Source organism: Spinacia oleracea, chromosome 5 (genome assembly GCF_020520425.1).
Source record: "Spinacia oleracea cultivar Varoflay chromosome 5, BTI_SOV_V1, whole genome shotgun sequence".
Lineage (NCBI taxonomy): Eukaryota > Viridiplantae > Streptophyta > Magnoliopsida > Caryophyllales > Amaranthaceae > Spinacia > Spinacia oleracea.
The window spans coordinates 72,136,677-72,269,340 of NC_079491.1; the positions used below are offsets into that span (position 1 = coordinate 72,136,677).

Here is a 132,664-nt window from a genome sequence, read left to right on the forward strand (position 1 = left end):
GTAAAGTTTCATAGGTCTGTCCGATACTAGTCTTCCAAAGTAAGTATCTATGCAAATGATTACGACATTGCCATGTCCACATAGTTCAAGAAACAGAACTACTAGTCATCTTGCATTCTAGTCGTCTAACGTTTTCTATGCGTCCATCTTTATATAAAACTCCGACCAGGGACCATTTTCAATCTTTTGACATTCAAGTTCACTTGATAGACATTTCTTAGTCACAGGACTGGTCCTGACAATCTATCTTGAATATATCGTCAAATTTAAGGGACTCATCATTTAATACTAAACCAAGATATATTAAATGGAATATGAAAATACATTTCATATATGATAAATGTTCAACCCCAATGTTTTACAACCATGGGCCTCAAACCCATCTTTAAAACAGTTCGTGGAATTCAAAGCTATGCTTGATTTCCAGTGCTACAATGTGAGTGTTGTTTCTCACTTGTTGTATAGGTTTAGTTATCATGCTTTGCCAATCTTAATATCCTTTTCATCGAATGTTCTTCGAGATATGATGATAAGATCTTTTGAGTATGTTTATTTTGTGATCGAGTCTTTCTAGCTACAAGAGTGGTTCTACGCATTTTGCAATGAAGAATCATCAAGCCAGCAGACAGGTGATCTACCCAAGTTCAATGAAGAACTCTTTAACATAAACAACCCTGTTTAATTTCTTCTTAGGCAATAAGTACTTTTACTTCAATTGTATAGGTTGCTTGTGATGCTTTGTATGGATTTACTTATCCAAGCAGTTCACAGATATGTGGAAAACATTCCAGCTGTATCTTAGAACATAGAAATCAATATTCAATTTCCCACGCAACAACTCATGGTCTCCAATCCATGTTTCCATTTCAAAACACGATGCTCTTTAGCTCGTCCTTGTCAACGGTTAACTCCAAAGAGATCTTGCTTGATCCTTTGCCAGTGCTTATGCGTGTAGCATCAATATTTAGCATATCTTTATTTCCTTGAATCAAGAACTATTCCTATGTACTTTTTCAAGTACCATAAGTATTCTTGATCTCAATCTAGTTGATCTTCACTTAGATCAATAGAGATTGGTATATGTTCATAATGCCTAAAGCCATATGATACGTTTTTGGCGATCCTCATATTATTTCATACATGATAAATTCTTTTGCAGAAAAATTCCCAATTGAATTCTATTCATGTAACTTTAGCTCATCTAGTTTCAATAGATACTAAATCCAGCTAAATTCTTTGACATATAATATAGGTTAAGAATCTCACTTGGATCCTTTGATGTTTAACTTAGTAAATGCTTATACATAGTTCAAACATTCTTTACTTAGATTCATGTATATTTTATGAAACTAAAATACTTATTAGCTTCACTTAAAATACAGTCCCAATTCCCAATTGCTTGCTTAAATCTGTACTTAGATTTCATAAGCTAGCTTTTGTTTTCAAGTATTTATTTGGATCCACAAATCCTATGACATGCCATGTACATAGTTTCTTCCAAAATTTGACTGAGGAAGATTTTTTGTCATCCAATTGCTATATGTACCAATATGCAATTATTGCTTGAATTATAGACTTGAGCATTAAGATTATGCATAAGGTTTCAACACAATCCATGCCATGAATTTGCTTGTAACCTTTAGCAACTAATCTAGCTTTGTGTGTGAACACAATTCCATGTTTGATGGTTTTTATCCTTAAAACCAACTTGCAACCAATAGGTGTTAACATATTCTTGCAAATCAACAAATTTTCAATTTTGTCATCAAAACATTGGTTATGTTTTATGGATTTTAACCGTCTAAAACATTTTGAGTCTATATATGGCCTCTAACCATTATAGGGGATCTAGGTTTCGTCATAGCTTTCTTACAAGTCACAAACTCATTAATCTACATGATAATAGTTTGACTGCAAGTTGTAGGTTTCTTCGCTATCTAATAGAAGAATCGCATAGTTTCAGTGACCTGAACTCTATGTTTCTTCACTATCTAATAGAAGAATCTCATAATTTCAGTGACTTGAACTCTATGCCTACTTGGGTATAGAACATCAAACAATAGAACATCAATAGCCACTTGAAAGTCCTTTGAATATTCCGTTCTCCTTGAAGCACTTTGTAAAGTCTTCTAAGAGATGTCTATTATTTAAAGCCACTTCTAAAGTCCTTAAGAATAAGTGTTCGGATTTTCTGAAGAACTTCGAAAAGCCTCCGGAATGTTCGTTTATGTTTGTTGTTCGCCTCGAAGACTTTCGAGGTCTATTTTCTCCCACTTGTGATTTTGGAAACGAATCTCCAAAAGGACATTATTTCGAGAAAACAAACATTATGTTCTCAAAAATTTGTGGTAGAATCAATACCCTTGTGTCTCATTTGAATAAATCACAATGAAACATATATCTATACTTGGGCGTTAGTTTGTTGAATAACAAACACTAAGCTCTCACTGAGTTTAGCAACTCTTTAGATATATTATGAAAAGATATTCTGAAATTACTTTTCAATAGCTTTGACGAATTTGGTTTAGTTTGGTGGTAGTTGAGTATTTTGTTTTAGAAATTATAGGAAAATTCTTTATGATTCATCATTGATCGAATCAAGTACTAATTGACTTCGATCATTCCAACGTAGATATGCCATATCTTATGGAGCTAGATCGTGAAATTACAACACACAATCATTGATGATCATTTTTGGTCTCAAGTAATCATTAACATGATCTAACCTAGATCTTTATGATTTCTAGCCAAGGGGATTTTATACTTCTGAATCTTTGAACTAGCCAAACAGATTCAAATTTATATCACTTTGAGTAAATAAATCTATATTAACTCAAATCTAGGTGAAATAATAAAGTCATAAAATCTTTCTTTAGCTTTGAACTCTATTGTCTAGGCGTTCTAACAATAGTTCATATCCTTTGTTACTTTCAACAAGTAAGACTAGCTTGTCTTGAATGATCTAGAAATCAATCAACTTTCAAAAGTTCATCAAATAGAGCTTTAGAATGTTAACTTGTTGATATGGTCTAAGCAACAATGCCAAAGATTAGTGGAACTCAAATCAAGGGGTTGATTTGAACCTAGTAAAGTTTTTATTGTTAAAGAGTTGTTTGTTTTTAATCAAGCATGTTGAGTCAACCCGTAAATGACCAATTCATTCAAATCAACAAACAAACAAGCATTGTTTTTGTTCTTCTGAATGCGAGTCTTTCTATGTTTGAAGCAGAAATTTAGGTATGCTGATTATGGAACAAAATAGCCATTAAGTTCCAGCCTTTGAAAGGACTTAAAACAAACCAGATGACCCTACAACTAATGTAGCATTTCCATGCTTCATTTCCCACTTGTAGGCCATTAGTGTATCCTAGATTCCATAGTTTGAGTTATTACCGAAGTAAGAACCTCAAGCGGTATATGATACCAAGGAAGTTTGATTGCTAGGTCACTTTTCTTTAAACATAAACTTATAGGTAGAAACGGAATTGTAAATTCCTTTCATTTGTTCCTTTGTTTTCCTATTTCTTGTACCCTTTCTAATAGTTTTAAGAATTGAATTCTCTAGTGTTGACTTTTATACTTTATTTAGACATGTCCAATGTCACTCCAACAAAGTTCTTACCATTTTTATGTTGAATATTCTGTTTCAACTAGATGATCTTACCAGAAGCTTCTAAAGTTCTCTAAGCATCGATCTATTCGAATGTCTAGGGACTAGACTCATTCGAGAATTAAATGGAAAAATATTTTAAGTTGTTAACCATTGGTAAGGCTGAGCGTTTAAACTCAATGCTTTATGATCTCAAAACTACATTGTATTTTGAATTCACAGGCACCAATCGGTTTGCCATTCGAATTTGATACTCGAAAACAGCCATAAAAGTCGCTAAAAGAAACGTACATTTTAAATTGCTCATTTTCTCTCATTTCCGTGAATCGTTCTTGGATTCATTACCAATTAAGGAAATTTACTGTTATCTTTCTAAAAGGATTTACTGCAGTGCAAGATATTTAATTATAAACAATAATTAAAACATACATTGAAGCATGCAAAGTCTAAACATTTATCATGAGTAATAACTTGAAAATTAAAGCAATCATGCAATTTAAACAAGTTATTCGCATTTTATTCGATTTTATTGTTCTGGCAGGTGTGAATAAAATGATTCCAAGATCCTTAAATCATTGAATAATTAAGCACATTATGTATTTAGACTCAATTCTAAAATATTTTAGGTAAGCAAAGCCTTTGCTAATATTCTAGAAATTATTCTTGGTTGATAGGTACGTCTAAGAACTTATTAGGTAAACCTATCGCATTCGCCACGACATAAAAGGACTCCTTACTTATATTGTTGAGTTTCACTAAAACTAACATGTACTCACAATTATTTTGTGTACCTTACCCCTTTAGGATCAATAAGTAACACCTCGCTGAGCGTAAAACTATTACTAGATTGATGTAAAGGTTATCCAAGTAAGTGTTATTTTGGCATGGCACCTTTTAACTCAATTTTTAAAGTTTGGAACTTAAGGCTCTTACTATGTTAGTTAGATTTTAAGTGAACTGAAATCCTTAATCATGCAACATAATCAAGCCACAATCTCATGCATAATTTAAGACATATTTAAAGCAATAAATAAATTAAAACATGCATAAGATTTAAATGTGATCTAGTATGGCCCGACTTCATCTTGAAGCTTCAACTTCAAAGTCCGCCTTGAAAATGGATTGGAAGCTCCGTCTTGAATTTCACCATGGGAGGCGCCATTTTCTTCAAACAGGATAAGCTATAATTAAACTAATTACAACTATTTGATGGTACGCAGACCATATTTAAAAGCAATAAAATTTGGTACTTTAGACCAATATTACATTCAAATTAATGGTACGCAGACCATATTTTCTATCCTATTTGGGCCATACTAGTCACTTTCATTAACCTGCAAAACAGTACATATACAATATATACCATTCACCCATTCGTTATCATGAATGGCCCACATAGCTGGTTAGTAAAACACATGTTATGCATCACATAAATATTTGCAGCAATTAATCAAGGGCACCAATAATATACCAATTATTCAGTCCTTATTAATTCTAATCAAGTTGTTTTAACCTTAAAGGATTGTAGACCTAATCAAGAGTTTATGACTAAAGGCTCCCACTTAAACCAATAACTTTATATGCTTTACTAATTTTAAACATAAAAATGTATTTCTAGTCTAACCGGAAACATACAAGTTTAATTAAAATTTAAAGCTCATATAAAATTATAATTGAATCCCCTTTGAATTTATTTTCAGTTGAATTAAACAATTAAATTTAAATTAATTCAAGGTTTTAATTTTAGTAAAATAATTAGTATAAATTAAAATTTATAATAATTATAATAATCAAAATTAAAATCCAATAAAACAATTTAAATTATTAATTTTAAAGTTAATTAAAATCAATACCGAACTGAAAATCTAAAATTAAAATCAAAACGTATCAATCGTAGCAAGACGAGGCACTTGGGCTTGCGCCCAAGCCCCATCGAGTGCACGAGGCAGCAACGCCCCTCGACTGATCGCTCGGCATGCATGACTAGCAGCAGCCACGCGCAAACGCAGCAAGCCAACCACGCTTTCGCGCAGCTTGCTCGCCCGCTTCAGATCGCAGCAGCTGCCTGGCGAGGCATCGCTCGCTGCACGCGAGCCAGCGCTCGCTGGCGAGGCAGTGCGCGATGTGGTGCAGCACGCTCGCTGCCCACACGCGACTGCTCGTTCATGTCTTGCCTTGTCTCCCATCGCCCATCGCATAGCACACACGGCCAGCACCAATGCCTCGCGCACACGCCATGCTATGTTGCTCGTTGCATTCATACCGCACGGGCGACGAGCTCCCTTGCTCGTCGTCGCGTGCCCGCACTATACAACACCCCTTAAAGGTAACACGTAGCGTCCATTGCTTTGTGCGTGCAACATTTATGAGCTTTTTTCATAAAAATTTAAAATTTTTAATTCAAAATTAACGACAAATTAATAAATCATATTAATTTCATAATTTTAGGGCGAAAAATCGAAAATTTATTAATCAATTAATTTTCGATTATCATGGATTCAAATCTAGGTCATAAAAATTTAAAATTTATCATAAATTAACAATTTTTATGGTGGTTTTTAATCATGGATACCTAATTAAATCGTTAATTAATTATGAAAATCAAATCAATTCTAAATTATTCGAATTTCAACAAATTAAATACAATTACAAATTAGGTTGTATAATTAACAAGCTTATGCATTCAAATTTGTTAAACATATACAATAGGTCAATAAAAAATTTAAGATTTAACAACAAGAATCGCAAATATTCAATTTAACATCTTAAAATTACAAACTTTTGCGTTCGAAAAACTAAAACCTCCGAAAAGTCATAGTTAGGCTTCGAATTTGGGAATTCTGGGTTCAGCTGAAAAATAGTCTTTCGCCAAAATTTTAGAATGCCTTTTACATGCGGAATCGACACAAAAATCACTCGATTTCGTTGAGTAACGAAGAAACTGCCGAAAAACTGCGTACATATAATTAAATAAACACAATTTGCAATTAATTAACAATTACAAAAATTAATCACCCCTTTTTAATTCTTTGCAAATTTGTAAAATTTAACCATGTTAAGCAATTATTATGGAATTAATTAGAGGCTCGTGATACCACTGTTAGGTTATGATACATATAAATGAATATAAATCATGCTGAAAAACCATAAACCCCAGGATTCCAAATTAATTGCCACATAACAATTAGCATAATTAAGATGCATACTCTTTGTAGCGTGCCCTCCCTTGCTGCGCCTGAACCGAACAAGAACAAGTCTTTAGGACTCCAAGTGTCGTCCCTCCGTAGAAAGTCCACAGCATGTCCCGATCCGCCTTAAGATTGACCAACTAGAATCGCCCTTAAGGTACTAATAATACTCGGCTATATGGGAAAGTGTTTGGCTGAATTTTTGTTCAAATTCTTACATTTGAATACTTGAAACTAGTTTTTATAAATTGTGAACCTAGGCACATATTTATAGAGTAATGGAAAAGGATTTAGAATTCTATTAGGATATAAATTAGTTTTAATTTAGAATTCCATTAAAACTCTATTTAAACTAATTCTATCTATTAGGATTAGGATTTAATCATAGAACGAATTCTAATAGTTTTAGGATTCGTATCGAATACAAACGTCGTACGACCACGAGCCTACCACACGACCCGCGCAGGCCTTGCGGCCCACACGATCATGCGTAGCTCGCAGCCCACGAGCGCGCGCGCCATGCCTTGCTAGGCCTGGCCTTGCGCTGGGCCTGGCGAGGCTTTGGCAGCGTGTGTGTTGGGCGCTTGAGCTTGCTGGACGCGGGCCTGGCTTCGTGCTGGGCCTTCGTCTAGCAAATCTCGTCCGATGCTAATTCGTACGATGCGCTTTCCGATTAAATTCCCGATTCCGGAATTCATTTCTGATACGAACAATATTTAACATTTCCGATTCCGGAATTAATTTCCGTTTCGAACAAATATTTAACATTTCCGTTTATTTTCCGATTCCGATAATATTTCCGATTCTGACAATATTTCCGTTTCCGGCAATATTTTCGATTCCGGCAATATTTCCATTTCCGATAATATTTTCCGACACGTACCATGTTTCCGTTTCCGGCAACATCTACGACTTGGATAATATTTATATTTCCGATACGATCCATATTTCCGTTTCCGGCAATATCATCGTTTCCGGAGTATTCATTTACTTGCCTTTGACGATCTCAGCTCCCACTGAAACCAAGATCCGTCGATTCCGAATATCCATAGATGGAGTATTTAATGCCATTAAATACTTGATCCAATAATTAAAAAATAAATCTAAAATAAAATTCATCCAAAATCAACCACTAATCTAAAATAAAATAAATAAAATTCAATTTAAAATCAAACATTAATCCAATAGGCATATTTACTGAATTATTATAGTGCCACGTAGGATTACTAATGGTTTCGGCCAATGAAAAATAAGATTTCTTCTTTATTTTTGAATTAAAAAAATCGATTGCCATGTAGATAATTAATTGGTGTCACGTAGATATTTTAATTAATTATTTACTACTCCCTCCGTTCCATAATGTTTTTCACTTTTTCATTATGCGCTGTCTTCAATGCACTACTTTGACCATTAATAATTTTAATTTCGTATTAGTAAAAATTATACAAAATTAATATTTAGAAAATTTATATTGAAACGAATCCATTGATATCCCACAAGTTAACATTTATATTCTTAATCATACTATTAATTACAGTCAAAGTTTTTAAACTTTTACCATATGAATAGTAAACATGAGGTACATTATGGAACATAGGGAGTAATATATACAACTCCATCTAAGGAGGCATATTTGCTGAAAGATTAGAGCGCTACCTAGGATTACTAATGGTTTCGGCCAATGACAAATAAGATTTCTAATTTCTTTTTGAATTAAAAAAATCAAGTGCCACGTAGATAATTAATTAGGTGCCATATAGATATTTTAATTAATTAATTATTAATATATACAACTCCATCGAAAATCAAACACTATAATAATTAAAAAATAATCGATTGCCACGTGGATAATTAATTAGATGCCACGTAGATATTTTAATTAATTAATTATTAATATATACAACTCCATCTAAAATCAAACACTCTAATAATTAAAAAATAAATATATAATAAAATTCATCCAAAATCAAACAATAATCTAAAATAAAATAAATTAAATCCAATTTAAAATCAAACATTAATCCAATATTAGAGCGCCACGTAGAAAAATATAATGGTTTCGGCCAATGAAAAATAAGATTTCAAAATTAATTTTGAATTAAAAAAGTCGAGTGCCGCGTAAAGAAATGATTAAGTGTCACGTAGATATTTTTTATTAATTAATTATTAATATTACGCATATACAATTTCATCCAAAACAAACACTCTCATAATAAAATAAAAATCTAAAATAAAATTCAATGCAAAATCAAAAACTAATATAATCTAATATATAAAAGTGGTATATACATAGGATTTTTATTTAAACATAACAATTTAATAGAATCCGTGCATCGCACGGGGTAAAATCTAGTTTATATTAATAATAAACTTAACTTGTTACCTAAAAACTCGATCGTTACAACCTTTAAACAAGTGATATTGCATACTACTAACATACTAATCAATCACTAGTTTGTCTACATTTTTGCTACACATTTTCAATAAGGTCTCATTGAGAGATTTGTGATCTAAAGTTAAACAAGAGAGGAGAAAAATAAGATTTTTTGTGTGATCTAAAGTAGATCAATATTGGTGTCTATTTATAGAGCATAAAAAAGAAAGACATTTATAACTTCTTTTTTTTTTTGAGTCGTAATATTTATTTTATGGGCATTGTAAATTTGCAATGGGTATGTATTTTTAGCACAACAAATCTATGTCACACATTGCAATCAAAAAAAAAAAAAGATAACCAATAATTTTGGTCCCCATATGACACATGTCAATATCTCCAAACAACATTTTGGTTTTCTATTTGGTGTCATGAACACTAATTTTTGTTGGTTTCATTCTCTCTCTATCTTTTTTACTCATCTTTTTACCTTTTTATTATTTTGTATTCACTTCTCTCTCTTAAACACCAAACCAAAATATTTGATAACTATGGTCTTATGGACTCCCTCATAAATAGAAACCTCTTTGTATGTTATCCTACATTCCTACATAGGCAAGAAAAACATCCGCATAAAGTAATCTGTGTCTTTTTTTTTTGTAATCTATTAGTCTTTCCCTGAGATAATGAGGCTTTTAGATTTTTTGGTCTTTCCTGAGATAGGGAGACCTTAGAACCGTGTACCTTTACTTTAAAACAAAAAAAAAAAATCCGCATAAAGTAAATGCACTAGTGTCTGGTAGTTTTACACCCGATAAAAAAAATACAAGAAGTTAAAAGTAAAAAAGAGCTTGAAAATGACCCACAATATCCATCTACTATCCAATATTCCAATCCATTTTACTAAAAGCACAACGGGTCTAAATCAAGCAATAAGGTAAAAAGTTGACATCACAAAATTTGACCTATGCCTTTATCAGTAATCCCCATTCGTTGCATATAGTATATTTTTTTTTAATACTCCCTCCGTCCCTTAATACTTGCACCGGTTTGATCGGTATGTAGTTTAAGATATTTGAATTGACTTATTAATTTAATGGGGGTTAGTTGATAGTGGGGTATTTTTTAATATAGTTAGTGAAAAATGTGTAAGGGGTGAGGAGTAGTGAGTGGGGGATGTGAATCTTCAAATGAATTTTTTTGTAGGGAGTAGGGGTGTAGGTGGGGTAGTAGGTAAGTGTGAGAAATAATATAATATTGGTAAAGATTTCCATTTATAAAAGCGGTGCAAATATTAAAGGACAACCCGAAAAGAAAAGCGATGCGATTACTTAGTGTCTATGTAAAATCAAACCCAAACGACTTCAAAATCAAACAAAATAATCCGACTCGAACCAATTCCAAACAAACTGATTATAACCTCTTGTAATCTCGTGTCGTGTATTCTTTCACAAATTCACAGTCCTTGGGAAAAGAAGGGAAAGAACGGTCCAAGGTTAGTTTAGTCCATTTGATTGATACACCCGTATAGCAGTAGTGCCCGTAGTGGGCACCGAAGCAGTCATTAGGAGAGATTAGAACGGTAGTACAGAGAGAAAGACAGACAGACAGAGAGAGGAAACTGAAAAGGAAAGCTGAAACAAAGCAACAATTAAATTAAAGAGAGATCTCAATTCACTTTCTTTTTTCTTATGGTTGTTAAATATTAAAATCAAACCCATTATTATTATTTTTTCTGGAATTATCTCCTCAATATTCCCCCTTAAAATGTCAGAAATTTAGCACCCATTTCCTTTCATTATTGTTATTTTTTTTGGGTAACTTCAAAAACATCTTTAAATTTGACTTGCAGAGCACCCATGTCTTCGAAGTCCAAGTGAGTAGACTTCTTTTCTTTTATTTTCCATGTTTATTTTCTCTCATTTAGATCTGATTTGCTTTTATTTTTCTGTTTTTTTATCTATTTTTTTTGGGTATTTTGATGAAGTGGGTCACTTTTAATTTCTGCTAATTGCTATGTTACCATGAAAAAACACTCAGAATTGTTAGTTTTTTTTAAAGAAAGAAAGAGTTCAAGATGGGTAATTTCTGTTACTCTTATTTTTTTTTGATAAGTTGGTTTTTTTTCTGTGAATTATGACTTGCCCAATTCTGAATTTCTGGTAAAAATTGGAACTTCTCTGTGTTGGATCTAGTTCTGATTGACCATTTCCAATTTTTCTGTAACATGGGTAGCAGTACTGATCTTAGTGGGGGCATTGGTTGTCTATATTTATCAAAAACAATCTTTTTGTTAAATTTTTTTTTGCTATTTTGTTTACTGTTTTGGTAAATTGATCTGCAATTGCAATTGTGTAATGGTCACATTATGAACTATGGGCAGATCTGATACTCCCAGCAGCAAGCCTGCTTCACCTATGCCAAGAGTAGCCAAATTAGGTAAGGCAGGATCACTTAAATCAGATGCTGATTCACCTTCTCCAAACCCGAATTCACGGCTGTCGATCGATCGGAGTTCACCACGTTCTATTACTTCGAAGCCGGCCATTGCTCGATCCACCACTCGAGTTTCGACCCCTGAAGTATGTTTAACTAATCTGTCATTTGAAATATTGGTTTTTGCCCTTATTTTGTCAGTGTAGAGTGTACTTAGATGTTGCTGACTTGCTGGTATAGTACTTGGGACCCATTTGTTTCATAAATATTGAAGTGGTAAAATTGGGGACATGACATCAAATTTGATTGGTGGTGGCATTGCAACTGATTTGGTATTTCTTTTTACTGGTTTGGGAAATTAGGCTCTTTTGCTTATGATTTTTCTTTATAATTTCTGTGTGTATTTTCAATTTTTTTTTGATGATTTATTTACTGTGGGAATAGTAGTTTCAGACTTTCAGATACTTGCAATTAAATGGGATTGGTAGGAATGTAATGTGCTTTGATAGGAATTGGTCTATTTTGTTATTATCTAATCCCAGTTTCTGTTTTTGATCATTCAGAAGCCACTGCCGCGTATTTTTAAGCCATCAGAGTTGCAGGCCCAATTATCAGCTGCACAAGATGATCTGAAGAAGGCAAAAGATAAGTTGACTTTGGCTGAAAAAGAGAAGAATCATGCACTCAATGAGTTGAAAGAGGCAAAGAAACAAGCTGACGAGGCTAATGAGAAACTTCAGGAGTCTTTGGTGGCTCAAAAGAGAGCCGAAGATACTTCAGAGATTGAAAAATTTCGAGCTGTTGAATTGGAGCAAGCAGGAATTGAGACCGCGCAGAAGAAGCAAGAAGAATGGAAAAAAGAGTTAGAAACTGTGAGGAGTCAACATGCCTTAGATATGACTGCTCTTCTCACAGCTAATGAAGAGCTTCAAAGAATCAAGCAAGAGCTGGTCATAGTTACGGATACTAAGAATCAGGCTCTTAGCCATGCTGATGATGCCACCAAGATTGCTGAGGTTCATGCTGAAAAGGTCGAACTCCTCTCAGCTGAGCTTGTGAAGTTGAAAGGTTTGCTTGAATCAAAGGATGATGATGGAGATTCGAAGAATGGGTTGGTTGCAGAATTGACGTCAGAATTGGATTCTTTGAGGAAAGAACTTGAAAAGGCTAAGAACTTTGAGCAGGAACTCCACGAGAAAGATAAATCTTATGAGAAGATTGTGGCAGATTTAAAATTGGAGCTGGAAATCCTCCGGAAAGAGCTTGACCAGGCAAAGACATGTGAGCAAGGCTTGGTTGAAAAGGAGAAGTCGTATGAAAAGGTTGTGGCGGAACTTAAGTTGGAGATGGTTTCTTTGCAAGAAGAGCTCAGAAAGGCGAAGATTGGTGAGCAGGATTTCATAGAGAAGGAGAAGTTTTATGAAAATATTGTAGAAGAACTTAAAACAGAGTTGGGTTCTTTACAAGAAGAGTTTGAGAAAGCAAAGGCCTTCAAAGTAGAGTTGATTGAGAAAGAACAGTCCCATAAGATGATTGTTACTCAGTTACAGTTGGAAATTGATTCTTTAAAGAAAGAACTTGAAAAGGCAAAGTATTTCGAGGAAGAGTTGACTGAGAAGAAGGCATCCTATGACGAAACTGTTATGGAACTCAAGTCAGATATAGATTCCCTAAAGCAAGAGCTTGAAAAGGCCAAGAGCCTTGAGGTGGAATTGGTTGAGAGAGAGAAGTCAAATGAGAAAATTTTGAGGAACTTTGAGTCGGAGATGCATTCTCTACAGCAAGAGCTACAAATGGCAATGGGCTTTCAGGAGAAGTTGTTTCAGAAGGAAGAGGCTTATGAGCAGCTAAATGTAGAGTTGGAAGCCGCGAGGATGGCTGAGTCTTATGCCTTGAATTTACTGGATGAATGCAAAACCAGAGCTGAAGAATTGGAATTTAAGGTGACCGAGTCAAATAGATTAGAGAGATCAGCATCTGAATCATTAGAGTCGATTATGAAACAGCTCGAGGGAAATAGTGACTTGCTACATGATGCAGAATGTGAAATTGCAGGTCTTAAGGAGAAGGTTTCACTGTTAGAAATCTCACTTGAAAACAAGAAAGGAGATTTGGAGGAATCAGATCATCGTTTCGAGAAAGCAAATAAAGAAGCTAGGGAAGCAGCCAGCAAGATGGAATCTCTGAAGTCTGAGCTTGAAACTGTGATGGAAGAGAAAGCACAGGCTCTCGAGAATGAGAGGCTTGCAGCTTCTAGTGTCCAGGACCTGTTAGAAGAGAAAAACAAACTCATCAATGAGCTGGAAACCTTGAAAGAAGAAGAGGAGAAGAGCAAGAAAGCAGTGGAGAGCTTAGCTTCAGCTTTGCATGAAGTTTCTGCTGAAGCAAGAGAGGCCAAAGAGAGTCTGTTATCAAATCAAGCAGAGCATGAAAACTTTGAAACCCAAATCGAGCATCTGCAGCTGGTTCTTAAAGCAACGAGCGAGAAGTATGAGGTTACGATTGAAGATTCAAAACGAGAGATCGATCATCTTACAAGCACAGTGGAACAGTCAAAGATGGATTTTGATGTCCAAATGGAAGATCTGAAGGAGGTTTTGAAGGCATCCAATGACAAGTACGAAAGCATGCTTGATGAATCGAATCAGGAGATAAACCATCTAACAAAAATGATGAATCAATCAACATTAGAGCATGAAAATCAAAAGGCCGAGTGGGAGGTGAAAGAGTTGGAGCTGAAAAACTGCGTAAAGAGGTTAGAGGAAGAAAAATCATTGGCTGAACAGTCGGGGCTGAATTATGAAGACACTAAGGCCGAGTGGGAACAGAAGGAGCTGCAGCTTGTGAGTAGTGTAAAAAAATCAGAAGAAGAGAAGTCCTCAATGGAGAAAGAAATAATGAGGCTGGTGCACTTGCTTAGGGAAGCAGAGGAAAAAGCTGGTGCAGCACAGGAGGAAGGATCTCAGTTGAGGAGTTCACTCAGGGAAGCAATGTCAGAAACAGTTTCCTTAAGCGAAGCCCATAATGAAGCTGAGGCTGAGAGTTTGAAGTTGAAGGACAGTCTGCTTGGCAAAGAAAATGAACTGCAAAACATGATTAGAGAAAATGAACGGCTTCGGGCTGCAGAAGATGCAAATGTCTGGAAGATAGATGAATTAACCAAATTGCTTGAAGAAGCGAAAACCTACCAAAGAACCCGTGAAAATGGTGAGCTCTCAGACAGTGACAAAGACAAAGAGTATGATATGCTCCCAAAAGTGGTAGAATTTTCTGAAGAAAATGGATACTCTGGGGAGAATAAGCCAACTGTAGAGCTTCAACCTCATCAAACAGAGGCAGGTGAGAAGCAATTGCCTGTTGAAATGAGCAATGGTGTGAGCAGGGGAGCTCAAACTGTTGATGTTTTAGCTGAGCCTAAGAATAATGATAATGACAAACCTACTGTGGTAGCAGAGAATAAAGAGAAGCCACGAGATGAAACCCCGGAATCTGAAGCAAAGATGTGGGAAAGCTACAAGGTTGATAGAGATGTCTCGACTGAGATGGAAACAGAACAAGGTTCGTTGGACGACGAAGTTGATTCCAAGACCGAAACTGCTGAAACCTTTGATCAGGTAAACGAGCTACCATTAGATAACGGTGCAAACTCTGACTCAAAACAACAGCAGAAGAAGAAAAAACCTTTGTACCGGAAGTTTGGAAATCTAATCAAGAAGGGGATTAGCCCCCAAAAGTAGGTTATTTTAGGGACTGCAAGATAGCAGGTAAGAATATGCTTGTTCATTTGGCTTCTTTTCAAAAGGGAAAGTGTGAAGAAGCTTGTATTATGTCTAGATTCTTTTTTTCTTTTATCTTTTTTTATATTCTTCTTCTCATGGTTTATCCTCCGCGTAAGGAGTGATGAGTATGTGATGTCTTTTATTATCCGGTTTTTTACCCTTTGGCTTTGTAAGTGACAGAAAGGGATTATAAATTTGAACTACATCAATATGTTTATTGCTGGTGAAAGTGATCTGAATTTCTGTCATTTCACTTCTAGGCTGATTTGCTCTTTATATGATCACTTGCTTCACTTCGAGGAATTGGTTTTCTGTTGTAATTACAGTATGTATATTTGAGTACTGTTGTAAAATTTTAAATACGTACATGTACTGGCAATTGCTGCATATGCAAATTTAAGTTCTACCAATTCTGACGGTGTGAATGTAGCACATATTTTGACAGTGATTGAATGAAACTGCGGCACAGTGGACTTCCTGATCGAACTAAGATGGATCGGGCTGTTGGTACCGAGACTACCGACTACTGTGGAAGTTTGCCCGAGTAATGTGTACAACAATAGTGGAAACATGATGTGTGGGATTAATGGTGGTTCTGTAGTACACTTTCTAAGAACACCCCTTCCGCCCTTCCCTACTTCACCACATCCAAAATCAATCTTTACTCTTCTTTTGAATTTTGATACTTCCTGTATGCATTCTCATAGAGGAGGTGCAGAAATGAAAGTTAAGAGTATGAAAAATTGAAAATTGTTCCTGAAGTAATGAGAAAGAACGAAAGATTTTACCATCTGATAAGAGTATTACAATACAAATAACTTAGTACTTTAACTTTTATAATCGCTTGTAGTTTTTTTTTGATAAATTTCATTTCATTCAGATTCAGTCATTACCAAAGCTAAAAACCATCCGGAAACAAAAAAAACAAGCAAGCTTCCTAACTGCTAAACTAAACAACATATAGGCTACATTACATAGGTTTATTTACATTGAAACTCTAATACAAATCATGTATTGAATTTATCTAACAAGGTCATCAACATCATTTTGACTCTTCATGAAAACTCTGTTGTTCCTCTCTTTCCAAATATGTTAGATAGAGATAACTAAAGCCATCTTATATACCCTATGCATTGCATTATTTTTAATATGGTCTCCGATGAGCCTGTGGTGCTCTTGATGTCACTTTTCTGGTTGTCTGTGGAGTACAACGTGTTTGGGCTCTCAATTGGACACCAATTAGGCCAACAGTCCAAACCCCAATGGCTCTATTCAACAACATCCACTCCATTTTAACCTACTTGGCTTATCAGCCACCAACAAAGGCCCAAGGCCCAGTTACAATAAATGACCTATGGGCATTTATTACACAAACACTATAAATAGGCCGCGAAGGCTCACACCTCAAGGTACGTCCAATTTATTGCCTTAAGACTACTCTCTAGAGAACTCTCTCTAAAATCCGAGCATCGTTCTTACTTAGGCATCGGAGGGGCTTTCCTCGGAAACACCCCCAAGGCTAGTAACATTGTCATTGTGCAGGTAAATTCGGACACAACTCATTCAAGCAAGCAAGATCTTCAACACTAGCGAAAAGGGCCTTCATACGAAGCCCATTGTTTCAACACCGGAACAATTTGGCGCTGTCTGTGGGGAAGAACACTTCAAAGCCTTGAAAAAATCAACCATCTTTGCTCTGAAAATGGATAACAACAATATTAACAACGGTGATAATGATGTCATCGTGCGCACGGATTCAGAATCCGACGCGGAGGTACAACCACGATCAGTGGCGAGGTCACAGCCGAGCAAGGCTACGACCACCATGACCGCAAGACCCCCAATTCCATCTCGGGAAGAGCTCAACGCGGCCATGACCATCATGCAAAAATTCCTCTTCAACGAGAAGGAGCAGGGATTGGCAAACGACCGCCGAGAAGAGAGGAGAATCAGGCGACGGCTGAACATGCCACCCAGCGAAGAGGTTGCTAGACCCGAGCGAGCAATCCCTTCCATGTCAGGAACTCACCTCGAATCTCAGTGGGTGGAAAGCACGTGGGATATTCAGAAAAGGGCTCAACAACAGCCAGATTGGTTCGCAAGGCCATCGCCTACTCCATCAGCTCTCCAAAGTAAATCGACCACCCAGAACACTCGGATCCGAAGCTCGGTACTCAGCAGGTTGAGACCATCGGTTCAAGATAGGCTAGGTGAGTCAAGCAGATCCAGCGAACGACCCGAGGTCAGTAGCCGGTCGGCGAGAAGGAGAGACAGGAGGCATGATCGAACCCCTAGCCCTCGACGCACACCCGAGCGTTCCAACAATAGAACCTCGGCGAGTGGAGGCATCAGAGCGAGGCTAGGGAAAAGAATTATGACCCCAACGTCGTCCCCATTCACAGAAGAGCTGATCATGGAGGAGATCCCAAAGGTTAGGCTGCCAGCACACCTAACGTATAATGGAACCACGGATCCGAGGGACCATATCATCTCCTACAAGCAGCAGAAGTTCCTGAGCCCCTACTCCGAAGCTTGTTGGTGCAAATACTCCCCAACCACGCTGACCGGAGTAGTAGGAGAGTGGTTCAGATCGCTGCCGAAGGGGTCGATTGACGGTTGGAAAGATCTGAAGGATAAATTCTGCGTGTAGTTCGTGAGCAATAATCGCCCCCAACGAACTACCACGGAACTGACCTCCATTCAGCAAGAGAGAGACAAGAGTCTACGAGACTTCATGGCCAGATTCATGAAGGAATCAACCAATATCCCAAATCTGCAATCCGACATGGCAATCTTTGCTTTGAAGCACGCACTTCAGGAGGGGAAGTTCTGTGACAAACTGTCAATGAAGAACCCCACCAAGATAGCTGACGTGCTCCAAATGGCAGATGCGTTCATCAGAACAGAAGAGTTCAACAAGGCCGTTGCAAGATTGAAAGGATCCTCGGATCCGATGGATGCAAAAACAAATCAGAGCAAGCCCGAGGGCAACTCGAGAAAAGGGAAAGAGAAACAGAGTGCGAGAGATGTGAGCCCGAAGAAAGACGGGAGAAAGGGTGCTTCAACCCAAATACACCAACTACACTCCACTCACTCTGCCTCGAAAAGAAATTTTTAGCCTCCACAGGAACGACGAAAAGTGGAAGCTACCAGGGAAGCTCAGGTCCAACCCCCTTTGCAGAAACAAGAACAAGTGGTGCGAGTTCCATGATGACTTCAGCCATCACACCGAAGAATGCAACTCGTTGAAGGATAACATTGAGGACCTCGTCCGCCGAGGCTATCTAAAGCAATACTTGTTGGACCGAAGGGAGGAAAAGGAAAAAGCCGCAAGTGGCAAGCCACAAGAGCAATCCCAAAAAAGGATCTACGAGGCCGCTGGGCAAAACAAGAACGACATCCTAGTGGTGTTTGGAGGGCAGAAGTCAGGCCACGCCAGCAAGAAACACCTGAGAGCTCTCTCCCACCGAGTCAACTTCAGCGACGTAGGAGAGAGTCAGCCCCATCCCCCGAACATGACTTTTACTGCCGATGATTGCCTCGGAGTCCAGTACAAGCATGAAGATCCCTTGGTAATTTCCATGGATCTCAACAACCACAACGTCCACAGAGTACTAGTTGACGGAGGAAGCGCCTTTAACATCATCTTCAGAAACTGCTTCGAGCAGCTGATCCTCGAGGAATCAGAAGAGTCGCTGACAAAAGTCAGTTATCCCCTGATTGGATTCAACGGATCCGCATCGATTCCCCGAGGGAAGATCACCTTACCAGTCACGGTTGGCGAAGGCCAAGCAGCAAGAACCCTCCGAGATGAATTTTTAGTGATGGACCGCGATTCAGTATACAATGTCATCATGGGACGAACCATGATCCACAAAATGCAAGCAATCCCATCCATTTACCATCAAATGATGATATATGTCTCGGACGCAGGCTTTGCCAAGCGAGTCAGAGGTGACCAAGAGGTCGTAAGAAGAACTTGCCACACCGCCATCCGAAAGCCAAGGCTAGGAGACGGTTCTGAGGATAAAGAAGGAAAGAAAGATCCCTCAAGAGAGGAAAGTGAGGCGAAGAGAAGAAAGGCAGGGACGAGCAGTCTGGTGAAACCCGCACAGGTTGATGCTCTGCCCGAAACCCTCTCTCCCGATCCAGATCAAGAAATGAAGGATATCTTCCTCGAAGATGATCCAGACAGGAGTGTTCGAATAGGCAAAGGCCTAAGCTCGGGACTCCGAATCGATGTGATCCAACTGCTCAGGGATCATAAGGACATTTTTGCGTGGTCGGCAGCCGACATGCCAGGGATAGATCTGAAGATGATCTATCACAAGCTGGATGTCAACGTCGAGGCACGACGAATCAAGCAGAAGAAGAGGAACTACTACTCAGAGAAAAACAAAGCCATCGCTGAAGAAGTGAAAAAGCTGCAAGAGGCCGGATTCATCGAGCCGTGCATGTATCCAAATGGTTGGCCAATGTGGTGATGGTCAAGAAAGCAAACGGCTCAGGGCGCATGTGCGTGGACTTCACAGATCTGAACCGAGCCTGCCCCAAGGACTGCTATCCCCTGCCGAGGATAAATCAATTGGTAGACTCTACGAGTGGTCATGCACTGCTCAGCTTCATGGACGCCTTTTCAGGGTACCATCAAGTGTTCATGCACCCCGATGATAGGGCGAAGACAACATTCATCACTAGTGCAGGAGTGTTCAACTACAAAATGATGCCCTTTTGGCTTAAAAAATGCCGGGGAAACCTACCAAAGGCTAGTTGATCACGTCTTCGCTGATCAGAATGGAAGGAACGTCGAGGTCTATGTGGACGATTCCATAGAGAAAAGCGTCAAGGAAGAGGACCACATCAAAGACCTAGCCGAGACTTTCGGCAATCTGAGGAAATACAACATGAAACTAAACCCGAAGAAGTGCGTCTTCGGGGTGAAAGCAGGAAAATTCCTCGGATTCATGGTGAGCGAAAGGGGGATCGATGCAAACCCGGACAAAGTCCAGGTGGCATTGGACCTGCCCGAGCCGAAGACAAAAAGGGACGTGCAGAGACTAACCGGCAGGCTAGCCGCACTGTCAAGATTCATATCCAAACTTCGGACAAAGGGGCTCCCTTCTTCAAAGCTCTCAAACCAAAAACCCTCCCAAGAGGAGAAGCAGAACCCACCAAAAAGAAAGGCGTCCCGAGGAAAGTGGACCCCGAGCTGACGTGGGAACAAGAACAAAGAGATGCATTCCAACAGCTCCGGGCTCATCTGGCCCAACTGCCGACACTGGCTAGACCGAAAGAAGGGGAAACCCTATACTTATACGTCGCAGTTAGCCCCGGGACCGTAAGTGCAGTACTCCTCCGGGAGGAAGAAAAGAAGTAACAGCCAATCTACTTCACCAGCCAAACGCTAACAGGCGCCGAGACTCGATACCCACTCATTGAGAAAGTAGCTTATGCAGTGGTAATGGCTGCACGAAAGTTAAGGCCCTACTTTGATTCTTATCAAGTAGTGGTGCTGACCGAGCAACCGCTCGAAAAGGTACTAAACAAAATAGAGAGGTCGGGAAGATTGGCCGCATGGGCTTTCGAATTATCAGAGTTCGACATCAAGTACCAGCCGAGGACAGCCATCGAAGCGCAGGCACTCGCTGACTTCTTGGCCGAATGCTCATACCAAGAGATGTTGAACGACACAAAGAGCACTTGGGAAGTCTACACTGACGGATCTTCCACAGTAAATGGCTTGGGAGCCGGAGTTGTATTGATACCTCCAACAGGAAAAAGCATAGAGTACGCCCTGAAGTTTGGCTTCAAAGCAACTAACAACGAGGCCGAATATGAGGCTGCAATCGCAGGGATAGAGCTTTGCCTATCTCTGAAGCCGAACATGTTTGTCTCAAGACTGATTCACAGCTTGTAGCCAACCAGATATGATGGGAGTATGAGGCCAAATGGCCCAGCATGGCAGCTTACCTAGCAAAAATCAAATCCTTGACGTCAAAGTTAAGATCTTTCGAAGTCATCCTTATTCCCCAAGGTTAGAATACACAAGATGACGCACTGTCAAAACTTGCAAGCTCAACTCTCATCGACCTAAACAGGTCGGTCCACGTGAAAGTTCACCAAGAAAGGAGCATTGATTTGCCACCCCCTACAGTATGCAATTTACTACCCGAGCCGATCTGGATGGACGCAGTAATAGCATACAAGGAGAGGGGAGAACTTCCCGAAGACAAGCTACAAGCAAGAAAGTTGAAAAGATTCAACATATGGTTCATCATTGATGCCAACGGAGAGCTCATGAGGAAGTCATTCTCAGCCCCACTGCTGAAATGTGTCGGGCCAACCGATGCTGACTACATCTTGAGAGAGATTCACCTCAGCATATGTGGAAATCACATTGGAGGTAGAGCCTTGGCACATAAGGCGCTTCGGGCCGGATACTGGTGGCCCACCATGGTTTCCGAAGCAAAATCAATGACAAAGAAGTGTGAGAAATGCCAAAAATTCGCACTGGCAATCCACCAACCAGCTCAAACCCTACAATCAACGCTCTACCCCTTACCTTCGCACAATGGGGGTTGGACATCATCAGTCCCTTCCCCTCAGCTGTGAACCAGAAGAAGTGGTTGATAGTAGGAGTCGATTATTTCAGCAAGTGGATTGAACCCGAGGCAGTTTCTTCCATCACTGAACCACAAGTATGTCGGTTCATCTGGCAAAACATCATCACAAGGTTCAGAATACCGAGGCTGATGGTCTTCGGCCATGGAAAACAATTTGACAACACCCCGCTGCAAAAATGGTGCAAGTAGTTCGGTATCCACCTAGCTTACTCAGCAGTGTGCCATCCTCAGAGCAACGAGCAAGACGAAGCCGCAAACAAACTCATCCTCAACGCAGTCAAGAAGAGAGTTGAGGACGAGAAGAGAAAATGGCTAGAGGAGCTCCCTGGAACGCTTTGGTCCCTTCGGACCACCGAGAAAGAAGCCACTGGGCAAACACCCTTCCACTTGGTATACGGTTCCGAGGTTGTCATCCCTGTAGAAATCGGAACAGAAAGCTTGAGGATCCAGTCATACAACAAGTATGATGGAGTCCACGGAGAAAGCAACGCCCATCTTCTGTCTGAAGCTCTCGATCTACTAGATGAAGCCCAGAACGACGCCAGAACTCTCAACGCAGCCTACTTACAAAGGGTTAGCAAGCATTACAACCGAAGAGTCAACGTCAGACCCCTGAAGGTCGGTGACCTAGTGCTCAGAAATGCCGCCGCAGTTCAAAAAGGAAGGATCCATTGAAAACTCTCAGTAACCTGGGAGGGATCCTACATCATCCACTCTGAGAAGAGGGCTGACACTTTTATACTTAAACAATTAGATGGAACAATCTTGAAGAACAATTGGAATGCCTATGTTCTCAAGAAATATTTTGTATGATTAAACCTTCTTTGTAATCCAAGTAAGTCGTTTAATGAGAAGAGGAAAGCCATTGGCACCATGTGTTTCATTAAACATATCTCCCTATTTATTTTATTATCCTTTCATTATATGCATGCAACTTCGGATCTGCTCAATCCGAAGCTAAAATTAATCTGAGTTAACCATTCCTTGGGCAAAAATCCAAGAAATAGTTAACCGAAATAACCAACGCCCCAGGGTATCGTCCAAAATCCTCGGACTTGCGATACCTCGGAAAACTCTGTTCGCAACAACAGTCGCTCGAGTCGAGTTATAAAGACTTTGGCTCAGATCTACGGATCGCCAAAGTCATAACTAAGAGTCAGACTAGCGGTTTCTTGCCCAGGTTTCCGAACCACAAGAAACTGGAAGAACAAAAACGAGCTTCTTAGCAGATCGACGGATCTGAAGAACTCGAAAACAAAATGAGTCTCTTAGCAGATCTACGGATTTAAAGAACTCAAAAACAAAATGAGTCTCTCAGCAAATCTACGGATTTGAAGAACTTGAAAACTAGACGAGTATCTTGGCAAATCTACGGATTTGAAGAGCCCAAAACGGAGACAAGTCCCAAACTTGGATTAAACAAGCAAATTATGGAGCGATCTCCAGGTTACCATAACTTGGAGCAAGTCTTGGAAAGATCTTCGGATCCCCAAAACTTTGATTAAACAAGCAAATTATGGAGCGATCTCCGGGTCACCATAACTTGGAGAAAGTCTTGGAAAGATCTTCGGATCCCCAAAACTTGGATTAAACAAGCAAATTATGGAGCGATCTCCAGGTCGCCATAACTTGGAGCAAGTCTTGGAAAGATCTTCGGATCCCCAAAACTTGGATTAAACAAGCAAATCATGGAGCAAACTTTCAAAGCTAAATGAAAATCAGACAAAGCACTAGTGGAAAAAACACCTGTTGTAGCCCCCTTGACGAGGGGGGCATATAAAATTACTGAAGGAAATAATGCCCTTGGTCCAAGTATGCATTCTATGTTAAGTCTAATAAATGCGGTTCAGTATTAATTAACAAGTTAATAATTCAGTGAGATCAAGTGAACTGAATGCCTAGCTAGAGGCCGCTTCAGTTCAAGTGGAATTAATGATATTAATCCATAGCTTACTCTTGACTGAACCCGTAGGGTCACACAAATAGTACGTAAACGGATCAAGTATTTAATGGCATTAGATACTCCATCTATGGATATTCGGAATCGACGGATCTTGGTTTCAGTGGGAGCTGAGATCGTCACAGGCAAGAAATGAATACTCCGGAAACGATGATATTGCCGGAAACGGAAATATGGATCGTATCGGAAATATAAATATTATCCAAGTCGTAGATGTTGCCGGAAACGGAAACATGGTACGTATCGGAAAATATTATCGGAAATGGAAATATTGCCAGAATCGGAAATATTGCCGGAAACGAAAATATTGTCAGAATCGGAAATATTATCGGAATCGGAAAATAATTCCGGAAACGGAAATATTAAATATTTGTTCGAAACGGAAATTGATTCCGGAATCGGAAATATTGAATATTGTTCGTATCGGAAATGAATTCCGGAACCGGGAATTTAATCGGAAGCGTATCGTACGAATTAGCATCGGACGAGGCCTGCCGGACGAAGGCCCAACACGAAGTCGGGCCATCGCCCAGCAAGCCAAACGCGCGCCCAGCCAAGGCAGCGCCCAGGCCCACCGCAAGGCAGGCCCAGCGCGCGCCAAGGCCATGGCCTCGCTGCGTGGGCTGCTGCTCGCACGCACACGCATGGGCGGCCCTCGTGGCTGCCGTGTGTGTGTGAGTTTGTGTTCATGCATGATTCCTAAAACTATTAGAGTTAGTATATGATTAAATTCCTATTCCTAAAAGGATAAATTAATTAATTAGAGTTCTTGTAGGATTCTAAGTTTAATTAATTCGTGTCCTACTAGGATTCCAATTCCCTTTCCATAACTCTATAAATACGTGCCTAGGGTCACATATTTTCAGAGATTAATTCAAGTATTCAAAGTGAGTTTTGAGAGAAAAATTCAGCCATATTTCTTACCTAAGAGTGCCGAAAATTCTAGTACCTTAAGGGCGATTCTAGTTGGTCAATCTTAAGGCGGATCCGGACGTGCTGTGGACTATCTACGGAGGGACGACACTTGGAGTCCTAAAGACTTGTTCTTGTTCGGTTCGGGCGCAGCTAGGGAAGGCACGCAACAAAGAGTATGCATCTAAATTATGCTATATGATTATGTGTAAATAATATGTATTCCTGGCTTAATGGTTGTTTCCGCATGATTTATGTATTGTCATATGTATCATAACCTAACAGTGGTATCAGAGCCTCTTATTATTTTCATAATCTAAATTGCATGAACATGGTTAAATATTACAAATTTGCAAGAATTAAAAGGGGTGATTAATTTTCGTAATTGTTAAATAATTGCAAATTGCGTTTATTTAATTATACGTACGCAGTTTTTCGGCAGTTTCTTCGTTACTCATCCAAATCGAGTGATTTTTGTGTCAATTCCGCATGTAAAAGGCATTCTAAAATTTTGACAAAAAAAGTATTTTTCTGCCGAACCCAGAATTCTCAAATTCGAAGCCTAACTATGACTTTTCGAAGGTTTTAGTTTTTCGAATGCAAAATTTCGTAAATTTAAGATGTTAAATTAAATATTTGCGATTCTTGTTGATAAATCTTGAATTTTTGATTGACCTACTGTATATGTTTAACAAGTTTGAATGCCTAGCCTTGTTAATTATGCAATCTAATTTGTAATTATGATTAATTAGTTGAAAATTAGAATAATTTAGAATTAATTTGATTTTCATAATTAATTATAATTTAATTAGAAACCTATGATTAAAAACCACCATAAAAATTGTAAATTTATGATAAATTTTAAATTTTTATGACCTAGGCTTGAATCCATGATAATCGGAAATCAATTGAATAATAAATTTTCGATTTTTCGCCCTAAAATTATGAAATTAATATTAATTTATTAATTTGTCATTAATTTTAAATATAAATTTTAAATTTTTATGCGATTCGTTCATATAACTTGCACGCACAAAGCAATGGACGCTTCGTGTTATCCTTAAGGGGTGTTGTATAGTGCGGGCATGCGACGACGAGCAAGGGAGCTCGTCGCCCGTGCGGCACGAATGCAATGAACAAGGGCATGGTGCACGAGCACAAGGCAGCAGCCCTGCCTTGTGTCGTGGGCCACGAGCTATGGACGAATGGGCATGGGCGAAGGCAAGGCACGGCAGTCGCGTGTGGGCATCAAGCGAGCTGCGCCACAACGCGCACTGCCTCGCGCAAGCACGCGCAGCCTCGCGCGCAGCGAGCGCAAGCTCGCGTGCCACGAGCGCTGCGCCCAGCGTCGATCGCGCGCAGCGAGCAATTGCTCGCGCACAGCGAGCGATGGCTCGCGCACAGCGAGCGATGGCTCGCGTGCATCGAGCGCTGGAGCGCGCACAGCGAGCGATGGCTCGCGTGCATCGAGCGCTGGCGCGCGCGCAGCGAGCACCAACTTGTGCGATGGCTTGCGATGGGTAGATGCAGCAGCTATGCGACGAGCGCATGGGCTGCGCGCACATGGCCAGCGATGGCTGTGTGCGTGTGGCCCATGGGCGTGCGATGCGTAGGGTGTTTGCATTACGATTAGATCATTTTGAATGTTTAATTTGAAATTTTCAGTTTACGTAATTTTAATTAATTTTAAAATTAATAATTTAAATTATTTTCTTGGATTTTAATTTTGAATATTGTAATTATAATAAATTTTATTTATTCTAATTATTTTACTAAAATTAAAATCATGAATTAATTTAAATACGACTGAAATCAAATTAAAATTTTTGGATTCAATTATAAATTTATATGGGCTTTAAATTTTAATTAAATTTGTATGTTTCCGGTTAGACTTGAAATACATTTTTATGTTTAAAATTAGTAAAGCATATGAATTTATTGGTTTAAGTGGGAGCGCTTTTTAGTCATAAACTCTTGATTAGGTCTACGAATCCTTAAGGTTAAAACAACTTGATTAGAATTAATAAGGACTGAATAATTGGTAGATTATTGGTGCCCTTGATTAATTGCTGCAAATGTTTACGTGATGCATAATGTGTTTTACTAACCAGCTATGTGGGCCATTCATAATAATGAATGGGTGAATGGTATATATTGTATATGTACTGTTTTGCAGGTTATGAAGTGACTAGTATGGCCCAAATAGGATAGAAAATATGGTCTGCGTACCATTAATTTGAATGTAATTGGTCTAAAGTACCAAAGTTGTTTTTCAATTCAAATATGGTCTGCGTACCATCAAATAGTTGTAATTAGTTTTAATTATAGCTTATCCTATTTGAAGAAAATGGTGCCTCCCATGGAGATTTTCAGACGGACTTTGAAGTCAAAGCTTCAGGATGAAGTCGGGCCATACTAGATCACATTTATCTTATGCATGCTTTAAGTTATTTATTGCTTTAAATATGTCTTAATTATGCATAAGATTGTGGCTTGATTATGTTGCATGATTAAGGATTTTAGTTCACTTAAAATCTAACCAACATAGTAAGAGCCTTAAGTTCCAAACTTAAAAATTGAGTTAAAAGGTGCCATGCCAAAATATACACTTGCTTGGATATCCTTTACATCAATCTAGTAATAGTTTTCGCTCAGCGAGGTGTTACTTATTGGTCCTAAAGGGGCAAGGTACACAAATAATTTTGAGTACATGTTAGTTTTGGTGAAACTCAACGATATAAGTAAGGAGTCCTTTTATGTCGTGGCAAAATCGATAGGTTTACCTAATAAGTTCTTAGACGTACCTATCAACCAAGAATAGTTTCTAGACTATTAGCAAAAGGCTTTTGCTTACCTAAGATGTTTTAGGATTAAGTCGATAAACTGTGCTTAGTTCTTCAATGATTTTAGGATCTTGGAATCATTTTATTCACACCTGCCGGAACACATAATTCGAATAAAATGCTAATGACTTGTTTAAATTGCATGATTGCTTTCATTTTCAAGTTATTATTCATGATAAATGTTTAGACTTTGCATGCTTCAATGTATGTTTTAATTATTGTTTATAATTAAATATCTTGCACTGCAATAAATCCTTTTAGAAAGGTAACAGTAAATTTCCTCGATTGGTAGTGAATCCAAGAACGATTCACGGAAATGAGAGAAAATGAGCAATTTAAAATGTACGTTTCTTTTAGCGACTTTTATGGTTGTTTTCGAATATCAAAATCGAATGGCAAACCAATTGGTGCTTGTGAATTCAAAATACAATGTAGTTTTGAGATCATAAAGCATTGAGTTTAAACGCTCAGCTTTACCAATGGTTAACAACCTAAAATATTTTTCCATTTAATTCTCGAATGAGTCTAGTCCCTAGACATTCGAGTAGATCGATGATTAGAGAACTTTAGAAGCTTCTAGTAAGATCATCTAGTTGAAACAAAATATTCAACATAAATTAAAATGGTAAAGAACCTTGTTGGTGACATTGGACATGTCTAACAAAGTATAAAAGTCAACACTAAAGAATTCAATTCTTAAGACTATAAGAAAGGGTACAAGAAATAGGAAAACAAAGGAACAGATGACAGGAATTTACAATTCCGTTTCTACCTATAAGTTTATGTTTAAAGAGAAGTGACCTAGCAATCAAACTTCCTTGGTATCATATACCGCTTGAGGTTCTTACTTCCGTAATAACTCAAACAATGGAAGCTAGGATACACTAATGACCTACAAGTGGGAAATGAAGCATGGCATTGCTACATTAATTGTAGGGTCATCTAAGTTTGTTTTAAGTCCTTTCAAAGGCTGGAACTTAATGGCTATTTTGTTCCATAATCAGCATACCTAAATTTCTGCTTCAAACACAGAAAGACTCACATTCAAGAAAAACAAACACAATGGTTGTTTGTTTATTTGAATGAAATGGTCAATTACAGGTTGAGTCAATATGCTTGATTAAAACAAACAACTCTTTAAAGAACTTTACTAGGTTCAAATCAACCCCTTGATTTGAGTTCCACTAATCTTTGGCATTGTTGCTTAGACCATATCAACAAGTTAACATTCACAAGCTCTATTTTGATGGACTTTTGAAAGTTGATTGATTTCTAGATCATTTTAAGAAAAACTAGTCTTACTTGTTGAAAGTAACAAAAGATATGAACTATTGTTAGAACGCCTAGACAATAGAGTTCAAAGCTAAAGAAAGATTTTATGACTTTATTATTTCACATGGATTTGAGTGAATATAGGTTTATTTACTCAAATGTGATATAAGTTGAATCTGTTTGGCTAGTTCAAAGATTCAGAAGTATAAAATCCACTTGGCAAGAAATCATAAAGATCTAGGTTAGATCATGATTACTTGAGACTAAATATGATCATCAATGATTGTGTGTTGTAATTTCACAATCTAGGTCCATAAGATATGGCATATCTTAGTTGGAATAATCGAAGTCAATTAGTACTTGATTCGATTAACGATGAATCATAAAGACTTTTCCTATAATTTCTAAAACAAAATGCTCAACTACCACCAAACTAAACCAAATTCGTCAAAGCTATTGAAAAGTAATTTCAGGATAATTTTTCATAAAATATATCTAGAGAGTTGCAAAACTCAGTGGGAGCTTAGTGTTTGTCATTCGACAAACTAAGGCCCAAGTATAGATATATGTTTCATTGTGATTTATTCAAATGAGACACAAGGGTATTGTTTCTACCACGAATTTTTGAGAACATAATGTTTGTTTGCTCGAAATAATGTCCTTTTGGAGATTCGTTTCCAAAATGACAAGTGGGAGAAAATAGACCTCGAAAGTCTTCGAGGCGAACAACAAACATAAACGGACATTCCGGAGGCTTTTCGAAGTGCTTCAGAAAATCCGAACTTATTCTGTAAGGACTTTACAAGTGGCTTTAAAGAATAGACATCTCTTAGAAGACTTTACAAGTGCTTCAAGGAGAACAGAATATTCAAAGGACTTTCAAGTGGCTATTGATATTCTATTGTTTGATGTTCTATACCCAAGTAGGCATAGAATTCAAGTCACTGAAACTATGAGATTCTTCTATTAGATAGTGAAGAAACATAGAGATCAGGTCAATGAAACTATGAGATTCTTCTATTAAATAGTGAAGAAACCTACAACTTGCAGTCAAACTATTATCATATAGATTAATGAGTTTGTGACTTGTAAGAAAGCTATGACGAAATATAGATTCCCTAAAATGGTTAGAGGCCATATATAGACTATATGTTTAAATGGTTAGAGGCCATAAAACATACTCAATGTTTTGATGACAAAATTGAAATTTTGTTGATTTGCAAGAATAGTTTCACACCTATTGGTTGCAAGTTTGTTTTAAGGATAAAAACCATCAAACATGGAATTGTGTTCACGCACAAAGCTAGATTAGTTGCTAAAAGGTTACAAGCAAATTCATGGCATGGATTGTGTTGAAACCTCATGCATAATCGTAATGCTCAAGTCTATAATTCAAGCAATGATTGCATATCGGTACATATAGCAATTGGATGACAAAACAATTCCTCAATAAAATGTTGGAATAAACTATGTACATGGTATGTCATAGGATTTGTGGATCCAAATAAATGCTTCAAAAAGAAAGCTAGCTTATGAAATCTAAGTATAGATTTAAGCAAGCAATTGGGAATTAGAAATGTATTTTAGTGAAGCTAATAAGTATTTTAGTTTCATAAAATGTACATGATTCTTATAGATATATAAGAAGTTTAGTGGGAGTACATAAAACTTAATTGGTCCTATGTGTATCACACACATATCTCTCTATTGTGAAATAACATTCAAATGCTAATAACTTAGGTTTGAAATTATTCATCAATGTCGGACCAAGGCGAAACTTAGTTCATACTGGGTACTAAGATCTATTTACAAAGATCTTATAATATTGTTTTGGATTAAGTAATGGCATTTACTAAATCAAACACGAAAGACTCCATTGGAGATATTCGACCCATGTGAATAAATCTAAGTAAAGAATGTTTGAACTATGTATAAGCATTTACTAAGTTAAAACATCAAAGGATCTAAGTGAGATTCTTCACCTATATTTTATGTCAAAGAATTTAGCTGGATTCAGTATCTACTGAAATTGAATGAGCTAAAGTTACATGAATAGAATTCAATTGGGAATTATTCTGCAAAAGAATTTATCATGTATGATATAATATGAGGATCGCCAAAAACGTATGACTTTAGGCATGACGAACATATACCAATCTCTATTGATCTAAGTGAAGATCAACTAGATTGAGATCAAGAATACTTATGGTACTTGAAAAGGTACATAGGAATAGTTCTTGATTCAAGGAAATAAAGATATGCTAAATATTGATGCTACACGCATAAACACTGGCAAAGGATCAAGCAAGACCCTTTGGAGTTAACCATTGATAAGGACGAGCTATAGAGCATCGTGTTTTGAAATGGCAACATGGATTGGAGACCATGAGTTGTTGCGTGGGAAATTAAATATTAATTTCTATGTTCTAAGATACAACTGGAAATTCTTCCACATATCTGTGAACTGCTTGGATAAGTAAATCCAAACAAAGCATCACTAGCAACCTAAACAGTTGAAGTAAAAGTACTTATTGCCTAAGAAGCAATAAAACAGGGTTGTTTGTTTATGTTAAAGAGTTTCTTCACTGAACTTGGGTAGATCATATGTCTTCTGACTTGATGGTTCTTCATTGCAAGATGCGTAGAACTACTCTTGTAGCTAGAAGGAATAGATCACAAAATAAACACACTCAAAAGATCTTATCATCATATCTCGAAGAACATTCGATGAAATGATATTAAGATTGGCAAAGCATGATAACTAAACCTATGCAACAAGTGAGAAACAACACTCACATTGTGGCACTGGAAATCAAGCATAGCTTTGAATTCCATGAACTGTTTTAAAGATGGGTTTGAGGCCCATGGTTATAAAACATTGGGGTTGAACATTTATCATATATGAAATGTGTTTTCATATTCCATTTAATATTGGTTTAGTATTAAATGATGAGTCCCTTCAATTTGACAATATATTCAAGATAGACTGTCAGGACCAGTCCTGTGACTAAGAAATGTCTATCAAGTGAACTTGAATGTCAAAAGTTGAAAATGGTCCCTAGTCGGAGTTTTCTATAAAATTGGACGCATAGAAAACGTTAGACGATTAGAATGCAAGATGACTAGTAGTTCTGTTTCTTGAACTATGTGGACATGGCAATGTCATAATCATTTGCATAGATACTTACTTTGGGAAGACTAGTATCGGACAAGACCTATGAAACTTTACTGTAAGAGATGAAAATCTGTCATAAGTAAATTTCATTAAATTATTAGACACTAAATCCTCAATACCTGAGTGATTTGAGATTACTTGTTTGAGAACTGGTTGCTTTGACGTTGACCAACCGTCGCACCGTAAAAGGAGGCTATAAAGGCAACGCTCAGGTAATCACCTATCAAACGAAGTCTAATCTCAAGATCGCAAGATTGGGATTGTCCTCCCATAAATCGGGATGAGATGCTTAAAAGTTGTACAAGGCCATTCGGAGAGCTAGAAACTGTGAAATGCATGGCCGTGCTCGGATGAATCATAGGCTATGATTATCTGTTTATTTGATCATTTGAACTCTGAAACCGAGGAACACCTCTGGACATAATAAGGATGACAACTCTTACCTTATGTTCAAGAGCAAGCATCGAGCGACAAAGGAATTAGGAAATGCACACTTGTCCCTAAGGACAAGTGGGAGACTGAAGGAAATAATGCCCTTGGTCCAAGTATGCATTCTATGTTAAGTCTAATAAATGCGGTTCAATATTAATTAACAAGTTAATAATTCAGTGAGATCAAGTGAACTGAATGCCTAGCTAGAGGCCGCTTCAGTTCAAGTGGAATTAATGATATTAATCCACAGCTTACTCTTGACTGAACCCGTAGGATCACACAAATAGTACGTAAATGGATCAAGTATTTAATGGCATTAGATACTCCATCTATGGATATTCAGAATCGACGGATCTTGGTTTCAGTGGGAGCTGAGATCGTCACAGGCAAGAAATGAATACTCCGGAAACGATGATATTGCCGGAAACGGAAATATGGATCGTATCGGAAATATAAATATTATCCAAGTCGTAGATGTTGCCGGAAACGGAAACATGGTACGTATCGGAAAATATTATCGGAAATGGAAATATTGCCAGAATCGGAAATATTGCCGGAAACGGAAATATTTTCAGAATCGGAAATATTATCGGAATCGGAAAATAATTCCGGAAACGGAAATATTAAATATTTGTTCGAAACGGAAATTGATTCCGGAATCGGAAATATTGAATATTGTTCGTATCGGAAATGAATTCCGGAACCGGGAATTTAATCGGAAGCGTATCGTACGAATTAGCATCGGACGAGGCCTGCCGGACGAAGGCCCAGCACGAAGTCGGGCCATCGCCCAGCAAGCCAAACGCGCGCCCAGCCAAGGCAGCGCCCAGGCCCACCGCAAGGCAGGCCCAGCGCGCGCCAAGGCCATGGCCTCGCTGCGTGGGCTGCTGCTCGCACGCACACGCATGGGCGGCCCTCGTGGCTGCCGTGTGTGTGTGAGTTTGTGTTCATGCATGATTCCTAAAACTATTAGAGTTAGTATATGATTAAATTCCTATTCCTAAAAGGATAAATTAATTAATTAGAGTTCTTGTAGGATTCTAAGTTTAATTAATTCGTGTCCTACTAGGATTCCAATTCCCTTTCCATAACTCTATAAATACGTGCCTAGGGTCACATATTTTCAGAGATTAATTCAAGTATTCAAAGTGAGTTTTGAGAGAAAAATTCAGCCATATTTCTTACCTAAGAGTGCCGAAAATTCTAGTACCTTAAGGGCGATTCTAGTTGGTCAATCTTAAGGCGGATCCGGACGTGCTGTGGACTATCTACGGAGGGACGACACTTGGAGTCCTAAAGACTTGTTGTTGTTCGGTTCGGGCGCAGCTAGGGAAGGCACGCAACAAAGAGTATGCATCTAAATTATGCTACTTCCTCCGTCTTTTAATACTCGCAACGTTTGTTAGTTGCACACATGCCAATGCACAACTTTGATCATTTATATCTTAAATTCTCTTTATGCAAAAATTATAAAAAGTTGATATTTTGAAAATTCACATTGAGACGAATCTAACAAGATCCCACATGACTATGTTTTATCTTATATAAAAAACACTACGAATAGTCAAAGTAGATTATATGAATAGTGGCAAAAGTCCAAACGTTGCGAGTATTAAAAGACGGAGGAAGTATATGATTATGTGTAAATAATATGTATTCCTGGCTTAATGGTTGTTTCCGCATGATTTATGTATTGTCATATGTATCATAACCTAACAATTACGCCTCAACATCCACTAAGTCAACGCGGGTCAAACTATTTAGCGATATATTAGGGCGGGCTTTTTTTAAGTTTTCTTCAACATGAGCTGTTAGGGCGGGCTTCCGGATGTGCGCCTTAACAGATACATGGATGTAAGGGCGGGCTTTTTATTGCTCGCTTCAACAGGCTGGCCCAAATGCATGTCATCGCCTCAACAGACACATGGCTTTAGGGTTTCTAAATTACTACGACGTTTTTTGTTCCTTCCTCTCCCTCTCACTCTCCCTCTCCTTCTCCCTCCAATTTTTTTGTCCGACTTTTTTGTATGTGTTCTCAATCGCCATTAAATTTAATTTATTTGTCTTCTAAAACTGATTGCATTATGTATCGGTGAATCCAGAATTGGGGTGGGATAACATTATTCTGTTTCTTGAGCTTTGCATCGATCGCGTTGCCGACACTAGTGGTGAGTTTAGTGTTTAATCTGATTTTGATTTTCACTTTAAAAACTAGCAATCGATATCATTAGGGTTGAGATTTTTGCTTTTTTGGGTTGAGAATTTTAGTGTAATGCTTTTGCTTGGATGTGCAGCAGATTCAACTCTTTCTTCAAGATCAATTGCTCGGTGGTTGATTTTTCTGATGTTAGATATCTGGTCTTATCGCTTGAATTCGTTCTTTGTTTTTTCCATTTATTTTACAGTTTAATAATTAGACTATATTATCTTATAATTTCGAATCTTAATAGGTTTTCTTTCAGAAGAATTGAATTAGATGGCGAAGAAAACCATAACTTTCGCTAAGATTTGCCTTAAGGCCAGAAGCAATAGAAAAATTCTCAAAAGCAGTAATTAGGGCTCTAGCAAAGTGGCTATCACCCCTAGAAAATAGCAGCAAATCATCAGCAAAACAAGCCTGGTTAATATTTTGATGTAGGAGCTCGCAACTCCTTGCTTGACGCTCAAGAATGGTGGCAAAACATAATCAAATAGACTTGAGAGGTAAGAAGAAGAATGCTTAGAGAGAAAAGAGATATAATCCAGAAGAGAGAAATGATAAATTGTATTAATGATTTGTTACCATTACAATTGTTCTCATCCTTATTTATAAAAAAAGCTGAAGCTGTAACAAACAATTTGGCAGCTAGATTATATTACAACAAACTGTAACACATTATGATTTGGCGCCAAAAGGCTTAACAACTAAAAGTCAAATAAAAAGTTAATGCTTAAAAATTTTGCCTTAACATTCCTTCCCTCTTATAAGAACTTGACCACAAGTCTTAAGGAAGAAAAAATTGAGGAAACCTTTTCAAATTCAAGAGCATTATCCCAAGAAGATTCATGGTGCGGAACCCCTCCCATTGGACCAAGTACTGAACTTATGGTTGATTATGAAGTATAACCACTTTTATGTCAAGTATAGCAATTGGTATGTAGACTCCAGTAGATTCTTGGCCTTGGAACCATTATGGAATGTGTGTAGCAATAGGTAAGGTACCATGGAAAGCCTTCAGTTGGGAAACATGGAATACATCATGTACTCTTGGTTTAGTTAGCAACCTAAGTTTATAGGCTACCTTGCCAATGATTGCAGTAACCTGGAACGGACCATAATACTTGAGTGAAATCTTCGAATTGCTCTATGTTGTACAGACTGCTACATGTATGGCTGTAACTTGAAACCCAATCACCCACCAAAAACACCCTGTCTGATATGTGAGATGAAAATTGAGTGGGATAATCATCTCCTCCCTTCTCTATAATCTCATGTCCACCTCTCCATTAGTAGAGTCACCAGGAAGATAGGGGAGGTGTACGGGTGGAGATTGAGTTGTTAACTGAGTTGACGGAGTTCTCGAGTGGAAGTTGGTATTGTACCACTATTCATCTAGGTAAACAAGCATTCCACTCTTTAGGATACTCATTGCACATACATCTAAGGTAGGTTTAAAGGCATTTGCTAACCAATTTTGTCTGGCCATCAGTCTCAAGATGGTATAATAAAGACAACATGAATGCAGTGCCATGTAAACTAAACAAACCTTTCCAAAATTGGCTAAAAAATATAGCAGATCTATCGCTGACCATGCTCTTAGGCTAGCCATGTAGCTTGAACACAGTGTACATATATGCTCGAGCCACTTGGACTGCAGAGAAAGGGTGTGACAAAGCAATAAAGTGGTTGTACTTGCTTAATCTATCCACCACCACAAATATGACATCTTTTCCCCCATACTTTGGTAATCTTGTAATAAAATCCATAGATATGTCAATCCAAACAGCCACAGGTATAAGCAATGGTTATAACAACCTAGGGCTAGTAGAAGTATCGTATTTAACAGCCTAACATATCTTGCAATGTCTCACAAAGTTTCTGACATCTTTAGTGAGCCCTTTCTAGTAAAACAAATTCTTCACCCTTTTACTGTTAAGTCTCTTCTCGAGTGGCCACTTTCAGGTTCAAAGTCAAACCACTTTATAACCTTAGTTCTTGGGTTAGCATTAGAACCTAGAACAAGATTTTGTTTCCTTCTTAGTAAACCATCTTGAAGATTATACTGATCGTTTCAGATTTCTGCAATGAACTAAGGATACTAATCAGAATGTCTCAATGATGTAGACCTTTGATTAATTCAGTGAGGTCAGATGAAACCACATAGATGACCATACACAATAATTCAAATCTTTGCACTCTAGATAGAGCATCTGCAATAATTTTCTCCTTGTCACACTTGTACTGGATTTCATAATCAAACCCCATGAGTGTAGAAAGACAAAACTGTTGAAATGGAGTTGAGACTTTCTGCTGGAGTAACCACTTTAATCTTTTCTTATCTTTCTTGATGATGGAATGGGTGCCCATTAGGTACTGTTCCCATTTTTGGAATGCAAAAACAATGGCTAGGAATTCTTTTTCATACACATATAACTTTTTGATTTAGATTTAGGGCCCAAAGATCTGCTTATATAAGAGGAAGATTTTCTCTTACATCAAAACAACCCCAATACCTTTGTTAGAAGCATCAATATCTACCACAAAGCTCTTAGTAAAGTTTGGTACAGCTAGTTCATAAGCAGAAAACTTAGCTTGTTTTGTTAGGTTATGAATAATCTAATCGTCCTGCGGTAAACCGTGAGTTCCAAGAAATAGGTAAATTTCACAAAACCAATTAGCATAATTAGGGTTACATACGATATGATGCGTGCCTTCCCTTGATGCTCCCGAACCGAACAACAACAAGTATTAGGACTCCAAATGTCACCCCTCTATAGTAGTCCACATTATATTCGGATCCGCCTTAATTAGATTAGCTTAGAATCTCAGTATAAGGTATAGAATAATTCATGATCTCACTTTAGATGATAGGCAAAGGTGTGAAAACTCACGTATGAATAATATGTCCACAAGCCTATATTTATAGCTAACTGGAAAACTCTAGAATACTAAAACCCTAATTTAATTAGGTTTAGGAAATTAATAACTTTTGGTAGATTGGGAAACTTGCACAAACCCCTAACATACTCCAAGTGGCATATTGGAATTACGTGCGGCCCAAGTTACTTGCATGGCAAGTAAACTTGGCGCCTAAGTGTTGCTAGCGAAGTGTTGTGCCACGTGGAGAGTTTGTGATGCGATGCACTGTTGTGAGCGCTTGCGCTGAGCAGGCCCTCACGTGCCGTGGGCTGGCGCTGCGCTGGGCTGTCCCTCGCGTGTCGCGGGATGTCACTGCTTGCTTGCTCGCTAGCCAATACGCGTTATCCTTGCCTTGACGCTAGGCTGGCTTTGCGCTGGCCCTTGCGCTGACGCTTGGCTGGTGCGCTGCGCATGGCACTCCCATGGGCTTGCCTCGTCCATAAGCTGCTATTCATGCGACCTTTGGCCCATACTTCCGGCTCATGGATTGAGCTTCACGTTTCCGATTCCGGTAATATTTTAGATTCCGACAATATTTCTGTTTCCGACAATATTTCAGTTTTCGACAATATTTCCTTTACCGATAATGTTTCCGATACGAACCATATTTCCATTTCTGGAAATATCTCCAATACTATTAATATTTATATTTTCGATACGAACCATATTTCTATTTTCAGCAATATCATCGTTTCTGACAATATTCTCGACTTTGCCTTTTGATGATTTGTTTAGCTCCCAATGAAACTAACATCCATCATTTTCAAATAACCATCTATTAGAGTATTCACTGAATATAATATATTCACGTAAACACTTGATCCGTTCACATACTATTTGTGTGACCCAACGGGCTCAGTCAAGACTAAGATGTGTCATTAATAATTTTATTTCCACTTGATTTAAAGTGGTCACCAACTAGGAATTCCGATCACTTGATCTCACTGAATAGTTAACTTGTTAATTAATCTGAACCGCATTTATTAGACTTTGTATTAAATACATTAAATGCATACTAGGAGCAAGGACATATTTCCTTAAATCTCCCACTTGTTCTTAGGGACAAGTGCGCATTTCCTAATTTCTTTGTCGCTTGAAGCCTACTCATAAACATAAGGTAAGACTAGTAATCCTTATTACATCCAGATGTATTTCTCAGTGTCAGAGTTCAACTGATCAAATAAACAGGTGGTCATAGCCTATGATCCATCTGAGTACGACCATGCATTTAAAGTTTCTAGCTCTCCGAGTGGCCTTGTACAACTTTTGGAATCTCATCCCAATTTGTAGGAGGACAATCCCAATCTTGCAATCTTGAGATTATACTTTGTTCGATAGCTGATTACCCGAGCGTTGCCGTTATAGCGTCCTTTTACGGTGCGACGATTGACAAGGACAAAGTATGCAGTTCTCAAAAAAAATCAGGTATTGAGCATTAATATCTAATTCTAATTGATCAACGAGAAAGAGGCTCTACTCACTACAAAGGAATAGACTAAAAGATCACAACAACACTCATGCCTTTTCCGCATCAAGTTGACCGCTCCCTCGCCCCCCAACGTAGTGATCGTATCAATCACTTGGTAGGACCCTCCATTCCTCTTGGTATATCATGAGAAAAGTTATACCAATCACCAGGCGCATCGCGCTTTCCCTTTCCTAGATGTTCGCCTTTGTAAGTAAAGTAATGGTGACCAGACGAAGACTGAATTTTTTTGAGGGTTCGGTCAGTAGAGGGGCCGACTTTGCCTAAAATAGCCCCGCTCACTAACAAACTGAGCCCGTTGATCATATAACTGGGAGGGAACGTGTCATATTAGGGGTGAACGATCAGAGGTCTCCTCTAATAACGACGAGGTTCCTTTCTCTATGATTTATCAAAGTCTGGTATGTGGGAATCAGAGTATCAATCGTCTGGCAAAGTTTAAGAAATTTACTTATGACATACTTTTACATCTCTTACAGTAAAGTTTCATAGGTTTATCCGATACTAATATTTTCAAGTAAGTATATATCCAAATGATTATGACATTGCCATGTCCACATATTTCAAGAAACAGAACAACTAGTCATCTTGCAATCCAGTCGTCTAATGTTTTCTATGCGTCTACCTGTATAGAGAACTTCTGACCAGGGACCATTTTCAACTTTTTACATTCAAGTTCACTTGATTGAATTTTCTTAGTCACAAGACTAATCCTGACATTATATCTTGAATATATCGTCAAATTAAAAGGACTCATCATTTAATACTAAGATAAAATGGATATGAAAATACATTTTATATATGATAAATGTTCAATCCGAATGTTTTACCACCAAGGGCCTTTAACCCATCTTTAAAACATTTAATGGAATTCAGGTCTATGCTTGATTTTCAGGCCACAATGTGAGTGTTGTATCTCACTTGTTGCATAGATTTGGTTATCATGCTTTGTCAATCTCAATATCTTTTCATCGAAATGAATTTCGAAATATGATGATAAGATCTTTGAGTGTGTTTATTTTGTGATCAAGTCTTTCTTGCTTCAATAATGGTTCTACGCATTTTTGTAATGAAGAACCATCAAACCAGCATACATGTGATCCATATAGGTTCAGTGAAGAACTCTTTAACATAAACAACTTTGTTTCTTTGCTTCTTAGGAAGTAAGTACTTTACTTTAACTGTAAAAGTTTCTAGTGAGTCTCCAATTTCAGATGAAGAGGTTGCGGTGCCGATTAGCTCTAAGTATAAAGGTAACAAGCTTGCAATTAAGGGTATGGCACTATCTTTTATATCTCCCATGGTAATCTTACCGAATGCTTGCAAGTTGATGAGTTAGCTAGTAAATCTGCAAAATGGGCTTCTTCAATTATTTTGTATGTTGTTGGTGATACTCCCACATTGAAATACATCAACACTTTTATTGAGAAGAACTGGAATTGTGTGTCTCAACCTGAGGTATTATTGCATAATGATGGTTATTTTGTTATACGGTTTGGTACTATTAAGGAGATGAAAGAAGTATTGTATTCTAGGCCTTACACTATTGCCTATAAACCAATGATTATGAAGGCCTGGACTTCAGATTTTAATTTTAATGCTGAAATCTTGAAAGTGGTTCCTCTATGGATACAATTACCTAATTTGCCTCTCAATTGTTGGGGTATGGACTCTCTTAGTAGGATTGGTAGTGCTCTAGGCTCGCCATTATTTGTTAATGAATGCAATAGCAAGCAAACTAGGATCTCTTATGCAAGAATGTTGGTTGAAATTGATGTAACTAGACCTATTGTGCATAAAGTTATGTTCCAAGAACCTGGTGGGAAGAAATTTGAGCAAGTAGTTCACTACGGCTGGATTCCTAATTTTTGCGTTAAGTGTGAAAGAGCAGGCCAGAATGTGGTCAGGAAGTCACTGGGCAAGAGAAGCATGTGAAACAGAAGAGGTGGGTGCCAAAACCGAATGTGCCACAGGCTACTACTAAGGATCGTGATTCTTGTGTTCCTGTTTCTGATACTGGTCCAGTTCTTCCAGGTCCTAACGGGGAGAAGGAAACGGGGAATGTTCTTAAGAAGTCTGTAGTTAGAGCCCATGAGGCTTCTTGTTCGATTCTAGTAATTTTTCAAAATTCTATGACCTTTTCCCTATCGATGAGAGTGTATTTGAGAATATTCAGTATAATGCACCGGGTAAAGATAAAGGACTAATGCTTGTAGGCGGGGACTCTATCCCCTTTGCTTCCTTATGATGCTCTTATGCTGGAATTTAAAGGGTTGCAATAAACCCTTTAAGAAGAAAGAGATTAGATCTTTTCTGCTCCGAAATAAAATTTATTTGTGTGCAGTTTTAGAGACTCGAGTAAAGAAAGGAAAATTTAGCCAAATTTCTTCAAATATGTTCAAGGGTTGGCCTGTCATTAATAATTATACTTGCGCTGTGAATGGTAGGGTCTGAATTAGTTGGGATCCTAGGAAACTAGATGTGCTAGCTATGCAAGAGAATGCTCAGCGCATTTTTTCCAATGTCATGGATATTCACTCAGGGACCACGTTTCATTTTCTAGCTGTTTACAGGTTTAATTTGTTAGGTTATGACAAATATAAACAATATATTTCATGCGGAAAAACCATAAAGCCAGGAATCCAAATTAATTGCCCCATAGTCAATTAGCATAATTTAGGATACATACATGTGATGCGTGCCTTCCCTAGCTGCTCCCGAACCGAACAAGAACAAGTTTAGGACTCCAAATGTCGCCCCTCCGTAGATAGTCCACATCACATTTGGATCCGCCTAAGATTCAATTAACTAGAATATTATCTAAGGTTTTATGTTTATTCAGAAAGCTTAATTATTAAGTTAGGCAAATTATTAAATTCTTTCTTGAACTTAATCTATGTGAATACTTATTGAATTGTCATATAAATTGTGATTATGAACCACGTATTTATATGGTGGAAATACCAAAATTAGAATTCTACTAGGATTCCAATAACTAAATCTATTAGGATTCTAATTAAATTAAATCATTAGAATTTAATGTTTAATCAAACACCTAAGTGTTTCAGATTTAACAAAAACATTCAATTTGAGTAGAATCAGGAAAACGAGATTAAGCAAGTAATCCTATACGACCAAGGCTTTGGTCGTACGAAGCCTCACAGCCACGCAGCCCACGAGGGGCGCTGGTGCTCGGCTTGGCCCAAGGCATGGGCGGAGGCAGCAAGCGGCCCATGATGTTTGGGCGCTGCTCGCTGGGCCTGCCTTGCTGCTTGCTCGCGCGCGCTGTCTTTGTTGGGCGCTGGGCCTGACTTCGTGCTGGGCCTTGCGTCTAGCAAGCTCGTCCGTCGATCGTTTCGTACGTCGCGCTTCCGATTCGTTTTCCGATTCCGGAATTCATTTCCGATTCGAACAATATTTAATATTTCCGATTCCGGAATTTATTTCCGATTCGAACAAATATTTAATATTTCCGATTCCGGAATTTATTTCAGATTCCAATAATATTTCCGATTCCGGCAATATTTTCGATTCCGGCAATATTTTTATTTCCGATAATATTTTTCGATACGTACCATGTTTCCGTTTTCGGTAACATCTACGATTTGGATAATATTTATATTTCCGTCATGATCCATATTTCCGTTTCCAGCAATATCATCATTTTCGGAGTATTCATATTTTGCCTTTTGACGATTTCAGTCCCACTGGAAGCGAGATCCGTCGTTTCCGAATGTTCATAAAAAGAGTATTTAATTCACTTAAATACTTGATCCATTCACGTACTATTTGTGTGACCTACGGGTTTAGTCAAGAGTAAGCTGTGGATTAATATTATTAATTCCACTTGAACTGAAGCGGCCTCTAGCTAGGCATTTAGCTCACTTAATCTCAATGAATTATTAATTTTCATAATTAATTAATACTGAACCGCATTTATTAGACTTAGCATTGAATGCATACTTGGACCAAGGGCATTATTTCCTTTAGTCTCCCACTTGTCCTTAGGGACAAGTGTGCATTGCCTAATTCCTTTGTCGCTTGATGCTTGCTCATGAACATAAGGTAAGAGTAGTCATCCTTATTATGTCCAGAGGTATTTCTCGCTTTCAGAGTTCAACTGATCAAATAAACAGATAATCATAGCCTATGATTCATCTGAGCACGGCCATGCATTTTTCAGTTTCTAGCTCTCCGAGTGGCCTTGTACAACTTTCAGCATCTCATCACGATTTATGGGACGACAATCTCAATCTTGTGATCTTGAGGTTAGACTTCGATTGATAGGTGATTACCTGAGAGTTGCCGTTATAGTCTCCTTTTACGGTGCGGCGGTTGACAACGTCAAAGTAACCAGTTCTCAAACAAGTAATCTCAAATCACTCAGGTATTGAGGATTAGTGTCTAATAATGTAATGAAATCTACTTATAACAGATTTTCATCTCTTACAATAAAGTTTCATAGGTATGTCCAATACTAGTCTTCTCAAAGTAAATATCTACGCAAATGATTACGACATTTCCATGTCCACATATTTCAAGAAACAGAACTACTAGTCATCTTGCATTCTAGTCGTCTAGCGTTTTCGATGCGTCCACCTTTATAGAAAACTTTCGACCAGGGACCATTTTCAACGTTTGACATTTAAGTTCACTTGATAGACATTTCTTAGTCACAGGATTAGTCTTGACAGTCTATCTTGAATATATAATCAAATTTAAAGGACTCATTGTTTAATAAACCACAAATTAAATGGAAAAATGAATTCTATTCATTTATATGAATGGTTAACCAAAATGTTTTACAAAGTATTAAACTCTAAAACTTTAAAACATCAATTAAGGACATCAAAGCCATTCTCCAACATGCTTGATTCCCATAGCTGCAGTGTACGAGTTGTGCTTCGCTTGCGGCAGAGGTTTAGTTAATGGATCTGAGATATTGTCGTCAGTTCCTATCTTGCTTATCTCGACTTCTTTACTTTCATCGAACCCTTGTAGAAGGTGAAATCTACGAAGTACATGCTTGAATCTCTGATGGTGTCTAGGCTCCTTTGCCTATGCAATAGCTCCGTTATTGTCACAATATAGAGCTATTGGTCCTTTAATGGAGGGGACTACACCAAGTTCACCTATGAACTTCCTTAGACAAATAGCTTCCTTTGCTGCTTCATGTGCAGCAATGTACTCCGCTTCAGTTGTAGAATCCGCAATGGTTCTCTGTTTAGCACTTTTCTAGCTTACTGCACCTCCGTTGAGGCAGAAGACAAACCCAGACTGTGATCTGAAATCATCCTTATCGGTTTGGAAACTTGCGTCTGTATAGCCTTTAACAATTAATTAATCATCTCCACCATAGACCAGGAAATCATCTTTGTGCTCTTTCAGATACTTCAGAATATTCTTGGCAGTAGGCCAATGTGCCTCTCCTGGGTCTGACTTGATAGGTTATGATACATATGACAAAACATAAATCATGCGGAAAAACCTTAATGCCAGGAAACATATTATTTACACATAATCATTTAGCATAATTTAGGAGCATACACTTTGTAGCGTGCCCTCCCTAGCTGCGCCCGAACCGAACAAGAACAAGTCTTTAGGACTCCAAATGTCGTCCCTCCGTAGATAGTCCACAGTACGTCCGGATCCGCCTCAAGTTAGACCAACTAGAATCGCCCTTAAGGTTACTAGGAAATTCGGTTAAGTGTTTGCAAGTGTTTGGCTTATTTTTCTTTCAAAACTTACCCTTAGAATACTTCAATCCCATGTGCATAAATTATGACCCTAGGCCTTTATTTATAGAGGTTTGGAAAGGGAATTGGAATCCTAGTAGGATACGATTTAATTAAACTTAGAATCCTACAAGGACTCTAATTAATTAAATAATCCTTTTAGGAATAGGAATTTAATCATACACCAAATCCTAATAGATTTAGGAATTGTGCATGGACACAAACACACACACGCACGGAGCCACGAGGGCGCCCGCACGCGTGCGCTCGGCCCACGCAGCCCACGCTACGCAGCCTCGCCTTGGCGCGCTGGGCCTGCCTTGCGGTGGGCCTGGCGCTGCCTTGGGCTGGGCGTTGGCGCGCGTCTTGCTTGCTGGGCGATGGCCTGACTTCGTGCTGGGCCTTCGTCCGGCAGGCCTCGTCCGATGCTTATTCGTACGATACGCTTCCGATTAAATTCCCGGTTCCGGAAATCTTTTCCGATACGAACAATATTTAATATTTCCGATTCCGGAATTAATTTCCGTTTCGAACAAATATTTAATATTTCCGTTTCCGGAACTATTTTCCGATTCCGATAATATTTCCTATTCTGACAATATTTCCGTTTCCGGCAATATTTCCGATTCCGGCAATATTTCCATTTCCAACAATATGTTCCGATACGTACTATGTTTCCGTTTCCGGCAACATCTACGACTTGGATAATATTTATATTTCCGATACGATCCATATTTCCGTTTCCGGCAATATCATCGTTTCCGGAGTATTCACTTGCTTGTGACGATCTCAGCTCCCACTGAAACCAAGATCCGTCGATTCCGAATATCCATAGATAGAGTATTTAATGCCATTAAATACTTGATCCGTTTACGTACTATTTGTGTGACCCTGCGGGTTCAGTCAAGAGTAAGCTGTGGATTAATATCATTAATTCCACTTGAACTGAAGCGGCCTCTAGCTAGGCATTCAGCTCACTTGATCTCACTGAATTATTAACTTGTTAATTAATACTGAACCGCATTTATTAGACTTATCATTGAATGCATACTTGGACCAAGGGCATTATTTCCTTCATGACTGGTATCTGCTCGTAGCACTGAGTGCGTACGCAACATCCGGGCGTGTACATATCATAGCATACATTATTGAACTAATCAATGATGCATATGGAATCCCACTCATTCGTCTACGCTCATCCAATGTTTTTTGGCACTGAGTCTTTCTTAGACTCATTCCATGAGACACGGGTAGGTAGCCTCTCTTGGAGTCTTCCATAGTGAACCTTTCAAGCACCTTATTGATATAAGTTCTTTGACTAAGTCCAATCATCCTTTTAGATCTATCTCTGTAAATCTTGATGCCTAGTATGTACTGTGCTTCTCCTAGATCCTTCATCGAAAAACATTTCCCAAGTCAAATCTTGATAGATTTCAACATAGGAATGTTATTTGCGATAAGTAATATGTCGTCGACATATAATACTAAAAAAGCATTTTTTTTTCTCCCACTGACCTTCTTGTATACACAAGATTCGTCTGCGTTCTTGACGAAGCCAAAGTCACTGACTGCTTCATCAAAACGTATGTTCCAGATCCTTGATGCTTGCTTCAATCCGTAAATGGATTTCTTAATCTTGCATACCTTTTTAGCATTCTTTGGATCCCCAAAACCCTCAGGTTGTGTCACACTACTACAAAAATGGGAATATAGAACTGTTAAAATAGACTATATAAAGCGCCTTAGAAGCGCTTTTCTGCTCAACACTTTATAAAGTTTTTAAAGCGGTTGGAAGAGGTGCTTTATATGCGTGATCATACATTACGTTGGTTTGAGAAATGCGCTCTATATACCCTCCCTAAATTCAATAAATGGAGAAAGAATATAGAGCGGTTATCATATTTAACTGTTACATACACCTAACAATATATAACTGTTTTCATAGACAACGGTCCTATATACGTCCTCGTCCACATTAAGATACAGAACAATTGCCATAGACAACCGTTCTCTATACCCCTTTTTTTTAATTACGTAACATTACTATTTCAGCCTCATTTTGGCAATATGTTTATTGGAACGCTATGAGAATTATTCAATTATGGGATTTGTTGTTTCTTCGTAGCCCTAACAATCACAACATAAACAAGATCCATATATTAACACAAATCAACTTTAACTTTACAAAACACGAATAACAAGATCTTTCCATTACTAAAATTAGAATATATGGAATACACATAACATTGTAAATAAATTACATAAAACAAAAAAAAGGTCGGAAAAGACCAAATCATCTCGCTAGTTCACCGTTTACAAGCCTAGAACTGCAATTCTTCACCTCCAAAAAAGAAAAGAAAAATGCATTGATCTGCAACAAAATAAACAAAGGAATTAGAAAAGTGTGTAATAGTCTATACAAATTGAAGACAAATCAAACACAAATCAAGTGAAATATTTAAGATTTCATATCAAAATAAACAATCATGAATTCATTATCAATTTATAACTTGATATAAGTAATAACTATGAGAATATCCGTAAAAGATGTATTACCTGGACGCACGAGTGACCAAAAATTCGGATTGTTGGGCGAGTACATGTAATTTGATTGTTGAGGTAATCAAATAATTACCATGCTTCGTTATAATCTAAGATGCTTGGATAATATACCACTTGGCTTCCATTTCCTAATTCTATGATTCTACTACTCGTACAAATATTCTTTTTTCTAGATTCTTCTTCTGCATAATCATCTTCTTCTTCAATTGAAATTGCAATTGCAATTGCATTGAGCTTTCGATTTCTACCCACGCTGTATTCCTCTTTCTAGTGTTACCTGACCTTGTTTCCTCCATTTTTAATCTATGGGATCTTTTAGTTAAATACTCCTTATTTGGGTGTAGAAATAACAGTGTATAGATCAATTAGAGAGCCATAGAAGAATGAGATATTAGAGAAAATATCATATTTGGAGGCGGTTTAGTAGTTTGGCTGCGGGAGTAGTATAGTGTGAGGATTTGGACTATGGAGTTAGGTTTTCATTTGAGGGAAATGGAAAGAAACACGCTGCCATTAAATCATTAATAACTCTGGTATATTATTTATTTATTTATTTATTTTAATAAAAGATATAAAGCAGTTGTATTAGAAAACCGATGCGTATTGTAGAAATTATATTTGTTGAAATAAACAAATATAATTTCTTATTGTGAGAACATCACAAAAAACAGGTAACAGGATAGGCGCTTTGTATTCCTTTTCTCATAAAATAGTGAACTAAGAAAAGCGTACTATATACTTGAGGAAAACGCTTTTGTAACTTAACCGTTATATATCTTGCGTTTCTTAATCCAACTTTTGTAGTAGTGTCATAAACACAGTTTCTGTTAAAACGCCGTTTAAGAAAGCGGTTTTGACATCCATCTGCCATATTTCGTAATCGTAATATGCAGCGATTGCTAACATTATCCGAATAGACTTTAGCATTGCAACTGGTGAAAAGGTTTCATCGTAATCCACACCGTGGACTTGCCTGTAACCTTTTGAAACCAATCTAGCTTTGAAAACTTCTAGTTTCCCATCCTTGTCCTTTTTCAGTTTGAAAACCCATTTTCTTCCTATGGCTTGGTAGCCATCTGGCAAATAGACCAAATCCCAAACTTGGTTTTCAGACATGGAGTCTAATTCAGATTGCATGGCTTCTTGCCATTGCTTGGAGCTAGGGCTCGTCATAGCTTGTTTGTAAGTCGCAGGTTCATCGCTTTCCAGCAATAGAACTTCATGGCTCTCGTTCGTCAAAATACCTAAGTATCTTTCCGGTTGAGACCTATATCTTTGAGATCTACGCGGGGTTACATTTCTAGTTGGTTCTTGATTCTCACCAGATACTTCTAAAGATCTCTGAGTTTCAACCTGAACGTCATCTTGAGCTTCTCTAGAGTTTGTTGTTCGACTCGAATTTCTTCGAGGTCTACTTTTCTCCCACTTGTCATTTTGGAAATGTGATCTCTTTCCAAAAAGATACCATCTCGAGCAACAAACACCTTGTTCTCAGATGTATTGTAGAAGTAATACCCCTTTGTTTCCTTTGGATAGCCCACAAGGATACATTTGTCTGATTTCGGTTGAAGTTTGTCTGAAATTAATCGTTTGACGTATACTTCACAACCCCAAATCTTAAGAAAAGACACATTTGGAGGCTTTCCAAACCATAACTCATATGGAGTCTTTTCGACAGCTTTAGACGGAGCTCTATTTAGTGTGAGTGCAGCTGTGTTTAGTGCATGTCCCCAAAATTCTATTGGAAGTTCGGCCTGACCCATCATTGATCTAACCATGTCTAGCAAGGTTCTGTTTCTCCGTTCTGACACACTGTTCCATTGACGTGTTCCGGGAGGAGTCAATTCTGATAGAATTCCACATTCTTTCAGATGGTCATCAAATTCATAGCTCAGATATTCACCGCCTCTATAAGACCGCGGTGCCTTAATCTTCTTGCCTAACTGATTTTCTACTTCACTCTGAAATTCCTTGAATTTGTCAAAGGATTCAGACTTATGCTTCATTAGGTAGACATAACCATATCTACTGAAGTCATCAGTGAAAGTGATAAAGTAGCTGAAACCACCTCTAGCATTTGTACTAATTGGTCCACATACATCTGTATGGATTAAACCCAATAGTTTAGTTTCTCTTTCTCCAACTTTAGAGAAAGGTTGCTTTGTCATTTTGCCAAGTAAGCATGATTCGCACTTACCATAATCCTCTAAGTCAAATGGTTCTAGAATTCCTTTCTTTTGAAGACTTTCTATGCGCTTCATGTTAATATGGCCTAATCGACAATGCCATAGATAGGTGAGATCTGAATCATTTTTTTTGGCCTTTTTGGTATTTATGTTATAAACTTGTTTGTCGTGATCTAGTAAATAAAGTCCATTGACTAATCTAGCAGATCCATAAAACATCTCTTTAAAATAAAACGAGCAACTATTGTCTTTTATTAAAAAGGTAAATCCCTTAGCATCTAAGCAAGAAAAATAAATGATGTTTTTAGTAAGACTTGGAACATGGAAACACTCTTCCAATTCCAAAACTAGCCCAAAGGGCAACGACAAATAATAAGTTCCTACAGCTAATCCAGCAATCCTTGCTCCATTTCCCACTCGTAGGTCGACTTCACCCTTGCTTAATCTTCTACTTCTTCTTAGTCCCTGTGAATTGGAACATAAGTGTGAGCCACAACCTGTATCTAATACCCAAGAAGTTGAATTTGCAAGTATACAGTCTATAACGAAAATACCTGAAGATGGAACGACTGTTCCATTCTTTTGATCTTCCTTAAGCTTCAAGCAATCTCTCTTCCAATGCCCCTTCTTCTTGTAGTAGAAGCATTCAGATTCAGAAGTGGGTTAGCTCACCTTCTTCTTTTCAGACTTGGTGTTGCCAGCTTGCTTAGTTGGGCTGGCCTTCTTGCCACCTCTGTTAGCATTCCTCTTCTTACCAAATTTCTTGAACTTGCCCCCACGCACCATAAGCACATCTTGCTTATCACTTTTGATCGTCTTTTCTGCGGTGTTCAGCATACCGTGAAGCTCAGTGAGAATTTTGCCCAGACTATTCATACTGTAGTTCAGCTTGAACTGAGCATACTCGCTATGAAGAGAATGGAGGATGGTGTCTACAACCATTTCCTAAGAGAACTGCTGATCCAGCCGACTCATATTCTCAATGAGTCCAATCATTTTGAGAACATGTGGACTTACGGGCTCGCCCTTCTTGAGCTTGGTGTCAAGAATTTGTCTATGAGTCTCGAATCTTTCAACTCGGGCCAGATCTGGGAACATGTTCTTTAACTCACTGATGATCGTGAAAACATCTGAGTTGATGAACATTTTCTGTAGATCTGCACTCATGGTTGCAAGCATTAGACATTTTACATCCTTGTTGGCATCAATCCAACGATTGAGGGCTGCCTGAGTGACCCCGTCACCAGCGGCTTTGGCATCGCCTCTTCCAGGACATACTCCTTTTCTTCCTTCATAAGAACTATTTGCAAGTTCCTTTGCCAGTCAAGGAAGTTTTTGTAACACCTAATAATTCCTTGCTTTTATAAAACCATTTTCCAACTTAAAATGAAGGAATTACTAAAGTATTACCGCCACCGTGATAACGGTTAAGGCTATTACCAGAATTAGGCAGCGGAATTAAATGTTAACTAACTTTTAAAAACATAATTAATGAAATACTAAGGCCTCCTACAATTTGGAACCATAATGGCCCAAAACCCAAAGTATAAATAATTCAAACGTTTCAAACATAATTAAAGTAAAGTTAAATAGTTCAAAGTACGAAAACATGCAACTCTCTCGAACATCCCAAGCCACATGATTCCGATCTACCAACCTGCTATTTTATTCTACTCCCCATCAATGCAAGTGCAAATGATAGATCGTCATAGGGTCATTAAGGCAAAGGCCATGACCAGAACACACAAAGCACGTAGTCAGCAAAAGCTGAGTACTTACAAGCATAGGGTGAATGAAACTAAAACATGCATCACTCACTAAGTGCTAATCAACATGCAAAAAGCCATATAATAATTAACAATCAATCATGAATACAAGACTCGACTCTTGACTCGACTCTTGACTCACAATTTAATTAGAATAAGCTTCGAACGGGCCAAAAGAATATCCACAAAGGGGAAAAGGTGATGGGAGCCAACCATACACCAAATATAATAATAAAATCGGGCCATACCGAGTGTCGGGCCATACCGACGGAATTCCTGCGCATAATTTAAATGAAACAACGTCTTGTATCATTTGTAGGAGTACGAGCTTTCCGGCAAGACTCCCCCCATTGTTCATACTCAAGGTATATACGTTCCAAGAGTTTTGAAGCTTGTTCTGGTTGCACTTTACGTTTATTAATATTTTATTAAAGGTGAATTCAAGACTCGACAAACATTAGGACTTGTGATCAACCAAGAAAGACACTTGTGATATTACTACCATGTTCCTTCTCACCAAAGTGAGACTCCACATCATGCATATTAACATAAGGGTTGTGCCCTTGCACGACAAATCCTAATTCATTTCATACATTACATTCCCAACTGAACCCTACATGTGCGGTGGCTTACGTGAGCTAACCCTTCACATGTGGTAAAATAAATAGTACAACGAGGTACGAATAATTGGCTCAAAGTATGCTAGACATCCCGTACAATAGCATACAAATAAATAATCCATCCCTTGCATGTGAAATAAATCATACATGCATAAATATTGAACAACATGATTGACAATGAAATCCATACTCATAATAATTCCAACATGCTTGTTCAACAATTAATCCAAGAAATCCAACATCACAAATCACATGCTCGTTCACCAAAATAACATGATTCCACATAATGTAATTCACGTCATCAACAATCATGTAATGTCGTTGACAAAAAGGTGTGGTCGCCCTAGACTTGTACGTACCTTGAATACCTAAGCGTAGGGGCCACTTTGCAATAACGAGCACTCAACTAGAAATCACCTCCTATCATCAAAATAATGAAACTTTAAATTATTTCCATGTTCATTAAATTTTCAGCAACTTTATAAAATTTAAAACCTCCTTTAAACTTTAGAATTCAATCGTTTTTCAATAATCAAAACGTCTCAATTTGCAAAATCAATCCCTAGTACGAAAACATGTTTTTTCCGCCTTTAAAATCAATAAAAATCGACACTTTGAACCTTTATTCAAATCTGAAAATATAATTGATTATCATAATTAAAATCATCACCTAATTATGCTAATCAATTGACTCATTAGGTCTAGGTTAAAACCCTAACTTGAAAATCCCAATAACACTAGTTTATTATCATAAAAATCAATGCTTTATTGAATAAACAAATCTGAAAATTCATCCTTTAATAATTAAAACAAACCTAATGAATCACAACACGCAAATCCTCAAACCACGGTATTCATAACCGGTTCCCAGCATTTTAATTACTCAAAACAATATTAATATAATAATTTAAAATACGGAATTTAAATAGAATAGGTAAGGAAGAAGAGAATTATACCAATCCGGCCTATAGCACGGAACAACCACGAATTAGAGTGATTGGGCGAAAAGGAATTGAATTACGAGCACGAACAACACACACACATGCACGCGTGTGTGCGCGCAGGGGCGAAGGGCGCAGCAGGGCTTGCGCGCGGGACAGGGCACACGGCACGCTGGGGGGCACGCGCGAGAGGAGGGGCGAGAGAGCAGGGCACAGCGCGCGCTGGCGCGAGAGAGCGAGCGAGGGAGTGCGGGCGCTGGCGCGCGAGGGGCGAGAGAGGGAGTGCGGGTGTGGCTGGCGCAAGCAACGCACACAACAACAACAACAACGGCACAGCAGCAGCGCAAGGGGCGCGCAAGGGGCGCGCTGGCTGGACTCGGGCAAGAGAGTGGGCGAGAACGTGGGGCGAGCAGCAAGGGCACGAGTAGCACACGAGGCACGACAGTGCTCGTGCTGTGCGTGCGGGTGAACCGGACCAAAGAGGAGAGAGAAAGAGGAGTGTTGGGCAAGAAAGAGAGAAAAGGGTTTATGACAAAATAGGGGGTCAATTAATGATGAGGAGTCCTATTTATAGGCTCCTTATTGTTAATGGGCTAGGCTTAGGAAATTAGAATTGGGCTTAGGGAATTAAATGATTGGGCTAGCTTAGGACTTGAATTAAATACTTTTGATTGGGCACGTTTAGTAAAACGAATTGGACTTTTCATTTAAAACCCGAAGCCTTTAGAATCATTTGCAACTCATTTAATTTCCCGACTAAAGAATTAAATTCGTTTCGTAATTAATTAAAATAATAAATATTCTGATTAATTAAAATACATTAAATGTAATGCATTTAAATATTATTTAAATGATAATAAATCGTAAAATACTTTATAAATATAATAAAATATACTTATAAATATTAAAAAAATACGAGGTATTACAGTTTTTCCCGTTCAACTTCTCCTTTTCGAGAATTGATCGGATGTTGAATGAATTGTTGTTTGCCATAGTTAAAACTACAATTGAAAAGAATAAACAAATAAATAACCATTCACAGTTTCTCTTAATAAACTTAAATTCAAGCATTCATGCATAATTCAATATTTATTAAGCATTTTATTCAAGTTATGTGTTCCGGCAGGTGTGAATAAAATGAATCCAAGATCCTTAAATCATTGAAGAATTAAACACATTATGTATTTAGACTAGAAACTACTCTTGGTTGATAGGTACATCTAAGAACTTATTAGGTAAACCTATCTCATTTTCCACGACATAAAAGGACTCCTAGCTTACTTATATCGTTGAGTTTCACCAAAACAAACAGGTACTCACAATTATTTTTGTACCACTAGTGGAAAAAGGGTCATTTGCATCGCACTTTTAAGCACATTTGCATCGCACATTGTGCGTGGCAAAAGATCTCGATGCAAATGACTAAAAGTCATTTGCATCGCACTTTTGTGCGATGCAAATGACCCTTATTTGCGTCGCACATTAAGCAAATGTGCGTGGCAAATGACTTTTCAGGCACCATGTTGAAAAGTCATTTGCCACGCACATTAGCTTAAAGTGCGTGGCAAATGACTTTCAGGCGCCAAAAAAAAAAAGTCATTTGCCACGCACAATAGCTTAATGTGCGACGCAAATGACAATTTGAGCGCCAAAAAATTAAGTCATTTGCCTCGCACATTAAGCTAACGTGCGTGGCAAATGACTTATTTTTTGTTTTTTTAAAAAATTGGTTTTTTAATATTTTATTGGAAATTCCGACATGATCGTCTTTGAAAGTAGACGCTTCCCAATACCGGGAATACATTTATAAATAATACCTGTCACAATAGTTTACAACGTAATTTACGTTCCCAATAAAAGGCAATTAAATTCGTCATAGATCAACCAACATGTTACAACAAACATAAAATTACTACAACAAAGTTATCTAGCTAGAGATCGAGTTCATATTACAAATTAAGCTAAAAGTCGACATTGTTCATGAAGTAATCTGCCCAAAAATCTTTCACCTCATTAATCTCCTCCGGTGAATAAGGCAATGTTCTTGAAAAATCCTAAAAAAGTGTAAATAATTCAATTTATCAACGATCGATCAATATAATAGTTTTGTGTACTTCAATTTATTATATAAATTAAAGTACGTAGTTTATGAGAACATACCTTAGTAAGATCTTGACTATTACCATGATTCACATTTAAGGGTAATTGGGTCGTTCTAGGACATTTTTAGGCAAATATGACGTTTTCGAACCTAACTTTGAACTAAAGAACCTAAGGAATGTTTTCAAACTTATTACACGTTTGCAGTCGAGAAGAAATGCTAGACAAGGCTTCCCGATGGATAGAAGTGCCAGCATTCAGAACTCCCGCGGATATGGATGACCTGCATAAGACGGCTCAGCCTTGTGGATGACATTGATAGTGAACAATCCCCAAAGTAACAAGGATAAGCAAGTAGAAAGTCAAAAGCAGCCAAATATCAATGGAGCTCCTATCCAATTAAGCATAATATATTGGGCATACCTGAAAGCTACTACCTCGACAAATTCTGCGTCAACCTAAAGCGGCAGAATTAAATTAGCAAAAATTGGAGTCTCCTTCCATAGTGGAAAAATACTTTGTATATGATATCAAGAGACCACTTACTCCTGTCTCTTCCTTAACTTCTCCGATGGCTGCTGCACATATATCCTCTCTGTACATGGTAAAAATAACCTATAGAAACTTACAACATGCACAAGGCAACAATAAATTGGAAGTGGAGAGTGAAAGTCTATTAGCAATATACCTCATCCACGATTCCAATAGGGATATTCCAGACACCTGTTCCTCGAAGTCTGCCACTCTTTTCCTGTACTACAAGCATCTACAAACACCGACTGATCAAGCTCAATTAAACTAGAAATACAAAGTAAAACATAGAAAATAAGCTATCTGGAATTCTGGATTACAACTAAGATGAGTGACTGTAGTTAGACATTAAAACCAATTCGCAGGACCGTCAAATGCGCTATATAGAATTAGAACACTATAGTTGGGCATTAAAACTGATTTGCAAAACAGTCAAATGCGCTATACAGAATTAGAACACTGTAGTTGGGCATTAAAACTGATCTGCAGGACAGTAAAATGCGCTGTACAGAATTATAGATATAGATCATTTTATGTAGAAGAATCTTAGGGGCAAGGAAAAAACACTGCATACCTCTCTTTTCTCTGTTAAGACAATAGCACCAACTCCAACACGATGTGTAGCATTTGCAGGGAGTGTATTAATAGTTTCAGGAATCCAGTAAACCAGCATTAGATAATTTGGCTCTGCATGATGATACCAAAAGCCTTCCTATAATCAACATAAGATGATTACAGAATGAAAGCTACAAATCCACAAAGTAGACTGGAAAGTTAATATCTTGTCGACTTCAGACTCAAAAGATATGCAGAACTTATCGATGTCGATCTAATTTCCTTTATTTGTGTTGCCCTGCTTGTGGCGTACCTTGACCACAGTTTCAACAAGGTTTGCAAGTTCAATGGGAAGTTTTATCCACACACCCTTTTTGCCCTGCCAACACATAATGTGCATATGCATAAGCATAAGCAATTAAAACAAGCTAGCCAGAAATGCAGTAACAACAACTATCATTCATGATTCATCAACTGTCATCTCAGTTCCTATCCAAACAGTTCGAACTCAAGACGGCCTAATAACTCAATCAATTCTTACACAACAGATGATAACTCAATCAATTAAAAAAAAGTAGACAACCCAACCAGAGAGAAGAAAGCAACCAAAACCTAAAGATATAATGCTCTAAGTTCCCAGACTATTGGACTCGACCTTCGTCTCAGACTATTGGACTCACGTTTCCAGTGTCTACATCAAAATCTGAGTCTGTAGATCGGTGCCTCACCCATGCCAAGAAACTCTAGAAAAACAGTATTCAACAAACATGGCAAAACACTCTCAACATAAAACTGGAAAACCATTGAAATTTTAGAAATTCAGGGGAAAAACCGAATTCCATGGTTGAAATTGAAAATTTCAGGAAAAAGAACCTAACTTGTAGAAGAAATTACAAATTGAATTAAAAAATCGAATAAAGCACACGAAATTCACAAATTCGCAACAATAAATTAAAGAGAAAAGGAGGGAAATGAGAACAAAACCTAATTTTGTAGTTCTCTGACGACTGTGTTGAGGTCTCCGGTGGTATTTGATGTCATCAACCGTACGTAATTCTCCGATGGTAGACTCGCCGGTGGGGGTGAGTTCGAGAAATTGTCGTGCCCTAGTTGTGGTGAGTTCCAGGGAAGAAGAAGAAAGAGGCAAAGACTAAATAGCTAGGGTGAAATTGGGTTTTGAGAAAGTGTGGCGCCAGGAAATTAAAGAAAATAGAGACCTGTCATGTTAAATGATTCGGGAAAAAAAAATTAGTCATTTGCATCGCAGATTTATAATTCTGCGTGGCAAATGACTCAGGAGCACCCTAGAGTCATTTGCCACGCAGAATTATAAATCTGCGATGCACTTAATTGAGTAATTTGCGTCGCAGATTTATAATTCTGCGTGGCAAATGACTCTAGGGTGCTCCTAGAGTCATTTGCCACGCAGAATTATAAATCTGCGATGCAAATGACTAAATTTTATGCTAAAATTTGTTATTTGCTTCGCATGTTCAGAATGGCGTGGCAAATGCGGGGATGCAAATAAGCCTTTTTCCACTAGTGTACCTTACCCCTTTGGGATCAAGTAACACCTCGCTATGGCGGAAAACTATTACTAAGATTGATGTAAAGGTTATCCAAGTAAGTGTTATTTTGGCATGGCACCTTTTAACTCAATTTTTTAAAAAAAGTTTGGAACTTAAGACTCTTACTATGTTGGTTAGATTTTAAGTGAACTAAAATCCTTAATCATGCAACATAATCAAGCCACAATCTCATGCATAATTAAGACATATGTAAAGCAATAAATAACATAAAGCATGCATAAGATATGAATGTGATCTAGTATGGCCCGACTTCATCTTGAAGCTTCAACTTCAAACTCCGTCTTGAAAATGGATTGGAAACTCCGTCTTGAATTTCACCATGGGAGGCGCCATTTTCTTCAAATAGGATATGCCATAATTGAAACTAATTACAACTATTTGATAGTACGCATACCATATTTAAATTAAAAACTTTGGTGCATTAGACCAATTTTACATTCAAATTAATGGTTCGCATACCATATTTTCTATCCTATTTGGGCCATACTAGTCACTTTCCATAACCTGCAAAACAGTACATTTACAATATACCATTCACCCATACATTTATCAATGAATGGCCCACATAGCTGGTTAGTAGAACATATTATGCATCACATAAATATTTGCAGCAATTAATCAAGGTTTCCAATAATCTACAAATTATTTCGTACGTCGCGCTTTCGATTCGTTTTCCGATTCCGGAATTCATTTCCGATTCGAACAATATTTATTATTTTCGATTCCGGAATTTATTTCCGATTCCGATAATATTTCCGATTCCGGCAATATTTCCGTTTCCGGCAATATTTCCGATTCCGACAATATTTCCATTTGCAATAATATTTTCCGATACGTACCATGTTTCCGTTTCCGGCAACATCTACGACTTGGATAATATTTTATATTTCCGTTACGATCCATATTTCCGTTTCCGGCAATATCATCATTTCCGGAGTATTCATATTTTGCCTTTTGACAATTTCAGCTCCCACTGGAACCGAGATCCGTCGATTCCAAATATTCATAAATAGAGTATTTAATTCACTTAAATACTTGATCCGTTCACGTAATATTTGTGTGACCCTACGGTTTCAGTCAAGAGTAAGATGTAGATTAATATTATTAATTCCACTTGAACTGAAGTGGCCTCTAGCTAGGCATTCAGCTCACTTGATCAAACTAATTTATTAACTTGCATAATTAATATTGAACCGCAGTTATTAGACTTAGCATTGAATGCATACTTGGACCAAGTGCATTATTTCCTTCAGGATGTACCCCCCAAGTGTTCGGAGTTTTCTGTAAAAGTGTAGGAAAAATTCGGAACACTTAAGCACAGGCGTTGGAAAAATCCAGCGCAGAGCTTGCACGCGCTATAATTTATTAGCGCTTACATGGGAACCGCTGGTAAATTCTAGCACCAGGCGGTTGGTACGCGTGTTTTTCACAGGATTTGGTTTATTTTCATGTTTTTCTAGTTAATTTGCAAAGTTGATTAACTACTTACTGTCGAGTAATTGGTGCTCGATTTTCAGGTATTCCCGAGTGGGGATTTCTCTTCTTTTTTGCGATTTAAGAAATACTTATGTATATTACTTCACCTCAACGAGGGCTTTTCCGGGGTTGTAACGTGGTTAGGTTTCGGGTGGAAAAAAAAGATGTTAAGGCTCAAACATTCCCCATTGTACCCTTAGTTAAATTGACAACTAGACTTAGTGCTTAACCTTGCTTGGTCTTGGTAGAACTTCATCATTGTTTATTCTTCATGTTTTAGTTAAAGGACTTTTGACTTGACCGGTTACTTCACAGTATTCTTGGATTCTTTTTTTTTCAACGGTCCTTGATGTGTAGCCCTTTTCACTTGATTAGTTCCTTCTTCTTGCCCATTTTATTGTCATGGTGCATTCCCATCCCCAGGTTCAGATTAGTGTGGGTTGAACAAAAAAGGCTCATTCAGACGAGGTTCAACATGGCTAACAATAAAGTGGTTCATTGTTTCTTGGTCAAAGGAAAGGACATTTTTAAAGGTTGCAAATTGCCTCTAATTTTGGTGAATTATATCTTTCAAAAATCGTTAAGGTGGACTGAGTGAGTCCCCAACTTGTTGGTCCGAAGATGATCTTTTATTTTTGAAGTTAATAGGCTATGTTGGGCCCAAGTGAGTGACTAATTGGGAACTCTTTTATGTAAAGTGCAGAATAAGTTTTGCCATTTGTTTCGTGCATCGAATAATTTTCCTTTTTGTTTTTTTATTTCTTTTTAAAACTGTTATGGTAAGACAATCAAGGATGTACTTTAAAGAGAAACTTTATTGATCTTTGGGTAAAAGTACATGATAAGAACGCTTGACAGCAATTTAGTCTCTTATTCTATTTTAGGAACGAATTGAAAGGGAGAATGACATAGAATTAGTTTGTAGTGCTATATTCTAAGTCTGAGCTTCTTTGAACTTTGAGTCTGCATCTTCGAGCTTTGGATAATCTTTAGTCTTCAGTGTAGCCAACAGTCTAGTTCCCAGCTTCGTGTTTCCAGTCCGGGGGAGATTTTCTTATGAGCTTGTCATTCTGAACATTCTGGTGTTGGAATGTTTAGTAAGGAGTGAGGGTCATGTTTACCGATTGAATGTTTTGGTGTGGAACGTTCAATCCGACAGAGGATAGGTGTTCCATAGGCGTCCCAAATGTTGCTTCGTACCAAAGGAATGTTTTGGGAAGTCAATTAAGTTTTAAACAATAAAAGTAGATGTTTAATTTTAATTAGAGTTTAGTGCTCATAACTTCTTATCTTTACACGAGGAGGGTCAAAACCCTGTCCTCAATTAGATCATGTACTGATTCTTTAGGTTTCAACAATTTTTGGGTGGAATGGCATTTTCCCTATTTGGACCGGATGTTAAAAGAGTGCGGATTTGCTGAAGACTTTCCTGAATGATTAGTGTTTATGTTTCCTAGCGACTGTTCCTTGAATTATTCTCGAATTAGTTAGGACCCTTATAGAAGAATTACCAAACAGAAAGAAAGTAGATCTGGTTTTGAAAAGTTGGATATAACCACCTAGTTCTTGATTAAATGTTGACGGATTAACCGCTACAAGCAAGTTCAGATGATAAGGAATATATGCTTGGTCAATCTGAGTGGCAAACTGAGTACTTGGAGGATTGGGTTGCCAGTTTAATGGTAGCCCTTTTATTTTTGTTCTTGACTGAGTGATAAATAGGTTGCTCTAAATCTGGACGATTAGAAATTGGGTCATCATTATCATCTCTAGATTTCAAAATAACAAATCGGGTAAGGGCAAAACTTGTATTTTGGGCAGTAATTATGTGTCTATTAGTCAAGTGAGAGAGTTCTCTAATGGTTTATATTTTTAAGATCTAGGGGATTTGAACAGAATGTAATAGTCGCTTATAAATTAAGAGTGTTAATTTATTAATTTTGAGGTATAGACTGACTTAATAATCCTTTTATATGGTGAATGCCATCTATAACAAACGTACTAATTACTTGGAATATGTTAGAATGCTATTTCGGACGACTCAGACTCAAAGGTTGGACGTGGGTTCGACTCATAACACCGAAACAGATTTTTATGAAACTGCTGGACTGCAACAACTATAACTTTTGATCTGCTAACTGTTTTGGGCTAAAACTGACTCTGGATGATGGACTGAGGTTAGACCTACGGATTGATAGTTTATGGGCATCACATTTCTTTGTAAAACTCTTTTTATGACCGTTTTAGTGTTTTTACTTTTGGCTATACGGGTTTGACTTTAAGTTATGAGATGGGGATTGAGGGAACTATCCTAGGTGTAAGTGGATTCTAGGGGAAGGACTCTAAGAGTGTGAAGACTCTGTGGAAGGTAATTCTAGATGGATGATGACTCTAACGGTAGACCTTAACTTGGTTTAGACCCTTAGGAATAATTTTGGTTTAGACTAGGCGAATGATGGACTTAAGGGAAGACTCACATAAATGGTGACAGACTCGGTTAGGGTTTTTTACTCGACTTGACTCGTCCTTTGCCTCGAATATTATTAAGCGATTACAACGAGCAATTTAGTATGAATCCAACTTTATTAACTGATTTTAGAAAATATACTATTTTCTTTGTTTTTTAGAAACTTTTGCTTTTAGTGAACGTCAAAGGTTATTTTAGCATGAACGGTGTTATGCCGGATATTAGTGTCATTAGAGGACTAATAACTACTTTACGAATCATTTTTTATTTTAAGCTAGGAGTACGTGAAAGTTGTCGAGGACTGAATTAGTGGGTGCCGGAAATTTCCAGCGTTGGAACATTTCTAGCGCTTGCCTGTGGTGCGCTGCTATTTTCTAGCGCTTGCAGGCTCTTTTGTGCGGATGGCTTTTTTAGTCAACTTTGTTCTGTAGCCTGAATTTTACTAAACTGTTGATTTAAAATAATGATATCAACAACCACAAAATAAAGACAAAATTGAACCAACTATTCGTCTCCAATATATGCTTGATATGACAACTTGTTCATCTCCAATACCGCTAATTCACACTTCAGTTCTCAAAATTGAAAACACCACCAAACACAAAAAATTCTTCAATTGTTCTTTGTTTTAAAATTATATCATCGGCCACAAAACAAATCAAAATCCATAAACAGAAAACTCATTAAAGATCGTTGATTTGTTTAGGATGAAAATGAAATGAAAGTTCAAAAAAGTTTGAATTAGTTTAATGAAGGCATGAAAATAGACTTTTAAAGAGAGATAGAGAAAGATGATTTCTTAGATCTATGGACTTAGGGAAGAAGAGTGTAACTGGATTGTAACAATAAACAACAAAGCAAAATGGGAGAGAAAATTTTTGGGAGATGGAAGAAAGGACTGGAGGAGAGAGAGGAGAGGCAAGAGAAGTGATAAAAACGTGAAAGCGGAGTATTTCCGAAAAACCAAAAACATAAAACTAATAAAAGTGGTTTTCACCTTTATGTTGTTGTTTCATTAAAACGGAGCCATATTTGTTTTTTCAATTCTTCATCCGAACAGATTTCATTTTATTTTTTAGGATTTTTTGTTAGAAAGGACTTTTTATAAAGGTGTTTGTGTGAGAAAGGACCTTTTATAAGAAAAGAGGCATTTTGGGACCTTAATCTTTTTTTGTTGACTAGGACCACTTGTCGGATTATTGGAGTTGACTCATGTTTCACCCTTAACTTACCCACGTGGCAGCCAGGAACCGACACGTGGCATCTGGTAAAATTAAAAAAATAAAATTAAAAATCTTCTTTTTTTGCCAAATTCCCTCCAAACCAAACAACCCATTTGTATTAAAAAAACCCAAAAAAAAAACCGCGTTTAGTTTCTCTCTCCTATGCTTTCTTCGCATTGATAGGTACAGAGAAAAGTCGAAGCAACACGAACAACCTTCTCCGGTTCAATTAAGTGACAGGGTTTGTGATTAACACCAACGCGAATCAGATATGGTGTTTTTCTCTCTCAAATTCTTCCCAAATTTTTCGATTTTTGCCTCATAAGAATTAGGGTTTTTAATTTTTTCATCAAAACGAATTGGGGCTTTTTTGATTCGCAATGCTTGTGTGGCTTAGCATGTCTTTGTCTCAACATAAAGCGAAAATTTGTTCTTGTGAGTTTTCCGTTGTACAAAGAATATTGTGGACACATGAGAATCCGGGTAGGAAATTCAGAGGTTGCCTGGAGTTCTTGAGAACGACAAAGGAGATAGAAATGACGGGGGAGATAAAGAGAAATGATTACGTGGAGTTAAATTCGATGAACTTATTGCGAAATTGATGATACTTCACCTTCCCAACATTAATGGCGAACGACGAAGAAAGCAGAGGAGAGAGAAGAACACGATTTTTTTTAGGTTTTACAAAGGGGTCTTTTAGTTTTTGGAGGGAATTTGGGCAAAAAAAAGATTTTTAATTTTTTTTTAATTCAACCAGATGCCACGTGTCGGTTCCCGGCTGCGACGTGGGCAAGTCAAGGGGTGAAACATGAGTCAACTCCAAGAATCCGGCAAGTGGTCCTAGTCAACAAAAATAATAAAGATTAAGGTCCCAAAATGCCACTTTTCTTAAAAAGTTAATTTCTAACAAAAACACCTTTGGGGGTGTTTGGTTAGAAGAGGTTTGAGGGAAAAAAAGCTTTTTGGGGTGAATTAGAGGTTTGACCTTTAGAAAAAGCTAATTGGGAGTGTTTGGTTAGGAGAGGATTGGAAGAGTGTTTTGGGGTGAAAAAGCTAATTTTGAAAAAGCTCAACATATGAGCTTTTTGCAATTAGAGGTTTGTGAAAGTGGATGAAAATGACTATTTTTTCCTACTATTGCCTATAATTACAACAACTATCAACCTTGTTACCCTACATATTTTTGTCCTAAACATTACTCACACTTTCTTTTTCATTTCACCCTATTTACTAGATTCGTTTTTTGTTGTAATAAATTTTATATTAGTACTTTGAACCAATTGAACTATATTGCAATAATGCTTAAAATATCATTAGTAATATTTCTCTATTAAAAAATATATATATATTGAAAATTTTAAATTAAGAATATCTTCTTTTTTAAAAAATAAATTTATTTTATCTAGTCAATGTTTATTACAAAAATATAAAGAGAAAAAAAATATTAACACGATAAACTATTTGTATAATATTCATAAGAAACAAAGTATGTCAAGTCCTTAATGGTCATTTTACGTATTAAACAGCTAACAACTATCATTTAATTCACCAAACACTTTTACACAAACAGCTAATGCAACCATTTAGTCGAATCAGCTAATGCAAACAACTAACAGCTAACAGCTAGTCAAACCAGCTATCAGCTAACAACTAACAACTCCTAACCAAACATGGCCTTTATAAAAGGTCATTTCTAACAAAAAATCCTACTCCATCTGTCCCTTAATTCGCACCGCTTTTATTTTGGGTCGTCCCTTAATACTTGCACCGCTTCTATAAATGAATTTTTTTACCAATATTATATTATTTCTTACACTTACTTACTAACCCACCTACACTCCTACTCCTTACAAAAAATCATTAAAAAATTCACACCCCGCATTTACCACTCTCCACCCCTTACACATTTCCCACTAACTATATTAAAAAAATACCCCACTATCGGCTACATCCATTAACCACAACAATCCCGAATATACCCTTGGTGTTTCACAAAAATTTCCATAAAAAAAACTAATCAGTCCCAAACTCCCCACACCCACAGCCCACAGCTCACAGCCCACAGCCCACTACTGTACTCCGTATAACACTTCCTCCCTTTGCTAGTGGCACCCGAAAACCCAATTCCCCAAATCCTTGCGTGCGCCTCTCTCATGGAGGCTTCAGGGAGTCCAAGACGACTGAAGGGACACACAGCCACCGCTACTTGCTGCATCGCCTCTCGCCAACGCCCTGGTGTCATTTTCACCGCCGCCGAGGTTCTTCTCTCTTTCATATTTTCCTTCTTCGGCTGTTTTTGCTGCCATTTTAGACTTTCACCAATTGAGTTTTATGCTCCTTCGTTTGTGATTTATTAAGTTGCAATTTAATTATTAATTTTCAAAAGTATATGCAAATATTCAGGTTAATTGTAATGTTGTAATGTTTACAGTATTTCTTAATTTTTTAGGAAATGAAGTGCATGCTCATTGTGTCTTATACTTGTCTAAGTGGAGTGTTGCTGGATAATGAATTTGGATTAAGGCTTTTATTGGAATGCAAGAGATTCTGGAGACTTATGTTTCGTTTGAAGATTGAATATTTCTATTAGTGAAGTCTTAATTTGTTACTGAGCAAACAAGGAAAATTTTCGTATCCTAGGGAAAACCGCCTCAATGGAGGATTTATAGGTCATTGGACTTGCTGACAGTTGCTTGAACACTAGACCGTGACTTTCGGACTTTAGGATCATTGAGGAGAAACTTGAAAGTTTTACATTTTGAGAAAATAGATTACTAGCTCGAGTCACGTACTCACATCATAGTAACAGGTGGGGTGCAATGCATCACACACATAGATAAAAAATGCGGTATCGGTCACGGTCGCGGGATCGGTTGCGGAGTCTCGGTAACGGAAATGATGCGTTAGTCGCGGACCGTGTCGCGGTTGTCGCGTAGGAATTTAAAATTTGAAAAAGAACCCCATGCCAGCCCCATTCACTACCGACCCTAGTCCCCCTCCCCTAAACCGTACACGTGACATAATTAAAATGAATTCCTTTGTCTACCTTCTCTCTCCTCTCTTGTTTTAGATTTGAAAATGGAGTTCTCTACTCTATTTCAATGGAGTTTCTCCATTTCTTTCTTTTTTCCCTTTTTTTTGTCGAAAACATGGGGAATTCGGCTGAAAACCGAGTAGATGTGAGGTTTATAATGTTGTGAGGTTTATAATGTTTAATGCGGACAAAATTCGTTCAGATCGGTTGAACCGGCCGAGATCTCGCCGTTTTTAAAAACACCTTTACAACTCGGGATATCTCGTATCGCCAACCTCCAAAACCTTGTTAACTCGGGCGATACGAGTTAACTCGGGCGAGTTTTTACACCATGACACACACACACACTTTATTTTTGAAGTTCAGTTTAGAACATGACCTTGGATTTAAGTTTGGCAATTGTAAAATTTAGTTTCTTCATAGGCTTACCATTTTTGAGAAGTTATCAAATCTATAACAGCAACTATAATTGTGTTACTTGTAAGCCACCTTATTATAGCCTTTTGTGAAGGAATAATCAATCCACTCATCTTGCCGGGAGCATTAGTACTATTACAAATAAAATAATAGCTCTTCTTCACTTGGTATTTGCAACTAAGCTCATAAGGCATCTGGTTGATCATTGGTTGATCATTGATAGTTTGGGACTAGTTACAAGTAGGATCAAACTGAGATGTAGAAAGTTTTTAGCATAATATTTTGAAATTTGTCCTGAAAAATGTTACAGGATCTTGCTTCTGAGAGTTCTGACATGTGATTATTGATCAGCTTCATTCCATCGGTCCATCCTCTACGGAGAGAGTGATCTTTATCGACGGATTTGATGCTTTAACAACAGCGGGAAGTCACTTTCGGACCCCTAGTTTTATCACTGTATCAGGGGTTTCCTTTTAAGTGTAGCTCATTGTGTTTGAGAAGCCTAACATAATCGTAGTGCTTTTCTCCTACGTGATTGATCTTGACATTTGATGTTGCCGAGGCCTTGCCAGTTGCCACAAGTTTGCTCATCTTCCTTATTTTTCTCTCTAAGTTAATGTTGGGAAACTTACACATATTGTCACGGTCCAATTGTTTTCACACCAGAGTGTGCGACGCGCTCTTGCCTATGTAGCGGCAAGGGCGCAAGCCTTGTGCCCTTGTGCGGACAGGGGCGTCTCAGGGCTCGTGAGGTAGAACGAGAGTTTGATTAAGAAAGGACACTCTTGCTTATTGGCAACAACAGTGAGGGTCGATGGGGCGCTTGTGTGCGCATAGCATGCACAAGCGGGATCCACGACGAGAAAATATCTGTTTTGTGAGACGATTATGGGAAGCATTAAGACGAGCAACACCACAATATTTATAAAAGCTTAAAATAACGCTAGTAATAAAAGAAGACACCTTGGGGTAAGGAGTATTGATTCATACTCGGATACTCCTCATAGAAGTTTATTTTGAATAAGCTAAAAACCGACTTTACCCGGTACGTGGTACGTGTTGACGAATCTCGAACCCGGTTCATTTCGTACCTGGGTGGACTTGTGGTTTGTAAACCGGGTCGCCGGAGGTGATGAACCCGAATTGAAAACCTTAGATCTACAATTGAAGCACTTCGATAAAGTTGTAAAGCTCAAAAGCATAAGCATAGGTTCACCTGAGTAGTGCGAGACCGTCGGTGAGTTCGCTGGAACAAATGGTGTTCGCATGATAAAGATGTATATGTATGGTGTAGGGAGGGGGAGGAGGAGATAGGGAGGTTGTGTTTTGTCGGGGATGAAATCAGACCTTTTTTTACCTTTTTGTTATACTTCCTCCGTTTGGAAATACTCGCTTTTGGTCATTTTACACTATTCACATATTCTACTTTGACTATTAATGGTGATTTATATGTTAGAGAAAACATAGTCATGTGAGATCTTGTTAGATTCTTCTCAATGTGTATTTATAAAATATCAACTTTGTGTAATTTTTGTTTGAATAGAATTTAAGATATTAACGATCAAAATTGTGCATTGGCATGCGTAAAAGTGACAAACGTTGCGAGTATTTCCAAACGGTGGAAGTATTTATTTAAAATAAATTAGTCTTGTTTACTTTTACAACTGTGAGCCACCAAGCCCACCATTCACCTACCCCCTTTCCTTTTTCCGTTCACTTTTTCCCCATACAAACACATTTCCTCACATTACCTTATTAAATGTATCAAATAAAGTACTACTCCAAATTTACGCAGCTAGTGCTTTTCTTTATTAATTGTTTTTTCCTTTTCACCTTGCAAATTGTAACTAAACTGATTTTTTTATTAAAACAAAATGAGTAAAATTTTGGTTATTTATTATTAAAATGTTTCGTGTTCTTTAAAGGTTGTGTTCCGCGTTCCTGTACCACGTTCCACTCGAACCCACGTTCCTTGTATCATTGCTAAAACCTACTAGTGAATGCTGGATTGACAGAAACATAATTATCTATCTAAAACCTAGAAACCTATTAGAAAAGTCATATAAAGCATTAGATAAGCAAAATATAAATAAACGAAGATTGAATTCTAACACATGATGTAGTGCACCCCTAAACAACAACCCATCATCATTAGTATAACTCATTGAGTACACGAAAAACATTATTAATAGAGACTACACTATGATTGATAGGAAAAAAACTGATGCTTGTTGGCATCCATCTGTAAATATGTCTTTGTTGTCCTCTTTCCTTTACAACCTCTTAGAATTGTTGAGAATTATCATCATCTTTAATACTGCTAGCCAAATTAGCAACCTTATTCTTACTTATAAAAGGAGCGACACACGCCTTTCGGTTCTATTTTTTAATAAATATTTCATGGTACGTTATATTGATATTAGTTCAAATAAGAGGATAAAAATGCTACAATACTTCAAAACTTTTAAAGCGAACAATTCTCTGAAGGGGGAGGGACCACTTGACTACTTCATTCAGAATTAAGGGGTGTAGGGACCAGCACAAGTCAAAGAGAAAACTTACCTGAAAACGCCGGAGTCGACCACTGAATAACCGCCCCAGTAATGGCTCACCAACAATCTTTGTCATCAACAGAGAGTGGGCGATCAATAATGTTTTCAAATTTCAAAAATTAGGGTGTACATCTATGGTTCTGATTTAGGGTTATAATTGAAGTAGATTCAAGCAATTAATTAAGGGATTATGTTCGAATTTGCATCTTAAAAACTGGGTAAGATTTAACTTAAAAAAAGTCGTTTTTCCCTTTCTTTATTTTCATGCTTAAACTCAGATCTACTCTTTCTTTTCACCTTCCCAAAAGGCGACACGCTGCTTGTCCTGCGCGTTGGAAGAGGTTGTTGTGTGTTGTGGCATGCACCTTCTAGCATCTTCTGGAATGTGCAACTCCTTACAAGACCGATGCGTTTTTCAATGCCTAGGTTGCGCCTCGAGCACACCTTTTAAACTAACTCCCTATTGCCCTCACTTCGCTCTCCTTTTGTACTCCTTTCCCCTCTAATGTTATCAATTCTTCGTTCTCTCGTGCTCTCTAACACTACTAGAAAAAGAGCATTTAACGACGAAATATTTCGTCGTTAAAATCCCTAAAAACCGTCGTTACAAATTTTAACGATGAATAATTTTCGTCGTTATGTTCGTTGTAACAGGCTCCGTCGTTATTGCTTTTAACGACGATGTTCGTCGTTAACAATTAACGACAACATACAAATTTCGTCGTTAATTAATTACGACGACACAAATGTTTGTCGTTGTTAGAAATTCAATAACGACAAACTATTAAGCTATAACAACCAAATAGACGTACTTTGTATTATATTTTAACCTCTACAAATCTTTTCATCGTTATTACTAACTGCATAAAACAAGAACCTCATGCTCTTGCAAGTTGCAAATTGTATTTGAAAATTAAAGCTAACATTGTTTAGAAAGAATTGAAATGAACAAAAATTACATTAATCACAATATATTTTATAGAGTATTGAAATTCTAATTAAGTAAAACATACTCTCATCCACACCGATACAATAGAATCTCCAAGTTTCGAAATCTAACCCTAAACTGATACAATAAGATCTTCCAATAACTTAATTCTAAAAAGCAATTGTACTCTTGAACGAAATACTACGACATGAACTCGCCGGGTTGACGTGGAGGCTTCTCACGTCTTCGAAGACTTATCAAACAAAAATGGCCAAAATTTAGTAAGAGAATATAGATGAACACTTTCATTCAGTTTGAAGTACTAAAATGATGAATTGAAGTTCAATGAAAATTGAGCATTCCAAAAGGAAAGTGCTGCATAAATGAAACGGAGTATATGAGTTGTAAGCTATACATGATATAGGAGTAGGACTCCTACTGCGATTAGTTTTACTTTAGTGTATAAGAAGTAATTATAGACATGATTATTTTCTACAAAAGTTACAAAACCCACATCAATTTATTATAAAAAAATTAAGAATTCCTAATTTGATGTAATTGAGCTAAAAAGCCAACATTTTCCTCAAAAGATCAGGAAAAGAGAGACAAGAACTCTAACTTTCCGATTGTATGGCTTGCTAATTGAACTCTAACCACATAAGGAGAATACCTGTATCACCTATAGAGGTATGACACATCACATACATCAGTGGCAAGTGAAATAACTGAGCACGTAGTGCCAAGCAGCCATTATTGAAGGATTTTTGAGCCAAATTGGAGCGGGTTAGCTTTCTGATCTTACATCGGTCATACAAGCATGTGCAAGTGGTCACTTCAGAGCTAATTATATACGTCGCTTTCTGCCTATTCACAGTGAGTAATAACTAAAAAGTGAACAAATATAGGAGCTACAATATGCTAATAAAGTGATCAGTTTTTTAGGGCTTCATTAAGCATTGGTTGAGTTTTTGAAGGCAATCAAGTGGGAAATTTTCAACAGATGATATAAATAAACAAAAGGTTGGACAAATAAACCTGAACACACCCTTAGAGACACAAAATCACTCCAAGCTCTCCAACAGAATTGAGTGTGAGCAGAACCAATTCAACCAAACTTGAATAACATGAAGATACTTAAAGTTAAACTTGATGACCAAAGTCTAGAGTAAGCATATTGAGGAACCAACTCACAAACTTCAAAACATCTTTGTTACATCAATACGAATAGCAGGACCCAGGATTTAATGTCAATCTGAAAAGAAAAAAAGAAGTAAATATGAGACATTAGGATAAACAGAAAAAGAGTAAATCCGCAAACCCCAAAATATGATCAAATGCAATTATGTCAATTCATCAACGAGTCAAGATAATGTAAATTAAACATGCTAACGACTAAAACAAAAACATAATATAAATATGAGATACTGTTGTTAATTACAATTGTAGATTGATTTCTATGAAAATAACTTTAATGGTGAACTGATATTAAAATACTCTGTAAAATATATAAGACCTTCAATTCTTGTTAATAACCATTAACAATACTGAAACTAATTAAACTCTGCAAAAAAAAAAGTATTAATAGATGACTAATGCACAAATTCTTATTTATAAGGGTTGTACAATAAATATTGTACACTAGTGTAAAAGTTAACTCAAAATGTTTAAAAGTTAAGCTTATATATGTAAAAGTTATCAATTTTTTAGTGATAAATTTTTTCATTTTAATAAAACTTGTTTCTTCAAAATCACTAATAATGTATAAAATTAGTCATTTAACTCTTTAAAATGTTTATCTATCAACGTTTTTTTTACTAATATAAAAGTTAATCAAAACTAGGTTAAAGTTACAAAAAAAATGGGTAAAAGTTATCTTGGTGTACAATAAATTTATTGTGCACCTAGTGCGCAAGACCTTTTGAATAAGTTATCTCACCAAACTCCTGTCATAGAAAGCTACCGGCCACCTCCGCCAATCTCATTACCTTTTTCAATGCCGCCCCATTTTTCTCGAGCCTTCGGAGTCCTGGTCGCCGCTGATTGAGATGAGAAAGGACCCTCTGCAAATATGAATTTAGGTTTGCACAAAAGTCCCCAATGAACCCTCGCCACCATGGTACTCGGGAACATGGAACTAGAGAAGCAAATTTTTATCAATTAGGTTTTAGAGAGTTCAGAGTCTATTGAAATTTTATTCCTTGCCTAAAAACAATAACGACGAACAAAAATGAAAATTGCCGGTTTATCTTATTTTTTAAAAGTTTCAGATGGCCCTGCGCTTAAGTTTTTAAGTTTCCACTCTTTTAACGATTAATTTTTGCTCCGTCGTAAATGATTGGTCGTTAACAGTGAAATTTCTAGTAGTGTAATGTATTAATTCTTCTTTCTCTCTCAATCTTGAACTGGGATGTTGCTTTTATAAGGCATATATTTATAATGTTAGTGGAACGAGTTAACATTTCTTGATTCTCTTCATCCTTATTTATAATGACAGACTAAGGCTTTGTTTTCTTCACCTTATTCTTAATACTTGTTAGATCACCCCAAGAAAAATCAAATAAGACCAGACCAGAAAAAGGAAAAAAAGCACTCATATAAAACATTTAGACTAGACTAGAAACTAGAATAATCAGAGCAAATCAGGTGAAGAGAACATAACCTAAGACACCTACAAAAGGCGTACAAAAGGTGCGTGCCTTATGCACCTTTTCCCAGGCTCAAGGCGCATCGCCTTATGGTACAAAGCTCTAATTGCTAACATGTAATATCTTTTCAACAACAACAACAACAACAAAGCCTTAGTCCCAAAATGATTTGGGGTCGGCTAACATGAATTGTCGTTGTCACCAATCAAACCAGAAAAGAGCAGGAAGTAAAAAGAAAAAAAACAAAGAAGAGAAAGTGAAATTAATGAAAGTAGGATAAGAGAAAATGTATATATATATAATAGAAGAAATATTGTAAGAGATAATAAAAATAAGTAAAATTTAAAATAAATGAATAAGTAAAATAAGTGCATTTCAAAATAGCATGTGAAATTAAAAAAATTGAAAGAATTTTAAAAATAAAATAAAAGTAAAATAAAAATAAAAATAAAAATACAAATGAAGAGAATCAGAAACATTGAAGTTGTGTAAGTCAAATGAAATCATCAATGTATATTCTCTCCCTCCACTCTGTCCTATCCCACGCCATATTTCCCTCAATCCCAAGAAAGTTCATATCGTGCTCAATCACCTTCCTCCAAGTTTTCTTAGGTCTTCCCCTACCCCTTGCAATTCTATCCCTTTGCCACCCTTCTATCCTCCTAACCGGGGCATCATTTGATCTTCTGCTTACATGTCCAAACCATCTTAAACGATTTTCCATCATCTCAAACGATCAATCGGTGCCACCCCTACTTTGTAATTATTCATTTACTTTGTGAAACTTCTTTAAGTATAATCAATCATTCAGCCTTAACGCAGTGATTTTGGACTTGTTTTAAAAAAAATTCTTTTATTATAACATACGAGTAATGAAATGAAACCTTTTATGTTGATACTACGCACTAATCAATTTTATTCTATTGTACTTATGACTAAAAACTAATTTGTAATTAACCAACTAAGGTAGAACTAAGTAAATAACAAATTTATGATGTAATGCCTATGATACTCGAGGTCAGTTTTCTAAAACGTTAGACATTTGTGGTTTGTTATGATGTAATTAAAGATAGATAAATGACGCCCTAATGCCTATGATACTCGAAGTCAGTTTTCTAAAACGTTGGCCATTTGTGGTCAGTTTTCTAAAGATAGATAATTGACGCCCTAATGCCTATCATACTTTGGGATTTCTTCTTAGAAAGAAATGCCAATTATTTTGAAATAGAGACATTATTAAGAGGCTTTGTGGGACAGGGTAGTGTACCTTTTCTCCCCAACGCGAATTTGACATTTCTCAATCAACACTTTTGGAGGACTCTTTGTCCACTGCTTTTGCTACTCGTTTCTTCATTATGCATTAATGTACATTTTATTCACTGCTTTAGCTGCTCGTTTCTTCATTATGCATTAATGTACATTGTGTGTTTGTTTGTTTGTGTGTGTGTGTGTGTGCATGTAAACGTCTGTCTGTAAACAGATGCTGTCTTCTTTATTTCAATATCATTTTTGCACCTCTTTAAAAATAAAAGGACTACCAATGTGGTTTGGTTGCTTAGTAGTTAGAACATTTACATGAACTATGATTTCGAGTTTCATGTGATGTTTGTCGTCTATACTCTGTTGGCTCAATTGCATGTTGTTGTGGTATGATGTCACCAGGATGGTTGCATGTGTTTGTTCGACTTGCGATGCAAAGATGTTCAACTAGTCATGAAGCTAGGCAGTGACACTATTTCGTCATTGTGTTTCAAAGAAGGTGTGTTTTTCTAATCTTTCTTTTCCGGTCTGTTATCATAGAAAATTACTGAAAAATATAGGGGGCTGAAGGTGGTGTTTGTGGTGATTTGAGACATATTGTTTAAGGTATCTCTGAGGTGCATGTTGTTTTGCATCTTAGTACTAACCAGTAACAACATGATATCGTGGCTCGGAGCAAAGATGTTTCTCTTTTGGTGAGTGGTTTCAATGATTGTTTGTGTTAGAATGGTTCTAACTTCTTATTGCTCATTTTGTTAGTGGATTGGTTTTGAATAAGGTTGGTGATTCGGTAGGTTGCCCATTGCTTAACAAGAAATGGTAGTCTCTTATCATTCATAATTATGGTGTCAATATAGGTTGAAATTTATAAATCCTATTACTCAAGAAAACTCACTGATTTCATACTTAAAATTAACAAATTACTCCCTCCGTCCCAAAATTATAGTCCTGTTTTCCAAATCGGACGTCCCAAAATTATAGTCCTGTTTCTATTTTTGGCTATGGTCCCCACTTTCTCATGTACTATATTAATTAAAAACTGCATTGAAAACACAACAAAACAAAAAAAATGTATTATATTCCACTTCCCCTTGTACTATATTTCTCTTTCTCATGTACTTTATTCCACTTTTCCATACAAATCAATCATCATTTATACTTTATTCCACTTTTCCATGTACTATATTCCATTTTTCTTAAAATCCGTGTTTTTGGTCAAACGGGACTATAAATATGGGACGGAGGGAGCAGTAAGTAGACTAAAGTCAAGCACTCTACTTTGTTTTGTGGGATGTTGAATCTGAGTTTATTGACCTTACTACGAGGAAGTTTGACTTCAAGATTTAGAAGTATTCGGGTTATGATAATTTTAGTGAGAGATTTTATCGAGAGAATGAGTAATTGCTCTTGTTTTATTTTGGGGAGATTGTGTCTCAATGTTCAACATTCAATGAGGGGTGTTCTCTCCCTTCAAGTTACAGCGTTGTTTGACTTATTAAAAAGCTCCATCGATCATATTTGTAGGGTGGCATGTTACTCCCTCCGTATTTTAAAAAGAGATACACTTTCCTTTTTCGACATATCTTGGTCTCCACTTTCAATTATATTAATATTTCTCTCTTTCTTGTGGTCCCCACACCTTAGTTTTAAAAAGCGCGCTTTTAGCTCGGAAGCTCACAACAAAACGCTTCTGCCAGCCGAAGCCTAGCGACATACAAGAAGCGCGTGCTTCCTAGCGCTTCGGTGCTTCTGCACTTCCTAGCGCTTTTGCGCTTCCTGTAGTCTGGGCACATCAGATCCTTCTTTTTTATAAAAAATAAAGCCACGTGACTCTAATCTTCTTTTTTAAAGTATCACGTGATTTCTCTTTTTTTTAAAAGCGAATATTTGGGAAGTTTTTGAAAACCCTAGTGCAATTTTCTCCCGTAGCTTGATTTCTTTAGCCTTCTCGACGGATTTTTCCCGTCGGATTCTGAATTGTTCTTTCATCGTTTTGATTTCTCTTTTGTGAAGGTTTTATTGTGGGAAATGATTAAACAAGGAATAAATAATAATGTAAGAAATTGTGTTTTTGTTATTATTTTTATATATATGTTTACAAAACATAATGTTACATTATATAGTAACTCATTATCTATTTAACTAATGGGTTACAATTATTTTGTATATAAATCATTCAATTAATAGCTTAGCTATATATAGTAAGTGTCAATTTTAACACTCCTCCTTGACACTTAATTCTGGCATCCCAAGCTTGAGTCTTAGTTCTTTTAACTTTTGTTTTGGTAATGCCTTTGTGAATATATCAGCGAGTTGCTCTTGTGTAGGGCCATACTCTAAATTTATTTCACCTTCTCTTTGGGACTCTCTCACAAAGTGATACTTGATTTTGAAGTGTTTAGTTCTTTTGTGACATACAGGATTCCTTGCAATAACAATTGCTGACATGCTGTCACAAAGTTATTTTGTCGGAGTACATTGTTCTTTCCCCATATCTTTGAGCACTTTCCTTAACCAAATTGCTTTATTCACAGCTGCACACGCAGCTATGTAATCTGCTTCAGCTGTTGATTGAGCAACATTATCTTGTTTTTGTGATTGCCATGAGAATATTCCACTTCCTAGAGTAAATGCATAACCTGATGTACTTTTCATATCATCAATAGATCCACCCCAATAACTATCAGAGTACCCAACTAATTCCGAACTTTTAGTTGGTTTGTACCAGATACCTAATTCTTTAGTGCCTTTTAGGTACCTTAAAACTCTCTTTGCAGCGGAATAGTGAAGTTGACTGGGGTTTTGCATAAACCTTGATAAAAAACTTGCAGAAAACATAAGACCAGGTCTTGAAGCTGTGAGATATAACAAGCATCCAACGATACCCCTATAAATGCTAGGATTAGCCTTTTCAGCTCCATCTTCTTTAGAAAGTTTTTCATTTATAGCTAGTGGTGTTGACATAACTTTGCACTTATCCATCTTGAATTTCTTTAGGATAGCTTCTCCATACTTTCTTTGTGTTATAAAGATGCCTTCATTTGTTTGCTTTACTTCTAAACCAAGAAAGAAGTTCATTAAGCCTAGATCTATCATTTCAAATTCTTGTTTCATATGCTTCTTGAAGTCGCCAACGGGCAATCATTGCTTCATTATTTCCCGTGATGATTAAATCATCAACATATAGGGATAAAATCATCAAATCTGATTTTGTATGCTTTACATACAAAGTGGGTTCACTTGGACTTCTTTCAAATCCAAACTTCAGCAAGTATTCATCAATTCTGCTGTACCAAGCTCGTGGAGCTTGTTTCAACCCGTATAGCGCTTTCTTAAGCTTATAAACTTGATTTTCTTTTCCTTCAATAACGAACCCTTCTGGTTGTTCGACATATATCTCTTCTTGGAGATAGCCATTTAAGAATGCGGACTTTACATCCATCTGGAAAATATTCCACTTAAGTTGAGCAGCTAAGGCAATTAAAATTCTTATTGTATCATGTCTCGCGACAGGAGCAAAAGTCTCGGTGTAATCAGTACCATATTGTTGAGAGTATCCTTTTACAACGAGCCTTGCTTTGAACTTTTGAATTGAGCCATCTGGATTAAGTTTGGTTCTATAGACCCACTTGACTCCAACTACATCTTTATGTTTTGGTCTCTCTATGAGATCCCAAGTACTATTTTTCTCAATCATTTTTAGCTCCTCCTTCATCGCATTTCTCCACTCTTGATGATTTGAAGCTTCAATATAGTTTTAAGGTTCATAAGCAGCAAGATAACATGATTCAAATTGAACTTTGGTTTACCTCTTGGTCCTGTAGCATTTACAGAATCCGGAGAAGATTCAGCATTATTTGGAGTTCTAGGAGATCCATGTGGCGTTCTAGGAGAATCTGGTGGTGACATATCTCGTGGAATTTCATTATTGTTATTTTTCCCTTGTGTTTCATTGTTCTCGAAAACATTCCAAGATATTGCAGGTTGCCTTTCCACTTTTTCTTCATCCCAGTTCCAGTAGGAGTTCTCATCCACTTCCACGTCTCTACTGATTGCCAACTTTCGTGTCTTCAAATTTAAAAGACGATAACCTTTGGATTGCGAGCTGTATCCTAGAAAGATGCCACGTTCTGCCTTTACTTGTAATTTGTGTCTCTTTTCTGCAGGAACATGTATGTAGCATAAAGAGCCAAATACCCTAAGGTGTTTTACAGTAGGTTTCTCGCTTGTCCATGCTTCACATGGTGTTTTATCCCTCACTGCCTTAGTTGGACATCTATTCAGAAGATACACGGCTGTATTAACAGCCTCCGCCCAAAATCTTCTTGGAATTTTCTTCTCAAAAAGCATACATCGTGCCATTTCCATAACAGTTCTATTCTTACGTTTAGATACACCATTTTGTTGTGGTGTATACCCAACCGTAAGCTGATGTGTAATGCCTTCATCGTCACAAAAGTTATCAAACACATTTGATGTGTATTCCTGACCTCTATCGGATCGAATTCTTTTCATTCTACATGCACTTTGATTTTCAACCATGGCTTTGAATTTCTTGAAAATAGTTGTTACTTCATAACGTTCTTTGAGAAAATATACCCATTGCATCCTTGTGAAATCATCTATAAATAGGATGAAATATTTGTTGTTCTCATCAGTGGGTGTCCTCATAGGACCACATACATCGGTATATACCAACTCAAGTTTCTCTTTTGCTCTCCATGCTTGATTATGTGGGAATGACTCTCTATGCATCTTCCCGAGCTGACACCCTTCACAAACCTGTTTTTCTAAGGTCACGAGTGGCAGATCTCTAAGCATATTCGTTCTATGGAGAAGTTGTAAAGCATGAAAGTTATAGTGGCCTAGCCTTTTGTGCCATAACCAAGAGTCATCATGCTCCATTCTATTTACTTCTTCTTTTGGGTTTTTCCATAAAAGAGGAAAACTCTTATTTTGCATTTGAACTTGGGCAATCTCTTTCCCTTGTTGATCATAGATGGTGCATGAATTCCCCTCAAAATTAATAGAGTATCCATTTTGCATCATCTGGGGAACACTCAACAAATTTGAAGCAAGATTAGGAACAAACAAGACATTTTTAATATAACGTGCTCCCTTCTTTGTTTGTACCGCTATTGTTCCTTTGCCTTTTGCCTCAATAATGGAGCCATCACCCATTCTAACTGGAGTGTACATGGAAGTATCAATGTCAATGAACATGCATTCATTGTTTGCCATGTGATTTGTGCAACCACTATCAATTAGCCACACGTCTTTGTTGGTTCCTATTGAGGATTGACATGCAACAAATAGTTGATCTTCAAATATTCCACTTTCAAAAACATTTGCTTTGGCCTGCTGGTCTTTAAACCAACAATCTTTTTGTTTATGGCCAAACTTTTTGCAAATATTACACGGTATTTTGTCTTTATTCCAGCAATTTTTCTCCATGTGGTTTGTTTTATTGCATATTCCACAAGGTGAAAATTTTCATTTTCTTCCTGTACCAACTTTCTCTTTGGACATTGACTTATTCTTATAATTTTTGAAGTTTTGCGACCTTTGTTTATTCTTTGCCTGAAAAGCACCCTCCGATGAACCTTCGTTTCTACCGGAGGTCTTTTGTTCATGTGCTTGTAAAGACCCAAATAACTCTTGAGGAGATAATTTATCGAGATCTTTGGACTCTACTATAGCAGTGACAATAAAATTGAATTTACCATCAAGACTGCAAAGTACTTTCTTAACAATCCTTTTATTGGAAATATCATCACCATAGATTTTCATTTGGTTTACTAGATCTATGATTCTAGATGTGTAATCTTTCATTGATTCAGATTGCTTCATTTTTAAGCTCTCAAAGTCTCTTCGAAAATTTTGTAGTTTAATAGCTATTACCTTTTCCGAGCCATGAAAATCTTCTTGGAGAGTATCCCACAACTCCTTTGCCGAAGTAGTGTTTATGATTCGTGGAAAAATCGTCTCTTCAATAGAAGAATGAAGATTTGCAGTTGCTTTTGCATTCTTCATGGTTTTCTCTTTTACTAAACTTTGTTGTTCAGTAGTTGATTGTTGTCCAGTTGGTTCAGGAAGAATATATCCTTGTTCAACTATTTCCCATAAGTCTAGAGCAGTTAACAAAGCCTTCATTTTGATGCATCACAAATCGTAATTTTCTCCTTTGAAAAGTGGTGCAGAAGGAATTGCTGAACTAGATGAAGCCATGCTTCTAATTAGTATTTTTTTTTTTTTTAGGCTAACAAAAAAATAGGCCCGAAAGATCAAGATAGCTCTGATACCACCCGAAGGTTTTATTGTGGGAAATGATTAAACAAGGAATAAATAATAATGTAAGAAATTGTGTTTTTGTTATTATTTTTATATATATGTTTACAAAACATAATGTTACATTATATAATAACTCGTTATCTATTTAACTAATGGGTTACAACTATTTTGTATATAAATCATTCAATTAATAGCTTAGCTATATATATAGTAAGTGTCAATTTTAACAATTTTCATCTTTTCTTTCCATATTTTCTCCATATTTTCTGAACTTTTGAAAATTTATTATTTCTTTCCGGGTGCGCTTCGCCTACGAAAAGCGTGCGCTTTCGCTTTGCGCTTTGCGTTTAAGCTCCAGGGCCCTTTTGCGCTTCAGTGCGCTTCGCGCTTTTTAAAACTAAGCCCCACACTTACTCACATCATCTTTTTATTATAATAAATAATTTACCCACTACCCCACTTCCATCTTATTTTAATAAATTTAACTCACTCTCCTAAAACTACGAGCCGGTCAAAGTGTATCTCTTTTTAAAATACGGAGGGAGTATATGAAATAACTATGCCCGATGCTACATGTCAAGTCAAGATTGGATTGACGCAACTTTTATGCTAAAACATTTGCCTTTAAAGGGTCTTAAACATGGAGAGGAAATAAAGTAATCAATTATGATTTGTTAGTTTTCATTAAGTGACACTTTCTCATTGCATAGCGAATTTGTTAACAAGAGGTCGGGAAAATAGGGTGAACGTACTCACAATCAATAAATGAGGCTCAAAGGCATTGATGTAATATATCCTTTTGCACTAAGGTGCACCGCATTGAAATGAGGTAGTTTGGTTATGCCTTTTTTATACACCGTGCCCACTCATAAATCATAATTGAATATAACGCACAATAAGATATAAGAACCATTGTTCTCTTTCGAATTATCTCCCTGGAATATTCCAACAAATTACTCGATTTCCGGGGGAGAGACCACTCACACCAAAAGGGGTGTTCTCATTCTTGTTGGTAATGTTGGTACACGAAGAGGAGTCCATGACATTGCCTATTGTAGCTCCCAATTACCACATCTTCAACAACATTATCCATCCTGTTCATGTTTTTGGGGAGGGGTTTTAAATGGCTGTGACAATCTTATGTGATGCAAACAGCATATTGTCTTTTAGTGTCATTGCAAGAAGTAGATGCAAAATTGCCATAAAATAGTCACAAGCAACCGTTTTTGTTACATGGTCCCCCAGTTTATTCTTTAATCTAGTTAATCTGAGTCACAGCATCAAGTATTGTCACAACATTCCTTGTTCATAGGCTAGAGCTTAGATGATTTTTGTTGTCCAGATGTCTGCTGTTTTCCGTTAGGATTTCAGAAATAATGCTGTACTTATGATGGGCGGATTTTATGTCATGTTGCTTTTTGTTTTGTGGTTATAGGTAAGCCACAATGGGCTTTAATAACCATCAGATATGCACAGGCTTATTGTGGGTTAGATCCGTAAGTCAAGCTCTTGTATTGAGGTTCTAAAACTTCTAATAGTACCCTGGGCAGTATCATGAATTTTGATTTATGTATAACATTGGCTTCACTCTGTACTTTAGAAGTGGCAAACGGAATGTCACTGATGCCTTATACATTCTCTAAATGTCACAGGGAATGAAAATATGGTATACCTTTCCTCTGGGACAGACGTCAGATGCTTTGATGTTCAAATGGTATAAATTATGTGAAGTAGTTGTGGCTGGAACCTTTCTGTTATTCTTTGTTTCTGTACTTCCCATATAACATGATTAATTTTCCTGAGACCTTGATCTTTTAGGCTACGTTAGAGAAGCCCATGGAGAGCTACAAATACAACAAAGAGGAAATAAACCAGGTAAGACATTTGTCTTTTTCTGGTATCTTTTCGACAACTTCCACATATTGAAGGGTTATTTGATGCACTGTTCTGGTACATTACACGTTCATTGGCTCGAGAACAAGCTATTAAGATTTGAAGTTGTATGGTCGACTAACAATGTTAATGAGCTGCTAGGGCTATTTTATCTGTGAGTTTTGCATTGAACGTTTGTCTCTGTGGCTATCAATCATTCTTATTGACTTATTGGCTCTATGTTTGTTGTGGTGAGTATATAATTCCCATAAATTACACACCCGCACACACAAGAGACTCAACTTAATTGTATAAGATCTAAGCTTGGCACCATAATACCTATGTTCTGGTTGTGCTACAGATATCATGCAACTTGAAGTCATCCTTTCTTGCTGCTGCAGATGACAGTGGTGATGTGAAGGTACTAAGTTACTAACTTCTCTTATATTTTAGATGAGCGTTGCATTCATGCACTGGCTGAAGGGTGAATGTATGTGGATTCTTTTATGATTCAATCCTTGTTTGGGTTTCCATTTCACTATTAAGTATTAGCTGTCCCTTTGTTCATCTGTTTGCTAGCTTATGTTGCATGATCTTTACTGGATTGTTTGCTTCTTTTTCAATTTTCCTTTTGCATTTGAAGTGCTAAAATATTTATAGTCATGGGACATGGATACTTAATTGAGAACGTAGATTGAAGTTATTTCAATACAGTTGTATCAGTGCTGGATAGTTTTGATGAGTTTCTTGAAAGGCGTGAGCAAGATAAGGAGATTAATAGAAAAAGAATCATGCATATAATCTTCAAATAGAAAATAATGTTGTTAGTCACAAGGCAGTAACTGTAACAGTTTATATGAGAATGCTTGAAAGTTGATTTCCGTTCCCATTAATCTATTTAACAATTTACATTCAAGCAATGTGATTTTATTTACTCATTGCCTGCTATGGCCTTTGGTGATCTCCCTGCATATTAAGAAGCCGTGATTCTTATCTTCCATTGTTCTGATTCTATGATTCAGTTTCTAACTATGGTACCCATGGCAGATAATTGATATCCAACGACAATGCCCTTTCAAAACATTGAGATCTGGTCATGATAGTGTATCCTTTTAAATTTATCTTGAAAACTATCGTTTCCTGAGTTCTATGCTTCTGTTGAGATGTTATGAAAATTCAGCTAGAGAGGAATACATAGATGGAGAACAACTGTTATCCTCTGTCTAACTGAAGATTTTTTCATCTTTGACAAATGGATGCTTCTTGAATATAACTGGAGGTTCTATTTCTGTATCATTTTGATGCCTCCATTCACTCTCATTGCAAACTTGACCCTGCTTATCTAGATATGTAGCAGTGTACAATTTGTTCCTTGGAAGCCTTGGGAAGGTACATGCTACTGAAGTCACGTTTGTAGTCAGAAATGTAGTGGCTAAACAATCCCCTTTTCTCATTATCTGAGACAAAACTATCATTTTCGCTTTAGTTGTTGAAAGGTGCTATTTATTACGTCATTTAATGGTACTGGATTCTCCCTCTACTTTGGTAAATTATATTAATGATAATATTTTTAGTCCTAAGGCAGTAAGGCCCATAATTCATCAACGATAAGATCATACTATAGAGTATTTAAAAGGTATAGGTTTCCTGATTTTCGGGTTCCAGGGTTCTTACGAAACTACTACAACAACAACAACATCAACGACAGCAACAGCAACAGCAACTACAATAAAAACAACAAATCCTTAGTCTCAAAATGTTATGGGGTCGGCTAACATGAACCGTCATAAGAAACCCTCTGCGAAACGTGAAGCAAGAAAACTAAAAGGTTATGCTAAAGAGAGTAAGCACGCAAACTTGACAAAGTGAAGGTGAGAGTAATGCGACACGAATAGGAAACTAAGCTATGAAATTTTATAAGATAAAATAAGTTGTTTTCTTAAATTGAGTGCCCCAGAGGATAAGTATTCGCTATGAACCGAGGGCCAACCAATTGGTGACATGGAAGCTTTGAAGCTTTGTTTACTCAAGTCCAAATGGTTGATGTTACTTATTATTGAGGTTAAGCGTATAATTCAGTGTTGTACAAAATGGCTGGATAGGAAGAGGGGTAAAGGTCTCAGTGTCTTGTGAGATCTGATAAGGTTTGAAGGTCTGGGGAGGAGGGTAGTCTGGATCTCTGGTTTTTGTTTTTGTATATTTGTATGGGATGGATAAGGTTTGTAGGCCTTGGGTGGATGGTGATACAGGTCTCGGAAAATTAATATCTTGTGAGATGGGAAAAGGTATGTAGTCCTACAGATGAGGCTTATCTTGGTCTCAGGAATTTGGTATCAACGAAGATTAACTTGAGAAAACGGTTGGCAATTTCCTCTTGGACTAGAATCCCTTTTGTCCCGACTCATTGGAAATATATGTGCAATTTAGAGAAATGGATGAGATGAACTTGCAGAAAACCATGGCCTTTTGCTCCACTTCTATCTCCTAGGCTTCCTCGGTTTACTTCCCATAATCAACTTGGGGCTCGAGATAAAATTTATCTTTGGGAGAAATCATGGGCAGCATAGGTATTGTTTCTGTTTTGTCCTTATTCTTTTGTACCTTTCCTCTGAGCATAATGCTTCACTTTTTCATTTCTTGGGGAGCGAGGGTTGATCACTCTGGTTGTTTCATGAAAACTTCATTTCAGCCAAATTTATGAAGGCTGGGACATTGGAAGTTTGGAGTCAGGACTCAGAAGAGCTCACAACCAGATTGAAGAGTTTGGGTACTTAAGTTAGAGGATTCTTTTTCTTTGTGGTAGCTGCTTTTACAACTAACTATTCACCATGTCTTTTTCTACTCCCTTTTTTATTCTCCAATGAATTTTGGAAAACCAAGGTTCTTAAGATAATGAAGGCATTTTGTGGACTGTTTCAGACTTAATACTATTGAAATTTGAACATATGCAGAGACGGAGACTTAGTAGTGTGGTGTCTCGCAGTCGTATTTCTTTGCATTTGGAGAAGGTATTCTTTTCGTGCAGCAGGTTGTCTGTCATTACAGGGATCAGCTGGGTGTTTTGTTATCTCTTGGAAGTGGCAGGGGGCTGGTTTAATTTTGGGAGGTGTACGGCAAGGAAAACTCTGTGGTGACTTCTTAGTCAGTTCACTAGCTACCCGTTAGGTGTTGTAAATGAAAATCAATGAGTGAATTGGGGCTACATTCTAGTTCGGAGCCTAAGAAGGATAAGTCATACTTCTTGCTTCTGGATGGTGTTTCTATGGGAGTGTTTAACGGCATAGGGTTAAGTGCTGTTCAGAGTGGTTTTACATATAACTTTCATTGAGAAAACTTTGGTGCTCTCATTCTTTTTATTCTATTTAGTTTTAGCTTTAGAATGGATAGGTATTTTATCATCTGAAGGAGTTCACTTCACCGATATCATAAATTTGGGAAGCATTATGTTTAATGCACACAAGTTTTAGCCAATACGCCAAAGCCGACCATACTCCGTACTTGAATTTGAGTGAAATGACATTGTTGGTGGAATAATTTTTCCCTAACGCAGATGGGTTGCATTTGAATTGGAAAGTCCTTCCCCAACATATATTAATATCCTGTCTTTCTAAGTATTTCTATGGTTATGATGAAGGATGCATAGCTCACAACTCTTGCACTGTTATTAGTCGCCATTTCTCATTTCTGGTTGTCACATTGCATTGTCATGAAGAATGTATAATAGGCTTCAGAAGGCGGTAGGTTCTGGTTTCTGCGGCATTCATTCAGGAAGGTTAAGAGTAAGAAGAATTGTTTATATTATCATGCAATTAAATCATACTCTACATAGAGAATACATCCCAAGCCTTCGAGTGGCTGGACACTCAAAAACTAACGATCTAAAATCAAGTGAAATAAACTCTCTCCCCCCTCCCCCCTCGAAATACAAAGATTTCTGGTCATTTTGTAATCTCTAGTAAGGATTGCCTTAGTTGATTGATGTATGAAATAGTTGATGTTTGACACTGATTATATCAGATAGTTGATGCATATATATAGAAACATAAAGGTGCTATGTGATTATGTATAGTTTAAGAGGAACTTGTTTGATTATATAACAAGCTTGTGATTTTACGTAATGATTCTCTGTCTGGAGACTCTGCACGAGTGCAAGACAGTTGCATTATTTTTTCAAACATCGTCATACCAATCACTTCTGGTAACTATTTTACTTGCTACTCTGCAGTTATTACAGGGGGTCTGGACTCCAAGATGATCGTGTGGGATTTCTCCAAGGGACGACCATTCCTTGTTGTGGATTTTGGTAATAATTCTTTTAGCATTCTTTTCTTATTGACTTATTTTGAGATCTACCATAGTTCTATGGTTCAATGCCAAATGCAATGTCCAGTATATGTTCCTTATCTCAGTTTGATCAAAGTTTGAACTATGAAGCCTAGGATCATGATTCAGTTTTTATATTTCTTCTCTGTTTGGCTGGTGAAGAATTTGGGTTTGAACTTCAAGCTTAAGCTTGAACAAGCTTGATGAGCCATGTGATAATTTAGTTTCTGTCAACCTTCCTGTCCGGAAAAATGCTTTGGACAACTTTTTTTACGTGTACATGTGATAAGCTAAGTTACTCTCTTCCATATGCTTGAAATCTATCTCTCGTCATCGACTATGACTCAACCAATTTAGAATCAATGTGTCTTTATTGGGTTGTAAGTTTGTAACATAGGCCTAAAATTAAAACAAGTCTGTTTACCATCTTTTTTAACAAAGCTACCATTATTCAATTGAGTTTTTACTTGGTAAAAAATTTTGAACTTCTTTTTGCTCCTTTCTTCTTTTCCTCAATTACTGTTTCATTTTTCATTGTATTTCTCAACTTCTTTTTGGCTTTTACTTTCTTTTCTCTTGCCTTTTTCTCTATACAAACTTATATAGTATATAGACACAATTGCTATACAGTATTTGACACCTTCATTTCCTAGTCTTTTTCTCTTTAATCACATCTAATACAAAATTTCAATGATCGACTTATCAGCTTCAAAAAAAAACAAGAAAGAAAAAATACCCGGCTTATCGCCTGTAATGAGCTAATATTGAATAAATTGTTGGATGGGCTCAAAGGGGTAGCAAGAGAGGGAAATTACGACCAAATTTACATAAATATAAGCAAATATTATCCGAGAAAATAAAGAAATAATTCCCAAAAGAAACTGCCTCTTTCCTTCCCCAAACATGCTCAATAGCGATCTTGGATATAGACATCAAGTCCAGAAGATCATGATATAAGAACACCTTAATAAGGGTCCTTTTTGCCGCACAATCAACAGCGTTTATGGCTTTCTTGTACAGTTCTACCCTGTGCAAACAAGAAAGCTAAAAGAATAAAAGGGAAAGATAGAAAACTAAGAAAATTTCCATAAGGGTGAGTAAAGATCTTACTGAACATTATCAAATAGTAGGATTGAAGATTAAAACATTTAAGCTAGAAATAGAAACACGTATAAACAAGGTTAATGCCACTCTTGAATGTAAAAATCAACCATTAACCACAAGTCCCCAAAATTAGCCCCCGTAAGGAGCCCCTTCAAACATGCCACAATCCTCTAACCAAGAGAATTCGATATATCTACACTCTACTATGATGCCAAATGTTGTGGGAGTTTTCCCGGGAGTTGATGACGGGGAGGTATTCGGTTCCACGTAGAGTCTTGTACAGCGATTCGCCAGTCACGTCACCTGCAAAACATGAATATTCCTTTCTGAATATTCCCTCCGATGCTTAAGTAAGATTAAGGGTTTTTAGAGAGAGAAAGTAGTATAAAGTATAAAGAGAATGGAGAGCAATCAATATCATGAATAGTGATGTATTCAATGCTTAGAAAATCCAACCCCTTTTCTTTGGAAAGTGGGGTATTTATACTGTTCACTCATTAGGGCAAACCCTAAAGAGTAAAGAATATGATTGGCTGATTGCCTTGGGAATGACATGTGTCCTTTGAAAGGAAGGTTAATCACCCTTTCTTGGGCCTTGGGCCCATATAGAGAAAGAGACCATTGCCTAGGAATTGATCCACAAGGGACAAATTGCATGTTGGGTGAGACCCAGAGAGCTTACACAAGCAGGAGCCACGTGGCAGCCTGAGTCATAATTCGGGACACATGGCACGTGTCCATTGGGTCATGCCGGCCGGGTAAATTTACCTACATCACCAACAACCAACTTCCAACTTCATGCAAGATTGAGGATGATAACCTTTTCTTTTTCATTCTTATTCAGTTTTTTTAAAAGAAATGGAAGCTGATGTGGCTCAGAAGAGTAACAGAATGCAAAGGAGCTTATTATAAGGGTCATTCTTATTCCCACTTTTTTCAAAGAAAGGGAAGCTGATGTGGCTCATTAGAGTAACAGAATGCGAAGGAGCTTATTTATAATGGTGAGGGTGGCGGATGGAAGTAGCAAGTAGAGAATTAAAAGACATGATTCAGTATTTTATGAGCAAGAATATGCAAAAGTTCCCCCAAACAACTATAAATTTCCCCCAAACTATGCAAGTAAACATCAAAGAAAAAGAACTCAAGTGACTTAAACAATCATTAGGCCAGTTCTCAGGATAGGAGATTAAATGTCTTCCATCTAATTTCATGCCTGCTTAATTGCATTAATATGAGGCTACTATTCTTTGTCCCAGGTAAGCTGGAGGAAAGCAGTAGAAATACCGGACAGTTTTACAACCCAGCTTTCATTCATGCCATAGCTGTTCCCGAAGTAGACATGTTGGGGAAGTTAGGAAAGGCATGTGCTGTTGCAAGAGGTGATGGAATTGTCAGCTTAATCAATCTAGAAGCAGAACTTGCTGCTGTTAAGTCAAAAGGGACCCCCAAACCTTGTAAAATCCCCGAAAGCAGGTCATGTAATGCTGCTTCTGTCTCAGATGTTGAGACAAAGAGCCAAAATGAGGTGACAAGGTTGCATTTGGATTATACAGTTGGAGGCCATACAGCAGCTGCTTCTTGTGTGTAAGTAGTTTATCTTTATCTTGTAACGTGACCACATTTCAAGGATGCAACTGCAGGTCTACAGCAACCTAATACTCTGTAAAATCCGACCTATGTCACGGTTTGGGATGGGTACAGCTTTACCTCTGACCAGAAGTAGTGTAATGACTTTATATTGACTTGAGATTTCAGGACATTTTCAACGTTTGGAGAGAGAGGGAAGTTCATAATATCTGGAGGAAATGATAAATCAGTGAAGATTTGGGATTGGTCTCATTCTCTTAATGAGGCACAAACAACTGCGGACACAGCTTCTGTTTCTAGCATTGATTTGCCAAAAAAAGTAACATACCTTCCCTTTGTGGTCATTTTTTGGTAAAATTTAGGTTAATGATTTTAAAGGAGAAAACCCTAATCAGGATAAGAGAAAATGGAGAGAATATATTTTAGTTTCCATGTCCTTTCCTTCACCAGACCTAAGAAGTTTGCTGTTCTTGGCAGGTTAACTGGCTGTGCACTACCCCAACTGATTCAGAAAACCTTGTTATATGTGATACATCCAAAGTGGTTAAGGTGTACAGTGTCGCTTGAGTTCAGCAGAGAATATCGGGATCACTGGCAGTGAAGCCTTGAGTAGCAATATGTTAAACACCACTCTAGGAACATTATTATTGAAAATTCTCCCTACTTGAGTTTTGCGGATGTCATAAATAAAGTATGCATCCTATGCTCTTAGCTGCTGTTGATGCAAATTTTTGATTAGCTGCATAGCTGAGTTGAGCTACGGACATAACAGCTGCTTTCCAACTCAATAAAAGGAGGAATGACTGTGTTGTATAGGGCCACTGCAGTCATGGAGTTCGGAGGTACCAAAACAACCGTTTCAAGCAGTATAAATGCCGAGCCTTGGCTCTGGCTATAATAATCTATCTGTGTTATGTGGTCTCAAATAGTATTGTTTTTAGCAGTTTTATCCTTTTTATAAGAGAATAAGACCTTGAAATATTTCTCCGAAAATGAATCGTTCCGATATTGAGTTTGCGTGAACTATAATAGGTGTTAGCAGTTGAACACTTGAACTTCATCAGATTTCACACCAACTTTGATAGCTTGAGTGAGCTATAAATATAATGTCCCTTGTAAACAATTGTAACATTTTAACTTCATCAGATGTGACACCAACTTTGATCTATGATAGTTTGCTACCTTATGTTTTTTATATTAAATTGTTAGCGCAAGTTTGATTTTGACGGAATGGTGCTTTTTACCAAACGAGACAGCTCTTGAAAGGTTTCACCTGTTTTTTTTTTTTTTTTTTTTTTTGTTAAAAAAAATGTAACTAATAATTATAATATTTTCAAACTGCATATGATTTTTTTGTAAATTATGAACGTCAAAACTCCGTAAATGTATAATATTTTTTGGTCATGCTTTCTAACATAAGACCCACTCGTAGTACTTTCAGCATATAATTTTTGAATTTTATTTTTGAAATTTCAGATTATTATTTATCTCGACAATGAATAAATCTAAGAGCTTATTAGTTTGACACAAAAGTAATTTGCATTAATATCATGAATTATAAATAAGATATACTCCGTAGCTGGGTTGAGCCTTTTGAAAAAGTCGTTGATTAGTTAAAAGATGTACACCTCGCAACAGAAACCTTTTCCTTAAAACTCCCGCAAAATTTCAAACTTACTAAGACGTTGCTTCTCATCTCTCTTTCCTCATATATTCACAAAAATATTGACACCAAACAAACAACTCAAATTCCCCCACCAAACTCTCCTATACAAAATTGCACTCTCTTCCTCAACCACATTGCATCTCTTTCTTTCTCTCCCTCTCTTTTTCGATCTACTAAATGATGAGAGTGTTTTTTCATCTGATATAAAGAAGCATTGAAAAACTCGAGGTTATTTATAGAGAAACAAAGAAAAAACAGCTAAAGATGATGCAATCTGGCCTTCCTCATTGCAACACTTGCGGTGAGCCTGTGGGGCTTGATTCAAATGGAAATGTGTTTGTGGCTTGTCATGAATGCAATTTTCCTGTTTGTAAGCCTTGTGTTGATTACGAAATCAAGGAAGGTAAAATGGCTTGCTTCCGTTGTGGTGCTCCCTATCAAGGTACTCCACTCTTTCTTTTTTGTCCTTCATATCCTTTTTCTTCATTCAAAAGAAATGTAGCATCAAAATTTGACAATTTGTATGCTTATGTATTAGCACTTCTGTATGTGTGAATATAGTTCAAACAACTGCCTGTTGTTGTACTACAACTTGAATTTTCGTGACTGTATGTCTGTCAGTTTTTATACTGATGTACTACGTACTTGTTTTTGTTGTCAAAAACATTTGTGTAGACTTGGCAGAATTAAATCTGAAGTAGCATGCAGGCCGGAAAAACTGAAGTTTAATTCTTGAAGTTTAATATATAAGTGACTTTTTACTTCTCAGTAGCGGTTTCATTCCATTAAATTAATGTCGATTGTTATTGTTTTGCAGATGCTACGACGTATGATGATGCTGGTGTAGAATCATCTGTTAGTCATAAAAACAAAACAAGCCACCTCACTAATGAGCAGGTATAAAATATGTTAGCCATAAAGCTAAGTGAGAGTGTTAGCACTTCTGCAACATAATTTAATAGCTATTGGAGTAAATTTTTAAGCGAATTTTATTAAACTAATACTATAAGCTGACTTATCTTGGTTGAAACGAAAGCAGGAACTTGGACTACATGCCCGAAATATGAGCAGCATCTCGACAGCTGATAGTGGTTAGTATTTCATGAAGTTACTACTTCTCTAATTAGTGATTACATTACTAAATCAACTGTGTTTTGTATTCTTTCAGAACTAAATAGTGAATCTGGAAGCTCGATATGGAAGCATCGGGTTGAGAGTTGGAGAGAGAGGAAAGACAAGAAGAAAAGGCATGGTGTTAAAGTTTCAAAAGAAGCTGATCAAGTTCCACCAGAACAACAGATGGAAGAAAAACAGTAAGTTTTAGCTACTGGATAAGCATTGAGAATAATATTTTGTAAGGAAAAGGATTTCCATATCTCAGACGTGTGTTGGTTTTACAGGTTTACAGAAGCTGCTGCTGCACAGCCACTTTCAAGAATTGTTCCAATCCCAAGAACCAAGATCACCTCATACAGGATAATGATCATTGTGCGGCTCATAATTCTTGTACTGTTTTTTCACTATAGATTAACAAATCCAGTGGATAGTGCCTTTGGTCTATGGCTTACTTCTGTCATCTGTGAGATCTGGTTTGCTTTTTCCTGGATATTGGATCAGTTCCCTAAATGGCAACCTATCAATAGGGAGACATTCATCGATCAGTTGTCCTTGAGGTATTCTTTAATATCAACTACATGATTTTATTACATTTGCTACAATATTGGTATGTTGGAATTTGATGATTTTAATATTAAATTTGTTCAGGTACGAAAGAGAAGGAGAAACTTCACAGCTTGCAGGTGTGGACTTCTTTGTGAGTACGGTGGATCCATTGAAAGAACCACCTTTAATCACAGCAAACACTGTGCTTTCCATCCTTGCTGTGGACTACCCTGTTGACAAAGTCTCCTGCTACGTATCTGATGATGGTGCTGCAATGCTTACCTTCGAATCACTTGCTGAGACTTCTGAATTTGCAAGGAAGTGGGTTCCTTTTTGCAAGAAATATGAGATTGAACCGCGTGCTCCTGAGTTTTACTTCTCAAAGAAGATTGATTACCTTAGGGATAAAGTGCAGCCTTCTTTTGTCAAGGAACGCAGGGCCATGAAAGTATGTAACCCCATCCACGCTATTTCTTAGTATAAAGTTTGTTATTAATGACTTGTCAAGGTAGCTAGTTTCTCATTCTCATATAACAACAGAGAGATTATGAGGAATACAAAGTGAAGATGAATGCTTTAGTTGCCAAAGCACAGAAAACTCCAGAAGAAGGCTGGACTATGGCAGACGGATCACCTTGGCCTGGAAACAATTCTCGTGATCATCCAGGAATGATACAGGTGTGTTCACTATAACATCTTTGTTTCTTTGTTTGTTTGTTTTAAAATGTAAACCTAAATAGGAATTCATTTATGTAATATTTAATTTCTATGGCTCCGGGAAGCAATATTCATTTTCACATATACATATACCAATTTTGGACGTTGTAGGTTTTCCTTGGAAGTACTGGTTCTCCTGATATAGAAGGTAATGAACTTCCAAGGCTTGTTTATGTCTCAAGAGAAAAGAGGCCAGGATTTCAACACCACAAGAAAGCAGGTGCTGAGAATGCTTTGGTCAGAGTATCTGCTGTCCTGACAAATGCTCCCTACATTTTGAACCTTGATTGTGATCATTATGTCAATAACAGCAAAGCAGTTCGTGAGGCAATGTGCTTTCTGATGGACCCGGTAGTAGGTCAGGATGTGGCTTATGTTCAGTTCCCTCAAAGATTTGATGGCATTGACAAGAGTGATCGATATGCAAACAGAAATGTTGTTTTCTTTGATGTAAGCAACCTATATCTTACAAATATCTGTTAAGAGTATTGTGCCAGAATCTCTTAATTAATTAAGCATTGTTAAAAATGAGGTCCTTACTCCTTAGATTGTTTGTCTTTCTGTTTTTGGTTCTTAAACTGATCAGGTTAATATGAAAGGGCTTGATGGGATTCAAGGGCCAGTTTATGTCGGAACTGGTTGTGTATTTTATAGGCAAGCACTGTATGGATATGGACCATCATCATTACCTAGTTTATCCAAACCATCCTCATCTTCCTGTTGTTGCTGCCCTTCCAATAAAAAAACAGAAAAAGATGCCTCAGAGGTTTACCGTGATGCAAAACGTGATGATCTAGATTCGGCCATATTTAACCTCAAAGAACTCAACAGTAAGCTTACTGACTGACTATATATCCCTGTTGTTAGGTTATACTTCTATAACAAGAATTTCAGACTAACAGGAATAAGTATAATACCGTTCCAGATTATGACGAGTATGATAGATCAATGCTAATCTCTCAAACAAGCTTTGAGAAGACATTTGGATTATCTTCTGTGTTCATCGAGTCCACAATGATGGAGAATGGAGGTGTTCCAGATTCGGCTAACTCACCAACATTGATCAAGGAAGCAATACATGTCATTAGCTGTGGATATGAAGAAAAGACAGCCTGGGGCAAGGAGGTACGTAAAACAACTAGCTTGTTGCAAGATTATATATATAACCTTAGAAAAAATACTCAAGTATAATATATTATTTTCCATTTTGACAGATTGGATGGATATATGGATCTATTACAGAAGATATATTGACAGGGTTCAAGATGCAGTGCCGTGGTTGGAGGTCAATATACTGTATGCCTTTAAGGCCTGCCTTTAAAGGGTCTGCACCCATTAACTTGTCTGATAGACTTCATCAAGTTCTTCGTTGGGCACTTGGATCAGTAGAGATTTTCTTCAGTAGACATTGTCCACTCTGGTATGGAATTGGAGCTGGCCGTCTTAAGTTGCTTCAAAGATTAGCATATATTAATACCATTGTTTACCCTTTTACTTCCCTCCCTCTCGTTGCTTACTGCACACTTCCCGCTATCTGCCTTCTTACTGGAAAGTTCATCATACCAACTGTAAGTTTCCTTTACCAACAAAACCCAATTAGCTTATAGAAATAAATAAATAAATAAACTTAATTTGGAATTTACATTTTACAGCTATCAAACCTGGCAAGCATGCTCTTCTTAGGCCTCTTCACGTCCATCATACTCGTGAGTGTTTTGGAACTAAGATGGAGTAGAGTTGGCATTGAGGACTTGTGGAGGAACGAGCAATTCTGGGTTATCGGAGGAGTCTCTGCTCATTTGTTTGCTGTATTCCAAGGACTCCTTAAGATGCTTGCAGGTTTAGACACCAACTTCACTGTCACATCCAAATCAGCTGAAGACACTGAATTTGGAGAACTCTATCTTTTCAAGTGGACTACCCTTCTTATCCCTCCCACTACCCTCATTGTCCTCAACATTGTTGGGGTGGTGGCTGGATTCTCCGATGCCCTGAATGGCGGCTATGATTCGTGGGGCCCACTCTTCGGAAAAGTCTTCTTTTCCTTTTGGGTCATCCTTCACTTATACCCCTTCCTTAAGGGTCTCATGGGAAGGCAAAACAGGACACCTACTATTGTGATCTTGTGGTCAGTGCTCTTGGCTTCAGTTTTCTCCCTTGTTTGGGTTAAAATCGACCCGTTTATCAGCAAGCCAGACAGTAAGACTATCGCTCAGAACTGCATTTCCATTGATTGTTGAGGGCCAAGCAAAACCCATATTATATAAATTTTGTTAACTTTTTAAATATTGGTTTTTTTGTTATATGTATAAACTGATCAAAAGTTTATGGAGTAAATTTTTAGTGAATTCCACTTATGGCATTCATTAGTTAGTGTTTGTTTGGCATAGTAGAACAAGAGGGTGTGATTCACTTTCATATACAAATAGAAGGGTCTAATAAGAGTAATTACAGAAAACTATTTTGACAACATTTTTCCTTCTTCAAATCTCCGTCAGCAATATAGGCGTGAATATTCCAAAATGTCTCTGATATTTGTTTGTTCATCCATGTCAAATATGTACCTGAGCGCGCTTTTCACCAACTTCCGTATTTCCTTAAGCATCAAAATTTACTAGCATATAGACTATAGAGTAACTTTTTTTATTTTAATATATGCGTTACGTACCCATATTATTTGATTTATTTCACCAAATTTTCAATTTTATTTTCTTTGGCTTGATCCATTTATGCTGTGAAAATTTTGGCGGAGTTTAATAGGTCCCAAACACAAAATCCATCAAGTCGGACATATATTTCCAAAAAAAAGGTTGAAGATTTTGCTTGGAGGGTTGGCTGCTAAGTTGGTAGCATTTGTCTTAGGACAGAACACAATTTGGGTAAAGTTATTAACTAATCTACAGCTATATCGGATTGAGACACAATCAACGTCCTTATCCAAACACCCCCTAAGTACATCAAGTATTGACTATCATAATTCCTCTTTTTTCTTGTGAACCAAATATTTTTTGTTTTATATTACACCATGTATTGTTAATTCAAGTAAATGATAGGGCTATAACACCTAAATTGAACAAACTGTATTGAATTATTTTCATTATTTTTACTTTAAGTGTAGGTGAAAAGAAAGAGAAAGGATCATAAACAGGAAATGTCCAATTTATAGATCGGCAATCATAAATGTATGAAGAAAGGGAATTAAACTAGAGGTGTTTAGTTTTGGAGTTTGTTTTGCTTACTTAGACATTCTAAGTTGCATAAAGGAAATAGAGGAAAAGAGAATTTTTTTTAAAAAAAAAGAAAAAAAGAAATAGTACTCCTTAAGTCCTTAACCACCTATTTCCATAACTCAACTTGACATATAAGTGAATACTCCCTCTGTCCCTTAATACTCGAATGTTTTGACTTTTCGCACTATTCACATAATTCACTTTGACCCTATTTTACTTCTAGTATATGAAAACAAATGTTAGTATATAATATATTGTTGACTTCATCTTAATATATATTTTCAAAATATTAATATTTTTACAAGTGTTTATAATATGTAGTTAAAGATATTGGTGGTCAAAGTTGTGCATTGGCAAGCGTGTCAAGTAGAAACGGTGCAAGTATTAAGGGACGGAGGAAGTACTTTGTAACTTTTGTACAAGCGAGTTATAGATACTCCGTAATGATCAAGACGTATAGCGGTATGTAGGGGTGTTCAAAAAAACCCGACCCGCTTAACCCGTCCCGCTAACCCGCTTCATATTAACCGGGTTTTTTTTCCAAAATTTATGAATTTCGTGGGGCGGGTTCCCGACCCGCTACAATTTGCGGGTTGACGGGGCGGGTACGGGTCAGTGTTTTAGTACATTCGGGTACCCGATTACCCGGTAAATAATTTTTTTTTTAGAAAAATATGGATACTGGATGTCTGAGTTAGCGACATTTTGTTAGGGTTTCTTACTTTCTTTTCACTCTCAACTTCTCAAGTCTGCCGTTTTGTCTCTCCTCTCCTAGTATCCTCCTCTCCTTTGAGTCTTCTCCTCTTCGTGTCTGATTGTCTGGTGTCTCCCAGTCCCCGTCGACCGGCGACCGGCTGGTCTCCTCTCAACTCGCTTCTCCTCTTGTAACATATTCAAGGTAATTTTTCTCTCTTGGTATTGCGTTAATTGTTGGATGAAATCTACAATTTTTTTAATTTAAATATTGTAATTTTAATATGTAATTGTGTTAAATGACTAAAATCTATTGATTATTGTTAATTTATATGAAGTTTGTAATTTTTTTATGTAATTTGTGTTCATTGATGCGAGATTGTGAGTGAGTAGGATGATAGTTTTGGGTTGCTGAAATATAGTGGCTCGGTTTGATGGTTGGACATTAGTTATCAATTTATCATGGTTCCATTGGGTTTTCATTCCGATAAATGATGGGGTACTTGGCGATTAAACTCACATATATGATATATTATTCACAGTAGGCAGTTACTTAGTTAGGCACATATAATTGGCTTTCAGTAATTCATTAGTCAGTAACTCGTTACTCCATAAGTCCATTTAAAGTCCATTTAAAGTCCATATGTTTTAACTTTTAACTCATGTAATCATGTGTAGACAATTAACTTGATAACAATATATTAAATACTCTATAATCCATATGTAAGTGACTAAGTGCTCCATGTTTTAAGTACTCCATGTATATAGAATTACCTTGATAACATTCAGGCATGAAATTTATGAGTGCTTTTAAATACTTCCTCCATTATAACTTGTCATATTTAATTGGTGATAAATAACATTCAGGCATGAAATAGCTTACACTCATGTATGGTTACTTTTATTTGTAGGTATGAAAGAATTAGTTTCGGAGCAACCGACAATTATAATTGATGAGACGGTTGAAGTTCTTGAAGTTTTTGATCTCACGACGGAAGATATAGAATGAGCCTTAAAAAACTTGAAGTGGTGTTCACTCAATGGTTTAATGTACTTAACAGTTTGTAAACTATATTATTTGAATGTTTGTACTTTGTAAACTATTTTATCCCTCCCTTAAGAACTCTTGTTTAGATGAAAATTTTGGACTTGTGGTATGTGGTTGCCTGCTTGTTTGTAGTTGAAGTTGATGTCGCTGCCTCTGTACTCCGTAGGCTTGCTGCCCGACATCTCACATTTGGCAAGCAACTTGTTGATTATGATTTTTGTATACAGTGAGTCAACGTCTCAAGGTTACTTATTAATTTCAATGGATGTTTCATGTTTGTATACACTATATACAGGGATTTATATTATTAAAGGTGCCAACTTTTAAGATTAAAATAACAAGTTAAAGAACCGGGTACCCCGTGACCCGTCCCGTTATAATCGGGTACCCGTTAAGTCGGGTACCCGGTTTTGCGGGTCGGGTCATGAGGCAATATTTTGACTACCCGTAAGTGCGGGTACCCGCTATTTCGGGTACCCGCTAATGAACACCCCTAGCGGTATGTAGATAAAAGTAACAATTCCACTTGCATGGACCCAGTCCACCATAAGATTACCATGGACCAGGGTAATTAGGTAATTTTAACAGTGAGTAAACTATAGAAACTGTAGGTTCTGTAAAGTAACTATATCTCCAGAATAATAACTATGAACATAATAATGATAAGAATAACTATTCTATCCAAAGAGTAACTATATTTTATAGAAAAATAATTTTAACTGTAAAACAATTACTACTATATATTCATCGGATTTTTCATGAAATGCCCCTGAGGTTTGTCTTAATGCACCAAATACCCCTAAACTTTCCAGAATGCACCAAATACCCCTGAGGTTTAGTATAAATACACAAAATGCCCAAATTGACTATTTTTCGTTAACTCCGTTAACTTATTCGTTAACTTAACTTTAATTTAATTTTATTTTTATTTTTCTCTTTTCCTTTTAATGTCTTTTATTTTTCATTCATTTTTCTTTCTCTCCCCTTCCTTCTTCCCTGTTAAAAATGGTAGCCATTTTCCTGAGTTGGAAGCACCATGGCAGCCCTTCTCTTCCTCACCACCACCACACACCGCCATGCTAACCCCTTCTCTTCCTCACCACCACCCCACACCGCCACCGCCACCGCCACCGGCGAAACAGATCGATTTTCCTCTCTCAAAATCCAGATCCCCAAAAAATTGATTCCCAAATCAGCAATGGGGGATTTCAATCAACCATTGCTGCTAGTTGCCTTGACCGTAACGGAGGGGGATGTGCGGGGGAGGGCAACGACGCCAACGAGGAAGGCGAAGTGGGGTTTGGTGGCGGCGGCAGTGGGGAATGAGGAAGGTGGGGGAAGTGAGGGGGAGGGAAACGCGGGTTTGGTGGTGGCGACAGTAGTGGGGAGCAGTGGGTAAGGTGGGGGAGGGGAGGGAAACGCCGCCGGTGAGGAAGGGGGGAGTGGGGTTTGATGGTGGCAGCATGTCGGTGGTGGGGTTTGGTGGTGGCAGCATGGTTGCGTTCTCTCTCCTCTAATTAATTGGTCCTGTGTGGATGGAGGTGGTTGCGAGGATGCTATGGTTGGTGTTGATAATGGAGAGAGGAATTAGGGGGTTGACATGGTGGTGGTGGACTTGAGGAGACAGACCAAAGGTATAAGGTGGGAATGAAGAATCCAAATTTTTTTGGGTAATTGGTTCTTTCATTTAATTAAGGGTTAATTAATTTAATTAAGGGGTAATTACGGGTTAATTAATATAATTAATGGTTAATGTTAGGATAAATAAAGAAAACGGTTTATTAAGGGCAAAAATGTAAACATACGCTAACGGGAACTTAACGTCCGTTAACCTTATGGGCATTTTGTGTATTTATACTAAACCTCAGGGGTATTTGGTGCATTCTGGAAAGTTTAGGGGTATTTGGTGCATTAAGACAAACCTCAGGGGTATTTCATGAAAAATCCGTATATTCATTCTTGCAGACAAAAAGAGTAAATTATAGAAACTATAGGTTCTGTAAAGTAACTATATTTTCACAATAGTAACTATGAAATAAATAATAATAATATAGTAATTTCGATGAGAACAATTATTCTATCCAAAGATTAACTATATTATATAGAAAAATAACTTTAGCTGTAAAACAATTACTATATTATAAAAATAAACAATATGATATAGATGGTTTAGAGGTCATATAATAATTTTTTTCTATTATATATCACATAATTACTGAAATATAAAAGAGTAACTATATCAAAAGTAACAGTAATTATAACTCTTGAACAATAATAAAGAAAACATTAACTACATGGTTAGTTATTTTAGCTACGGCATTCTAATTCTTTGCATCTATTAAATAAACCATGTTAAACTCAAATGTTTTTTGAACTAAAAAATACTAATCGACACGTCCACGTGAACCACGTCTCTTTTTTCCACCAACACATCATGTCCTTCCTCTACCACGTTCTTGGTTTCCATTGTTGTCAGGATTTTCTTCTTCTCCTCCTGCTTTTGTTTTCCTTGCAGAATTTATTCTATGCATGATTTCAATTCTGGGTGCATCATCTTTGTATTTCTGAATCAATAATATTTAAACTAAGTTAATAATTTAACATTTAAATATGAAAAAATAACATAGTAACTATGTAAAACGTGTAGTTTCTATTATGCATCATATAGTAACTCTTACAATTAACGATGGTAAAATACTTGCAGAATTGCATATATAGTTATTGTTATTGAGTCATATAGTTACTGTCAAAATAATATAGTCACTTTTATTAATAATAACATGGAGTACAAAGAAAGATCATAAAAAGAACATAATGATAAGATAATAACTATTAAAAATATATAGTAGTAACTCTTAATATTAATGATAGTCATATACGAGTAAGGTTGTAGATATAGTTATTGTTATGATCATATAGTTGTTGTGATCATAACATAGTAACTCTTATTACTAATTACATAGAAGACAACAAAGAACATGAAAAGAACATTATAATATACATAAAAAACTATACCAAACATATAGTTACTATAATACAAGATATAATACCTATAAATATTATTGATGGTCATTTAGTCACAGAGTTGCAGACATAGTTGATGTTATAATAATATAGTAACTCTATCCATAATACAGTAACTATATCATTAAAAATATAGAATAACATAAAAACATGCACATAATATAATAAACTAACATAGTACCTATTTCAAAAATATAGTAACTATATAAAACGTACAATAACTATTAAAGAAAATAAACATATGGTAACAAGTCATGATAAAATAAACATAATATCTATTTCAAACATATAGTAACTATATAAATAATATAGTAACTATTGAAGAAAATAAACATATGGTAACACATCATGATAAAATAAACATAGTACCTATTTCAAACATATAGTAACTAATATAATAATATAGTAACTATTGTACACATATAGTAACCATTATAATCACACAACAACTAGCTTAACACATAGTGACTATTATTATAATATAGTAACTATTGTACAAATATAGTAACCATTATAATCATATAGTCACTATCTTATACTCGAAATAACATATTACATAATGTAATCGCATAGTAACTATTATTTATCAAAAAGTCACTATAAACTGTTCTTAACATAGTAACTATCTTAAACACATAGTTATTGTTTTAAATTTATAATAACTTTCTAAAAAATATAGTAACTATTTTAAACACATAGTTACTGTTTTAAAGTTATAGTAACTTTTTAAAAAATATAGTTACTCTAAAAACTACTACTAACATAAACACAATGAATATTCCAATGACTATTAAAAACATTATTTCGCAACATATATAAATTAAAGGTAACTATATCATTTATATACTAACTATATGAAACACTAACCCTAATTTCACCCAAACAACAAACACTATTTCTACCTCTTGTGCTTTGCTGCATCAATTCTTAAAGTTCACAGCCTTTGTCTCTTTTTTCTAAATTTAAGGCATTATTTCTTCTTATACAAATGATATTGTAAAGTATTTTTGAAGATTCGTCACTAGATAATGCAACTTTAGGACCTGGAATAACATGTGATTGATATACAAATATCAAATATATAGTAACTATATAAAACATATAGTGACTATTATTAAAATATAGTAACTATTGAACACATATAGTAACCATTACAATCATATAGTCAATATCTAAGAAGCGGACAAATACATACTCTAAATAACATAGTACATAATGTAATCGTATAGTAACTATTATTTATCAAAAAGTCACTATAAACTGTTCATAACATAATAACTATCTTAAACACATAGTTACTGTTTTAAACTTATAATAACTTTCTCAAAAATATAGTGACTATTTTAAACACATAGTTACTGTTTTAAAGTTATAGTAACTTTAAAAAAAAATATAGTTACTCTAAAAACTACTACTAACATAAACATAACGAACATTCCAGTGACTATTAAAAACACTAATTCGCAACATAAATTAAAGGTGACTATATCATTTATATACTAACTATGTGAAACACTAACCCTAATTTCAACAAAACAACAAACATTTCGAATCACTCAACAAAATAGTAACTGGTGTACACATATAGTAACTGTTGTACACATATAGTAACCATTAAAATAATATAGTAACTATTGTACACATATAGTAACCATTAAAATTACATAGTACCTCTTTAAACCATATAGTTACTGTATTACTCATATAGTTACTATTTAAAATCGTGAAGTCACTGATCGAATTCGCGAAGTGAAAACGATACTTCGGTAAAACACAAACATTAATTTCTTCAAAACAACAAATATTTTCAATTTTAAATAAAAATAGACTTAAAATTCTTTAAAAAACAACAAACCGAGATGTGATCTCTAAAAATTCTTGCGAAGATTTGTAGGCGAGCGCAAATTCTTCGATTCGATTTCGGCAACGACGAACCTCCTTCTTGATCTACTACTTCCTCCAATTTTTTCTCATCAAATAGATCCAATCATAAGAATTATAAGATAATTACGAAAAAAAATCGAACAAAACCTAGAAATTTGGGCTAAATTTTGAAAAGCATAGAGAGAAAATGAAGAGAGAGAAAATGAAAGAGAATGAACAGAATGTAGATCTAAAATTTTGAAAAATAAAAAAGTTTAAAACGTATATAAAGTGGGCTAGACACAAATCGCATTAAAACTCTTCAAAACACATAGTAACTATTTAAAACACATAGTTACTGTAATACGCATATAGTTACTATTTAAAATTACAAAATAACTGTCACGTGACAGTTACATATGTTACCCATAAAAATTACTCCGTTGCCCTGGTCCACGCTAAGTTAGCATGGACCAGGTTTATATTAGTGTAAATATAAAAGTAATCATGGTATTATCATAGTATTTATAATTAGTAGTACAATTTAATATAATTGGTGGTTAAGTAACAGCTATGTCAAAGTGGCTAATATATGAAGATGACCAAACGTGTAAAAGAAGTTGTACTCATTCCCTCTTCATGATAAATTGACAGGGTAATATTAGTATATAATGGATGTACGTAGTAGTCTAGTTACCTTAAACTAATTAAGCTATGCTCGTTAATATCTCATTTTCAGATTTTCATTTAATATGATAAATGATTAGTTTTTCCCTTACGCCACGTTAGAAAATTTTCCTTTCTGTTTTTAGATAATGGTCGTTTTAACTAATTTTGTGCGTAAAAACAATGTATTATATTTATAAGTACCCGACATGGCATTGGTATGAAATTTTTAACAAATATGGATATGGAGGTACCATCATTAGCATTTGTCTGGCCAAAAGCCGTCAAAAACTGATCCGACCTGAAAATCCAATTTGAACCGACCGAACTCGTAACCAACCATGATCCGAAATTTTGGTAAAACAAGTAACCCGAAACCCGACCCAAAAAATTGATAGCCGATTTTAATCCGATGTTGTATGACTCGATCCCGAACCCGACGCCCGATCGAAAGAAAACCGATAACCGACCTAACCCGACTAAACAATGATCTGAATCCGATTCGATACCCGACAATGACCTTAACCCGATTTTTACCACATAACCTGTTAGTGACTCGACCTGTGCAGTAAATATTTTACGCATGAATATTGAGATGACCAAATCAGTTACTGACTCAATCTTAACCCATTTTCGAGAGTGAACCAGACCTAAGAATTGTAACCGACCCGAAAATTGAAGGAAATAATGCCCTTGGTCCAAGTATGCATTCTATGTTAAGTCTAATAAATGCGGTTCAGTATTAATTAACAAGTTAATAATTCAGTGAGATCAAGTGAGCTGAATGCCTAGCTAGAGGCCGCTTCAGTTCAAGTGGAATTAATGATATTAATCCACAGCTTACTCTTGACTGAACCCGTAGGGTCACACAAATAGTACGTAAACGGATCAAGTATTTAATGGCATTAAATACTCCATCTATGAATATTCGGAACCGACGGATCTTGGTTTCAGTGGGAGCTAAGATCGTCACAGGCAAGAAATGAATACTCCGGAAACGATGATATTGCCGGAAACGGAAATATGGATCGTATCGGAAAAATGAATATTATCCAAGTCGTAGATGTTGCCGGAAACGGAAACATGGTACGTATCGGAAAATATTGTTGGAAATGGAAATATTACCAGAATCGGAAATATTGCCGGAAACGGAAATATTGTCAGAATCGGAAATATTACCGGAATCGGAAAATAATTCCGGAAACGGAAATATTAAATATTTGTTCGAAACGGAAATTAATTCCGGAATCGGAAATATTAGATATTGTTCGTATCGGAAATAGATTCCGGAAATGGAAATTTAATCAGAAGCGTATCGTACGAATTAGCATCGGACGAGGCCTGCCGGACGAAGGCCCAGCACGAAGCCAGGCCATCGCCCAGCAAGCACGCACGCCACAGCCCAGCGCGCACAAGGCCGCGCATGCGTGGGCCGCGCTGCGTGGGCTGCTGCTCGCATGCGTGGGCAGCCCTTGTGGCTGCCGTGTGTGTGTGAGTTTGAGCTCATGCGAGATTCCTGAATCTGCAAGAGTCAGTGTATGATTAAATGTCTATTCCTATTGGATAAATTGATTAAGTAGAATTCATGTAGAATTCTAATTCCAATTAATTCGCATCCTACTAGGATTACGATTCCTTTTCCATAACTCTATAAATAAAGGCCTAGGGGTCATAATTTATATACAAGTTTAAAAGTATTCAAAAGTGAGTTTTTTGAGAGAAAATTCAAACACCCATCTTGCCCCAAAAGTGCCGAATTTTCTGAGTACCTTAAGGGCGATTCTAGTTGGTCAATCTTAAGGCGGATCCGGACGTGCTGTGGACTTTCTACGGAGGGACGACACTTGGAGTCCTAAAAGACTTGTTCTTGTTCGGTTCGGGCGCAGCTAGGGAAGGCACGCAACAAAGAGTATGCATCTAAACTATGCTAAATGATTATGTGTAAATAATATGTTTCCTGGGTTAATGGTTGTTTCCGCATGATTTATGTAAATGTCATATGTATCATAACCTAACAGTGGTATCACGAGCCCCTTATTATTTTCATAATCTAAATTGCATGAACATGGTTAAATATTACAAATTTGCAAGAATTAAAAGGGGTGATTAATTTTCGTAATTGTTAATTAATTGCAAATTGCGTTTATTTAATTATATGTACGCAGTTTTTCGGCAGTTTCTTCATTACTCATCCGAATTGAGTGATTTTTGTGTCAATTCCGCATGTAAAAGGCATTCTAAAATTTTGACAAAAATAGTATTTTTCTGCCGAACCCAGAATTCTCAAATTCGAAGCCTAACTATGACTTTTCGAAGGTTTTAGTTTTTCGGATGCAAAATTTCGTAAATTTAAGATGTTAAATTAAATATTTGCGATTCTTGTTGATAAATCTTGAATTTTTGATTGACCTACTGCATATGTTTAACAAGTTTGAATGCCTAGTCTTGTTAATTATGCAATCTAATTTGTAATTATGATTAATTTGTTGAAAATTAGAATAATTTAGAATTAATTTGATTTTCATAATTAATTGTAATTTAATTAGAAACCTATGATTAAAAACCACCATAAAAATTGTAAATTTACGATAAATTTTAAATTTTTATGACCTAGACTTGAATCCATATCAATCGGAAATCAATTGGATAATAAATTTTCGATTTTTCGCCCTAAAATTATGAAATTAATATTATTTATTAATTTGTCATTAATTTTAAATATAAATTTTAAATTTTTTATGCGATTCGTTCAAATAACTTGCACGCACGAAGCAATGGACGCTTCGTGTTACCCTTAAGGGGTGTTGTATAATGCGGGCATGCGACGACGAGCAAGGGAGCTCGTCGCCCGTGCGGCACGAATGCAATGAGCAAGGGCGTAGTGCACGAGCGCAAGGCAGCAGCCCTGCCTTGTGTCGTGTGCCACGAGCAATGAACGGATGGGCATGGGCGAGGGGCGAGCCAAGGCAGTCGCGTGTGGGCAGCAAGCGAGCTGCGCCACAGCGCGCGCTGCCTCGCACAACAGCGCGCAACCTCGTGCGCAGCGAGCGCAAGCTCGCGTGCCACGAGCGCTGCGCACAGCATCACTCGCGCGCACAGCGCGCGACGTCGCCCGCCCAGCGAGCGATGTCGCGCACCAGCGAGCGATGGCTCGCGCGCGCGCAGCGAGCGATCTCGCGCGCCAGCGAGCGATGGCTCGCGCGCACCAGCGAGCGATGCAGCGCCCCAGCGAGCGATGGCTCGCGCGCACCAGCGAGCGATCTCGCGCACCAGCGAGCGCGGTAACGCGCGCGCGCTGCGAGCGATAGCTCGCGTGCGGTGGGCGCTGTGCGGAGGCTTGCGTATGGGACAGCAGCAGCTATGCAACGAGCGCATGGGCTGCGCGCACATGGCCAGCAATGGCTGTGTGCGTACGGCCCATGGGCATGCAACGCGTAGGGTGTTTGCGTTTCGATTAGATCGTTTTTGAATGTTTAATTTGAAAATTTCAGTTCACGTAATTTTAATTGATTTTAAAATTAATAATTTGAATTAATTTCTTGGATTTTAATTTTGAATATTATAATTATAATAAATGGCATTTATTCTAATTATTTTACTAAAATTAAAATCATAAATTAATTTAAATGTGACTGAAATTAAAATTAAATTTTTGGATTCAATTATAAATTTATATGAGCTTTAAATTTTAATTAAATTTGTATGTTTCCGGTTAGACTAGAAATACAATTTTATGTTTAAAATTAGTAAAGCATATGAATTTATTGGTTTGAGTGGGAGTGCTTTTAGTCATAAACTCTTGATTAGGTCTACAAATCCTTAAGGTTAAAACAACTCGATTAGAATTAATAAGGACTGAATAATTGGTAGATTATTGGTGACCTTGATTAATTGCTGCAAATGTTTACGTGATGCATAATGTGTTTTACTAACCAGCTATGTGGGCCATTCATGATAATGAATGGGTGAATGGTATATATTGTATATGTACTGTTTTGCAGGTTATGAAGTGACTAGTATGGCCCAAATAGGATAGAAAATATGGTCTGCGTACCATTAATTTGAATGTAATTGGTCTAAAGCACCAAAGTTATTTTTCAATTCAAATATGGTCTGCGTACCATCAAATAGTTGTAATTAGTTATAACTTATCCTATTTGAAGAAAATGGTGCCTCCCACGGAGATTTTCAAGACGGACTTTGAAGTCAAAGCTTCAAGATGAAGTCGGGCCATACTAGATCACAAATATCTTATGCATGTTTTAAGTTATTTATTGCTTTAAATATGTCTTAAAATGCATGAGATCAAAAGCTTGATTATGTTGCATGATTAAGGATTTTAGTTCACTTAAAATCTAACCAACATAGTAAGAGCCTTAAGTTCCAAACTTAAAAATTGAGTTAAAAGGTGCCATGCCAAAATATACACTTGCTTGGATATCCTTTACATCAATCTAGTAATAGTTTTCGCTCAGCGAGGTGTTACTTATTGGTCCTAAAGGGGCAAGGTACACAAACAATTGTGAGTACATGTTAGTTTTGGTGAAACTCAACGATATAAGTAAGGAGTCCTTTTATGTCGTGGCAAATTCGATAGGTTTACCTAATAAGTTCTTAGACGTACCTATCAACCAAGAATAGTTTCTAGACTATTAGCAAAAGGCTTTTGCTTACCTAAGATGTTCTAGGATTAAGTCGACAAACTGTGCTTAGTTCTTCAATGATTTTAGGATCTTGGAATCATTTTATTCACACCTGCCGGAACACATAACTTGAATAAAATGCTTAATAAACATTGAATTATGCATGTATGCTAGAATTTAAGTTTATTAAGAGAAACTGTGAATGGTTATTTATTTGTTTATTCTTTTCAATTGTAGTTTTAATATGGCAAACAACAATTCATTCAACATTCGATCAATTCTCGAAAAGGAGAAGTTGAACGGGAAAAACTTCCTTGACTGGCAAAGGAACTTGCAAATAGTTCTTATGCAGGAAGAAAAGGAGTATGTCCTAGATGAGGCGATGCCCGAAGCTCCAGGCGACGGGATCACTCAGGCAGCCCTCAATCGTTGGATTGATGCCAACAAGGATGTGAAATGTCTAATGCTCGCCACCATGAGTGCGGATCTGCAGAAAACGTTCATCAACTCAGATGCTTTCACAATCATCAGTGAGTTGAAGAACATGTTCCAAGATCTGGCTCGAGTCGAAAGATTCGAGACTCATAGGCAAATTCTTGAGACCAAGCTTAAGAAAGGCGAGCCCGTAAGTCCACATGTTCTCAAAATGATTGGACTCATTGAGAATATGAGTCGGCTGGATCAGCAATTTTCTCAGGAAATGGCTATAGACACCATCCTCCATTCTCTTCATAGCGGGTATGATCAGTTCAAACTGAACTACAGTATGAATAGTCTGGACAAAACGCTCACTGAGCTTCACGGTATGCTGAAGACCGCTGAAAAGACGCTCAAAAGTGATAAGCAGGATGTGCTTATGGTGCGTGGGGGCAAGTTCAAGAAATCTGGAAAGAAGAGGAATGCTAAGAAAGGTGGCAACAAGGCCAGCCCAACTAAGCATACTGGCGCCAAATCTGCAAAGAGGAAGGTCAGTCTACCCACTTCTGAATCCGAATGCTTCTACTGCAAGAAGAAGGGGCATTGGAAGAGAGATTGCTTGAAGCTAAAGGAAGATCAGAAGAACGGAACAGTCGTTCCATCTTCAGGTATTTTCGTTATAGACTGTATACTTGCTAATTCAACTTCTTGGGTATTAGATACAGGTTGTGGCTCACACTTATGTTCCAATCCACAGGGACTAAGAAGAAGTAGAAAGTTAAGCAAGGGAGAAGTCGACCTACGAGTGGGAAATGGAGCACGGATTGCTGCATTAGCCGTAGGAACTTACTATTTGTCGTTGCCCTCCGGGCTAGTTTTGGAACTGGAAGAATGTTTCCATGTTCCAAGTCTTACTAAAAACATCATTTCAGTTTCTTGCTTAGATGCTAAGGGATTTTCCTTTATAATAAAAGACAATAGTTGTTCGTTTTATTTTAAAGAGATGTTTTATGGATCTGCTAGATTAGTCAATGGACTTTATTTATTAGATCACGACAAACAAGTATATAACATAAATACCAAAAAGGCCAAAAAGGATGATTCAGATCTCACCTATCTGTGGCATTGTCGATTAGGCCATATAAACTTGAAACGCTTAGAAAGACTTCAAAGGGAAGGAATTCTAGAACCATTTGACTTAGAGGATTATGGTAAATGCGAATCATGTTTACTTGGCAAAATGACAAAGCAACCTTTCTCTAAAGTTGGAGAAAGAGCAAATGAACTATTGGGTTTAATCCATACAGATGTATGTGGACCAATGAGTACAAATGCTAGAGGTGGTTTCAGCTACTTTATCACTTTCACTGATGACTTCAGTAGGTATGGTTATGTCTACCTAATGAAGCATAAGTCTGAATCCTTTGACAAATTCAAGGAATTCCAGAGTGAAGTAGAGAATCAATTAGGCAAGAAGATCAAGGCACTGCGGTCTGATAGAGGCGGTGAATATCTGAGCTATGAATTTGATGACCATCTGAAAGAATGTGGAATTCTATCAGAATTGACTCCTCCTGGAACACCACAATGGAACGGTGTGTCAGAACGGAGGAACAGAACCTTGCTAGACATGGTCAGGTCAATGATGGGTCAGGCCGAACTTCCATTAGAATTTTGGGGACATGCACTAAATACAGCTGCACTCACTATAAATAGAGCTCCGTCTAAAGCTGTCGAAAAGACTCCATACGAATTATGGTTTGGAAAGCCTCCAAATGTGTCTTTTCTTAAGATTTGGGGATGTGAAGTATACGTCAAACGATTAATTTCAGACAAACTTCATCCAAAATCTGACAAATGTATCCTTGTGGGCTATCCAAAGGAAACAAAGGGGTATTACTTCTACAATACATCTGAGAACAAAGTGTTTGTTGCTCGAGATGGTGTCTTTTTGGAGAAAGATCACATTTCCAAAATGACAAGTGGGAGAAAAGTAGACCTCGAAGAAATTCGAGTCGAACAACAAACTCTAGAGAATGCTCAAGATGACATTCAGGATGAAACTCAGAGATCTTTAGAAGAATCTGGTGAGAATCATGGCCAATCTAGAAATGTTACCCCGCGTAGATCGCAAAGATATAGATCTCAACCGGAAAGGTACTTAGGTATTTTGACGAACGAGAGCTATGACGTTCTATTACTTGAAAGTGATGAACCTGCGACTTACAAGCAAGCTATGACGAGCCCTAGCTCCAAGCAGTGGCAAGAAGCCATGCAATCTGAATTAGACTCCATGTCTGAAAACCAAGTATGGGATTTGGTCGATTTGCCAGATGGCTACCAAGCCATTGGAAGCAAATGGGTTTTCAAACTGAAAAAGGACAAGGATGGGAAACTTGAAGTTTTCAAAGCTAGATTGGTTGCGAAAGGTTACAGGCAAGTCCACGGTGTGGATTACGATGAAACCTTTTCACCAGTTGCAATGCTAAAGTCTATTCGAATAATATTAGCAATCGCTGCATATTACGATTACGAAATATGGCAGATGGATGTCAAAACTGCTTTCTTAAACGGCGTTTTAACAGAAACTGTGTTTATGACACAGCCTGAAGGTTTTGAGGATCCAAAGAATGCTAAAAAGGTATGCAAGCTAAAGAAGTCAATCTACGGATTGAAGCAAGCATCCAGGAGCTGGAATATACGTTTTGATGAAGCAGTCAGTGACTTTGGTTTCATCAAGAACGCGGACGAATCTTGTGTATACAAGAAGGTCAGTGGGAGCAAAATTGCTTTCCTAGTATTATATGTCGACGACATATTGCTTATCGGAAATGACATTCCTATGTTGAACTCTGTCAAGATTTGGCTTGGGAAATGTTTTTCGATGAAGGATCTAGGAGAAGCACAGTACATATTGGGCATCAAGATTTACAGAGATAGATCTAAAAAGATGATTGGACTTAGTCAAAGCACTTATATCAATAAGGTGCTTGATAGGTTCAAGATGGCGGACTCCAAGCGAGGCTACCTACCCATGTCTCATGGAATGACTCTAAGCAAGACTCAGTGCCCAAAAACACTTGATGAGCGTAGACGAATGAATGGGATTCCATATGCATCATTGATTGGTTCAATAATGTATGCTATGATATGTACACGCCCGGATGTTGCGTACGCACTCAGTGCTACGAGCAGATACCAGTCAGACCCAGGAGAGGCGCATTGGACTGCTGCCAAGAATATTCTGAAGTACCTGAAAAGGCACAAAGATGACTTCCTGGTCTATGGTGGAGATGATGAATTAATTGTTAAAGGCTATACGGACGCAAGTTTCCAAACCGACAAAGATGATTTCAGATCACAGTCTGGGTTTGTCTTCTGCCTCAACGGAGGAGCAGTAAGCTGGAAAAGTGCTAAGCAAAGCACCATTGCGGATTCTACAACTGAAGCGGAGTACATTGCTGCACATGAAGCAGCAAAGGAAGCTATATGGCTAAGGAAGTTCATAGGAGAACTTGGTGTAGTCCCCTCCATTAAAGGACCAATAGCCCTGTATTGTGATAATAACGGAGCTATTGCACAGGCAAAAGAGCCTAGACACCACCAGAGAGTCAAGCATGTACTTCGTAGATTTCACCTTCTACGAGAGTTCGTTGAAAGAAAAGAAGTCGAGATAAGCAAAATTGGAACTGATGACAACATATCAGATCCATTAACTAAACCTCTGCCGCAAGCGAAGCACAACTCGCACACTGCAGCTATGGGAATCAAGCATATTGGAGAATGGCTTTGATGTCTCTATTTAATGTTTTAAAGTTTTAGAGTTTAAATCTTTGTAAAACATTATTGGTTAATCATTCACAATAAATGAAAGGAATTCATTTTTCCATTTAATTTGTGGTTTATTAAATGATGAGTCCCTTCAACTTGACGATATATTCAAGATAGACTGTCAGGACCAGTCCTGTGACTAAGAAATGTCTATCAAGTGAACTTGAATGTCAAAGGTTGAAAATGGTCCCTAGTCGGAGTTTTCTATAAAATTGGACGCATAGAAAACGTTAGACGATTAGAATGCAAGATGACTAGTAGTTCTGTTTCTTGAACTATGTGGACATGGCAATGTCATAATCATTTGCATAGATACTTACTTTGGGAAGACTAGTATCGGACAAGACCTATGAAACTTTACTGTAAGAGATGAAAGTCTGTCATAAGTAAATTTCATTAAATTATTAGACACTAAATCCTCAATACCTGAGTGATTTGAGATTACTTGTTTGAGAACTGGTTGCTTTGACGTTGACCAACCGTCGCACCGTAAAAGGAGGCTATAAAGGCAACGCTCAGGTAATCACCTATCAAACGAAGTCTAATCTCAAGATCGCAAGATTGGGATTGTCCTCCCATAAATCGGGATGAGATGCTTAAAAGTTGTACAAGGCCACTCGGAGAGCTAGAAACTGTGAAATGCATGGCCGTGCTCGGATGAATCATAGGCTATGATTATCTGTTTATTTGATCAGTTGAACTCTGAAACCGAGGAACACCTCTGGACATAATAAGGATGACAACTCTTACCTTATGTTCAAGAGCAAGCATCGAGCGACAAAGGAATTAGGAAATGCACACTTGTCCCTAAGGACAAGTGGGAGACTGAAGGAAATAATGCCCTTGGTCCAAGTATGCATTCTATGTTAAGTCTAATAAATGCGGTTCAGTATTAATTAACAAGTTAATAATTCAGTGAGATCAAGTGAGCTGAATGCCTAGCTAGAGGCCGCTTCAGTTCAAGTGGAATTAATGATATTAATCCACAGCTTACTCTTGACTGAACCCGTAGGGTCACACAAATAGTACGTAAACGGATCAAGTATTTAATGGCATTAAATACTCCATCTATGAATATTCGGAACCGACGGATCTTGGTTTCAGTGGGAGCTAAGATCGTCACAGGCAAGAAATGAATACTCCGGAAACGATGATATTGCCGGAAACGGAAATATGGATCGTATCGGAAAAATGAATATTATCCAAGTCGTAGATGTTGCCGGAAACGGAAACATGGTACGTATCGGAAAATATTGTTGGAAATGGAAATATTACCAGAATCGGAAATATTGCCGGAAACGGAAATATTGTCAGAATCGGAAATATTACCGGAATCGGAAAATAATTCCGGAAACGGAAATATTAAATATTTGTTCGAAACGGAAATTAATTCCGGAATCGGAAATATTAGATATTGTTCGTATCGGAAATAGATTCCGGAAATGGAAATTTAATCAGAAGCGTATCGTACGAATTAGCATCGGACGAGGCCTGCCGGACGAAGGCCCAGCACGAAGCCAGGCCATCGCCCAGCAAGCACGCACGCCACAGCCCAGCGCGCACAAGGCCGCGCATGCGTGGGCCGCGCTGCGTGGGCTGCTGCTCGCATGCGTGGGCAGCCCTTGTGGCTGCCGTGTGTGTGTGAGTTTGAGCTCATGCGAGATTCCTGAATCTGCAAGAGTCAGTGTATGATTAAATGTCTATTCCTATTGGATAAATTGATTAAGTAGAATTCATGTAGAATTCTAATTCCAATTAATTCGCATCCTACTAGGATTACGATTCCTTTTCCATAACTCTATAAATAAAGGCCTAGGGGTCATAATTTATATACAAGTTTAAAAGTATTCAAAAGTGAGTTTTTTGAGAGAAAATTCAAACACCCATCTTGCCCCAAAAGTGCCGAATTTTCTGAGTACCTTAAGGGCGATTCTAGTTGGTCAATCTTAAGGCGGATCCGGACGTGCTGTGGACTTTCTACGGAGGGACGACACTTGGAGTCCTAAAAGACTTGTTCTTGTTCGGTTCGGGCGCAGCTAGGGAAGGCACGCAACAAAGAGTATGCATATAAACTATGCTAAATGATTATGTGTAAATAATATGTTTCCTGGGTTAATGGTTGTTTCCGCATGATTTATGTAAATGTCATATGTATCATAACCTAACAAAAATTATCCAATCCGAAAAACCCCAAACCCGACATTAACTTTTACAAACCCGACTATATAACTATATAAGACCTAAGCCCGACTATATAAGACTCAAACTCATGACTCGACCGTAACCGGACTTGTACCCAAAATGAGAAAAAAAAATCCCGACATGACACAACTGAAAACCTACACGACCGAACCTGACCTGCGCCTGAATGATAAAGTGACCCGACACTACCTGACTTGTTCATTACCCAAGATGACCCGACTCGGACCCAGATCCTACCTGATAACCTGTTTTGACAGCTCTATTCCAATCCATTGACATTCACCATCATCCATGTAGACCATGTTAGCTTCGCATTAAGTTCACAAAATCACAACGGTCAATCTTTTCCTAATATAACCACCTACTTTTAGTTAGAGCTAACATGAGGAGAAAAAACAGGCATTAATGAGACTAACACAAGTTAAGCCAAATTCAAAACTATATACCCTCCAAACTCTTCCAAAGGGCAATTTTGGTATTCTTCTCCCAAAATCTCCAATCCATACCACATCACATAAATTCCCTTCTCCAAAAATCCAACTTTATTTATTCAATTACCCCCAAAATAAAACTCTCAAAAACTCAATTTATTTCTCAATCTCTTCTATGGAGAAAACACCATTTCTCCTCCTCTTCTTCACCCTTCTCCTCCTTAACTCCCACCCAATACACACCCTATCTCCACCCATTTCCCCCACTCAACCACCCTCTTCCGCCCCTTCAACCACCATATCCTCAACTCTTGACCCAAAACAACTAAGAGCTCTCCAATCTCTCAACCTCCCCACCACCAAAGACCCATGCTCAAACCACAATGCCATCCACTGCGACACCTCCAAACCCTTCCGCCACCTCCTCTCGCTCCGCCTCATTAACTGCTCCGATGACGTCTCCCTCTCCATCACCGCCCTCAAATCACTCTCCACACTCCAAGATCTCCAGTTCATCGACTGTCCGGCCGCCCCAGTCACATTCCCTTCGGAACTCGCCTTGAATATAAAAACATTCACTTGCATTAACAGTCTGAGAAAACTCACCGGAGTTTGGCTGAGTAGATTGGTGAATGTCACAGATCTTACTGTTAGTGATGTCCCAATAAAAGCCAGTGGCCCTGTCATTATACTAGCTCACCTCAAAAAGGTGAACAAAGTCGTCCTTTCTCGCAGCAATCTCACCGGGAATTTGCCTGGAAAATCATGGAATTCAAACGTTTCGCATATTGATTTATCCGGAAACCATCTTAAAGGAAAGATACACAGCTCAATGACTGAGCTAGAGAACTTGGTTTACCTCAATTTATCCTCAAATCAGCTAACTGGTGAGTTGCCCACCTCCATTGGTGACCTCATTGAGCTTAGAAACCTCTCTGTTTCGTCGAATTCGCTTTCTGGTCCGATCCCGGAATCTCTTGTATCAATACCCTCTTTGGTTTCACTTGATCTGAGCTCAAATCAATTCAATGGGAGTATCCCCAAATTCCTAGGTGATATGAAAGGTTTGAAATATTTGAATCTCGAGAAGAATAATTTTCAAGGGATAATGCCCTTCAATGCGTCATTTATTAAGAGATTAGTGGTTTTTAGGATTGGGGATAATGCCAATTTGTGTTACAATCGTACCACACTCTCTTCCAAGGTGAAGCTTGGTATTTCTCCCTGTGATAAGAATGGTTTGCCAATGTCGCCTCCAGCGAAGTCGAGTTCTGGCGATGATAGTGGTGGCGGCGACGACGATGACGGTGACGAAGATAGCACTTCTGAAGATGCCACTAGCCAGAAGGGTGGTGGACACCACGGTCCTAATAAGGTTGTTCTTGGTGTTGCTATTGCTCTTTCTTCTATTGTTTTCTTAATTATTTTCCTAATCCTATTATCAAGGAAGTGTGCATGATAATTTTAGAGATTAATTAGGTTTGTTATTATTATTATTTTATTATCATTATTATTAGGTTAGATTAAGTTATTGAAAAATTGTTAATTTGAACAAAGAGAAAAAAGGGGTCTTTTTTTTTTGTTATGTAGCATTATACATTGCCAATTTGCAAAGAGAAGATTGGCAAATTGTTGCAGGGGAGGTAGTTTTTTTATTTTTCCTTTTCTTTTTTTTCCACATTGGTGTGATTATTTTTATTTTATTTTTGTATTATTTTATATTATTATTATTATGAAATTGCCAGCACAGAATTGGTAGTAAATCTTGATCATATAGTAAATGTCGAGATAATGGCTGCATAATTATTGGTGCTTGTTATAGGGGGAAGAGAAAAATATCAAAAAAAAAAAATTATGGTTGTTGCCTAGCTGGGGTTGTCCAAAATCACAGGGTCCATAATTATTACCATTAATTTTATTGGTTAATGTAGATTTGAAGTAATCAAGTAAAAGTATACTCAAGGTCAGAAGTTTCTTTTTGTATCAATCATTTTTATGTTTCTTTGCTCTCTGGCAAAGTTCTCCCTTTCTTTCTTGCTAAGTATGTCTTCAAATCTTGAGTTTTGCTATGTGGCCCAAACTGTATACACGGAATTTAAACACCAGACTATAAAAAAAGAAAAAAAAAACACAAAAACATTAGACCAGAATAAACCATGTGAAGAGAATAAAGCCTAAGTTAGTTGACATCAACAAAAACCATACTGGTTAATGCTAACATAACTAAATTGTTTTGTACTTTACTACAAGTACATTATACAATATTTTTAAAAGGTTGAACTAGTATGTACGTTACTATAAATTGGGGAATGCAATATTCTTAAATACCAAAAAGAATGGAGATCTATGAAGAGGATCTTTATGCTAGAGGTCCATGCACTAAAAGCTAAAAAGCCCTAAAAAAAATTCCCTAATTCGATTCCTTTTACACCTTAACACTAATAAATTATAGTTTTTTATGTTATTCCCTTGTGTGTTCTGCCCCTTTCCTTTCCGTTCTGCTCATTGCTTTGCCGGCCTATAATCCTTTATTCTCTCTTGAACACTTGCAATTTGCAAAGATTGTTCATGGACTTTTATATACATATATGATACTCTCGGTGAAGGAATTATGTCCTTAGACATTTCCGGCAATTACTAAATATAAATAAGAATTAATTATGAAGATAATAAATTAATTATTTTAGTAATCATATTTGCTTGCTAGAGAATAAATGTGATTAGTAGGACAATATTGATTGGACCTACAACTAAAATATATTAATCCTATAAGGTCACACATATAAGCACTAATTGGAATGAGCCCAAAAGGTCCTATGGCAACCGGCCTGCTAAGAGAAATAAGGTTGGGCTTTGTGTTAACTTAAAAGCCCTAAACATTATAATAGTTATAATGTCAGGGATTCAGTAACTACGTTCATTGAATATCTGACACAAAAAGAAAACACAAAAACCCTAACTGTCATTCTCTAAACGCCGTACATCCCAAACAAAGCAAGAGACAGATTGTGATCGTTCTCTTCCGTACTAGCATACGTGGGATTCAATTCGTGCTTGTGGACTGAGTAGAGGAGCAACAAGTGGGGCTCTAAGATCTTCGAAGCTTGCATACGAACGGGAGAACACGCTTCAAAGGTGATTATTCTTTCGACTTAATCTGATCTATACTATTGTTATGCATGAGATCCTGTGATAGATGTTAGGAAATTGTTTCCTGAAATTCCGCTTTATGCATCTATATGTTCCTACAGTGGTATCAGTTTTAGCCTCTTGCATAATATTTTATGATCATGATTGTATGCAACATTATTATTTTGATTCAATTAAGGGAAGATTTATTTATGGCTTGAATTTGCAAAATTAATATATGATATTAATTGTTTGGAATCATTAAATCGTGATTTAATTATTTTTTGCTCAAAATAAATTTATAAAATTCCGAAATTTTTATCACAGGGTCGAAATTAACAGTTAATATCACAAAATAAATTTCGGATTTTTTAAAATTAAATTCGTCAGATTTTAAATTATTTATTGGTTAATAAGATTAATCATGGAAATAATTTGTTAACAATTAAATATTTGATTTTTAATTAGTTAAATAAATCTACTGATTATCCCTTAATTTTTATACAACAGCCGAAAGTTTTTGGTAATTTTTTAACTAACTTTCGGAATTTTTGTATATTAATTATTGAATTTGGTTAATTTTTATGTTTAATTCGATTAATCATAAAATTTAAGGATAACAATTAAAATTTTTGATTTTATTTGTTATGAAAATTCAATAGAACCGCCTAATAATTTAATTCGAATTTTTCGGATTATAATTGTTATTTTTCTGAATTATTTGAATAAAATGAGATAATTATGCCCTAAATTTTGAATTCTTGTTAGATTTAATTTGAATAAAGATTCTAATTGAAATCTAACTTTTAACAAACCTAAAATTCAGTTTTAATTTTGTTAAATTATTCAAATTTTCTGCCATAATTTTCGGATTATCTCACCTAATTAATTTTGTTAATCTTTAACAAAAGTTGATTAAAGATTAATTTAATTTAGGTAATTGTTACACAAATTAAAAGAACAAACCCCATGGCTGGAAGGCCCACCTCCGATGATGGAGCCACGGTGGGGGGTGAATTAGGGCCGTGTTCCGGCGGTTATCAGGGCGGCAGTCGATTATCGTCGCAGCGGAAGAGCAGCCAGCATCGCTGCTGTTCGGTTGCTGCTGTGCTGGCCACGACGCCGACGCCGGTCTTGCTGCCGGCAGTTGCTGGTAGATGGGTCGGGCGGCGTGGCTGGGTCCTTCCCGTGGAAGCTGGTCGGCGGCCCTGGTGGCTGCTGGCCGGCGATGAAGCTGTTTTGAAATGTTACTGTTCCTGCTTTGTTCTTCATTCAAATTAAAAAAAAAGAAAAAAAGAAAAGGGAATTTTGAAAATCGTTTTCACAGTGCATTAAAAGGAAAATCTGATTTTCCTAATCAAGGTCCAAATTGGAAAAGTTTCCCAAATCAACCTTTATAAATTGAATAAATTTCCCAAAAATCAGTTTGGTAATTTTGGAAATATTTTTTTTTGAAAAATATGATTTTCTAAGTTGAGCATAAATTAATATGTTTCTTTAAATGCAAATTCTTGATTAATACGATTATTCTAGCCATATTTAAATAGTAATTGAATTAAAATAATAAAGTTTCATAAATAATGTTAAACTTAAATTGTTTAAGTTTTTATAATTATTTTGGAAATGCTATTTGCTTATTAACAATTAATAAGTAAATAATTTTTGTTTAATATAGTTTGATATTATATGCGTGTATGGAATATATATGATATTTTGTTACAGGCAAGTGACTAGTATGGCCCAAAATAGGATAGAAAATACGATCCGCGTATCGTTTTGTATTCTTGTATGTTTTGAAATACGATCTGCGCATCGTTCTGTATTATTGTAATTTAATTTAAAAGTTTAAATTAGATTATAAAGTTCGTATTATGAGCTCGATGGAGTAAGCAGGTTCAATCCGAAATTCAAGGATGGAGATCCAAGAAAGATGAACAGGAACCCAAGAAGATTTGAGCTTATTTTTTAGGGGCCATACTAGGATCACATTTAATTTTTATGTATTTTATATTGCCTTAAAATGCTTATTGAGTTTATGTATGTGGTTATTTAAAGCGATGTGTTCACTTTTAATTAACCAACATAGTAAACTTAGGTCCCAAAATAATATTGAGTTTAAGTGCTTTTCCATACAACACCTATAAAGCCTTAGATCATGAGTAATAGGTTCTGCCAAAGCAGGGTGTTGCTTATAATTCCGGGGATAGTAGGGTAGGTTTTTTGAAACTTACATGTTAATGTTTGGTTTAACTCAACAAAACTACCAAAAGACAAAGTTTTGGGTTTTGAAGCTAAGAGATAGGAAAATACAAAGAGTTGTTAACCTGTCTACCAAGAGTTATAATTAGTTATAATTAGTAAAATGTTTACTTACCTCGAATACTATAAATTAAAGTAGCAGGGCCAAAGTCCGTTTGATTGTAGTGGGAGGGGATCTTGGTTAATTCTTTATTCAATGGGGACTTCTAATTTTGAATAAAGGGTAGTAGTGAATTGAATTTGTTTAATTGCTACTTTTGATAAACATTATATTGAATCTTGCTTTACTTTTTATTGTAGTTATCATGTCTGGTGCAAACAACTCTACTTTTAACTTGCGCCCTCTAATTGAAAAAGACAAACTGAATGCTACAAACTTCCTACAATGGCAAATGGCTGTGAGAATTGTTCTCAGAGCGGAAGGAAAAGAAAGTGTTCTTGACAATCCTCTCCCTGAACCCCTGCCAGAAAATGCTACTGCAGCTCAAAGGCGAGCTAGACAAACTCTAGAGGATAACTCCCTGCAAGTAACATGCTTGATGCTTGCTTGCATGGAACCAGAGTATCAAAAACGTTTTGATGGTCTGGATGCCTACAGCATAATCTAGCAACTGAAAACTTTGTTTCAGAAAAATGCTAGATTGAAGAGATTTGAAGCAAACTGCAAACTTCTGGATTCCAAGCTAGAAGAGGGGAAGCCCGTTGGTCCGCATGTGTTCGATTTGATTGGACATTTTCAGACCATGGAGAAATTGGGCTTCCCTTATCCTAAGGACCTGGCAACTGACATAGTCATCAGATCCTTGCCTGAAGATTTTCATAACTTTAAGTTGAACTTCTACATGCAAGGAGGGGAGGCTACCCTGCAAGAGTTGCATGGTTCACTAATTCAGGCTGAGAGAAACTTACCAAGTAAACCTAAACATAAGGATGTTCTAATGGTTAGTAAAGGTAAGCAGTTCAAGAAGAAAGGGGCTCCCATGAAGAAGAACAAGGGCAAGGTAGTTGCCAATGAGAACTCTTCAACCAAGACAAAGGCCACTCCAAAGGCTAAGGTAGCTGCTCAACATGAGTGCTACCACTGCCACAAGATTGGTCATTGGAAGAGGAACTGCCCCAAGTATCTGGAGGAAAAGAAGACTGGTGCTTCAATTTCAGGTATCTATATCATAGAAGTTAATTTAGCTACAACTGCTTCTTGGGTATTTGATACCGCTTATGGATCTCACATTATTGGTAATGTGCAGGGACTAAAAAGAAGTAGGAGCTTGAGCAAAGGCGAAGTGGATCTCCGAGTAGGCAATGGAGCAAGAGTTGCTGCTTTAGCTGTAGGAGATTATAGTTTACGCTTGCCTTCTGGTTTAATATTAGAACTTTATAATTGTTATTACGTTCCAGTTATTACCAAGAACATAATTTCTATTCCGATTTTGGATTCGGAAGGTTTTTCATTTCAAATTATGAATAATTGTTGTTCAGCATATTTGAATGGTATGTTCTATGTCTCTGCTAAATTATCAAATGGTTTGTATGTACTAGACTTACAAAACCATATCTATCACATAGAAAACAAGAAACACAAACCAAATGATTTGAACCCTACTTACCTATGGCATTGTCGATTAGGCCACATAAGCTCAAAGCGTAGAGAAACTTAATTCATAAGGATGGAATTCTCAAATCATTTGATTTTGAATCATTTGAAGTATGTGAGTTTTGCTTAATGGGGAAAATGACAAAGTCTCCTTTCACAGGCTCAAGTGAAAGGGCCAATGATCTTTTAGCCCTCATACATACTGATGTATGCGGACCTATGAGTACTTTGGCTAGGGGAGGGTACGGGTATTTAATTACTTTTACTGATGATGTGAGCAGATTTGGATATGTTTACCTCATGCGGCATAAGTCGGAATCCTTTGAAAAGTTCAAGGAATTCCAAAATGAAGTACAAAACCAACTTGGAAAGAAAATTAAAGCATTGCGATCCGATCGTGGTGGTGAATATTTATCTCAAGAGTTTGGTGATCATTTGAAAGATTGTGGAATACTTTCGCAATTGACTCCACCAGGGACACCACAATTGAATGGGGTTTCCGAAAGAAGGAACCGAACTCTATTAGATATGGTTCGGTCCATGATGAGTCTTGCTAACCTTCCTGCCTCATTTTGGGGATTTGCGCTTGAAACAACGGCATTCACACTCAACAGAGCTCCGTCCAAAGCAGTAGAAAAGACGCCATATGAGATGTGGACTGGAAAAGTTCTAAAATTGTCTTTTCTAAGGACATGGGGTTGTGAAGTTTATGTAAAACGTTTACTTTCTGATAAGCTTTCACCCAAGTCCGATAAGTGTCCTTTGTGGGTTACCCAAAACAGACTAAGGGATATTACTTCTACAACCAAAGCGAAAACAAAGTGTTTATTGCTCGCGATGGTGTCTTTTTGGAAAAGGAGTTTATTTCCAGAAAAACAAGTGGGAGTAATGTATATCTCGAAGAAATTCGAGATGAGCAACAAATGGATGAGGTTCACACCTCGTCAGAGACGACCCAGCATGAAAATGCTCAGGAGGCGGTGCATTCCATTCATGCGCCTTCTACCGTCCCACTTGGAGATAATCCATGCGAAGTCCCTCAACCTAATGAGGTGGAAACTTCTCCTGTTGTTCCCCAACTAGGGGTGTAAATGAGCCGAGCCTGCTCGTGAACTACTCGATGTTCGGCTCGTCAAAGCTCGGTCAAAGCTCGGCTCGAGCGGGCTCGACTCGAGCTCGGGTTCGGCTCGAGATCTTAACGAGCCAAGCCCGAGCTACCCTTGGCTCGGCTTGAAAGCTCGTGAGCAAGCTCGAGTTTTTTTAAAATATTAATATTTGTAAAATAATTTAATATAAAATAATTTTACCAAAATAATGATTATTTACAAAGCTACTAATGTCTAGATTTCTAGATACATCGTATAAAACTACAAAGTACAAATATATGGACTTTTGGGAATTGGGATTTGGGACTAAAAAAAATAATCATTTAAACAAAATAACTAAAAGTCACTTATACTCCTCATTTCTCAAATCTCAGCCTCACATTTTCGCACTACCTCAGATTTTCACACTCACGCAAGAACCCTAGCCGACGGCACACCCAATTTCTTGTCTAGCTATTTCACGTTTCCACCTCCGACGATCGACGACTCACGACTCTAAGAGATCCGTCGACCGTCGACCCGCCTCTATCCATGGCTGGTAAATCATTCTCTCTCTTATTTTTTCTTAGGAAGTTAATTTATATGGAGTAATATATGTTTTGTACTAGTATAGTAGTATCTGCAAATCTTATTCATTTGGTGTTTGAGTAATGTTTTCTGACTCTGTTTTTGGGGGGAAATAGCCGTTTATTCTGGATTTATGGTCAATTTTTAGGTGTTAATTTGTTAAATAGTCGATTATTGTGGATTATGTTGTATTGATGAATCATGTATCATTTTATTAATTTTACATTTGAATTTGAGACCAAATTTTATTGTTTGAATGTTAAATTTGTATTTTTAGTTATTTTGGGTAAGACATTTTTTGTTTTAGGCTATATAAAGACTGGAAAACAGGTTGAAAACAGATTGTTAAATTACATATCATTGTTGTGTAGTTGTGTTAAGGCTGCAGGATAACAGGTACTTCGAGCCGAGCTTCGAGCTTCGAACTTCGAACCGAGCTTCGAGCCGAGCTCGAGCTTGATTAAAAAATTTCGAGCTCGAGCTCGATCCCAATGTTATAGGCTCGTCGAGCTTCGAGCTCGAGCCGAGACGCAGCTCACAGGTTTCGAGCTCGAGCCGAGCTTGCCTAAGCTCGGTCTCGGCTCGGCTCATTAACACCCCTATCCCCAACGTAGGTCTAGTAGGACCGTCATTCCGTCAAAGAGATATATTGATTTCCTTTTGACTGAAAGTTCTGAAATAGAGATTTTAGAACACGAGGAACCTACTAGCTACACAAATGCTTTGACGAGTCAAGACTCTGAGAAATGGCTTGAAGCCATGAGATCCGAAATGGATTCGATGTTTGAAAATCAAGTATGGGACTTGGTTGCTATGCCTGATGGGGTTAAACCCATAGGTTGCAAATGGATTTTCAAACTGAAAAAGGACAAAGATGGAAACATTGATGTCTTTAAGGCAAGACTAGTGGCAAAAGGTTTTAGACAAATTCATGGTATTGACTATGATGAAACCTTCTCACCAGTAGCCATGCTGAAATCCATTAGGATAATTCTTGCGATTGCTGCCTTTCATGACTATGAGATCTGGCAGATGAACGTCAAAACCGCTTTCTTGAATGGGTTCTTGAAAGAGGATGTGTACATGACACAACCACAAGGTTTTGAAGATCCAAACAGTCCAAGAAAAGTTTGCAAGCTTAAGAAGTCCATTTATGGGCTTAAGCAAGCATCCCGGAGTTGGAACCTCAGATTTGATGAGGCAGTCAAATCTTTTGGCTTCCTTAGAAATGAAGAGGAATCTTGTATATACAAGAAGTTGAGTGGGAGTAGTATTGCTATCCTGGTCTTGTATGTGGATGACATACTTCTCATAGGAAACGACAAGACCATGCTTGAGTCAGTCAAGGAATGGCTTAAAAGTTGTTTTTCCATGAAAGACCTAGGAGAAGCTGAGTACATCTTGGGAATAAGGATCCATAGAGATAGATCCAAAAGGCTGGTTGGACTTAGCCAAGAGACTTATATTGATAAGGTTCTTGTAAGGTTCAAGTTGGAAAACTCCAAAAGAGGTTTCATTCCCATGCAACATGGCATTTCACTTGGCAAGACTCAGTGTCCTTCGACACCTGATGAGGTCAAGCGCATGAGTAATGTCCCTTATGCTTCTGCAGTAGGGTCCATTATGTATGTCATGGTATGCACTCGACCGGATGTTGCATATGCTTTGAGTATGTGCAGCAGATACCAGTCAAACCCAGGAGAGGCGCACTAGATGGCAGCAAAGAATATCCTTAAGTACTTAAGAAGGACTAAGGATAATTTCTTGGTCTATGGTGGAGATGATGAGTTGGTTGCCACTGGATACACCGATGCAAGCTTCCAAAGTGACAAAGATGATTTCCGATCACAATCTGGTTTCATATTTTGTCTAAATGGAGGGGCTGTGAGCTGGAAGAGTTCTAAGCAGAGTACCATCGCAGATTCTACAACAGAGGCTGAGTATATTGCAGCAAGTGATACAGCAAAAGAAGCTGTTTGGATCAAAAAGTTCATTAGTGAACTTGGTGTAGTTCCTAGCATTGAAAATGGCATTGAGTTATATTGTGACAACAATGGTGCCATTTCTCAGTCCAAGGAACCCAGATCGCACCAAAAATCCAAACATGTGCTCAGGAGATTCCATCTTATTCAAGAGATCGTTGAAAGAGGGGATGTGAAAGTAAGCAAGGTTCATACTGAGGATAACGTGGCTGATCCTCTGACTAAACCGCTTGCTCAACCTAAGCATGAGAGTCATACTAGGTCTATGGGGCTTAGGCATATGGGAGAATGGCTTTAGTTTGTTTACTTTATGTTTACAATTGTAAAGACATTTATTATGCTTTGAATGTTTATCAATAAAAGTTCATTCTTATTTAATTGTTTGGTTTAGTATTAAATAAAATGTCCAAATAACTTGTGTTTTCAAATAGGATTATCGAAAACGTTTTGATAATGGAACCCTATAAAGTGAACTGAAATCACAACTTATTAAGTCCCTAGTATGAATCACTAAATTGGACATAAGTGATTTATGAGAAGACTAGCATGTAATTAATTGATAGTGCAGTTCCATGGGTTATGGAGACATAGGGATGTCTAATTGATTATATGGATGTATACTTGATGCATTGAGACTTGACCTAACTAGATTCTAAAAGTAGAATCAAAATTCTATATTTAGTGGATTCCTTAGACATGAGTATGTCTTAATAACCACGAGACAATTAGTTTAACTTTGACGCTGTTAAACGCCGCGCCGTAAAAGGAGGTTATAAAGGCAGTGATCAGGTGGGCTAAGAATTGAGTGGGAGTTATGGTCATACAAGAGTGAATAAGTCCTCCTATTTGATAGGAATGGTGTCTGGGCCTCTTGATGAGCAAGAACTGAAAATTGCATGGCCATGCGGAATGGGATTAAAAGTTAATCTTTATTTGAACAGTTCGAACTCGGCGATCAAGAAACTAGAATTTGAGAATAACAGTGTGTTATCAAATTTTGGCATTAAGAGACTTAAGGAATTTAGCATTGCGTTCTTGTCTTCGGACAAGTGGGAGATTGAAGGAATTATGTCCTTAGACATTTCCGGCAATTACTAAATATAAATAGGAATTAATTATGAAGATAATAAATTAATTGTTTTAGTAATCATATTTGCTTGCTAGAGAATAAATGTGATTAGTAGGACAATATTGATTGGACCAACAACTAAAATATATTAATCCTATAAGGTCACACATATAAGCACTAATTAGAATGGGCCCAAAAGGTCCTATGGCAACCGGCCTGCTAAGAGAAATAAGGTTGGGCTTTTTGTTAACTTAAAAGCCCTAAACATTATAATAGTTATAATGTCAGGGATTCAGTAACTACGTTCATTGAATATCTGACACAAAAAGAAAACACAAAAACCCTAACTGTCATTCTCTAAACGCCGTACATCCCAAACAAAGCAAGAGACAGATTGTGATCGTTCTCTTCCGTACTAGCATACGTGGGATTCAATTCGTGCTTGTGGACTGAGTAGAGGAGCAACAAGTGGGGCTCTAAGATCTTCGAAGCTTGCATACGAACGGGAGAACACGCTTCAAAGGCGATTATTCTTTCGACTTAATCTGATCTATACTATTGTTATGCATGAGATCCTGTGATAGATGTTAGGAAATTGTTTTCTGAAATTCCGCTTTATGCATCTATATGTTCCTACACTCGGAAACATATTGAACGTATGGCGTGTTAGTTACGGACTAATGGATATATATTATGATCATTGTTCATTCAGACTCAATCGTATTCTTGTTGACAAGGCGTATATTAATCTGGAGCAGTAAGAGCATGAATAAGGGGGTCTATTAGATGACTCTTAAGGAGAGAGAAATAATAAGAGCTAGCTCTTAGGTGTGTAAAGGAAGTCTCTTATTTGGAGATTGTAAGAGCTAAATAAGAGCTTGGGCCACATCATTGTTTTTGCATAAAAATAAAATTAAAAAAAGAGGGCAAGAGAGTATAAAAGCGGTGTAAGGACTAAGGGTTGGTCCATTTCCATAATTTTCAAGAGGAGACTCTTATTTGGAGTTGTTGCTTAGGTGTCATAAGAAATAGATTAAGAGTCCTCTAAGTAAGAGTCTCCCCTTATTGTTGCTCTAACATGGTGCTCTCGAGTGTAGGATATAATTTTCTAAGTGGTGGTTTGGTGGGTGTGTGTGTTTATTACAGAGCAATTGTCAACACTCAACAGGTACGTTGTTTAAGAATCAATAACATCACAAGTATAATTTGGCATGTGACAAGTCTGTCATTGATAAACAATTTGGCCGTATTCAACTTCTCAACTAAATGGATTATATTATATCTACTAAAATATAGAGTAATCAACATGACTAAAAACACTCACCAGGAAGGCAGGAAGAGATTCATGTGATCCTACAACTGAGCCAGCAAGGCCAGGCAGGCTATCAATCATCAGCATCTAAACAAATAATTGTTACTGCAGAAAGACAAATTATATCTTTTCACAAACCAACTTCTGTGCCAATTAATTCCACGCCAAACTGCAGTGTTGCACGTTTTTAGAAGTAAGATTGAGGGCTCCTCAGTGCTTACAACCGCAGGCTGATTCTGGTATTAACGACAGTTTAAACACTTCACTCTGTAAGAATGTAAGAAACATCTATCTCTTGATCAAAATTTAATGTTTATAAAAAGCTAAATGGTGGAAACGGAAAGAATCTCTTAAGACGATATTATATGGTTCAGCGGCTAATAGTAGAAGATAAAGAGCTAACCCCCCAGCCATTTTCCAGTTAAGATATTTATACAAACTACCTGAACATTAACCTTTACAAGAACAATGCGCATCCTTGAAATGGTGGAAACGGAAAGAATCTCTTAAGACGATTTCTGTACCACAAGCTTTTGAGATGAATTTAGCTGTTTCATGACATTCGTGGCATACTTTTGAGTTCTTTGTGACACGTATGACCTTCCCTGGTGCCGAACTCAATACTCCAAAGGCAGCAGCTGATATCTCACTATGTCCACAAACTGATGCTTCCTTCTTCATTTCCTCCCCATTACTCAATGCATATTTTGGCTTTACAGAGTAATTTTCATTCTTCATCCTAGCTCTTAGCTTTTTTAAGAATGTTTCTACCCTTTTGAACTCTGGGAATGCAGCTGGGTTTCCTGCCAAAAATATTTGAACCTTCCCCTTAACTTCTATCCAGCTGCAAACCTGATTTGTTTTAAGTCCAAGATGGCTAATTCTCTTCTTTAACCATTTAACCTTCTCCCATGTTTTCGCCTCTTCATAAATGTTTCCGAGAAGCATATAGTACAATGTGTTATCTGGTTCAAGCTCAAAGACACGTTCAGCCACCTTTTCTGCTAGTTTGACATCATGATGTATTCTGCAACCTTGAAGTAGAGCACCCCAAACAGCAGCATCAGGCTTCAGTGGCATACTTTCAATGAATTTATATGCTTCTATCAACCTACCAGCATTAGCAAGGAGATTAACCATGCAAATGTAATGCTCCAACCTGAGTTCAATATTAAAGTCCTTGTCCATCATGTGATAAAATCTCCTACCCTCATTAAGCAATCCCGAGTGCACACAACCATATAATATAGATGTGAAAGAATACTCGTCTGGTTCAATCCCTTCATTTCTCATCTCATCAAAGGTGAGGCTAGCTTTGCTTCCAAGTCCATGAATACAATATCCGGCAATCATTATTGTCCATGAAATCAAGTCCTTGATAAGAATCATATCAAATACCAAACGGGCAAAAGCCAGTTGTCCACACTTCACATACATGTCTACAAGTGCATTAGCAACATACAGATCAGAAAAATGCCTGTTTCTGAGTATATAGGCATGAATTTGTTTTCCCCATCCCAAAGCAGCCAGACTTGCACAAGCTGGTAATATGCAGGACATGGTTACACCATCAGGTTTCAATTCTTGTTGCATTTCAAGGAATAAACTCAGCGCTTCATTGGGAAGACCATTCTTTGTGTAACCACCAATCACAGTATTCCAGGAGATTGTGTCTACCACAGACAACTGACTGAATACTAATTCTGCATCCTCCATGCTTCCACATTTTATATACATGTCCATCAGAGCATTACAGACTGATAAATCTGACTGCATATTGTGCTTCTTGACATAACCATATGCCTCCTTGCCATCATCCAACAATCCACTCGATGCACAAGCATTTAACACAGTAGTCATAGCAAAGGTATCAGGTCTAATACCCTTGTTTTCCATTTCATGAAACAATTTCACTGCAGCATCAGAACGTCCTTCTTGTGCAAATGTACCTATCATGGAAGTCCATGACACAATATTTCGATCATCCATATTTTCAAAAACTCGGATAGCACAATCTAAATCACCACATTTCGAATACAAATCAAGTAATGTATTGCTACAAGTCAAATCCTGATCAAAAGCAGTTTTTACTGCATAACCATGAAGCATTTTACCAAACCTGAGGAGAGCAATGTCTGCAGAAGCTGCAAGAACACAAATCACAGTTGTTGAGTTGGGCGATGCACCAGCACAAATCATTTGCTGGAAAACCTCAATCGCCCTCCATGCACATCCATTTGATGCATACCCACTAATCATAGAATTCCAGGACACGACATCTCGGTCAAGCAATTCATCAAACAGCTTCTGTGCACTTTCAACCCTCCCAAACTTGAAATAAAAACTAATCAGGGAGTTCACTACCACAGTATTACCACCCAAGTGCAATTTCAACAAACACCCATGAGCCTTCTCACCTTCTTTCAGAACCCCTAATCCAGAAAAACACTTTAAAACACTAGAAAATGTATAGGAATCAGGCTCAACGTCAAACTCCTTCATTTTGTTATACAAATATACACCTTCCTTAAAATCGCCGGCTTTCGAATACTCTTTGATCAAAATATTCCACAAGTAAACCTTCTCATTAGCAATTTTATCAAAGATTTTCCTTCCCTCTACTAAATCCCCACAAATCACATACATAAACACTAATTTTGCACCCAAAACACTGTCAGCCTGCCAAGTGTTCGACGAAATGACTGAATGAACTCGACGACCCTCGCGCAATGATTTTTGCTCCGCGCAACGTTGTAGGACTAAACAATAAGTTCCCAACTCCAATTCCGATGTTGGTGAGCTACAGAGCAAATCAACAGCTTCTGAAAGCTTACCAGCTTCGCAAAAATGTCGAATTTTACGATTACAGTCAGCGACTTCGGTTGACATTGATTGGTTCAGCACAGCTGAGGCTTTGATAGGGGTTGATAAGATGAAATCTGGTAATTTCAGAGTAGTAATTGAAGTGGGTTTGCAGAACAAAGAAGGATTGTTGTTATGATTGAGCATATTTTGTCTGTGATTCTGATGAGAGAGAGAAATCCACGAGGTTGTTGCCATGGCTGACATGGCGGATAACGAGCGCGGGAAAACTCGACGAAGATGAAAGAATGATGCAGTTGACTAGTTGAGTGTTGAATTCAATTCATTAACAAATGAACAAACCGAACAGTGTTGGTCGGTTGGCTATGACAGTTATGTATACGAAATTACTGAACTATACACCCGAAATAACCGATACTTTCGGGACAAAACGCAGCGAAAACAAAATAAAACGCATGCGACTAAATAACTTGGATAAACGTACGAAAGAAATTAACATAATTGAGTTTTTCTACGTTGGACCCATTCGTTTTGAAATTTCCAAGTTGTGCCGTATATTCTTATTTCTCTGTAAAATATACCCAAACTAATGTTTCATTATTAACGGCCGTTAATAACCCATTCAATGTCAACTAGAACAACCACTGATGAGCGGCATTTATGTCGCTCTAGGCTAGGATTTTATAGAGTTTTATTATGTTTTTTTTGATAGTTTTATATAGTTTTGCTGCATTTTTATTCCCTTTTTCCATCTTTGAGCTTTTCAGGTAATAATGTTGAAAATGATGGAAAATAGCTGAGATTTGCTCGAGCAGGTCCAGTGCGATCGCACGGAATTTACGTGCGCTCGCACGGGTCTACAAAGTTGGCTCCAAAGTCAAGGAAGTGTGTGCGCTCGTGCCCCGAATGTGTGTGTTCGCACGAATCCGCAAAAAGGAGGCAGGAACTCCAAGGGATGTAGCCCGTTCGCACCGCAGAAGCGCGCCCTCGCACGGAATTTCTGTGTGCTCGCACGGATTTCCTGTGCGAGCACATGAGGATTTTCTGAGAATTAGCAAAGTTACAGCCGTGCGATCGCACGGTTGTTGGGCACGTTCGCACGGCACGAAGGAGAAGAATCGTCGCAGGGCCCGTTTGCATAGATGCACAGCACGATCGCACCGATGCGATCGCACCTGGGTCTGCCCGTTCGCACGGCTACGCGGGATTCAGTTTTCGAGTTTTAATCTCTTATTTTTGGGGTTTAGTATAAATAGGAATTTTGATTATTTTCAATGAACGCTTTCATTTTCAGAAATACATTTTAGAGGTTTTGTGATTTTGTTCTTCAATCTAGAGAGAGAAACTCTTTAATTCCAAGCATCAATTCAGTAATTTTCTTCAACTCTTCTCTTCTTTATGCAATTGAATTCTTAGTTCTTTAATTCTTGCACTTGCTTAGTTGATAATTGTTTTGCAATTCCTCAATACATACCTTGAGTTCTTGATTTCAATTTTGCTTGTTACTTTGATTTTCAGTTTTTGATTTGATTGTGCAATTGAGTTTCCAATTCTCTACTTCTTCTCCTTTAATTTCATGTTAGCTAGTTTTGAACTAATGGATAGCTTGATTGTTAGGATGATTAGTGAGTAGTTTTAGGTTAGGGAAAGGGGAGAAACTAGGGGATGAATTAGGGGAAATAGATTATTGATTGTTGGTTGATTCATGTGATTAAATAAGATTTGATGATAGGAAATCCATGCTAGTTGAGTGGTAG

At 37.2% G+C, this 132,664-nt stretch overlaps 7 protein-coding genes and 2 long non-coding RNA genes across 9 annotated transcripts; 6 read left to right on the top strand and 3 right to left on the bottom strand.

The window, feature by feature from the left end:
• The first annotated feature begins 10,676 nt into the window (after positions 1 to 10,676).
• On the top strand, positions 10,677 to 15,663 carry LOC110792370 (WEB family protein At3g02930, chloroplastic). The gene is made up of 3 exons (XM_021997170.2): positions 10,677 to 11,048; positions 11,556 to 11,754; positions 12,172 to 15,663. The coding sequence occupies exons 1-3, from the start codon at positions 11,032 to 11,034 to the stop codon at positions 15,343 to 15,345; spliced, it is 3,390 nt and encodes a 1,129-aa protein (XP_021852862.2). The 5' UTR covers positions 10,677 to 11,031; the 3' UTR covers positions 15,346 to 15,663.
• A 19,610-nt stretch (positions 15,664 to 35,273) lies between these two features.
• LOC130461599 (uncharacterized) lies at positions 35,274 to 41,491 on the top strand. Its single transcript, XM_056829752.1, has 5 exons — positions 35,274 to 35,307; positions 40,370 to 40,462; positions 40,537 to 41,048; positions 41,096 to 41,323; positions 41,426 to 41,491. Exons 1-5 carry the CDS (start codon positions 35,274 to 35,276, stop codon positions 41,489 to 41,491), a joined length of 933 nt encoding a protein of 310 aa, XP_056685730.1.
• A 5,646-nt stretch (positions 41,492 to 47,137) lies between these two features.
• Positions 47,138 to 48,004, bottom strand: LOC110792366 (uncharacterized). Its single transcript, XR_002534383.2, has 2 exons — positions 47,501 to 48,004; positions 47,138 to 47,315 (listed from the first exon to the last, which is right to left on the bottom strand). It is a non-coding gene; the product is annotated as an uncharacterized lncRNA (long non-coding RNA).
• A 7,333-nt stretch (positions 48,005 to 55,337) lies between these two features.
• LOC130461600 (nudix hydrolase 2-like) lies at positions 55,338 to 64,915 on the bottom strand. The gene is made up of 7 exons (XM_056829753.1): positions 64,895 to 64,915; positions 56,886 to 56,948; positions 56,519 to 56,584; positions 56,225 to 56,362; positions 55,807 to 55,885; positions 55,666 to 55,715; positions 55,338 to 55,577 (listed from the first exon to the last, which is right to left on the bottom strand). Exons 1-7 carry the CDS (start codon positions 64,913 to 64,915, stop codon positions 55,482 to 55,484), a joined length of 513 nt encoding a protein of 170 aa, XP_056685731.1. The 3' UTR covers positions 55,338 to 55,481.
• Positions 64,916 to 65,011: 96 nt separating this feature from the next.
• Positions 65,012 to 95,371, top strand: LOC110792367 (cellulose synthase A catalytic subunit 8 [UDP-forming]). The gene is made up of 23 exons (XM_056829754.1): positions 65,012 to 65,218; positions 74,199 to 74,295; positions 81,740 to 81,801; positions 81,906 to 81,962; positions 82,321 to 82,380; positions 83,007 to 83,063; positions 83,306 to 83,348; positions 86,185 to 86,262; positions 88,643 to 88,970; positions 89,142 to 89,292; positions 89,451 to 89,524; positions 90,849 to 91,081; positions 91,457 to 91,536; positions 91,676 to 91,730; positions 91,808 to 91,952; positions 92,040 to 92,312; positions 92,404 to 92,749; positions 92,842 to 92,979; positions 93,130 to 93,468; positions 93,605 to 93,848; positions 93,944 to 94,143; positions 94,233 to 94,586; positions 94,671 to 95,371. The coding sequence occupies exons 1-23, from the start codon at positions 65,114 to 65,116 to the stop codon at positions 95,256 to 95,258; spliced, it is 4,107 nt and encodes a 1,368-aa protein (XP_056685732.1). The 5' UTR covers positions 65,012 to 65,113; the 3' UTR covers positions 95,259 to 95,371.
• Positions 95,372 to 96,892: 1,521 nt separating this feature from the next.
• Positions 96,893 to 98,277, top strand: LOC110792364 (uncharacterized). Its single transcript, XR_002534382.2, has 2 exons — positions 96,893 to 97,146; positions 97,853 to 98,277. It is a non-coding gene; the product is annotated as an uncharacterized lncRNA (long non-coding RNA).
• A 16,868-nt stretch (positions 98,278 to 115,145) lies between these two features.
• On the top strand, positions 115,146 to 116,829 carry LOC110792369 (receptor-like protein 51). The gene has a single exon (XM_021997169.2). It carries the CDS (start codon positions 115,242 to 115,244, stop codon positions 116,523 to 116,525), a length of 1,284 nt encoding a protein of 427 aa, XP_021852861.1. The 5' UTR covers positions 115,146 to 115,241; the 3' UTR covers positions 116,526 to 116,829.
• A 133-nt stretch (positions 116,830 to 116,962) lies between these two features.
• LOC130461023 (uncharacterized) lies at positions 116,963 to 121,943 on the top strand. The gene is made up of 3 exons (XM_056828894.1): positions 116,963 to 118,201; positions 120,755 to 121,612; positions 121,702 to 121,943. Exons 2-3 carry the CDS (start codon positions 121,198 to 121,200, stop codon positions 121,716 to 121,718), a joined length of 432 nt encoding a protein of 143 aa, XP_056684872.1. The 5' UTR covers positions 116,963 to 118,201; positions 120,755 to 121,197; the 3' UTR covers positions 121,719 to 121,943.
• Positions 121,944 to 128,352: 6,409 nt separating this feature from the next.
• LOC110792368 (pentatricopeptide repeat-containing protein DOT4, chloroplastic) lies at positions 128,353 to 131,341 on the bottom strand. The gene has a single exon (XM_021997168.2). It carries the CDS (start codon positions 131,151 to 131,153, stop codon positions 128,535 to 128,537), a length of 2,619 nt encoding a protein of 872 aa, XP_021852860.1. The 5' UTR covers positions 131,154 to 131,341; the 3' UTR covers positions 128,353 to 128,534.
• Positions 131,342 to 132,664: the final 1,323 nt, after the last annotated feature.

Excerpts from the sequence above, each read along its gene's own strand:
- LOC130461600 (XM_056829753.1), bottom strand. The coding sequence starts at position 64,915 with ATGGATGTAGCCGATAGTGGG. Across the intron at positions 56,949-64,894 it reads TGGATGTAGCCGATAGTGGG|AGTTTCTTGGCATGGGTGAG; the intron begins GTATTTTTTTAA and ends CTGTTTTTCTAG. Across the intron at positions 56,363-56,518 it reads TTGTTGAAACTGTGGTCAAG|GAAGGCTTTTGGTATCATCA; the intron begins GTACGCCACAAG and ends TGTTGATTATAG.
- LOC110792369 (XM_021997169.2), top strand. The coding sequence starts at position 115,242 with ATGGAGAAAACACCATTTCTCCTCCTCTTCTTCACCCTTCTCCTCCTT.
- LOC110792368 (XM_021997168.2), bottom strand. The coding sequence starts at position 131,153 with ATGTCAGCCATGGCAACAACCTCGTGGATTTCTCTCTCTCATCAGAAT.
- LOC130461599 (XM_056829752.1), top strand. The coding sequence starts at position 35,274 with ATGGTGGCAAAACATAATCAAATAGACTTGAGAG. Across the intron at positions 35,308-40,369 it reads TAATCAAATAGACTTGAGAG|GAAGTAAGTACTTTACTTTA; the intron begins GTAAGAAGAAGA and ends TTTGCTTCTTAG. Across the intron at positions 40,463-40,536 it reads GATTAGCTCTAAGTATAAAG|TTGATGAGTTAGCTAGTAAA; the intron begins GTAACAAGCTTG and ends AATGCTTGCAAG.
- LOC110792367 (XM_056829754.1), top strand. The coding sequence starts at position 65,114 with ATGGAGGCTTCAGGGAGTCCAAGACGACTGAAGGGACACACAGCCACC. Across the intron at positions 83,064-83,305 it reads TGAGATCTGGTCATGATAGT|ATATGTAGCAGTGTACAATT; the intron begins GTATCCTTTTAA and ends CTGCTTATCTAG. Across the intron at positions 92,980-93,129 it reads ATCATCCAGGAATGATACAG|GTTTTCCTTGGAAGTACTGG; the intron begins GTGTGTTCACTA and ends TGGACGTTGTAG.
- LOC110792370 (XM_021997170.2), top strand. Across the intron at positions 11,755-12,171 it reads CTCGAGTTTCGACCCCTGAA|AAGCCACTGCCGCGTATTTT; the intron begins GTATGTTTAACT and ends TTGATCATTCAG.
- LOC130461023 (XM_056828894.1), top strand. The coding sequence starts at position 121,198 with ATGGAGAAATTGGGCTTCCCTTATCCTAAGGACCTGGCAACTGACATA.